At 40.0% G+C, this 144,179-nt stretch overlaps 5 protein-coding genes across 7 annotated transcripts; all 5 read left to right on the top strand.

Annotated features, from left to right (window-relative positions):
* Window positions 1–38,803: 38,803 nt before the first annotated feature.
* On the top strand, window positions 38,804–49,167 carry hepacama (hepatic and glial cell adhesion molecule a). Its single transcript, XM_063493989.1, has 7 exons — window positions 38,804–39,046; window positions 42,295–42,642; window positions 42,838–43,119; window positions 47,268–47,358; window positions 47,637–47,704; window positions 47,889–47,959; window positions 48,370–49,167. The coding sequence occupies exons 1-7, from the start codon at window positions 38,950–38,952 to the stop codon at window positions 48,730–48,732; spliced, it is 1,320 nt and encodes a 439-aa protein (XP_063350059.1). The 5' UTR covers window positions 38,804–38,949; the 3' UTR covers window positions 48,733–49,167.
* Window positions 49,168–53,394: 4,227 nt separating this feature from the next.
* pde9ac (phosphodiesterase 9ac) lies at window positions 53,395–62,396 on the top strand. Its single transcript, XM_063493645.1, has 18 exons — window positions 53,395–53,463; window positions 54,554–54,624; window positions 55,842–55,919; window positions 56,178–56,221; window positions 56,358–56,412; window positions 57,466–57,536; window positions 58,064–58,151; window positions 58,258–58,339; window positions 58,447–58,521; window positions 58,606–58,692; window positions 58,863–58,967; window positions 59,137–59,219; window positions 59,510–59,666; window positions 59,820–59,933; window positions 60,224–60,328; window positions 60,448–60,576; window positions 60,903–60,998; window positions 62,346–62,396. Exons 1-18 carry the CDS (start codon window positions 53,395–53,397, stop codon window positions 62,394–62,396), a joined length of 1,560 nt encoding a protein of 519 aa, XP_063349715.1.
* Window positions 62,397–79,031: 16,635 nt separating this feature from the next.
* oafa (OAF homolog a (Drosophila)) lies at window positions 79,032–92,988 on the top strand. Its single transcript, XM_063493838.1, has 4 exons — window positions 79,032–79,746; window positions 91,128–91,262; window positions 91,348–91,528; window positions 92,255–92,988. The coding sequence occupies exons 1-4, from the start codon at window positions 79,516–79,518 to the stop codon at window positions 92,527–92,529; spliced, it is 822 nt and encodes a 273-aa protein (XP_063349908.1). The 5' UTR covers window positions 79,032–79,515; the 3' UTR covers window positions 92,530–92,988.
* Window positions 92,989–95,656: 2,668 nt separating this feature from the next.
* tlcd5a (TLC domain containing 5a) lies at window positions 95,657–101,252 on the top strand. Of its 2 annotated transcripts, none has more exons than XM_063493436.1 (3): window positions 95,657–96,004; window positions 98,747–98,950; window positions 99,379–101,252. In XM_063493436.1, exons 2-3 carry the CDS (start codon window positions 98,755–98,757, stop codon window positions 99,909–99,911), a joined length of 729 nt encoding a protein of 242 aa, XP_063349506.1. In that variant the 5' UTR covers window positions 95,657–96,004; window positions 98,747–98,754; the 3' UTR covers window positions 99,912–101,252. The 2 variants fall into 2 exon arrangements, with proteins under 2 accessions (XP_063349506.1, XP_063349508.1); XM_063493438.1 differs by lacking the exon at window positions 95,657–96,004 and adding an exon at window positions 98,502–98,607.
* Window positions 101,253–102,408: 1,156 nt separating this feature from the next.
* Window positions 102,409–143,811, top strand: arhgef12a (Rho guanine nucleotide exchange factor (GEF) 12a). Of its 2 annotated transcripts, XM_063492909.1 has the most exons (41): window positions 102,409–103,778; window positions 118,351–118,371; window positions 119,144–119,235; window positions 121,280–121,345; window positions 127,520–127,618; window positions 128,699–128,748; window positions 128,925–128,982; window positions 129,079–129,242; window positions 129,674–129,697; window positions 130,039–130,158; window positions 130,622–130,708; window positions 131,103–131,237; window positions 131,382–131,483; window positions 131,614–131,724; window positions 132,689–132,787; window positions 133,211–133,253; window positions 133,574–133,679; window positions 133,878–134,015; window positions 134,099–134,131; window positions 134,745–134,859; window positions 134,949–135,060; window positions 135,148–135,351; window positions 135,424–135,565; window positions 135,651–135,683; window positions 135,765–135,916; window positions 136,139–136,285; window positions 136,497–136,582; window positions 137,343–137,468; window positions 137,705–137,819; window positions 139,740–139,840; window positions 140,076–140,153; window positions 140,321–140,396; window positions 140,488–140,655; window positions 140,769–140,856; window positions 140,947–141,024; window positions 141,107–141,201; window positions 141,312–141,518; window positions 141,620–141,856; window positions 141,965–142,194; window positions 142,337–142,412; window positions 142,538–143,811. In XM_063492909.1, exons 1-41 carry the CDS (start codon window positions 103,747–103,749, stop codon window positions 142,546–142,548), a joined length of 4,257 nt encoding a protein of 1,418 aa, XP_063348979.1. In that variant the 5' UTR covers window positions 102,409–103,746; the 3' UTR covers window positions 142,549–143,811. The 2 variants fall into 2 exon arrangements, with proteins under 2 accessions (XP_063348979.1, XP_063348980.1); XM_063492910.1 differs by lacking the exon at window positions 121,280–121,345 and having other exon boundaries at window positions 102,410–103,778.
* Window positions 143,812–144,179: the final 368 nt, after the last annotated feature.

Raw genomic sequence — 144,179 nt, 5'->3', positions numbered from 1 at the left:
AAAGTTGTGCTCATTTTAACATCATTACAAAAGTGTTGTTAATTATTTTTAATGATATTCATGGTACCACAAATTGTTTTTTCAAAAAATTAGTATTGTCAGAAAGTCAGAAATATCAAGTTATTCTTAATACTGCAGACTTGCAATGTATAAGTTGTCCTAACAGTCATCCTAAGTAAGCTTTACTTAGTTTTTTTGAGGCAACGAGTTTCCATAATTTTTTTGAGTTCTGGGAACTAACACGGCTGTGTACATTTTGAGTAGGGTGTACTCAAAATGAGTAAGTTGCCCTAACTTGGTCATCTTACGTAAACTTGATCCAATTTTTTTGAGTTCTGGGAACAAATGAGCTTGTACAGAATACTCAAAATAAATACGTTGTCCTAACTTAGTCATTTTTAGCTAAGCTTTACTCAATTTTTTTGAGGCAACGAGTTTCCATAATTTTTTTGAGTTCTGGGAACTAATTAAATTTTACAGGGTATGGTGGCAGAGAGGATGTGCTAAGATTAGGTTGTTCACTTTGTTCTACATCCAATAATCACACAATGTATTCTATATGAAGTGTTACATATTGTGCTATTTGTCTTCTACTTTTAATTCCATACATTGCTCGTATCAACCTTCAACTTACCTTTGCTCGCTGTATATTCTGAACAGGCTTACATCAATTTCATCACATCTGTGCTGTAGTTGTCTTTTCAACTTCAGTGTGAATCACTGTGGACCATCTAGTTTGGTAATGTTTTTAGGTTTTACAAAATGAGATCAAAGTGTGTCTAAAAAAGTGAAAACTGTTCAAAGTTTGATTGACTCAATAAACTGGATTTGGATATTGAGAGTTTAGTTCAAAGAATAGGAGTCAGTGTCGAGGATTCAGTGAACCGATGTATCTCTCAGGTCCTGTCTCGGGGCTTTGCTGGATTTTTCCCTTATTTTTAGGACATGATTTTCATCTGCTTTACTTTTTTAGGTCTGACACTTATTCCTTTGTCCTCCACCTGTTTTTCATGGACACATGGCACACCATGTCAAGATATGCCAGGTTTTCAGCTAATAGCACTTTGGAAATCACCTTGTTGGTTCAAAAACACTATTTTATGCCTGCCATACTGTGTTATCTTTGGCATTTTTCATAGATTTCCTAAAGCAATGGGAACAAATGATGTGTTTCGTGACAGGCTGCTAGTAACAAAGTGCCTAAAGGTAGAATTTAAAATGGGCTCCTTGCTAAGGTGACTATTATGTGTAAATACAGCACTGTTAGGTGCCTTTTTTATGCTTGAATGATTCCAAAGTCCGTGAATTAACAAAAAGAAAAACATTCCTCTGAAAATGGTCTGGATGGAAAATGAGTGGGGAAAAAAAGTAGACAATGTCTAAACAAAAACTTTGAAAGGCCTTCAGAAATTTAGGAAAACTAGTGTCATTCCTTCAAAGCAAAACATACAGAAATGAGGGGTGACGTCAGATTTTAATTCTAAACTAAATAAATTAGCAACTTTTCAAAACATCAAGTAAAGAATAATGCGAATATTTCCACTGTTTCATCTTAGTTTTGATAGGAAAGCCAGGACAGCCTTTGAGTGTAATAATTTGAGTATGCTGAGTTAAAGCTACCTCTGAGACTAATTTGGTCTGGTTAGAAAATGTTCCTCGTGGACACGGCAGAGGCTTAACCGTGGCCTGGGGACAGTAATGACCAGCAGGACATGGCCCTCCTTCTCCTGGTGAGAGACACAACATCAACAATCAAATTTTGCCACATATAAGTAAGACAACACATAGTATTACCAGAATGTAATTTGCTTTATTATAGTTCTTGCAGTTCTAAAGAAGCATGTTCACCTGCAGCCACTGAGAAAGGCTGTGGAGAGATGTTTCCATATGAGCAGTAATATCCTTTCTGACACGGCCCAGTGACAGCTGTGCCATTTCTGGAAGAGCAGTAATGGCCGGCGTCACACTGCCTGCACTGCAAGACAGACGCATAGCCGGGGTCAGGACCATAAGTTCCCTCTGGACAGCTTCTCAAGTCAAATCCAGTTCCTTGGGGGCAGTAAAAGCCTGCAGGCCATAAAACAAACAAAGGGAAATTTGAAAATAAAGGATAAAGGATGAAAAAATTATCAAATTTCTTTGTTGTTTTTTTTTTTTTTTGGGGGGGGGGGTTAGCAGAATTTCTCTTGATAATTTAATTAAAATAGCTTACAAATGCCACTGTATTATAAGGACATCCAAAACAGCAAATCACAAACCTGCAGGACAAAGGTACAACGAGCCAGACACACAATACCAGCCTGGCAGACAAGGTTCACACTGAGTAGCATGTGTAACAGCCACATATGTCCCTGGTTCACAGGGCACAGGTTCAACAGTTCCCTCAGGGCAGTAGTAACCCTCAGGACAGGGTCCCCCTGTATTTCCATCAGTGGGAGTAGATGTGACAGCTCCCTCTATGCAGTAATATCTGCATAAGGAACAAGACAGCATGAAAATTCGGGGGATAAAAATGATATTTACATTATTTGCTTATTTTGTTGGTTTGTAAGAACTTTTCTACGTGTTAATCTTTAATAACAAAGACGATGATGATGTGATGGTTATTTCTTTAATCATCACAATCTGGTGTACCCTGCACGACAGGACCCACTGGGTTTTGTAAGGCCAGCAGAGTTGCAATAAAACCCCCCAGGACAGGGTTTGCAATCCTCCTGGCTATGCAGTCCTGAGCTGTTTGACCAGCTCCCTTCAGGGCACGCTTCAGGACCTGTGGTGCCTGCAAAGATGGCACAAGCACAAAAACACATCTTGATTCCAAGAAACAGAATGACTGCCACACTACAGTAAAGACAGCAGTTATTAAACATAGCAAAAAATGTAATTTAAGAGACTCTACTCAAAATTCAGCTACAACTAAATAACTGACATTGTTGGGTCCAGGGTTGAGGAATTTAGGACAAGATGTAACTTTAGGCTAAACAAGAAGTTTACCTTACAGCTGCATTTTTAAGACATGTGTCAATGCCTCAAGTTGAAGAGAACAAGCACACAAATTAATTTAATGAGAACTATATCAAAAGTTGCAAGAAAACATGTTTTTGAACTTCCTTTAGCGCTCTAAATGCTAATTAGTGTGACTACAACTTGGCAGCCATAGACTATAAAAGAGCAGAATGTTAATATCCTCACACAGTATAAATTTGGTTACATTAGCTTAAAAAGCAAGCTGTATCAGCACTGTGTTACAACAAAAAGTAATGTGTATCTTTGAAACTTGCATCATCATTACAGCAGCAACTGTGGGCGATTGCTTGTTCGGGGAAGACAGATGAGGTACCTGAGGGGCAGTAGTGACCAGGTGGACACAGGGAACCTGAGAGTCCATCCAGTGGCCTGGGAGAGGAGGCACCCTTTCTGCACCAATAACCAGCATGGCATGGTCCTATGGGTAAAAGAATGTCACAACACATTTCATCGTACAGTCACATAAATATATCTGCAGTCCTGCAGTACACACTAGACGCTGCACCTTCTGGGTTTTACAACTGGATCACCAAACTAGGTCACCAAGATTAGCTTTTGATATATGATTTTGACTTACATACCCCGGGCCAAATACAGTAAATCCAAAGCTATTTTCACTAAAGTTGAGGAAAAAATGTTTATTTTGGGTGAAGAGACACGTGGGATCATTGTTTTGAACTTTGCAAAAGCACTTCAAATAGCTTATCTAACAAGACATAATGATTCAGTAAGACATACTACCAAGAAGAGAAGAGAAGAGACGAGAAGAGAAGATGAAACAATTCCTTATCAACAGTTACAAAAAGAAAAACAGAAAAATATTACTGCACATACTCACAAACACACCCCACAAAAAACAGAGAAATGAACAATTTTCAAAAACTAAGAACAAGCAAATCATTGTTCACTGTACACAAGACACTGAAATGAAAATAATCAAAATCTGCCACCATTTTATAATGAGTAAATTCTATCTTGATACGTGCAGACACCACATCTTGAAGATAAGGTCAACATCTGTAGACCCTGTTCCTTTCATTTTGTTTCTCCTGATTAGCCAGATTCCCATTTTTTGCCTGACTTATGAGAAAGTTGGAAAGACAAATCTGCTTCCTCTGTGCTGATCTGTACTTGGGACCATAAATGAACATTGTATTGTCCGGCACCTGTCCATATCCAGCCAACCACTCTTCCAGCAATTTAAAGAGGGAAACTAGGACATCCAACCCACAAATGTTGCAGGTTCTTCTTAGCTTGAAAATAAAAACACAGTTACCCTCTACTCTTTGGTCTGTATGTGTTAAATGTCTGTTTGCGGCCACTGCCCCATGCATCACCCTTCACTGGAGAGCCACACTATGTTTTCTATGGAAGGTTTGTACATGGACCTCCAGCTGTCTCTAGGAGAAGAACCTGTTACACTGCAAAAACTCAAAATCTAACCAAGTATATTTGTCTTATTTCTAGTCAAAATATCTCATTACACTTAAAATAAGACACATTCAGCTACAGAGTAACATTTCAGTGAGATTTAGGAACTCGTTTTTAGACAGTACATCTTGAAACTGGAGAATTTTTACTTGCTCCACTGGCATTTTTCACTTATTTCAAGCAAAAATATCTTGTATTAAGTGAAAAACAGAAAGGGAAGCTACTTCCAATACAAAGACACCCTTTGTGTATCACCCGTGTCAATATCTTTTCTTCAACCAAAATCTTTTCTGTTTACTGAGTTGCTTATACCCTACCATCCTAATTATTTTCAATACTGAGATTATGAACATCAGACACGGTGATCCACGTTGATGGCACAAATAAAGGTGAACTGATGCCCCTTTCAACCAACAGGTGAACTAACTGTTCCTCATGGAGAAAGACAACCACAGCCTTGTTCATCCAAGAGCCGTAATGTTCTCGTGACCTACCTGTTCACCAACAGCTAGGAGAACCTGCTCCACAGTATACTGCTGGGGAGCCACAACACTGGCCCCTTTTATAACTGACAGAAGAGGTGAGCCCTTATTAAGGAACAGCCAGTTAACTTAACCTTGTTCACTCTACATCAAACAATGAAAAAAACGTATCTTTCCTGTTAAACAACCAAAGAGTGTAAAGAAAATTTAACTGAAATGTCAGTCTAAACGACCCAAAACCCATTTAGCAGCAGCTCCGCGCACTCACCAAACACCTTCACACTCAGTCACTCACACTCCCAGCATGCAGTGCAAGGAGAGGAGAAGAGAGAAGACTTTCAGATTCTCACCTGCTGGCTCTGACAGTCCAACAGAAGGACAGTAACGTCCAGATGCACAAGGCATGCAGCCAGCTGAGCTGTCTATATGCTCTCTTGGGTTAAAGGAGCCTATGGGGCAAGGGTATTGGTTGGGCAGAGCTGTACCTGGAGGACAGTAATGTCCCTTAGGGCAGGGCCTCAGCAAGGACACATTAGCTGCACCCAATCTTGAATCACAGTAGTAACCTTAAAGAAAAGATTTTTTTTTTAAATTAACAATATCAATGTGGGAAAAGGGTAAAAAAAAGAATTACACATTTATATTGGTGGCATTAGGGAAAAATTCAACAATCTTGCAAGCATTTAAAAAAAGCAATCAACTTCAATAAACACTTCTTCAACCACTTATGAAAAGGCTAAATAACAATGTTGAAAAAGTCAAAGGATTTAGGTGTCCTACCTGCCTCACAGATGGCACAGGATGCCTGTTTGTCTCTATCCTGATAGGTTCCTGACGGGCAGGGCTCTGGGGATGAACTACCCTCTAAGCAGAAGTGACCAGGAGGACATGGCAGAGCCATAGCCACAGTCTGACCAGGAGGACACCAGTATCCTATGGAGATTTACAGAAATACAGTAGTGTAAAAAGACAGGACACAGGTGTTCATCGAACATGTGATCAAATTTATGAACTGACCATCGCTGCAGAGTCCAGTTGGAGCCCTGAGGCCTGTTGTTCTGCAGAAGAAGCCTGATGTACAAGGCTGACAGCTCTTCACACTGGTCAGACCTGACACTGGGGAAAAAGTACCAGCAGGACAAAACTCTGGCTCCCCAGACCCCTCAACTGCAGAGAAAAATAAATGTAGTTTAGGCCACCATTCATTCCTTCTATTCATTCATCCTTTCTGAGTTACAGTGCCTACACAGGGTTGAAGGGTGTTGGAAATTATAGCCATCCACCACGCAGAATGTATAAGGGAACAGTCTACACAGGTCAACAAAAAAACAGAAACATGCTGAGTCATACTTAAACCTGTGGGTAATTCAGGGTGTCCAATCCACCTGACTCATAGTTATAGCTACTTTGGCATCTCCAGTCTACTTAATATGCATGCCAAGGAAGAATGCAGACATAGTGCCACTTTAGAAACTTGGCATTTCAGCCATAGAAACAATTCAAAACTGTTTCTAACACATATCGAGTGTATACTGGGTGTTGGCAAATGTACATAAACATAGTTTTCCCCATTAAACTCGTGTCTACGGTGTTAAAATTGCTGTTGACTCAGTGTATCGTACTTTCCTTTTCACCAAGCCTTTTACTATGCACTTCGGCTTAAAAAGTTTGTTGCCAAGATGTCGATACAATCCTTCCAAGGAAGTAAAGCTGGGCTTACCACAGTATGTCCCAGGTGGACAGATGTTGCCTGTTTCTCCATCTGTTGGTCTGGCCTCAGTGGCTCCTCCTACGCAATAATACCCAGGAGAGCAGGGGCCCATTGGCAGGGCTAAACCTTTTGAGCAAAATGACTAAATTGGTTATTTTGATTGTGCACAGCCAAAAAAATATTATCTATAAGTTGGCTAGAGATTGGCATCCTCTCAAGTGGAATAACAAGAATATTTCAGAAACTTCCTGGAACTGAACTGTCCAATTTACTTATTTACTTTTTTAAATACATTATACAGCAATGAAATCACATGGCACAGATTTGTCATAACTGCAACATCGATATACATAGAGGCAGAACACACAACACACAATCTATAGCTGCATAGGCCAAAAGGAGAGCCAAACCCCTTCTGCACATTGTGTTTATGTGCTAAAAGAAAAATGATTTCCTTGCTACTAAAATTGATCATTAAGTATGATTTCATTGATTCATCTACACAAGGCATTTTGTAGAAGGTATAGCAGCAACTTTCAACTTCATTCTCAAAATATTATTTTGATAATATTATTTTATATAATTTAAATATTATTTTATTTATTTTTCACAAATTTAGCTGAGAACCTATATGTAACAATATGCCTATTGTAGCCTAGTAAACAGTGTGTTTGTGCACCTGAGACATTACAGAAGGTTCCGGGTGGGCAAGGTAGGGGCTCTGAGCTGCCTAAGGGGCAATAAAATCCTGCCTGGCAGCGCCCCCCTGTGGATGTAGCTGGACAAAGACAGTTGGCATTTGTATAATTGTCAAGGTCAAAGGGCTGGGAGTTCCACGCTGCAGAGACACAGAACCAACCTGAGAGGAACAAACAGCAAGAAACAAAGCAAGATATCACAAACTCTGTGTGATATAGAAAAGATCCTGCAGCTGACATGTATATGTATAAATATATATACATGTATACTCAACAGATGGCGATACAGAGCAAGGTGGCAGAGATGAGACATTGTTAAGAAAAGTCTTAATAAACCAGTTAGTCAGGCTTCCACATCAGTCTGTCACTTGTGTGCATTATGTGTCTGATGTGTTGAAGTTCATTTGCATCTTTGCACATAAATAAATAATACACAGAGAATTATTTAAAAGCCGTTGTTGTTGCTGAAGTGTGACTGGTGTTGAGCTGTGATGTTTCGTGTTTCATGTGCACTCTTTGTTCCCTACTCTAAAATCTTCCAGACTGTTTTGCTGGGCCCTGGAGACACGTACGCTGGCACAGAGGACAAAGTCCTGACACTGAGAAACTAGGCTGCAAGCTGTGATTGTATCTTTGGAACAAATGAACAAAGACAATGTTACTGACCAGCCTTGCATTTTCCAGACACTTTGGTCAGCCTTTCCTTCTCACAGTAGTGTCCTGGAGGACAAGGCAGGCAGCTGTCCAGACTCTGTGTCATGGGCTCTGGGTTGTAGTATCCACGTGGACAGGGAAACTGGGTGGCATGCTTAGTTCCTACACATGCAATGCAATTAGATATAAACAAGTGCCATGTGTGCAACTTCTTTTCTATTATTAAAGTTGGGGACAATAGCTTACTGAAGCTGAAACCAGCTTTCAGTTCAATACGAAGCTCACACTCTGCTTCTTTTCAGACTAAGCTGAACTTTCACTAATCATTCATTCTAATAAAGAATCATAACCATGACCACAGTTTTGGGGTGATTGTACCGTCAGGGCAGTAGAATCCAGGTGGACAGGAAAACTTGGTAAAATTGGCGGTCCTTTCTGGACAGTAGTATCCAGCAGGGCAGCGGGAACACACTGACTGGCCTGGGAGGTTGTTGTATGTTCCAGCAGGGCAGGGCAATGGGCTAGCACTACCCTCAGGGCAGTAATGAGCAGTTGGGCAAAGCCCTCCTTTTGCGCCTGGAGAGGAAAAACCAATTAGATGTGGAAATTTACTGAAATTATGGCTGCTAAGCCCTTAATGTGATAAATCTCGTGATAACGCATGATTAATTCAGTAATCGCTCATTCAACAAAACACCCTCACACATTCTAGTTTCCTGTATTTATCAGCATCTGTTTCTCTTCTCTCTAAAGACTATTCATAACATTTATATTCACACATTATACATTAGCTCTGCTTTACATGAGTTTTAATTCATGTAAAGCATGAATTAACATACATTGATTAATTATAGCTGTGCTGACATGGAATTGTAAAAGCTGAATCAAGAAAACCTGTGCTTGTTGTGTCTCCCCCTGGACAGTAGAATCCAGTCTGACATGGACCAGATGGACGAGTAAGACCTGCAGTGCCACAGAACTGACCCGCTGGACATGGACTACAGCCAGAGGTGTCCACCAGATGAAGACTGCAACCATACAAATGTAAACACAAATGCGCATAAACATTTACAGGTCCATGGTATAATAGTGTGTGTAATATTTTGAACAACACACTTAGTAGAGAAGGTCCCTGGCGGACAAGGCATAGGCAGACTGGTGCCCTCAGGACAGTAACTTCCCTTCGGGCATGCTCCTCCTACTCCTGTGCTGAAGTTGCCATCGGGGTTCTGAAAGTTCACGCCTGGAAATGTTGCACATTGTGGTCACATTTTAGCTGTGAAAGTCGGTTTAACAGCACAAAGGCACTGAACACGCTGTATAATAGATTTGGTGTACCAGCTATGCAGTAGTAACCGGCCTGACAAGGCCCAGAGGGTTCAAACAGACCCCAGTCCTCACAATAGAAGCCTGTAATTGAAGCAGAGAAAAGAAAACTTCACTGCAGTGGTAATAATTAGAAGCATTTATTGAATCACATCATAAATTACTCCTTGTTTAGTTAATTAAATGTAGTAAGTCATTCTGCCATTATCTCTTAATTATAGCAATTAGCTTTAAAAACCCCAGTTCATAAATGACAAGTTAATATATTAAAATCTAATTCAGCTAACCACTGTATCCACAGATTCCCAGTATTATTCAGGCAGTTAAAAAAAAAAGCATGTTACAATACTCTCACCTGCTGGACAAAGGAGGCACTGCTCCACTTGACTGAGACCAAACTGAGGACTGTATGTACCAGGTGGGCAGGGTAGTATACCTTCAACACCACCACCAAAACAATAGTGTCCCACCGGACACGGCTGGACACCTTCTCCAGATAGGCAATATGTTCCTATGGGGCAGTCATCACACATTTCTGCCCCTTTAAACAAAAGAGAATAATTTAATAGTGAAGTGACATCTGCATTTAAAATCACAAATATGATTAATTTGTGTTTAATTATACTTTTATACCTGTTGTGTTTGAGTAAGTCCCATCAGGGCAGAGAAGAGGAGATGCTGAGCCCATTGGACAATAATGTCCAAGTGGACAAATGTCACCTGTCACACCATCAGAGGGCGCTGAAACCACTGCCCCTCCAGAACAATAATATCCTATAAATCAGAAGATGCAAATCTTTAGTGACTTCTTAAACACTGGAGAGCGTTTCATCCAATCAGTTTCTGTTTTTCTGCTTATTTTAGTGATAGACACTATCTATTGGTGTAGAGTAAGGCAATGACAGATATACACAGATCACATCAGGCACTGCTGGCACTTCATTACCTATATCACAAATTCCAGAAGGCTGGCTGAGTCCAGTACTGTTACAGTAGAGTCCTGGGGGGCAGGATAAACAAGAGGACCAGGTTTGGGCTCCCACTGTGTTACTCCAGGTTCCCACAGGACATGGGTGCTGCTGTGGGTACTTTGTTCTTTGTGGACAGATGTAGCCTGCAGGACAGACACCGCCAGACGCCACAGCCACCTGTGAGAGTGATGGGGTAATTATAAGGTGACTGAGAGCAACTAATCAGCAACAATTTTTTAAATAGTCCTTAATGATAGTAAATATCTTTGGGTGTTTTAGTGTTGAACCAAAGAAGCAGTTTGAAGAAATTAGCTTTGGAATACAAAGAAGTTTGATTATCTGACTGTTCTAGTCAGAAGTTTAAAAGTTAAAGCTGTGGGCTGTTCGAGTTGGAAGCTGTCATTAATTTCCTACGCACTATCAGCAGCCTATCCAAAAAGCACTTGGGTTATTTATTTAACTAATGCAATTCAAACTAAACAGGCCTTTAGATTCATGTTCATATCAGATGAAATTAGCAGTCAAAGTGTGTGGAAAACGAATAGCTGCCATCAAATCAACTGCACGACACTAAAGCAGACACGTTCAACTTAAAAACCAGGACATTTCCACCTCTTTAATTGCCTTCTGTTTTTCCTTTTCTGTGCTCCTTCCCCCGCTCATATACTGCACAATGCTGACAAATTGCTTCACTTGAGCAAAATTGAATTATAAGCATAACTCATCAACAAGCCCATAGAAAACAAAATGTCAAATATTTTGCCATTTTAAACTCTTCGGAAATCGATATGGTAAATATAAAGACATTTGAGACCAGTGTCTGAAAAGACTGTAAAGCAATAAAAGCATGAATGCATACATAACAATAAATATATGATATAATATTTCAGTACCTGTAAAATAAGGAAACTGTAATTCTTAATGTGTCCACAAATACTGTCCCAAAAACAAATAACTCATTCTGAGATGAGCTACTACTTAAAATGCCTTTATAGAATTACAGTTTTCTGTTAATCTCACACAAAAAAAAGCATCTGATCCTTTTCAAATAAGATAATATTACCACATAGTAAATAAAGTTATTATTCATTAAATCTTACTGGTGAGGCAGTGGAAGCTCCAGAGGTGCAGTAGTGTCCTGGGTCACAGAGACCCTGAGGTTCAGAAAGACCACTTCTGCTACAGAACAAGCCTGCGTCACATGGTCGGCAATGCTGCACAGCATCACCACCAGGCTGGTCAGAGTAAGAGCCCTGAATAATCACATGGAATCATTTTTAATAGGGTAGGATTTATGGGAGGTAATTCAAAATCATGAAGACAGAGCGTAGAAGTAAAACGTGCAGCGAACACTTACACTCTACAATGACACACCCACAATTTCACACTACATGAGAACATGAAGGTACTCACTGAAGGACATGGGTGAGCAACAGCGGATCTTAGAGGACAGTAGTGTCCTGTGGGACACAGAGGTGGCTGGGACAAGCCTGTGTGGTTACACAATCTGCCTCCCTGACACTCCAAACATGACTGTGCACCTCGACGCTGCCGAGTACAGACAAAAGAAATAACCCTTAATATACCATTAGCCTATCATCCAATCATAAAAAAATACAGGCTCAGTGTAGCAGCACTTGGCATGTAGTTTATCCTACCGGCTGAAAATAACCAAGAGGACATGGCTCTGCCCTGGCTGCCCCTTTCGAAGTGTAATGCCCTTCCTCTGCTTCATTCTGAACAGGTGACGCTGAGCCACCAGTGCAGTAGAAACCAGGAAAACAAGGGGCTGATGGTGACGTGTTGTTGGAACCTGCACAATAAAAACTGACAGGGAGAGAAACACACTGGCTCATGGAGTAGAGGTTTCAGCTGTACATAGTCCTCCAAAACAAATCGATAGGATTACCCTGGTGGACAGCTAGTACACTCCTCAGGTCTGCTGAGGCCAGTGCTGTTGCTGAAAGTGCCAGAAGGACAGGGAAGAGGAGAGGGCGAGGCTAAAGGACAGTAACTTCCTGCCGGACACAGACCTCCAGTTGGTCCATCGACAGGAGTCTGGCAATAAGAGTGAAGAGAGGCCAAAAACTTACTGCAGCGTAATGAAATCCTACAACATAAAGTTGTATGTTATGTGTTGTATTTGTATTTGTTGATCCAAACAAGTAAAGAAAATTATTGGTATACCCTGAATAAATACTGAATAAATGACTGTAATAACATTAGCATACAGCAGACTTGGCACCCTCTCTGCAGTAAAAACGCTCTCTGCAGCTTCCAGAGGGCTCTGAAAGTCCCACTCCAGTGCAATACTGGCCTCCGCCACAAGGGGTGCATTCAGACCTATCACTGAGAGCAGAGCGAGAACTGTAGGTTCCTTCAGGACAAGGTTCAGGAACAGAAGTGCCGTCTGGACAGTAAAACCCCTAAACGGAGGCACAGAGGGGAAAAAAGAGCCATTTGTGCCTCTGGTGTATTTTACATAAACAGATGCAAGCACACTTAAAAACTGTCTCACCCATACAGCAAAACAGTTTTTCAAAAGTCTTATTCTTACTTGTGGACATACTGAAGGAGTGTGAGTTCCTGGGCTACTACAGTAATGCCTGGATGGACACAAAATACATGCCTCTCCACTGTGACCAAGTGTGTTGTTTCTGTATTTGCCAGCTTGGCAGGGGTAGGTGAAGGGGTAACCAGTCCCAGTGGGGCAATAGTGGCCATCAGGACACTCCTCTGTCTTAATATAGGACAACATAATAGTGGTTATGGTACTTGCTTTGAACATGCAGTCTTCATCTAAAATCACTATTAGGTCGAAACTTGTGAACAGTATTAACAAACTGACTATAATTGTTCATCGGTATGCTGTCTTTCTGATCATAAAAAAATCTAAGGTCTTACAGGCCTGGTAATAGGCTGCTCCTTAGGTTGTTGGGAGTAACAATACTTCCCCTCAGGACACTGGATACACTCACTGGCATCACGCAGGCCAGGAAATTCACTGTAGGTGCCATTGGGGCAAGGAATGGGATTGGGATCCTGTGAGTAAAGACTAAATGTAGTTTAAGAGGTCAAATGTGTCCAAATATTAAAACATAAGTACATTACTTTAATTTTTTTTTTAAAGTGTCTCCTGTATTTATCAGTCTGTGACTCACAATGCCTCCTCCGGGGCAGAAGAAACCTCGAGGACAGAGGGTGGCTGATCGCTGGGGGTCTCTGGCCAAACCCTGAGAGCAGAGAAAACCTGGAGGGCACACCATGACACTTAGCATGGCTTCCTCACTAGTGGTCTCATTACTGCAGTAGTGGCCCTGCAGGCATGGAGAACACTCTGCAGAGCCCTCATCCTACACACAAGAGAACGTGAAGAAAGAAAGCTGAAGTTAAAGATATCAACCAGTATGGGGGAGGGATACAGCAAAATAGACATTGAAAACGCAAAGGAGAGGGGGATCTAATTTGGAAGATGCTGGAAAAACTGCTTCAATATTGCGAGCAAAATATTGATTTATGAAAGAAATTGACTTCAAAAACTCCTCTACCTGACATTTACTGATATACGTTACTAAGTGAGCAATGCAAGACGATATCATGTGGGTGGGAAATCTAAAAATAGGACAATCAAAACAGCTACTGAGGGATGAGAATACAAAGGCTTTAGTTTCCAGAAGTTCTGTCAGGGGTCCAGTCACATTGGATGTTTTATAGTTAAGATCTTACAGAGTAGCTGCCAGCTCCACACACTCTGGGGCTGACAGTGGCTGAGTGGGGACAAAAATAGCCAGCAGGGCAAGAAGAGCAGTCCTCGAGCCTCCGACCTCCTTTCAGATGGCGAAATGTAGAGCTGGAGATATAGGGCAATACACTAAATCACACTCATTAAACCAGCTTAATGCTAACAAAAATCCATATCGTCATCGTTCTCACATTTTTCTTTATGACTGACACACAATCACTGCTTACGGTGGGCAAGGTGAAGGTTTGGAGGTGCCCTGCTGACAGAACGAGCCCTCGGGACATATCAAGCAGTCATCTCTGCGTCTGTTACCCATTTGGATGCTGTAGGTGCCCTCAGGGCAAGGAAACTGGGTGCCATATGCAGTCCCTGGTGATGCAATATCGACATGATTATATCAACACGAATGACTCATGAATACAGCTTGGGTAGAGAAAACAAATCTCATTCTACGAAATTAATTTCACATGGAAACCTGTATTTATCTCTAAGAGCATGCAATGCTCATAAAGGATAGAGAATGTTAGATTTTTTAACAACACACACACACACATATACATATATATATATATACACATATATCTCACATATTCGTATTTACCTTCAGGACAGTAGTGTCCAGAGCTGCATCGACCTGATGGAGCTCCTGAACCAGCCAAACAGTACCAGCCCTGTGGACATGGCTGGCACTCACTTTCAGCCTCCAATCCACTGTGACCACTCCATGTACCCACAGGACATTTGTACTGGGTGGGGAACATAGTTCCAGCAGGACAATAATGTCCTGGAAAGCAGAGAAGTGGGGGTCTCTGGATATCTCCAGTTCCTGACAAATAAGAATTAACACAGACAAGTAGATTAAGGTGACACTAATATATGACAACGTTATTAAACAAATATCAACATGTGACAAAACTTGCATTTTATCTTTTAAAAAGAAGCAGTGATGATCAGTTCTTAGTTAAAACATTTACTGTAATGTGAATGTCATTTATTCAGGCTGATTAGCACTATAACAGTTGTGTAGTCATAATCATAATGCATTTGAAGTCTAGAAAAACAGAAACCGAATATAATGTCTCATATCACAAATATATACACACAGTTCACACAGTATAGTAATACAGTAGTATACATAATTGAGCCTTGTATGAAAACCTGACCTGAATTCATATCTTCAGATACTATGAAATATCAAAGAGTACTTTTAAAGGTTATCTGAACATCTATATGAAATGTCACCTCGAAGACAGGCATATCGTGCTGGACACTGCTGACACTGTGAGCGGTCAGTTAGGTCAGTGCGATTGCTCAGTGTCCCCGGTGGGCACGCATTGGATGGCGCGTTTGGTTTTGAAGACCCAGGAGGACACACAAACCTGTCGAGATCCGGACAAATTGATCAAAGTCATAGAGTAACAATGTCAAGGTGGGTTGAAAAGGAGCAACATAAAAATTAATGTCTCAGTGGCTAAATGCAAAAGTTACAGGGCTCCCTTATGTCAGATTTACAGTACTGGAAACATAAGAATACAATAGCACTAAAGCATGTTTGATTAAAAAAAAGAATAAAACAACAACATTTTTTTAATCTTGAGATTGCAACTTACCCTTGCATGCAGTCTACATCAGGGGCTCTCAGGGCTACCTGTGTGCAGGCCTTTCCTGCATAGCACTCTCTGCAATCAGCCACCTCATCCTGACCCTCTAAAGGGTTGAAGGAGCCCGGTGGACAGGGCACTGGGTCACTTGTCCCCACAGGACAGTAGAAGGCAGCAGGGCATTTGAGACAGTCTTTCACACCTGGGGGGGAATCTTACTGTCATGGCAAAGATACTACAGGATTAAGGCAAACAGTAAATCTGCTCCATAAATTCCTATGCTGTACTCACTGCTTGTGCACATAGTTAGGTTTCTCTTCACAGTCATCCATCATTTTTCTATACTGGGCTCACTGCTACAGCTTGCCATCGGCAGTTGTTTTTATGTTGCTAAATTAGATGTTTTTCTATTTGCCCTCTCAGTGTCCATCTGTTGCAATAAACAACACCTATATTTTTATATAATCACTGGGATTTGCTGTGATAGAGAGCTATAATATCATATTAGGCTGGGGCTTTTGTGAAGGAGTATAAATTCATTTCAAAAGAAAATATTTAGTTTGACTTACTAAATATAAAACAGAGCTTTGTGTCTACTATAGTGTACATATAAATCAGTAATAATAATAATAATAATAATAATTATTATTATTATTATTATTATTATTATTATTATTAATAATAATAATAATAATAATAATAATAATAATAATAATAATAATAATAGCATATTAAACTCACTTATCGCCCCTTGATGAGGGGTGAAGGTGCCTGGAGGACATATAACTTCTTCCAAAGTACCAGCAGGGCAGTATCTACCCCGAGCACAGGGCAAACCAGGACTTGATGACCCTGTTTACAGATACGCACACACACTCTGAAATCTATATTTCATCTTATTTCTTCAACTATGAAAATAGTTACTTTCTGGGACACATCTTAGTATTTTTGTCAAGTGAAGTCAATTTGTTAATGCTGAGACTTACCTGCAGGACAGAAGCGTCCTTCCCTACATCTCTTGCATCCTGCCCTACTTGTCTGACCCAGTTGTTCCCCCGCTGTGCCAGCGGGGCAAGGTGACCCCTGCGGGGTGGCAGTGCCCTCTTCACAGTAATAGCCTTGTGGGCACAGGAACTGGGAGGTGGGTCTCTGTGAGGTACCTTCCAGACAGTAAAACCCTAGAGAAAAAGTATTTATATACAATGCTATATATAACACTATTCATAGAAGAACATTTTAAGAGGATATCATATAGTCATACAGTCCAGATAAACTATTACAACTGCTTTCCAAGGGTTAGGTATGTTATAGATATGATGAGACATACTCTTCTGCACATATATAGTTTTTGCACATGGACAAACAATTTTACCACTTAGCCAGATGCTTTACCACCATTCCTTTACCTGCAGGACAGATTGTGCAGTCTCTCAGTCTCTGCAGGCCTTCTTTAGGGCCGTAAGTACCTGCAGGACAGGGTATAGCTACCCCTCCCACACAGTAATGACCTGCGGGGGTATAACACAGGTACATTTGACATTTCTTTGGTAAGTAAAGGAAATGATAAGATAAATGATAACATGCAGCACTTGAAACCAACCTAATGGACAGACCATACAACCAAACTCTTCTCTCGCATCTTTGTATGTTCCTGGTCGACAGGTGATGGACTGACTGGATCTGTGGACTGGCTGGCTCCAGCGGGGGGTTATAGCTCCACCACACAGTATGGATGTGTTATTACAGCTGCTGCAGTAAGCCTGTCCAGGTGTAGAAGACCAACCAGGAGGACAGGGAAGTGGCTGAGACATTCCACTATCTGGACAGTAACTTCCTAAGAAACAAAGAAAAAAAAATGTTTTTTACATTTTTATGAGAACTTTTTAGTTGTAAATAAAGCTATTTATATCAAACTTCTTTAAATGTTTGGGAGCAGAAAATTTATGTTCATTGTCTTTTATACCTGCTGGACACTGCAGACACTGGATCGTACACATAGTAGAATAAAAGCCTGGAGGACAGTCGTTACACACGGTGTGATCTAGATTAGGCTCCTTGCCAGGTCCACACTATGAGACGTGTTGACAAAAGAGAAGAAAAAAAAAGAATATATATTAAATTGTTTGAACTTTTGCCTCAAATGCACAGAATGTTGGAGGATTTAACTTCTTATCCACTATTATTAGGTCTGACCCTATAAGGGAAACCCGAGGTGCAGACAGAATCCACAGGACAGCTCAGACACTGCAGGACCCCCTCTGGCGAATGCTGTCCTGGGGGGCATAAATAAAGAATCCCAATTGTTGGATCACATGAGAAGCCTGCAGGACACAGCTTACAATCCACTCGTTCCTCTGAACTGATGAGATCTGGAAAACAAGGCTGCGACATAAAGAAATGAGCAATAAGAGCACACACGATGACAACGAAACAGCTTTGTAACTAATTATTAATTCTTGCATTGCTCTGCAGTCACTTGTCTTCACTTTGGCTCTTCTATGGGCTCTGCTATGACAAGTCATCATACTGTAGTTGAAACATGCATTTTCTCTTAATTTGAAAATAAAGCATGAAGCCAGAAGTGTTTTTGTTGTTTTGTTTTGCATTAACATGTCTTACCTTGCAGTCAGTGATACTGCTCTTCCCTGTGTACATGTTGAATGTTCCTGCTGGGCATCTCTGTGGTGCAGACAAGTTGCCAGAGCAGCTATAAAACAAAAATTATTTATAATTTGTAATTTGTATAATTTGTAATTTATTATCCATTTTATAGAAAACTCTCTTACTAATAGCAAATTTCACTATTTTTATCTTTTATTTCTTATCTACATCCTCCTCAAATGAGCCAGCATTGTCTTTTTTTATAGTAGCATTGCATCTATTTATGAGAATATAGTGAAAGAATACAGATCTAACAGTTCAAAAATGGTTGATGACTCACAAATGACCAGAGGGACACTCTAAGCAAAGCGGGTGGGAGAAGTATTTTCCTCCTGGACACTGATCCACATCTGTTTCCTCACTGAGGGGGTAGTCTGCACTCCCTTCAGGCGTTACATAAATTATTGTTAGAACAATAGATAGAACATTCTCGTGTAGTCAGTGTGGTTTTGGTAGTTACTTAGTTTAATTTGTCAATATTTAAAAAGGAGTTGCTTACCTGAAGAAACTCCAGACTCTGTCCGCAGCAAAAAGATAGCAAAAGCTAAAAAGCAGTGCAGGTGTATTATTTCCCATGAACACATTATTGCTGAATCACTTAGAAGTTGGTAACAACTAAGTTAACGTTAAAGACTTAATGGAGTTAGTCTCCCAGAGTGATCGTTTAAAGACTTGAAAGTGAGAGGCCCCCAGCCACTAAAAGTGAAACGTGCATGAAATCTGATTCCCAGGTGGTTGCTTTAGCTGACAATAGTGTGCAGTAATGTTCGGTAACTATATCTGCTTCTTTCAATAATGCATGACGCGTTGAAGTTCACCTAGATGGTGTTTCTGCTGGTGGATCATTTAAATTATTTATGTTGCTCTTGTAAGTCATTAAGACGTAATAAAGAAGAAACTGTTTTTTAAGGTATTAAAAATGAGATTAAATCAATTCCATTGCCAAACATTAAATGTTTCATCACATTAGACCAATTATATTTTCACGGGGTAAACATTTTAGGATAAATTATTTAATTACAGTGTAAACAGAAATTCAAATGCAGCCTCTGTGGGTGCAGTGAGGACTAGTGGATCTGCAGACATTTTTGCACCTGCACTTTGCAGGATGTCAGGTGCAATAAATGGAAAGTTATGAATATTTTTAAACAGCAACGTAATCTTTGGGTTACCACTTCCTGTACCCTCATTCAAGCGTTGGAACATGAGTGTGGGTACTTAAGTGTGTTTGTGCAGGTGCATGCATCACCAGCCTACAGGAGCACAACAGATCCAGTTTCATCTTTTGAGGCAGGAGAAAATTTGAAAAACAGAGAACAGCAATGAACAGCTCAATCTATTTCACTTTACTCTTTTTTTGGATGACACGAGGTAAAGTTTATATGATGTTTGTTATTGCCCTGGGCTTTAGATATTTCAAACACATTTATTTAGACAAATGCACGCTATTTGAGGTAACATTTTTTGTTACCTCTCTTCACAGATTGTGTAAGCTGTATTTACATGAAGACACCCGTTGATTTAGTGACTGTGGAGTTGGGGGACTCCGTTACATTAAACTGCACTTACAATTGCTCCAGTGGATTCGTTCAAGGCTACTGGAGTAAAGAGCTCGACATCTTTGGCTGCCACATGATGTTTAGAGAACGCAGCTTTTGCACAGTGTTTCTTTGTCTCACCAATGTGTCCGCAGGACATCTGAAAAAGAACTACACTTGCTACACAGTAGATAAAGAGGATCCTCAGCTTCAACAAAAAACAGAGCGTCTCTTTTTGCTTCAGCTTCGAGGTAGATAAACTTTAGTTTATGCAAATATGCGCAGCTGCTCAATAAAGAAGTAAGCAAATTGGATTTCACTTTAATTTTTCCTTTTTTTCAGCTCAGAGAAGTCTTCCAAGCACAGATGCTCCAAAAAATTACAACAAAAATGGTAAGAAGCTGTGATTTGAAGAGATGCAAAAATTTTCATAGCTGTAGCTGAACATTTTTGAGCATGACTTTTATTTAATATATTGCATTCTTCATTCTTCAGCATCTTTTCCTGCCAAGCCAAATTCACCTGGAGGTGAGATGGGACTCTGAAACAGTGGATATTATGAAAACTTTTAAAGAGAATCATTGTTAATACTTATTAACATCTGTATGGAGAAGGGAGAAGTAAATGTTTGCCTTTCAATCCAGTTCAGTCTAAGTTAATACTGTTGTTTCCATGTTAACAGGAGAATTTACTGGAATTAAGGTTTTGGCAACAGTTTCCGTAGCCGTAGCCCTGGTTCTTGCAGCATTGGCTGTATACCTGTGTTTTAATCGGAACAGACAGAACTGGAACGGTAAAGGTGATCACAAGATACTACACTGTGAACATACACCAGCTTTAAAAAGTTCTGCATGATAAAATATACACAACTGTGTCCATATAACTATTTAACATTATATCGATAATATCTCATATTCCAGAGGAGCCTGTTGTGTCCAAATTGGAGTGAGTACAATTTAAGAACTTCTCTTTATTTAAATCTGTGTTCAGTTACCTTTAAATGTTAGACTTGCAATATTCTTTATTGGGCCTTTTGCTATCTGTTTTCCTTTTCAGCTCTCCACAATCACCACATGTAGCCCAGCTACAGATAAAAGGTAAACAGTTTTAAATATCAAATGTAAAAGCGACAAATACGAGCTTCAAAATATTTGCTCCTTTTATTATTCATACCTGTCCTATTTCTCAGGGTCAACACAAAGTGAAAGGGTGACTTTGAGGATTCCTCCACCAGGTAAGACAATCTCAACACTTTTCATTTGAATGACACCTTATCATCACCACTACCCGAAAGAAACAAAGACAATAACTAATGAAACAAATGCTTTCTCTGACCCAGATAATGAGAGTGATACTGAAGTTCCTTATGCTGACATTATGATCACCGTCCGTGGTGTCAGCACACCAGAACTCACTCAGGTCGGCTACCTGATAGCCGGAGACCAAAAAGAGGTGAGAGACAAAGTAGTAAATATGTTTGTTACTTGTGTTTCACTGAGCTCAGATTCAAAACATTATTTCCCATGCTCTATTACCAGCTATTTGCAGTGTGCTGCAGCTCACATACCTGTGCATGATTCTGAATTGCTAAATTGCAGAATATATAAGCAATGAGATTCATTTTATTTCAGAAAAGTTCATGTGTTCATCTTACTTGTTCAAAAAGTTTCTTTTACTCATTTCATGTTTGAGGAATGCTATAAATAAAGCTATAAGCAAAAAGAGAATACTTTTTTAAGGTTTTAAACCAATTGTGGCTTTTTTTATTCACGTGTAATTGTAAGGCATGTGTGCAAAGCAATTTTTGAGTGGTTACATTCTTTTAAGTGGTTACCTTGTATAGATGTGCTTTGATAATTTAGAGGAGAAAAAAACAGAAAAGCCTACAACCAGTATTTCTATTACCAGGGTTATTTTATTGAAACTAAAGGTTAACTAAAAACTAAGTGGATGTGAAAAAAAAACTTTAATTATGTCAAATAAAAACACAAACTTGAAAAACTAAATAAGCTAAAATAAAAAAATAGAGGAAATTTTAGTATTTGTTAGTTTGGTAAAAAAAAAAAAAAAAAAAGAATGTTATCACAGCTTATCTGATGAGGTTTTGATTACTAAGACTTTGAATGTCTACAAGACTGAGTCAAGTTTTTTCAAAACGTTCTGTGTTTTTATTGTAGTACCTGTGCTGATTTCCATTAATCTTGCCCACATAGACGTATATTTTAAAAAGTCTAAAACTAAACTAAAACCAAAATTTAAAAAAATGAAAGCTAGTAAAAAATGCGAAAGTATAAAAACTCTGTTTATAGCACAAATACATTAGGGGTCTTTTTTTTCCTTCTTCCCCTCCAGCGGTGGGGAGATAAACCGAGGTGTCACCTGCAGGCCTCTCGTTCAGCTGACAGACTGCATGTTCCCCAGGTCAGAGAGGTCAGCCGCAAGATGAGCACCAACTCTGAGTATGCAGTGATCACCTACGCCTGACTGCTGCAGAGGAATGTGAAGAAAAAACAGAGATATGGTTTTTATGTATATATGGTTTTGAAGGATGTATTTGTTTTCCATTTATGCTTTTTTTATTCTATTGTTCGCGTGGTGTACCTGTATTGAGCATTTATATTCAATAAAGCTGTAATTTCTTGACTTTCATGTCATTTGACCCTTCCTGATGGCCGTAGTAGCGCTAATCGTTGCTTAGAAACAACTATCAACAAAACACTCCGGGGTGAACAGTTGGTTTGGGGTTGCTGCCAGTTTTTAGGTATCCACTGTGACTAATTCATAAAATTTTTTGTTAAGGTTTCTGGTATTCTGAAGTCAGTTAATGAGAGTCGGTCAGAGCTAGTTGTCACAGACGTTAGTGCCCCCTTAAAAAAATGGCAGTGCCTTTCTCAAACACGCACCTGCGGGTCCCGCGAGGATTTGGTACCATACTAGAGGGACTGACCCGAGAAGTCCTACGAGACCAGCCTGAAGACATCCCCAAATATGCCGCGCAGTACTTCGAAGCTCTTCTAAAAGAAAGAGAAGGTAACTATAACTTTCTAACTTTTAACGTGATGAAGTGACAGTATGTCCCGTTCAAAGGTTTGTGTATGTTTCTTCGCTAAATATTTTTAATAGTTTGCCTAACATATTTCCCATAAGTACCTCGAAATTACTAGCATGTCCTTGTGACTTTGTATAAATCAAATGAAATTGAATTGACCTGAAAAGTACGGCTTTTCTGTCACTGCAGAGAGTGGCATGGACCCTGCCGAGTGGGCTGCTAAACTGGAAGACAGATTCTACAACAACCATGCGTTCAAGAGCCCTGAGGTAGTTGTATACGTTTAGGTAATGGTCGCACCATACTTGTGCAACCTCATTCCCCAAAGAGTTGGACTGCTGTGTAAACTGTAACACGAAACAAAATGCAGTGATATACAAGATACTCAATAAGAAAAAAGAAAAATCAATTCTGTGTTTACCTGAAAATGGTACCAACAGATATTAAAGGCTGAAAATAACTTTAAATTTAACATAATTAGAATTTTATATAAATGTAATATCTGCTCATGTTTAATTGGACAAAACATTAAAAAAGAAAAAAATCACCAAGAAAACTGCGGGGCTAATGTTCCAAAGACTGGTTTTGAAAGCATATGCCTTTAGTTGCTCGACATATTATTTCAGCAGTTGTTGTTCTTTTTTGCCATATATTGTGGTTCGCAATGGGCCAGAAGTTTTTATTGGATGACATTGGATGATCCCGAGTCCAACAGGGCTGCTGCCAAAATTCAGGCTGGCTTTCGTGGCCACATGAATCGTAAGAAGCTGAAGCCAGAGGTCAAAGAAGGAGATAAGGTGAGCAACATTGGAGATGTGTTCAACAGCAGCCAGTTGAACTGAGCTTGGGTATGAGAGATATAAGGCAGTTAATGAGGGCTAATCGCATCAGGTGCAACAATTAGATGTAGTGAAATAAGATAATTGAAAACATTAATTGGTTGTTTAAGCATAAACCAATTCAACATTTTAGGGAAAATTTTCAGAGATTAAAAAAATGAATTTACTAAATAAAAAGTTTGATATTGTCTTTGATGCAAGAGGAAAATTTAAGGGAAAAACTCAGTTTTACAAAAGATAAAGGAGGAATGTTCTGAGTATTAAAGCAAAAAAAAAAAATTCTAAGTAAAACTAATTATTTTTTCTTCCTCATTCTTCAAACTTGGATCAAGCTCATTGCACCACAGACTTAAGCGCAGTCATAGTAAGGAAATTTGAAGAGACATTTCCATGAATTGGGCAGCCTGTTCAACAGCAAGACGGCAAAGATCCAACTTTAGTACTACTCCTACATTGCAACCAATATGACCACTGCTTCTTACAGTCTTGCTGCTGTGTTTTATCGAGAGCACTTTTTGAGTCTTGGGTCTGTCTGGTGAAATAATGAGGTTTAAGGACAAAAACACAATTTTTCTCTCATTTCTGGAAATATTCATGACTATTCGAGGATTAATTGCACTAATGTGCCATCTTAATAAATCATCTCTTGAGTCCTACCATTAAAGCAACTGAATAATCAGTACATGATAAGCAAACAAATTTTATGCATGGTCTTAGGCAATTTAACATAGTTTGATGTTTTACGTATGTTCCAAATACTGACTAATGTGGGAACACAAAACAGTTTTCCATTTACACAGTAGAAAAAAAATCAGTTTAAATGGTATATTCATCTTCTTCTTCTTCTTCTGGCTATTCTTGTTAGAGCTCACCACAGTGGATCTGTTTCCATCTCACCCTATGGTCAGCATCCTCCTTTATCACAGACCCCCGGCATGTCCTCGTTCACTACATCCATAAATCTTCTCTGTGGTCTTCCTCTTTTCCTCCTGTTGGATTGCTCCATATTTAACTTCTTTTGTCCAGTACATCTCGCCTCTGTTCATGTCCTAACCATTCTAATGAGCCTTGCCTCTCTAACTTTGTCTCCAAGCTGCTCTACCTAAGCTGACCTTCTGATATACTCAATTCTATGCTCTCCTTCTGTCACAAATCATCTCTGACACTCATCTCGTCCCACTCCACCCTGCCTGCACTCTTCTCTTCTTAAACTCATATACCTTCACTATCTCTACTCCTTGCAGCTTCACTTAGACCTGTCTCCCTCGTATTCACACATATGTAATCTGTTTTGCTTTCCTTCTCTCTCACTGCATCCTAACATGCCTTCCCCCTTTACTCTTTATTTGTCTTTGGCTAACAGTAGCACAGTTTCCACCGGCACCCTGTTGGCAAACAGCACCAGAGACGGTCATTGTTAAGCTGGGCCCCAACTGATCCGGTATGGAAATCTCATTCTTGATGTTTGTTCGATTTGGCAAAGATTTTAAACTGGATGCCCTTTCAGCAACCATCCTCGTTAATTTGGGCTTGTGACTAGAAGTACACTGGTTTGAGGTGACAGTGAGCCCAGTTGCAGTTATGTAATGCCGATGAGAAGCTCTGTAAGCACAGTTCACTTGAGTCAAAAAAAGACTGTACAGCATCTATGGTTAACTTTAGAAAATATGGTCCTGCGATCTGTTAAGCATGAGATTCTCCCACCAGTGTTTCACACAGCAAAACTTTCTCATATGAGCATGAAATCTGCTCCTCTACCATCATACTTTGTGGTTCTTTTCACAGGAGGAGTGCAGCCAGCCCCAGAAGGAAGAGGACATCGTGGGCATCATGGACATCCCCTTGGATGATCCTGAGGCCAACAGGGCTGCTGCCAAAATTCAGGCTGGCTTTCGTAAGAAGCTGAAAGCAGAGGGCAAAATAGAAGAGGAAAAGGTAAGTAAAATTGAAGATAGCAGCCAGGGGGCCTCAGGTCAGTGGTGTTCAACTTTGGGATAAGACATGTAAGGCGGTTAAAGAGGGCTAATCCTATCAGGTACAACAACTACACTTAGTGAAATAGGTAAGTTATAAGCAAACTGCCACTTACATTCATACTGTTGTATTTTACACAGAGCACTTTTGAGTTTTCCCAGTTTGCATTTGAGGTTTTATGAAGTAATGAGGTTTATGGATGAAAAAACAATCTTTTTTTCTCATAAATTCAAGACTTTAAACCTCATATAAATATTCAAGACTATCCAAGGAGGCTGAAAGTTTGTAACATAAAAATAGCCATGATGTGCCATCTTAGGAAACAGTCTCTTGGGTCTTGCAGCTAAAGCAATTCAATATTCTATATAAGATAAGAAAACAACTTTTGGCATGCTCTTCAATAATTATTAGCATAGTTTGATGTTTCAAGGTGGTTCCATTTACTCCATAATGCAGGAACACAGGCCATTTTTTCCCATTTACACTCCAGGAAAATAATTCCTCTAAATGGTATACATAATTAAATACACCTTTTAGAGCCTTCACAAATGTTTGTAAAGGTAGACTGAATGGCTGCTGTTTTATTTTCTACACCTGTGGAAATGGCGTTGGCTTTTGAAGTGACAACGAGCCCCATTGCAGTTACTTAATAACAAGAATAACCACAATTTGTTTGCTGTCAAAAAAAGCAAAACGAATGTGCAGCATATATGGTTAACTTCACAAAATATGGTGCTGCAATCTGTTAAGCATGAGATTCTTCCTCCAGTGTTTGATGAAGAAACTCGTTCCCATATGAGCATGAAATCTGCTCCTCTACCATCATAAATTCATACTTGGTGCCTCTACACAGGAGGAGGGCATCCAGCCCCAGAAAGAGGAGGACATTGTGGACATAATGAACATCCCCCTGGATGACCCTGAGGCCAACAGGGCTGCTGCTAAAATTCAGGCTGGCTTTCGTGGCCACATGGATCGTAAGAAGCTGAAACCAGAGGGCAAAATAGAAGAGGAAAAGGTGAGCAACACAGGAAATGTGTTCAACAGCAGCCAAGGGGACTCAGGTCAGTGTTGTAGAACTTTAGGATAAGAGATATAAGACAGTTAAAGAGGGCTAATCCCATCAGGTGCAACTATACTTAGGGATCTAAGGTAAGTCATGGAGAACATGGAGAATATGGCTATTTAAGACTAAACCAGTTTTATTCTTTTTGGAAAAAACTTTCTGAGATTAAAGTAATAGATTTGAACTGAAAGGCTTTGGGGTGATGTTTAAGGGTTACATTTTAGGTGATTTATTGTCCCTTTCTTAAATTAAAAAAATATATATCACCACACGGCTGCCAATCAATATACAAATCAGCACGGCATTTTTCAGAAGATATTAACAATTCTCAATTTCCGCACTCGACGTGATGTCTTTCTTCCAACTAATTATAGAGTTTAAATAATTTGCAAATCAAAGCAGATTGTTTCTGTTCAGCAGCTACTTTCAGTTCACTGTTGCAGACTTTTCTTTGTGTCTGTTTGTTTGTTTTTCAGACTAACACTTCAAAAGAAACAGCAACAGAGTTGACCGTTTCCAAGTGAGTCTCATGTGATGTGCAGTCAGGAGGCGCGAGGGGAAAGGGAGAGGAGGAACGAGAGGGAAAGGACAGAGAAGAGTGATGATGAAATACAGCATCGGTTTTTTGCTGCTGAAGTGCTTCTGGAGTCATTTGGTTTAAGGTTTTTTTTGTAGGCACAGTTGTGGTTTTGTGTCGCTGTGGAAAACTAGAAAAGAAAAGTCACGTGACTGCAGTTATCCTCGCAATCAAACTGATTTTTTTTTGACATACACTATAATAGTCTCATGGATGCTGAACGTTTTTAAAACCAGAAATAATCAGTATTTTAAAATGAATGCTGTAGTGTAAGAAGGTTTGCAATTAATTAATGTTGCTAATGCAGTATTAAGCTTGCATTTAGTTCATTCTCTTTATTTAATAGCCACACATCCTATAGAAATTTGGCATTTTCAGGGGATGTTATCAAGAAAAGGGAAAATACATTGTGGAACAAAAGCCTATAATACCAGAAACTCATCAGCTTAGTAATGGAATCACTGTCAGATTTGCAGTGCCAAGGTTGAGGAGAAAGGGAAGAACTCATCAAAAAAAGACCACCAGCTGCAGGAAAATAAGCATAATTTCCAGATGAGTTTTACAGAGGCATCATTACATGTTCTCTTTTGAAAAGCATCATTTTGCTCTGTCGTCCCATGAGCATTTTAATTACATAAGTTCTATTTTTACTTTTTAGAGAAAAATCATTTGAGTCCCGAATTGAAGACAAATCAAGTCGTTCAGATGAAATCTCGCACCCTAATGTCTCAGAAAAGACTGAAAACACAGACAATGAAGAGTCAGTCTACAGGTTCCGAACAGCAGCTGCACAGTCAGAGGAACCGAGTGGCACAGACAAGCAAAGCGATCCAGCAGTAACTGTATTTGATCAAGTTGACAGGGCAGCTAATGAAACGGATAGCATTCCTGTTCCAGACCAAAATATACCTCACTCTGAGTTAGAGCCCACTGACTTGTCATCATTCAGAGGGCTGTCAAATGTGGATGTGTGTGCTCTGGAGTTAAGAGCATCAGAAGATGAGGAAGGTAACAAACGAGGACCGGCAGTTGCACACGAGGAGCTTGTCGATTCAGGAGAAGAGGAAAATACTGAAGTTGTAGAGCAAGTGGAAGTCATTCAATATTCTGGCCTAGCTGATGTGGATGTGTGCGCTGCAGAGCTTGAAGGAACAGAGGGAACAATGAAAGGAGCAACTGCTGAGAATGTTACACATGTTAGTGAAGAAAATCTGAAACACCAGCCGGAGGACATTCTTGTAAAATCGTCAGTGGCTCAAGCTGAAATCACTGAGAACAATCGAGAACAAGCAGAGGATCAGTCAGACAAAGGAAAACGGGAAAGAACAGAGACTGAAGCTTATTCTGGGGAGACTCATGAAAGTTTAGCTCATAGCAGGGGTAGCTTAGATGGTAATGTTATTCCAAAGCAGGATTCTTTGGTGGAAATTAGCTTTGAAGATGTTCCAGAAGCTCAGCAGATTAGTGAGGCTGCGGGGAAACAGCCAGAGGAACAGAGTTCAATAGATGCCTTACAGATGGACGTATTAGAAATGCGAGAGAAGGAAGAGTCAGAGGATCTTACTGCAATTCCAACTGGCCACTGTGTTGCTGATACACAAGACAGCCATAAACATGAAGCTGAAAAGGGAGTTAACAGGGCCAAATGGACAGATGACCTCAATTTAGGTGATGATGATGATGATGAAAAGGAAAAAGGTGAAGACACCAGCTCATTAAATCAGCATAGCACAGAGGCAGAAAAAGAGAACCAAGAGTATGAAACCAATCCTGCAATTGAAAATAATGAGCAGCTAAGTGAGGCCATATTTCTCAAGAGTGAAGATTCAGAAAAAGAGACAGGCTCAGGTGACCCTGATTTCAAAGAAGGTCACATGACAGATGTGGTTGGAGGAGATATCGAAGAAACTCACAAGAAGGTTTACAGCAAGACAAGGGATCAGGAAATTAATGATGGTGGGGCGGAAAATAATTCATCACAAGTAACCCAGTCAAATACATCAATAGCTAGAATGGGGGCAGAGAGAGAAGTCTTTGAGGAGAGAGCGCAACATCCACCGGAGGAGAACGAGGAGAGTCGGATAACACTTGTCTGGTCGCAGCCAGAGGACACAGTGGAGGAAAAAGAGGTCACATCAAAGGAAGGAGAGGAACTTGGAGAGGGGATGACTGACTCTGAAATACAAGAGAAAAGTGCCATGATGCATGAGGAGGAGAACATCACGCTCCCTCACAGTGCAGATTGGGCTGCTGATGTCCACCAAGGAGAAGAAGAGCTACCTGAGGACACCACAGTGCAAGAGAGTACTGACAAGGTAATCTTGATTCTTTTTAACACTGGGTGTTCACTCCTCCCTTTATCATTAAAATGTGAAAGCTACTTTGCATCTTAAAGGTATTAATTAATAATTGTACACAGTAAAGACATGACCCTATTAAAAAATTAGCAATAAACTGAGTTTAACACACGCCCTGGCAGCTAACTTCATGCCCTCCACTTTCTGTTAGCCAGCTGAGGATGAATGTTTGACACAGAGATGGCTTTAGCTAGGCTACAGTTTGTTCTGTTGCCATTCCTGTCTCAGGTAGCCTATATAAATAACCTCTGTAAGGACAAGCCTGATCAACAGAGGCCTTCATTTTCTTCTCCCTTGGTGGATCTGGGGGTGGGTGATTGAAAATACCTTCGAAATAGTTCCTTTTCTGGATGACTTATGGTAGTTTGCACTTATACTTTGAATGTCATTATCTCAGCTGAAATCTACAGGAATTTCACATTCAAAGTTCAGCGCAATCAGTCTTTTTTTCACATTTGGGCATGTGGAAGAGGCCATCGGAGGCCTTCACTCCTGCCGCATGCTCATAAAAACTGTGGCACCCCAGCTCAGTCAGTGCCAGATCAACTCTCCTCCTGGGAGCCTCCACTGCCTCCACAGATTGAAGCTTGATTCTCTAATCTGTCATCATAAAAGACCAACTAAACAATTTGTCTTGTGAATTAAGCCTGTAATGTTTTTTTATTGCTGTCACAGTTAGCCCCGTCTGATTTGTCTGGACCAACAGGACTCCAAACACACGCGCGCGCACACACGCACACACACACACACACAAGTAGGAGTGTAGGAAGGGGTACTGACGATGTTACTATGGTAACCCCTCACCATCCTGCTCTCTTCATGTCGTCATGGAATTAATGGGAGATGGTGATGCTGATAGTTGCTAGGCACCCTCTGTATCAGTAATCTACCTTTAATAACAGTTTTAACCGAGTGATTAAACATCAGTTTCTGTATTTTTCTACCTAGCAATGGATTTGACTTTAGCTGAAACACAGCAAAACTGTGGAGTGTATAAATGTAAATCCCAGCTGCTCAAGCTGTAACCTAGCAGCTCTCCCCTGTAATGTTGGACTGTTATGCTTTTAACTGTCTATTTACAACTGCCCACAACGAAATTCCTATACATTAATCATCTCAATACTGTGTTAGATGCACTCATGAAAGCAGGATCGACTTCTTAATTCATTCCAGTAAATATAAATACCCAGTTTGAGAAAGTTAGCTGATCGATAAAGCAGGTCAGCCCAGTGAAATTAGGCGTTTGCATAACTTAGCATATTGTCTGAATGTGAATGGCAAGCAAACCAGCAGGAGTGAGTTAATGTCAGAGATATAACTCAGATAAATGGATGTTTTCTGTTTCTCCCTCTCTCTCCGTCTTGTCTCTGAGGCTGGCAGAGGAGTGTGGGCGGCCATACCAGCTGGGATCAGAGGGATGGAGAGGGCTGTTAGCTCACTCTGCCTCTAATAAATTTATAACACCTCCTAGTGTAAAATAGCCCAAGATGCTTACACAGTTTTATTTTCACACTATTTGTAGAATTTTCAAAGTCAGCAATTATTGTTTTATGGCCATCTGGTTTACATAGTAATTCCAAGTTTGTCACTTGTTTTTATTTAGGGAGTTTGTTATTGTAACACTGCAACTTGTGTGAATTTTAATGGTGCTTGGTGCATGTGGTAGTCTTTCCTAGTTTACATCCAGGATGAATTAAGTTGTGGGAAAAACTGTCAAGCTATAAATTGCTGAGAGAAATACAGCACAGTCCGGCCTGTTTCGTTTACTTCAGTCATCAGGTTGTTCTTAGTGAATGTTAAGCTCTGTTACATGTTTGTAACTGTAAAATGAACACAGTAGGTCAGAAACCCTAATGAGACTGAAAAGATGAACACATGCTGTTATGTTTGTAGGAGGTCTCTCTTTCCCTCCCTCCCTTCCTCTTCCTCTCTCAATCGCTCCCTTGCTGCCGCTCTCCCTCTCTCTCCCTCTCACTGTATGTCTCTCTCTCTCACTCTGTGCGTGAGCGGGTGTTACTGAACATACAGTGATTGTTAGTAAGAGCCAGTGAGACATCTGTATTATACCGGAGACTCGTTTAAAGAGAGCTTTTGCTTGGTCCACATAGAAATTCGGGCACAGAAGTCATAGCAGGTCATCTCACCTGAAGACTGAAATCATCTCTGAGAGTAAGAAATGGACTGTCATAACGTAAGTACGAGCTTCAGATGAACTTTTTCAAAAATATTTTTCGATCTATTTTTAGGCACTGATCAGTTTTACAGGTGGATGCATGTACAGTTTTAGTTTGTTAGTTGCCAAATGCTGTGTGTGGTTGTCCTCGGATGCACACCGCTGTGTGTGTTTTTCTTTTTGCCTTGAGTGCAGTATATGGTAGCCACTGTGGTTTCATGGTCCTCAAATAATGATTTTTTTTTTCCACATAAAGGCTTGTTTTAAAACATTTCGAGCTATTTTCATCACATTAAAAGAGAATTTTCACCAGAATATTTCAAATCAATCTGAGTCAGAATAAATCAAAGAGCCCTTGAGGAACTCAATAACAGTAAGACTGAGAAGGTGTGTTGCCAGAAAAATCCAGTGCAGCAGCAACCTTGCACCTCTGCTGCTGTAAAAGATCTGGATTTGGGCTGCTCACTGAGCAGTCAGACAGAGAGGCTAATGAATGCTGGCTGAACAGGTGGGTGGTCACACTCCTACACTGGAGGGGTTTCACTGGAGACATGATGCACTGCTTCACTAAGGTAGTGGGATGACAGTGGGATCATTCTGTGGGCTGCCTTTGTGTGAAATGTCAGTCTGTTACCATAAGCGAAGCACGGGGTGTAGCTGATATGTGTTTGCCACACGATTTGAATTGGTGTTTACATAACTCGTCGACAGCTTTGGCACTCTTCCACTGACAGTTTGTGACAAGCCAGAATTTCTCTTCCACCCACCCTATGTTTCCTTTGGGACAGTGGATTCTGTACTTTTAGTGTCTGAACGAGAGGCTGCTGTGACTGCGACGCTTTCGCTGGGTCATCCTTTTTTTAACGCTGAATGCGGCAGAATTACAAGTTTATCTTTTCTTTGAAAGGTGACTTCTAACTTCACTTAAGCTTTGCTTGATGAAACTACAGTTATCCACAAACATTAAACTACAACGCAGTCTTTTTCATCAATTTTGTGCATTGCTTTATGTTTTGTGATATGAGAGATAATGGCTTTTCCAGGCTAAACGATGAAATCAGCAGTATTATATGCTGTATATGACAAGAGGGGAAAGAGTGAGGAAAAAGCGGGCCATTGACCTCCTGAGAGCCCCAGTGAAGTTGTGTAACAAGAATGAGCAAGAATGAACAAGTTGCTTGCTGTCAAAAAAGACAGTGCAACCTATATGGTTAACTTTACAAAATATGGTCCTGCAATCTGTTATGAACATGAGATTATCCCACCAGTGTTTCATGAAGAAAAACATGAAATCTGTTCTTCTACCATCATAAACTCATACTTTGTGGTCCTCTACACAGGAGGAGTGCAGCCGGCCCCAGGAGGAGGAGGACATAATGGACATCCCCCTGGATGATCCTGAAGCCAACAGGGCTGCTGCTAAGATTCAGGCTGGCTTTCGTGGCCACATGACTCGCAAGAAGCTGAAGCCAGAGGACAAAACAGAAGGGGAGGAGGTGAGCATCACTGGGGATGTGTTCAACAGGTCAGTGGTGTAGAATCTAGGGATAAGACTTTAAAGATAGCCAGCCCCAAAAGGAGTGAAATAAGGTAAGAGAACAGGTAAATTTATGAGGAAAAAAATTACAGTACTCGGAAAAACAAGACTTTTTCTTTGTCACTTTGCAGACTCGTGTCAAGCTTGTCACACCACACGCTGCTGTAAACGACCTGATCATGTTATAGCCTAATTTGTAATCAAAATAACGAAAATTTACGTTTTTGCTGTGAATTGCACAGCTTGTTCAACGGCAAAACGGCATACTGATTGGAATCCGACTTTACTATATCGAGAACTACAACACAACGGACGGATGTAGGGATGAAGCCGGATCTAATCCAGTTTTTCTTTTTCTTTTTTCTTTTTTATGGATTTTTTTCTTTAATTCAAAACTTGGTCCTCCTCTATTTTTAAGAAGGTATAATCTTGGAAATATTCAATATTATCCAAGGGGAATAAAACCTTGTAACATAACAATGACACTAAAGTGCCATTTTAGTAAACGGTCTCTTGAGTCTTGCAGTTAAAGCAATTTAATATTCTCCAAATGATAAGCAAGCAAATTTTAGGCTTACTGTTAAATAATTTAGCACAGTTTGATGTTTTAGGGATGTTCTAAATGCTGCATAATGCAGGAACACATCCATTTTTTCCCCATTTACACAGCAGGAAAAGAATCCATTTAAATTGTATACATAATTAAATATAACTATTAGAGCCCTTTGAGGCTCAAACCAAGTGTGATTAATGAAATACATATCTGACTCATTTAGCAACAGATGATTGACTCTTTGAATTATTTTTTCTGCTACATGAATCTCTTTCGAGATTTACCGTGAAAGCGCCAGTGATAAAAGACTTTAATCCGAGTTCAGTTTAGTTTCAAAAATGTCAAGCTACATTGTCACAACAGATGCTTTTTTTTTTTTTTAAAGCAATCGTGGAGAACTGTGAAGACTTGTTCTGTTTCAGCTCGAGCACACGCTGCATTTAGATGGATTTTCTGCTTCTGCAAACCAAGATCAAAGATAAAAACAGTGAAAGTTAAACTCCCGAATCTGCACATCTGCGTTCCTTCAAATCTTAGTTTGTCCTTTTTAATCTGGACCACTGGAAACTCTTCAAAGATATAAAACTTTTAAATCCCAGCTCTCAAAATGCCACTTTTTTCCCCCTGTGAGACAAAAGAGCTTTTTCTTTGGGGATGAGGTTGACACAAGGCGTCGACGTCAGTGATTCTTCCTAACCCAGTTGCGGGCTGCCTTGTATCCTTATGTAGGAGAAGTATTTATAGCTTCAGGTGCATTAGGTACACTATATGCTTTAAAGGGCCAAGCAGAATTAATGGGCCTGTCGTACTGGAACCAAGCGTCACAAGCACCTCCCACAGGGGCAGACCCCCTTTTTTACAGCTGAAGTGCTCATCAGTTTTATCAGCCATGATAAGGAATCAAGTTCTAAGCGTTGCATTATCTCTTTAAAATTAAACATATATTTTAATCATATTTGTTATATATATTAATCGAAAGAGTCATATTTCTTGGAAATGAACCGCCCTTAAATGGAAACTCAGTTTAAAGTTTCCTTCAAGTCCTATACGGTGCATAACTGCCATGCCTGTTTCTGTTTTTAGAGACAGGAAGATCGGGGGCAGTAGAGAGAGACGACACATCTGTGCCAGAGCAGTGACACCCCTGTCCCGACCTGGATGAAGAGAAAGAGGCAAAGCAAGGTAGTGAGAGACAGCCGGCATACGCTGGCTAGGCTGGCTTTCAGGCAGACCTTTTTACCCCAGGAGTCTTTTTTTTAACACAAATTAGCAGTAGAAAATGAACAGTTTTGAGGGTGTGTTATGTGAATCTTTTTTTTCTTCTCTTTTTTTTTGTGAACTTTAACACTCCTTCTCTGCTTCTTCAGCAGCCTCATCAGTACGGATGTCTTTGACCCAGAATTTGCAACTCACTGCATGTACTTGTGAAACTTCTGGTAGTGTGCTAGTTTTTAGACGATGATCTGTGAAAGTGAAAATGAATGTCCTCTAAATGCTAAACAGAGCTTTTTTTCCTTTCTTTCTTTCTTTTTTTGGATGGATCACTTCATATGCTCTGTGTGTAAACCTCGTACGCATCACGTTGGGTGATTAGTGGCTTAAAAAGACTTCTTATTTTGCATTGTTTCCTGATGTCCTTGTATCTTGACAGTTATTGACCTATTTGACTTGCTTACAAGACTGATTAAAACATCAAAAGAAAAGTAGCTATGTATGTTCTATTTGTTTATCCTTTTGGTCACATGGTTAGTGAAATTGCTCTTTCCACATTTCCAAGCATTTTCTATAAATCTGATCTTCCAGAACAGTACGCATGCAGTAATTTACACTCAATTTACAGCTTTAAATAATAACACACTGGTTCAGTATGCTCTGTTGTTGTGTTGGTGGGTTTTACTTGTTTGACTTCTGTTAAATCGGGTGTGTAGAAATCAATTGTCACTGTGTGCAGAGGCTTCATGCTTAAAAAAAAAAACAAAACAAAACTGAATAGTACCTTGCTGAACTTTGGTTTAGAGACGTGGCATTACACTAATAAATCCACCTTAAATATTCAGTGAGATGTCTGTTTTAAAGTGTCTGTCACCTCAGTCTTTGTCCGTGAATTAAATCCTTGATATTTTGGGGGGGTTTTGTAAACATTATAGGAGCCAAAGCAGCTCATTTGTCTGTGGAACATAAGCAAGGCTGGCAATTAAAAGCAGTTTCAGTGAAGCTGAAATAGTGTTCTAACAACAAATCTAATGAATGATTAACACAAAACTCTTTTTGTACTAAAAATGTTTTTTTTAGATGTTCAGATCATGTAAATCCACCAGCAGTTGCCTTGTCATAAACACTCTCTGTGTATATCCGTTTTACATTACATGCCAAAATCACAAAAGAATAACACAATTTTGCTTCATCTGCCGAGGCAGTCTTGTTCACTTTATGAGAAACAGGATAGAGCATCTTCAGTCTCCCAGTGCACCCACTCAGAACACCCACACACATCTGAGCCACACAGCACACTGCACAAACTCAAACTGCACACACGCATTCTCAAACAGGAAAAACACGAGCCGTACTTCATCACGCAGATCCCGTTAAAGTCACTTATTATCGCTCGCACGTCGCCAGCTACAGAGGTGGAACAGCCAGCGCCTTTGCTTGCGGCGGTTTTTCGCAAAGCAAGAGCGCAAACACTTCCTTCTCGGGCTGACTTTCCTCCTCTCAGCCGCAAATCTCATGAACATCCTCTACGGGTTTTATATGGACCTGTTCTTTCTTTTCTCCTACTCAGTCCCAGAGGTGCCATGGCCACGTTCTCCTGTCTCTTTAATGACTGTGGGTGAACAATCAATATCCTGCACACCTCCAAACATAGCACAACACCCACTTCGTGCTGTAGATTGAATTCTGAAGGTGATGGAAAAGACAGTTTTACAAAAAAAAAAAGAGAGAGACATGAGCTGGAAAATCGTGTTAGGATATTAATACATCATCATGTGAGAGCCTGATTTAAACACACTAAAGAATAATATTTTCTTCCCTTCGCAGCTTGCACTTAACTAAAGCTGACCCGGACCATTTTAAGAGTAAATAACGAGAAAGATTTGCTTGGTTAGTTCATTTTCTTCCTCAGACAGTCTGTCAGTGTGCAAAGATTTCTGGTCTCCTGGGTGATAATTAGAGAAGAATAAGCCAGGACAAACAGCAGGGGGCGTAATTATCCTCTTTCCAGTGGTTATGACTGCCCTCGCCATCTTAGGAGAGACCATATTTTCTGAGTAGGCTACACAAATGGGCAGTGTGCAGAAAATATGAGCTTTATTTCTACATCTGCACAAATATCAGCTAATAGGAGATGTTGTTAAATGCAAGAATCCCAGATTTCAAAAGATATGAGCATCATTTGTATCATGTATGCACTGTGTTGCATCTGCATGTGTGGGGATGACATCAGTCTTAATGGGGTCTAAAAGTGACAATAGCTTCTGTTATGACACATTCGGCCAAACTAACTGAGACACACAGGCTCAGTCTGTTTCTAGTCCCCTCTTCGCTCAGCTGACTGGAAATTGTCCCCCTTGATTTAGAGCCTGTTAGAAGATGAGAGGAAATGGGAGGTGTTTATTTTAGAGAGGGCAGAGGTGGAGGGGAGAGGTTCGACTTTGATGGCTCACTACACAGGAGTACCAGCCCTGTGAGAGTGGTAGTCAACAGCAGCTGTTCCCACAGTCCTGGAAGGTTTTTTTTTTTTTTTTTTTTTTTTCTTTTTTCCTATCAACGCAGGCTTCCTCCTCTGCATAAAACATCCCTTTGTTGTCAAACAAAATGCTCCAAAAAAACTCCTGACAAAAGACTTTTAGAAAGTGGGAGAGATGATTTATAATGCAACTGACTCATCAGTGCACACAAACGAATAAAAAAACAAAAACAGAAAACAGACTGATCAAACATACGGGGATTTCACACATGGCAGCGTGTCTGCTGTAATAAAAAGTGACTGCCAAACTTACAAGATATTAGAGCTCCATGCAAACTGGCAGTCAGAGGAAGGATCTAAAGCAACAGAACTATTGAATTTTGACTTTTGTTGCATTGTCACATGTACTTTTTACCTCACGTGTAAGATTCCTGTTTTGATTTTCACATGCATTTGGATATATGAAAAGTTTAGCATCACTTCCAATAATTTAGTTATGTTGCCTCCAGCTCCTGACTTCTTCTCATATGTCACTTTGTTACCGTAGTGCAGTTTCGACTCCACCTAGAGGAAAAAGCAGGTACAAAACCCTCTCTATACTTGCTCTTCATTTGTTGCTGCTATTACTATGAAGGTCTTGTACATAGCATCGTGCACCTGGCACAGTAGTGTGTAAAAGCCAGAAGCAAAATACCTAAAAGGCTCCGTGTGATTGGTTTGGTGGCCAAGCAGCAAATTGTGTGTTTACTGTGAGGCTCCAGTCCAGAGAGGAGTTTGAACAATGCCACAAAAGTAGGCCAAAGAGGGGGTGAAATGAGTTGTTTTTCAAACTCAGACATTTCCGAGCTTTAAGTAGGTTCCTTAGAGCTTCTGGCTGAATTAAGTAGTCCTTTCCAGCGTGATTTTCTTTGCAAAGTAGCTGAACTCGACATTGAATTGCTTTTTGTGTAGTTAAAAGAGTATAAAAACTTTTAGAAAATAGCAGTCAATTTAAGCAGATGATCTACTAAAAGCAGAGAGTTTCTGTTAACTACTTTTTGAAAGGGAAGAGGGGAGCTCATCTAAACTATGTGTCATGAACACAGACACACACACACAAACACACACATACACACAGTTGGCTGTTGTTGGCAGTGAGTGGGGTGCTGTGTGGAGAGTGGGGCTCAGTGTGACCAGGCAGAGGCCAGTGTTGCAGGCAGGCAGGCAGTGGAGAGAGTGTTGAGCGGCAGAGACGTGCCCAGGGTGGATAAACCATGCTCACTAAGTGGGAGAAAGACTCTGCCCAGGACACAAGATGAAGGTGGAGAGGAAACCCTCCTCTAGAGACGGCAGTTTCGCTGACATTCCTCCTCTGCTGAAGCTCCTTGGCCTCCTCGTCTTTGTCCTTTCAGGTAAGTCCAAGTCTTTGTTTGACTATTAACAGAAAAGAAGAGGGTAAGAATCTCCTGCAGGCTGCTTTGCTGAGGGAATGTAAATAGTAAAATGAATGCAAATAACAGCCTGAGTGTGCCAATTCACAATAATTATCATTTAGTTCACATCTTTATGTCAATTTTCTATTATTTATTAGCCTTTAAAACCCAGATCCAAGTCTTTCACCCGACTCTTTTTGAAGCAAAGTTAATCCCAGTTAATTTAGACGCTGATGCTTTTATTTTTGTCCTTGCACTTTGTGAGGTTGGCAGCACAATGGATTTGTTCTAGGGTGGTGCTCGTTATTGGGCTCCCATTTAAAGCTCAAAGGAGCATGGAGAGGCCATTGAAGGCGTGCGAGGAGGGGATGTCTAGGTTAAGTGTGATGATAAAGAGTTTTGTGGAGAGCTGTTGAACTGGGCAGGGCCTTCTCCTGAGTGTGTGGGTAGTTTCAGATGAAGAAATGATGACCAAGTGTCAAAAGTTTACAGTATGGTGAGTTTGGTTTTAAAAGGTTTGGATTGATTTCTCAGCTGTACCAGTTTACCCAAAGCAGGCGAGTTTGGTGGAATCACTGAATCCTGTGTCCATCTCCAACTTCACCAGTGACAAAGAATTTCTCTCTCTAACCCTCTCTCACTCTTTTCAAGGGAGGAAACTAGTCTCAACAATCATGCCCTTTGTCTTATTGCCTTGGCAACCCCTGTCAGGCAGACCAAATGGTTACCACGGCAATGAGGCGATGCCTTGCTAACTGCCTCTCTGCAAGAATGGTCGCGCTCTCTCTCTCCCTCTTTTCCCCTCTCTCTTCTCTGTCTCTCTCATAGGTTGATCTCTCCATCACTGAGCCAGAACAGTAGGATGCCCCTCATGGGCCCGAAGCCACTGTTCAGACCTGCATGTGTCCAGCTACAGCTGATTTACAGGAACTCCACTGTGGACATAATGGCTTTGCTGTGTTTGGTTTCCAAGACAGGGCTCCTTAAAAAAGCTGAAATGTGGCTCACGCTATATTTCCTTATTCCAATGTCCCTGTGGGAGGTGGAGGATAGCTGGGGTGCACAAATCAAAATTAGTGTATTACTTGTTCACTCCAGGAGGTTATGAGGAATTCTTGAGAAGGAGGGTGGGGTTCACAGAAACAGGGTAGTAATCAAGACATGAACACTGAAGACATGGGCCAAAGTAAAACCAGCATGTGTGTATTCAGTAAAACTAAAACGTGCCAACCTTTTGATCGTTAAGAGAGAGAAGAAAAAGAAAAGTGAAAGTTTAAAAAAAACACATGTCAGAAATGTTATTAAAGGATTTATTGCCCACATATAAGTCATCGGTCATGTAAAAGCGATTCTTTTTCTCACAAAAGAGCAAAAAAGGTTTCGACACTCGAGAGAAAAGCACTTACTATCTCTATTTCAAGGCGGCCTCTGCACATTTAGGTCAAATGCATTTAAATACTTACAATCTCCTCTTGTATTCTAGCGGCGTAACACGACTGCAGTGACTGCACAAAAGTTCCCAGTACAAATAGATGCTCTTAGACACTTTAAACTACTTCACTTTAAGAACTGCAGGTTTTACAATATTAGGCAGATTTGCATTTGCAGGTAAAATTTTAACTCAAATACATATGTATAAAATATCAGGGTGATCCAGTAGGAGAGCAGCTTTGGAGTATACCGCATAGGCGCAAATGCCAACAGCTGTGAGTTCTTGGTTTGATTTCTGGCAAAGTGAACATTGCTACATGGCACTCCCTGCCTTCACAGCATCAAAATCATGACAGCAAATATACTATACAAAATATACTGAAATTCACATATTTGGTAGATAGTAGCATAATTCAAATTATGTGCAGAGATGGTCAACTGCCACTTGTTGTCCAGAAGCTATTTCAAAAAGGGGATAATAAATCCAGATTAAGAGGAAATTCTATTTTTGAGAAACCCAGGGTTAGGATCAATGTGAGGTGTTGTTGTGTATCTGTTGGGTTAATCTTTGGAACTCTAGTCCTGATCAAATTAAAATATGCAACATACTGAAACTGTTTAAAAACATGTAGGGAATTAACATATTTACTGAAGATTGTGATAAATGTTTAGTATGAAGATGCTCTAGAGAGGAGGTGTTAAACATAAAGCCTGGGGGCCAGATTCAGCCCAGCAAAGGCTTGAACAGCTTTGGAAAATGTGAAGGAGGGCATAAATTTGGGACTTCTAGCTGTAATTTAATAGGTTTTACAGCTTTAGGTACTGATAAAGAGCTTTCCCAAGGTAAATACGTAACATAGTGTAAAAACATTTTTACACAGGATTTTTTACAATATGAAAAAAAAGAGGAAGAAGCAGAAATCTTTTATCTTTTATGAATTAACAAAATCTTTCTGTTATACTTCCAGGGGAGTCTGGGCAATGAGCTGCCATTATTTTTTTCTGTCATTTTGAACATTTATGACTTACTTCAAGCCTCAAATCTGACAGATATCTTTCTTTTACTACAAAAGCATTTCTATATAATGTGGAAAAAGAGCTGTGCTGGTTAAACTGCACTTCTTTTTATTATATTAAAATATTTTATGGATTAAATGTGTAGTTAAACCTTCTTTACACTGACAGAATGAGGAGTTTTGCTGGTCCAGCCGACTTGAGAATAAAGTGATGGTGTATGTGGCCCACAGTGGAGAATAAGTTTCACATCCCTGCTCTAGATAGGAAGCATTCGTCTGTAGCTACATTTGACATGAATGGTCTATATTTTCTTTCTTGTTCTTCTTTTGTCGGAAATAATTCCTTGCATCATAATTTATTTATTTATTGTAGGTGTTATAAAAGCTGTAGCTTCAGCCTACACCTTTTTGGTTTGTCATTTTTTTTTTCATCATTTATTTCTAGCGATATAAATGAACCAAACAGGGATAAAGATAAAGATTCAAAATGAATCAAAGGAAAACATTTGAGTAAAATACCTGTGTTGCACTGTAACTGTGTATTGCATGTGACTATTTGCGTTTGCCCAGTAGCATCATTTAGTGCATTTTTTTTCATTTGTTAGCTTGTTTTGCATAATTTCCACATGTATTTCCAATCACTGGCAGAGCATCATGAAGCTTTGAAAATATGTGCCCTATGAAATGGAGACTGCATCACACTGTCTTTACACACCTCTATATTTGCTCATCAGTTTAAGACCTCACCATTGTGTCTTTCCCCCCTTTTTTTTATAACAGGTGAGGTGTCAGGAGTGAATGTCACAAGCCAAACCCAGGTGGTGAGAGGAACGGTGGGCAAAGAAGCCCTTTTGTCAGTCAGCTACTCGAGCAGCAGCACAGACAAGCCTGTTGTTAAGTGGCAGCTAAAGAAGGACAAAGTGAAACCGATCACTGTCGTGCAGTCCATAGGGACGGACATCATTGGAAACCTGAGGCCCGAGTATCGCAACCGCATCCTGGTGTTTGAGAATGGCTCGCTGCTGCTTCACAACCTGCAGCTGTCGGATGAAGGAGTGTACGAAGTGGAAATCTCCATCACAGATGACACCTTCACTGGAGAGCACTACATTCAGCTCACAGTGGACGGTAAGCAGAATTCCTCTTGTTTATAGAGCCGAGTTTACTCGTGTTTCGAAACATCTGAGCAACAAGTGCAGAACACTGGAATATGAGTTAGGACCTATAAAAATTTAATACAGGTTGAAAATGAAATTTCCTGTCCAGAGAGTGTCATTTCAGTCTTATTCTCCTCTGTATCTTCTGCCCTGTCCTTCTTCTCAGTTCCTATATCCAAGCCTTACATCCAGATGATGGCCTCTTCTGTCCTGGAGTACAGCGAGCACTTCAACCTCCACTGTTCCCACGATAATGGCACAAAGCCCGTCTACAGTTGGCTGAAGGGAGGCAAAGTGCTGACGAATGACTCGCGTCTGCTGCTTTCGCATGACCAAAAGGTGCTGACCATCTCACGCGTTCTGATGTCAGACGATGACATTTACACCTGCACAGTGGAGAACCCCATCAGCAACATGAAGAGCAGTCCTGTCAGGCTCACTGTCTACAGTAGGTGGCAAGTTACACTGGTAGGAACTCAAAAGACACGTGTTTACATAAAAGAGAGGGGGGTGGGGGGTATGGGTGATAACATTTAAGAATAGTTGAACAGAGTTGGAAGAAGCATTAAGAAGTATTATCTATGCAGCAGTATGGCAGTGTAAAGATTTTGCATTAAGACACAAGTATATACCGGTACGTGCAGTAATGTGCAAAAGTACCATTTCTCTATATTTTGCTAATAGAAGGGGAAATCAATGATTTCTTAAAATATGTCCAAACATAAAAGTGCAGAATATAAGGCAAAAACAGTACAATTCTAATTCTACTGCAACCATCTGCACCACCGTCATACAGGCTGTTGTTGATCATTTGCAGTGCTGTTCTAGTCACAAGTGGATATATTTATTTTATTTATATCATGCACTACTGCACTGCACATAGGTTTAAATTTCTCTGTTCCCTAGAGCGTCCTTCATCTTTCTTAAATCTTCTCTACAGTAAACTGAGAGAGAGAGACAGTATTTTGATTTTCCTGTATGTTGTGTACATGTCAAAAAATAATAATAAAAATCGTTGAATTTTGAATGTTTTAATCTTGAAAAAGCTTGGCAGTCAAAATCTGGTATCTTGTCATTTCTTTAATTAGTCTTCAGGAATAGTTCTCCAGGCTTCCTTGTGGACATTCAAAGCTCTTGAATGTTGGCGACCTTCTGTTGAGTTCCCTGTCATGATGATCCCACAATAACAATAATAACCTCAATAAGATTACTCTAGAAACTCACAGTTGTACCTCTCTGCTGACTCCTTCTGTTTTAAAGATGCACTTTAAAATTGGTTCCTTGCTATGTCGTCTGTTATGTGTATATACAACTGTGGTTGATTGATTGATCGATTGATTCATAGATCAGTGTTAAGTGGCTTAAAAGAAAAAGAAGAAGAAAATAACATTCAGGCCAGGTCAGAGAATTGGACTAAAAGTGAAAAAGCCTGTGAACGTAAACGTAGCCTGTAAAACAAATAGCCTGTAAACTGAGTTTATGTTGTAGCTGGTTAAACTGGAATCAGTGTAAATTCTACTTACTGCAGGGCAGCATAATCTTTAAAAATCCTTTAAATTAATTTGAATGATAGCTTTATATGTTAAGGTAACTATGCACAGTAAATGTCATCTCATTATTCACAAACCCTCCATCTGTAGGAGCTAGCAGGAGCAATTATCATCTCATGCTGACCCATACACAAACATGCTGGCCTCTCAAACAATGTTGTTTACAACGAGTGCAAATCCAGGCTGTGATTGTAACAGAGTTGGCTCAGAGTGCCTGTTACTGGGCGCCAGTGAAGAGCCACATGTCAGGCTGAGAGGGAGCAAGAGAGGGAGAGGCAGTCTAATCCAATGAATGGACGGTTATTTATGAGGAGGGAGAAGGAAAAAAACAGGCAGGTGGGAGGACGCTGTGCTTCAGTGGACCTCAGTAATCCTGACTTCATTATTGCTGTACTGTGATGTTCTGCACGAGGAGACAGCTTTAGGCTTTCAAACTACTCTGTTTCCTCTGCTTGCATAGTTTCAAAGTACAGAGTTTGAAAGAGATAACCTTAATGAGACTATTCATGCCAGCACACTTAATCTACACTTTTTGCCATATTCATTTTCTTTTTTGTGGCTGGCTGGTTATATTCGTAAACAATTGTTTTCATTTTGTGGCTTTTTTAGTTGTGACTTCTCTTTGGAAGCTGTCGCTTTCTTTGACACAAAGAGTGAGAGCGGTGCCACAGCCCAGCATCACAGTGGAGCAGATGCTGTTGGCAGTTTGAGACAAAGTGGGGCATGGAAATATTGCATACGCCTCCTGTATGAATAAGGGGGTTGTTGTTGTTTTTTTAAGCAACCTGAGTTGGTTAATCAACTCACTCATTTCAATAAATCATGAGCTCATTCAAGTTTCCCCTTGGCTATACCATTATTTTCTTCAGGAGAGCACTAGGACATGGATGCACCAACAACATTCTTTTTCACTTGGAGAGGTCAGCAAGTCACAATGAATCCAGCAGTAGAGACTACCGTTGCTGTTTTAAAGAAGTGGAGAACAGTGACTCTTTTATGCATCGATTATTAAAAAATTTTCAAAGGTGTTATATAACAGACTTTTAAGTTCCAGAAGATAAGTCATATTGTGTCCCAGCCGGATCTATGTTAGAAAATGTATTTATTATGAGAGATATATTTAATGTATGCAAGACATATGACCTCAATGTGGGGATTGAGAAAGCTAGAGTAAATGGTTTTACTTTATTGGTGGGTAAATGGTGTACAGTTGACATTCCAACCCTGCCAGGAAATTTATGCTTGGGAAGGAATGCTAATAGGAGTGGTTGGGCAGGGATAACGCAGTAGGTAGTGTGGTCCCCCCATGATTGGAAGGTCGGGGGTTTGAATCCACTAAATGGCTACCTGAGGTACCCCTGAGCAAGGCACCGTCCCTGCACACTGCTCCCCGCGCGCTGGATTGGTGGCTGCCCACTGCTTCACTGAGTGAATGGGTTTAAGGCAGAGATCTATAAAGTTTACATCTTTATTATTATTAAAGCATTTATAGGTAATGAACATTTTCAGAAACAGAACTGGAAGGGGGTGCAAGAGAAAGGTTGTCTAAATGGAAATGGCTGCTACTCTGGCTGTTGCCACACTGAACACACACAAAAAGTAACATGTGACCAACACAAAGGAGCACAACAGTCACAAACCCAAAATGATTACCTGACCTGCTACAACACAAAACCAAAAGTAGCAACAAATAATCACAACTAAGTGATCTGTTGTCTCCACCACACAAACAGTCACATACAAGTGGCCCTATACCACAACAAGTTACTTTAATCCAAAAAGTTCAGTAAAGCAAGCACACTAGTGACCAACCACAAAATGGAGAGCTATGGCCACACAATGATCACATCAAGGGTAGCTCAGCACCCCTCAGTGTTACTGCCATCACCTGGCCAGCAACACTCACAAGTGATCCAACAAAAGTAGCCATATTCCCCACAACACTAAAGGTCACAGCACAAAACACTCACCACACGAGGCACTCATTAGCATCCATCCACATTGACATATTAGATGCACACACAGCACACATTATGCCAACTTAAAAATGACCTACCCCCCTCAGCTACAGACGATAATTAATGAATGGTCTCAAACCTCCTGCCAAGTTTGGTGCCACTGATTTACTATGAGCAACTCCCAACCTAAAACGCTAAAAACAAAACTTCACCTGTCTAGTCTTCAGTGGTGTACCAGGCTCGAGGCGACTTTAAACGCAAACTCAAGGGCAGGCAGCAGACCAGGGATACAGTCTCCCACCAAACCCTGAAGCGTACCCCCACCCAGGATAACCACCAAACACAATAAACTAAAACAAAGCAAAACAACAAACAAGTGCTTCGATGGAAGGGCAGCACAGCCACCCAGCTGAAACACACTTACTAAAGGGAGCTTGCCCAATTACAGTGAACACCATCACTCACCCACTTAAAATTAAAAAAAACTGATATTCAGTCTCCACCAAAATGTCCAAATAATCCCGGATGAGCTCTGATTGCCAACAATCTGGTTGCCTCATCCTTGTGGCACAGGCTTGTCGTGATGGCCCCACCTGCTGGGCTCACTGAAGATGTCCAGCATCTTATTGTGAATTTTTTTTTTCTGTTCTGGGTGGCACTGGCTAAAGGCACCTCTTTACTCTTTCTGTGTCAAAGGAAGGACAAGGACCCCCTCTGACACAAGACTGGCCAAGACTGCTGCATTCAGATTGCAAACTGCTCAGAAGCTGCTTTATGGATGTATTGGAAAGGATGTGCAACGTTACCAACATCAAGTCCGTTAGAATCATGGAGCATGCCTTATAGTGTTACTTGTAATTTACAGATGTTTACAGATTTGTGACGTGTTAGAAATGTTTTATGTTCACTGGGGGAAGATCAGGACCCAATGTAGCATTTTTAGATTACATTACTACTCTTTGTATAGTTTTGTGTGTGCAAGTGCACAAGGATTTAAGTGTGTGCATGTGTGTTTTAAGCTCTTTCTTTCTTTCCTCTTATTTTCTTTCTGGCTTTCTTCTCTGCCTCTGTGTATCACCTTGGTTTAGGACGGAGCTCGCTATACATCATCCTGTCCACTGGGGGCATATTCCTCCTGATCACCCTGGTGACAGTGTGTGCCTGCTGGAAACCTTCCAAGTGAGACCTTTTCTTTTTGTTCCCCCCCCCCCCCTCCCAGTCTTTTTTCTTTCCCCTGCTGCTCTGTTTCTTCCTCTCCTTTTTTCTTTCCCCCCTCTTTTTCTCATTGGCTTTGATATTGCACTTGAACATGTGGCTAGAATCTCAAGTAGCTCCACAGTCTCTAGACATTTGGTGGAAAAATAGTACAAATCTGTGATCTGCAGTATATATAAAGGCGTCTTTTAAAATCAGTTGATTGTTTTCTTGTTTTGTTTTGTTGATTTATTTTGCTTTAGGAAGAAGCACAGACCTGTCCCCCAAAGAGCTCCTGTGTATGTGGAGCAAAGTGAAAATGGCCATGATGGTGAGCAGCAGTTATAGTTTCCAGTCTATTCATTGTGTACAGCACTTTCATGATGTTTGCATCACACTGTAGGCTAATATTTAAATTGTAACAGTCAGGATTGACATTGCATATTACAAAGTTAAATAAAAAAAAATTTAAAAAAAACTGGGACTGCATGATAATACTCATACATCTTTTACAGTTGATGTTGTACCCAAACCATCTACACTTGGTCGAAGGAGTCCTATGCCTCTTTATGTTCTCAATGAAGATGTAAGTCATTCTTTCATCTGGGGAAAAACCTTTCCAGCAGCTCTGCTACTAAACTGTCAGTAGACTGAAGGTTAGACTGTCATTAGTTCTAGAAGGAATTGGCTAGACAGTTTTTCAGAAGATGACGATTATTAATTATACCACAAAGTTAAGTGTTGCTCAACGTGAGGGGTGTCTTGTCAAACTGGCGACGGTGCTAGAGTTAAAGTGAAGGGGTAATCAAGATGATAAGATTGTTAGTGTGTGTGGCAAAATTCCCAGTGAACAAATTAAAGGTTATAATTACAACCTCGTACAGTCACGACTATAAACATAGTCCAGCTGATGTTCTGCTACAAACTATGTCTTGATTACATGAGAATCACAGATGAAACCCCACAGCTGTCACACGTGTCATCATCTTATTTCAGGAGAGCCTGGAGCGACTGGAAGAATGCGCTGGCAATGCTATGAGCCAATCAGAAACGAGTCTCCCCGCTACCTACGCTTCAGTCCCGCCTCCTTCCTCCCACAGAACTGATCGACCAGTCTGGTCCACCCCACGCAGATACCCTCGCAGCTCCTCTCCACTCGCACAACCCCTTCCACAACCCCTTCCAGGTTCCTCCCTACGCCCTGTCCGCTCCCCTGCTCACTCCCCGGGCTCATCTCCACGCAGTTTCAGTCCTGTGAGAATGGTCCGTCCTCCTGTAGGCATCCCAACCGGCCACCTGCCTGTGGAGGTGGAATGTGCAGACACCAGCGATCAGACTCACACCCCACCACAGCACTGACGGCTACTCATGTTATGTGATGTACATGTAGTTTGTTGGTTGTGTTCGGCCATGAGAATAATGGATCTGATGCACTAGGGTAAGAGATGAGTTCACTTTCAGCTAACTTTCTGTCTTCCATTATTTATCATCTATTTCTCTGTGGCTATGCACAGTGTTTCTGTGGTCCTTTGAAAATATATCCTCTCACAGGAAAAGTTATATCCTGTGCACCAGCATGTAGTATATAATGTATATGATGCTGAGACATTAAAGAGTTTCTGGGTCTGATATATATTTTGCTCCTTGTTGAGTTATTATTGGGAAGTTTTAAGATGTGACTGTACAGTTTTTGTTTGTTGTTATTTTTCTTTAGTCAGTTAAAACCACACTCTGTATCCTTATGCCACATTAGGTCACTGTGTAACTAAGGTAATAAAAATTATTTAAATAATTTGTAGTTTGTCATCAAGCGATCCTTTTATTTCTATCAAAATCATAACTGCTAAAAATGTTCACTCTTTTTTATGTCTTGCCTGATTTCTACATAAAAACTTTATTGTTATGGTGGCTACACACAGCGAAGAAGAAATAAAGACACGCCTTCATCTTTGTCTTTGTAAGGTAGCTGAATTCGATGTGCCGTTCTGAATATTAAGTGCAATACTTGTCTGCTCCATTAGGTGTCACTCAAACATTTCCTTGAATATTTGAGTTTTATTCACTCCGGCAGGAAACAATTTAAATAGTACAGATTTACATCTAACTGTATTTCATAATCTGTTTTTCATAATAGTTTTTTTTTTTAATCTTTGTGGGTTTTTTGTTTGTTTGTTTGACTACATAGTGCATTATGAAGACTATTTTGCCCCTTTGTTTTGCCTAATATTGGCAAGTGCAGGTGGTACAGTGACAACGACCTTTGTTTTAACCCATAACTATATCTACTTCAAGTTATGAATTATATGAGCTAACTGACTTTAAAATGAGCTGTTTCAAAAAGGAACTTTTAATTTATGTAACATAAATCATATTTTCCATAAACCATTTGTATCATATTTATCCTTTGACTATCACTTTGAATAGGTGAAGGCTGCATTACAGACAGGCATGCAACATACATGTACAGAATAGGCAACTTTAAATTTAGAAACACTTTGCAAGATTTACTTATAAAGGTAAAAAGGTCTGAAAGGAGAAAATTTATTTTTGATCCTGGTAATGAGACTCGCGCACACAGAATAAGCGGATGTGAGCTTGAGAAAGTGTCTACAAACACATGCAAACAAAGTAGCCCGGTTTATCACTATTATCAAGATAATGTGTTCCCTTCAGAGGTCCAGCTGGACATCTTTTGTCATGAAAATCTGCATGATTTTACTGATTGCTTTTATCCTGAACTGTACCTTCCCTCACTGAAGGTGTGAGTATTACGGTTGCATAAGCGAATCAGGGGCCGCCTGTTTTGATCTGGGCTTCGTGGTCTTTGTTCTGTTTGAAACACCATTTATCGCTTAGCAGGCAGGCTCATGAATACACATGCATCATGGGATTACGCAGCGAGAAGAATACATGTGCATAATCACATGTGTGTTACAGTAAGTGGAAAATTAAATATCCTTTGGTAGTGAGAACAGGCCGTTTTTATTCAGCTGTGAAATTACTTGTAATCTACTTTGATATCACATAATGATTATTAGCAGCACAGTCTGTCCCATCATCTTCCACCTGTTCTCCAGTGGTTGCAGAAGTGCTTAGAAGTCAGAGCAGTAATTAACCTCTGGGGAACAGCGACCCATCTGTGTGCAGAAAGCATGTGTTTATTTGTATCTGCAGTAACTGAATAGAGAGGATGTGTGAAGTTTTCCCAGTTTATTGAACAACCACCTCCTGCTGCCTGACGGAGCCTTTTTTTTAGCACCTTTCTTCACACCAAGCAGTCAGTGTGAAATTCCCTGTGGAGGAAGGTGACATTTTACTATTGGAAAGTTCTTATCCAGCTTTTTTTTTTTCTGAATAGGCAAAGATCTAGTGAAGTACTGACTTTGGCTTCAATATACACAACTGTGCAAAATTCAGAAGGTCTTTCAAAGGTTGGACATTGTTTGGTTTTTTTTAAGTCAGTTAGCACTGACCTATGAATGATTCATTCAAGACACCTTTAAATGTAAAAAAGACATCTAACTCAAGGGACAAAAAAAAGCAAAGAATCAATTTTACATTGGCATTCTTAAGTGAGGGAAACAGGGAGAAAAGGCCGAGTTTGCCAAATTACAGAAGAACTGGATTGAAAATCAACAGTTACACGTCTTATAGCATTTTACAAAAGTTTCGTTTACACAGTTTGATCCATAATTTCTTGGATAAAGACAATTTTTATAGTTTTGTGTCTGTGCGGGACCACGGTGGATTTTAAATAATAAGCACGATGGGATTGAAGTGCTCACTTTCAGTTTGAATTCAAGGGGTTTAACAGCATTTCATTTTATTTCATTGTCTTGCATTCACTGTTTAGGATTTAAAGTCAGACATGTGACAGCCTGGCGACCTGTCCAGGGTGTACGTTGCCTCTCATACTATGGTTGCTGGGCTCCAGCAACCATAGTATGGATGGATGGATGGATGGATGGAGGAATGGATTTAAAGCCATTATACACAGTCCCCCATTTTCAGATGCTCAAAAGTAATCGGACAATTGACTAACAAGCAGTTTTATGCCCAGATGAAGTTTGTTCTCTTATTATTTTATGACAAATGAAGCAAACATAATGGCTGAAGTTAAGTCAGATTTTACACTAGCTGTCACATCAGTAATGCAACAGATGAGTCTCAGGGTGTTCCTGTTGAAGCTGTCCCAGCCCCAGCTGCATTGCTGTCCATACTATAAATGTTAAAAGTGTTTCAAAACCCTTATTGCTGGACTTCAGTCCAAGTCCACACAACAGTGGTGCACATTCTTAACTAGATTTATTTTGGAGAGGCTCATAAAATATTTTGCTAAAGATTAAGAGAGCGTTTCCCAGCAAATTTAGAAAATAAATCCATACAATCTGTTCTGGCTTCTGTGAACCACTTTCCCCTTTAACATTGCAGAGTTTCTGTGACCCAAAGAGTCCCTGTTATCTAAAAGTATACAAAAAGAGATCAGAAAAGATAAGACAAGAATTTAAAAGATGTGACAGAGCTTTATTTATTTATTTATGTGTCATTCCTCCACTCATAAGCCCTAGAATATATCCTGCAGCTCTTTGGGCCTCACTAATACTTTTGATACCACTGGATTAAAATACACGTTTAACATGTTTGATAATTAATGCATCTGTTCTTATTTACAACAGAGCCGTTTTGATTTTAACTACTTTGTCCTTCAGTGCTATATCTGCTTCTCTTTCCGAGGTTTTTCACCTTGGAGCATTTGTAGTGAAAATCTACTTATGCAGTACAGATAAACAAACTACAACAACATCAAAACTTAAATCAGAAATGCACTACATGAAATGCATCAAGCCTGGTCAGTCAATCTTTTACATGGCCTACATGTGTAACAAAACTGTATGAAATCATGTGTTTGTTTTGTAGTATTTTAGTGTTGCTAAGAAAAATAAATGTGCCTTGAAATCTTCCCAAGTGCCCTTCTGAACTCATCTGACCAAACCCTCTGCAGGACCTGCCATTAAAAATAAAGAAGATGAGCGGACTGAGAGGAGGAACACACACGCTTATACATATACACTAATACAGCACAAACAAGCTCACTGGTTGACTCAAAGAACAAGGTCATTTGAAAATACACCCCTCCTTTGTTGGACATTTAGTCCCATTGATAAGTTTCTAGGATTTTCCACGTAACCCTGAGTCCCTAATCAGAGTTTTGTTTGAGCCCTGTGTACCTCTTGGCCCAATAACAACCGCTGTTTTCTACAACACACCAACAGCAACTCAACTGTAATGTAATTTTTCAGACAGGAGTGGCATAAATAAATTATCTTCAGTATCTGATGATGCTTTTGTGTTTGTGTTTTCCTATAATTTTCAGGGGATTGGACGTTGTAGATAAGAGGTTCAGGTAAAAGCCCCTAAAAGCTCCACGCCACTTAAGTTCCATGGCAACCAATACAAGTACCAGTTATCTTCATATTACTCCATATCCCTCCAGCTCCCTCACCAGCTTCCTCGCTCCCAGCCTCTCTCTCCTCCTCGTAGCTTTCCCTTTTGCATGTGCATCGATTGTCTCTGAGCATGTGCGCGTGCACCTGCATGTGAGTCAGCTGCATCCTCAGCACCTGGGATATTACTTCCAGCCTCCGCACAGGAAGCTTCACTAACGCTGTGAGTTCAACAGATGTGATGATGCTTTTAGTTATTTTAACTGTTTTAATGTTAAATGTTTCTGTTTTATTGGAAGATAATTTAAGAAACTATTTGACTGTGTGTTCATTTTTATGTTTTATACACAATTTTATGTTTTTCATGATGATATTTTGCATCAGTACTGTTCTGTTGTGACCATTTTTGTTTTGTTTTGTTTTGTTTTTTTGCTGTAAAACTTGTTTTTTTGGTCTCCTTGTGTTATAACTATTATGCTTTTATAAGCTCTGCAGAAATACCCTGGTGGTTCCCAGGTTTGTCAGGACTCCAACACAGAATATCTGTGGGTGTGTAAGAGAGGAGAGGGAGGCCAACATGGGTTCCAGCTCTTCCTCCTATGCCCCCAAAACTATTTACCTGGATGTGGATGGAAAGGTGCAGAAGGTGAGTCTAATTTTAAATATTTGCATCATCAATATTACGGATACATTTGTCATTGGTTTAACTTAAACCTTTACCCCGTTTCAGTGACTCAGTTTTTTATTATTCTATCTATTTTAGGAAAATTATTAGAATTTCATAATAGGTTCAATTGTTAAAACAGCAATCGATAACTATTGCAGTTAAATGATTCCATTTATAATTCACCTCCTAGGCTTTCCTACAAACAATTTCCCAGTGGACACACTTCAGCTGAGGAGGAGCTAAAATTAGAGAGTGGTGCTCATCAGTTTGCCTCACAGGTGTTAATGACAGACCCAAACACCTGTTTGTGAAGCTCTCACAAACCTTCATTAATGTTTGATGTTGTACACAGAACACAATATGGATTTACATCTATCTATCTATTCAGTTACATTAACATTTCAATAAGCAGAAATTGAGTTAATAATGGATGGCGATGTAGACAAGGGAAAAAAAAAAAAAAAAAAAAAGCACAGCAGCTGCCATGACAAATGCTTTCAGTACTAAACACACTGAGATTTGCTGATCTGGTGATGTAGAGTTCTTCTGGCGATGACATGTCTATTCAAAAGCCCCAAACACACAGCCTGAGGCTGATTGTTTGTCTGTTACATCTGCTCACTTGAGATTACATGGATAGATGCACACACTTTTTTGTAAACTTGGTGCTTGTATTTTACACTTAAGTTTCATGAACTGAGCAAATTTATTTATGCAATTTGAGATCAATAAAACCATAAACTTTAGCCACCTTTTTAATGAACTAATTATTTTTTTCATTGTTCCCTGGTGTTTTTGACTTAGCCTTATTTAACTATTAAAAATAACTGACTCTTACCTTATGTTCCCAGGTGATGACACAGACACTCTAAAGCCTCAAGCTTCAACTGTTTGTGTGAATGTGTACCTGATACAAAAATGGCAGCACTTTTTTTAATGTTTGCTTTTGAGAAGACTCATTTTACATGACTATAACTGACAACTAATTTATCTGATCAATATCTGAATATGAGAATAAGATGTGTATCTGAAAAAATAAACCAAAGCAGGAGCTGTGTTTACATCACAGGTGGTGTTCAGCCGGCATTGCAGCCCATGTGACATCAAGGAACTTCTGTGTTCATCATCTAACATTCCCAGGTTTGTTGTTTAGTCTTACTAAAGTTACAGAGGTTGAATTCAAAAACAGCTTTATTGCTGAGCTGGTAAGGAGGAAATAATCCACAGTTAATTCAACACAGGGAGACTCAGACAAAATATACACACAGAGGATAACGAGGGAAAAGGCCACAGGCGGGAACACAGCTGACACTAATCATAGACTAATGAGACCAGGGACGCAAAACTGAACACAATACAAAGGAGGCAGGAGACTATCAAAATCAAACAGGAAATAACACACACTGAGACCTAGACTGAGATACGTGAACTTGACACAGGGACTGGCCCACTGAAAAGTTACCATGAAAGGATAAGGAAACCAGTTAGGAGACAGAGAGACCAGACAGACACTGAAACAGACTAAACAGACTACAGCAGGAGACGCTGATGACAAGAAGGAGACGAGACCAACAACAGACTGGACCTTAAAGGGAACTTAATGTAACAAAACAAGAACCACGAGCTAGAAATAACAAACTGAGATGCACCAGACAAAACAAAACTCAAGACTAATGAAGAACTAGAATATTAAAATCTCTTAAATCCAAAAGAATAAATCACAAGATAAAATAAATGTAAAAACTGGGTCAAAGACCCAGGAACATGCCTGTCAAATTATGTCACAATTATGCTTTTTAACAGCAAATAATAGAAATATTAATACAATTAGTATAAGTGTCTTACAAAAGGTTCAAGGTTAAACTTATTTCCACAACTGACACACAAAAAATAAATAAATAAATAAAACTTAATTTTTAAAAGATTTTGTACATATACAGTGCTTAACAAACTTATAAGAGCTTCACCCAATGTAAGAAGTGACCATTATCAAATTCATTTTTATATTTCTGTAATGCTTAAGCCATCAATATATGCCAGACTCTTTAATCTAAATTATATTCATAATGCAAAATTTGATTATTGTTATCCATGAATTTTCAAATGTATTGTTTACAAAAAAGCAGAAAAAAACAGTCTAGAGTGTTGGATCAAATTCGGGTATAAAAACCTGGAATAGGCTTGTTACTTGCCTAATAGATTACATCATTTTGAGATTTAAACAAGGTTTTGGCAAATTTTAAAATTGTGTTTCCTTGTTTTATAACAGGAGGATAATAAACAATTAAGTATGTAAATTATAAAAAGTTAACGGCAGATGTTTTAACTCTCTCTTTCTTTTCCTCATCTTGCGACAGGAACACTGCCATTATGATGGTGGATCCAGAGGGTGCCTTGGTCTCCATCGATCCAACCATGCCTACCAACTCTCCAAAGTATTGTTAAAGTATTGTTAGGCATTGGGATCAAAGCATTGTTAGACATTGGGATATAATTACTTTCGGGAAAGTAGCAGAGTAATCACGATCATTACCATCATCAGATCTATTAACTAGCTGCAAAGAAGCTTTCAATAATAACCAGATAACAGTTGCTTCTCAAATTTGCATGAAGCAGTGTTTCTAAAATTGAAAAAGACTTTAAAACCTTGAGGAAAAGAAATAATAATAATTGTACATCTGATTTCCTCACAGCTCTTTGTACAAAGTTGTTCCACTGTCTACTCCTCAGCTTGGAGGTAAAGTGTTTCAACAGCTCAGTGTAATGTACATTGAAACATCACATGTTTTTCAAAGTAATCACTATAACAGAAAGTAATCAATACCCAAATCTGACAGCATAATTTCTTATTGAGACTATACTGATGTTTTCAGAGAAGGAGGACATGTTTCAGAACGTGCTGTCCCAAGTCGCTGAGCAGTTCAGCAGGTAATGTCTTCATCTTTTATTCTTTCACACGTACCTAACCAGTGTTGGTCAAGTTACTTGAAAAAAGTAATTAGTAATTACTGATTACTTCTCCAAGAAAGTAAATTAAAAAATAAATAAAATCAATGATTCAGCAGCACAAAGTCCTGTCACTCTTACATATATTTTCACCTGTTTAGCTGTAGTGGGGCTGGTGGAGGTTTGCCCGGTCCCACAGCGGTCATGTCAGTGGGGGGATCCGGGGGTTTCTCTGTGAATTTCATATTCCTGTAGCAGCGTGCTTGGTGCTTGCTCATATTTGAAGTTTACGGAGTCAAACTCAAAGTAATGTCAGTATTTCCAAGCCTTAAACGCTGCATGGTCGTACTCTCTCCCACACGCCATATTATCCATTGCTGATCTACACACGTCTGTTAAGCCACGGACGTCACACGCTTGTACGTCATTGTCATGAGACACTCACAAACAATCATGGTTTAGTAACGCAGTGTGCTTACGGGAAAGTAACAGTAATCTAATTACTTTTTTGCAATAGAAATCCCTTACTTTACTCATTACTTGAAAAAAATAATCAGATTACTGCCCATATATGTACCTAACACACATATCTGACACATATCTCACTGACAAATGTTCAGCCTTTAGAGGCAAGTTCAGTCAGTTAGTAAAAAGAAAAATACAGTTTAGTCAGGACCAATATAGTCAAAACAATATTGTCAGTTCCAGTAATTATGCACACAAATCAGCAGCAAGATTCATGGTGCATAACAAAGCAGGCATCAGTGACAGCAGATATCACACTGATAGTCAGAAATTGCATGAAGAGGGGGAACTAGGGTGGAGGCTGGTTGCAAAGCAGATTGTAGATATGCAAACTGTAGGCACACTAAAGCAGCTTAAACAATGTGCTCTATATACCGATTTGCTGACAAGATGCATATATAGGCTGTGTCGTCAGCTGATGTTGGCTGGTTTTCTTTATTTTTTTGTTCAATTGCACCACTTGAAATTCTCCATAAAATTTCCATATTGTCTTTTGCCTTTCCCTCACAGAGCCTTTCGCATCAATGAGTTAAAGACTGAGGTCACCAACAGGATAGCCATGTTGGAAAAGAGGGTAGAGTGTGAGTGGTCTATTTAATACAACTAGTAATACGTTAATGTTATAGTATTGCTGTATGTATGCTGTTGGCTATGAAATTAAAACGATAAAATGCTTTTATAAGGTGTTGTAAGTACTTAAAGGTAAAATTGCTAGTCGACATGAAGACATTATATCATGTATGATTCAAGTTTTTATGATGTAATTATTATTGTTCTGAAATAAATGTCATATAATGCTTTCAGTAGGTGTTTGTGCTTTAGCAGGTCAATTTAGCATGTTCCTAGGTGGTTGCTAGGCAACCTGATAAAATCATAATATCCGACATAGATAAGAACCTTAAGGAGCTTAAGATGTACTCGTGTGCCAAGATTGGTTGCTCAACTCCTGATCATGTAGGTACTTGACAGTCAAAGAAACAAGTAGACAATCAAGCAAAGAAGATACAGCTGAGAGGATCTGAAAGGAAACATCATTTGGATTGACTATAACCTGCAATTTTCCAGAGGAAACACATTCCTTAAGAAAATATTACTCTTATTGTTTCAGTGGAGGGCTTGAAAGTAGTGGAGATTGAGAAGTGTAAAAATGAACTGAAGAAGCTTCGAGACGAAATGACTTCAAGAGGTGGTGGCAGGTGAAAACAAGTCTGATATAAAGCCTCTACAATTTCAAAAGTAATATCAAAAGTTAGTAAAAGAGAAAAGGGAATACGTCTCATATTGTTTTCCTTCTTATCTTAGGGTAAATTGTCCATGTAAGTACAACTTCTCTGATGATGGGATGAAGGTCACTCCAAGACGAGATGTCCCCAGTTACCCAAAGGTGTCTAATCTATGATAAACGTTTTCTTTGCTGTTGGACAAAGCACCCTTCTTAAGATATAATAGGTCTGTGATGATCTGATGGCTTTACTTGCTTGGCCGTTGCAGTACACGCTCTCTCAGGAGACTATTGAGGCGCTGAAGAAGCCAACATTTGATGTATGGCACTGGGAACACAACGAGGTTTGTCAGTTTCCTTCAACCATTTCCACTGTGTCATCCAAATGACTGATGTTTGACTTCTTTTCTCTTTTTTTATTGCTGTAGATGCTGAGCTGTTTGGAGTACATGTACCATGACTTGGGACTGGTGAAGGAATTCAACATGAACCCCATCACCCTGAAACGCTGGCTGGTAATAAAGGACAGCAGGGGTATACTGGGTTATACTGAATAATGCGTTAATAATAATAATGAGTTCAGACACAGATTGAAAAAGAATTTTTAAAGGGCACAACCTATAAAATGCTTTTAATTCAAGACTCTGCAGTGAGCACAATGAATGAATAATTTTCTGCCTTTCAGCTGGCAGTTCAGGAGAACTACCGTAACAACCCTTTCCACAACTTTCGTCACTGCTTCTGTGTTAGTCAGATGATGTATGGCATGATTCATCTCTGCAATCTGCAGGTATGGTGTAGTTTGGGGGTGTGGATGTGTATACGCGCTCATGCATTTCAAGTGTATAATTTGACTGACTTTTCCAGCATTTATGCCATTTTTGCAAAATAAAGATCCTTTTTATGATAATGATCATTTACATTTTGTAACAAGCCCTTTCATTTACACTGCTGACCAGGAGAAGCTGACGCTCACAGATATGGGCATTTTAATGACAGCTGCAGTGTGTCACGACCTGGACCACCCGGGCTACAACAACACGTAAGATTCACTATTCTCTCTGTAGGGGGTGTTGACTGATAGAGCTGCACATACCTGTTGACCCCCGGTATATTTTGACATCATCTGCACAACACTTGTTGATGAACTGTGAAACTAGTTCTGCATGGAGAGAACTCGGGTATGTAAACATGGCAATTCATTTTTATCGCATTTGTTTTGGGCTGTGGATTTCAGGCAGGCGAGAATATCTCTTATCAGAGAAACTTCATGAGAATATCCTATCCATCCATCTTGAGTCCATCCATTCAACAATGTCTTCCATCTATCAGGTACCAAATCAATGCACGCACAGAGCTGGCAGTGCGCTACAACGACATCTCTCCGCTGGAGAATCATCACTGTGCCGTGGCTTTCCAGATCCTCTCTCTTCCCGAGTGCAATATCTTTGCGAATGTAGATCCCGAAGCATTCAAACAGATCCGAAAGGTTAGACGTGCATTCAAAACTATTACTAGTACAAATATATATTCATGACAAGCATGCCATTTCATTTCAATTCCTACAAACTTGCCACATATTTTCATGTTTCATGTATAAGCAGATGTGAAGTTTACTTTGACTTTGCTCTTATGCTTTCAGGCAATTATCGCCCTCATTCTGGCCACTGATATGGCTAAACATGGAGAGATACTAGAGTCTTTTAAGCAAAAAGTGGACAACTTTGACTTCACCAATGAAGAACATGTGACATGTGTACGTAGCCTGTGCATCATGGAGGTCATGTTGCAACTCTACCTGACATAGGCTGTTTCTTTTACTGTGCTTAACAGATGTGACCTCAGAACAAACAGACTCATCAATTGTGCTGTAATTTGCAGAAGTGAAACGGATTGTATTAGTGTAATTGGGAAATTGGTTACAGAAATACAGTGAATGCTGTAAGACAAAAGTTTGCTTTTTACTGTGGTCACGAAGAGGCATCTTTATTCTCAGTTTGTGTGTGTTGTGCATGTGTTTCTACAAGTGTATGTTTGTTTTTTCAGCTGAAGATGGTTTTGATCAAGTGCTGTGATATTTCCAACGAGGTGAGGCCAACTGAGGTTGCTGAACCATGGGTGGACTGTCTACTTGAGGAGTACTTTATGCAGGTGACGCCAACCAAAGCACTTATGTTCATCAGTAAATCTGTGCTCTAATAATGCCAAATTAAAGCAAAGACTGAATACACTGAACTTAATAACAATACTTTCACTAATTTGTTTTCCAGAGTGACAGGGAGAAATCTGAGGGTCTCCCCGTCGCTCCCTTCATGGACAGGGATAAAGTTACCAAACCCACAGCTCAAATTGGATTCATCAAGTTTGTCCTTATCCCAATGTTTGAGACTGTCATGAAGGTATAACTGTCTTTCCAGCTATGTGCAGATGTACAGTACTGTGCAAAAGTATGATGAGGTTTCAGTGAACAGTGGATCAATCAATTGAGGGACCAGACATATCTCTTAGGTCTTGGCATTCAGATACTGTTCAGCTACTGTAGTTTGTTAGCCCTGTCACTTCTTTTGTCCTCCACTTGTCCAGTTTATATTGCTCAAGATCACTTACAAAAATCACAAGAACATTTGGCACGTAGGAAGCAAATTATAAAGCAATAACAGCTGGCTCTTTTGCATAGTACTGTAAACAGATTATGTTAAATTTATACTGTGGTATTTTCCACTAGCTTTTCCCTCAGATTGAAGAACTAATGGTTCAGCCTTTGAGAGACTCTCGTGACCACTATGAGGAACTGAAGCAGATTGATGATGCTATGACAGAGGTAAAACCTATTCTATCCCTATTCTTATCTATCTAGCTCTTTCTCTGACCTGACATTAATAATGTAGCAGCTAGCTAATGTGGCTATTTTGTGTGTTTAAATCAACAGTTTATAACACTGGGGACAATGAAAGTTGTGGTTTGGGAAAGTAATCTAATTTTCTTTCTAGTTTAAAGTTAGATAGGTAATTAAATTTGCTTCTTTTCAGTAAATTTATTACAGCTAGCATACAGAAACACTAGCAGCCAGAAACAGCTAGCTTGCCTCTGTTAGCTTATTACACCTGCCTACCTGAAAGCTCAACTTATACTTTAGAAAACCTTATATGGTTTATTTCTGAAACCATACAAAACAATGCCATACTACACTCAGTGGCCACTTTATTAGGTATACTCTGCTAGTACCAGGTTGAGCCTCATTTTGCCTGCAGAACTGCCTTACATTCAACAAGGTACTGGAAACAATTCTTATAACATCTTATGACATTTCTTTTTTCATGTGCATATTCATGACACACTTCTCAAATACTCAGGCTGGTCTGACACCAACAACAGTGACACATTCAAATTCACATAAATCACCTTTGTTACTTATTGTGATGCTTGGTTTAAACTTCAGAATGTCATTTTCACCGCATCTACATGCCTAAATGCATTGTGTTACAGTCCTCTGATTGGCGGATTAGATATTTGTGGTAATGAGCAGTTGAACAGGTGTACCCACCAAAGTAGCCAGTGAGTGTATTTCTTCATTTCAGCCCTTGCAGGCAAGTCAAATCAAATCATTTTTGTCTATACTGCAGCAGTATTTAGCCTTTGCATCAGTATCTACACGTAGACTGTTGAGGAAATCAACAGAGAAGTTGCTGAGTCTTCCTAAATAATGCTTTATTCTTGTGGTTTCAATCATAATGTTAGAATTGTATTGATATCATTTTTTTATAAGCAAAACTTCATATTGTGAGTGCAGCGTGATGCAGCGTGCAAGACTGGGAATAATACCAGTTGAGCATGTACTTGTCAAGCAATTAAAATTAACTAATGTTGCCATAACAAATTAAAGCTGGGGAAATTGGTAGGAATATCAAAATATGAGATATTCCTCTCGAAGGAAAAAAAATGAAAACTGGTAAAAAAAATCCTGTTGACGTCCACGGTGCCATTTAAGCTTTCCATGGGAACTACCGATCACTGCCAGTTATCAGTTATGCAATGTGTTTCACACGGCTGTTGCCTCAGTTACACACACACACACGCACACACACACAAATGCCTGCAGTAAGCCTACATTCATACACACACTAAAGAACTAAATGCTAACATAAAGGTGTGTCTTTTGTTCAATGAGGCACAGAAGAAAAAAACTGAAAATATGTCATTAGGCGGGAAGAAGAAGTAAGTTCTGCAGTGAGTGAGTACAGTGGTATGTGTGTGAGTAAAACAACCTTGATTGTGCTTTAGTTCAGTGTTAGTTTCATGAGTGCTCTCTGTCTCTGCCTCTCTCCACAACTTGTCTCTAAACTGAACTCTATCTGTAAAAGGTGACCTTTAGAAATGTGCAACATTTTCATCACTTTGGATTCAGCAAGCACTTGATGTCAGTGTACACTTATATTAATTTATCTTTAATTATGTGTGGGAAAAAGTGTGAAGCTCTTGGCTGAACAGTATTAAACAGATTACAATTTTTTTTAACTGAGCAGGAAGAAAAAAAATGTAAAATTAATAAAATAGTCCATTTAAATTTAAGGCTTGCATATAAATATATTTTTTCCATGGCTCAGATGATGAAAACAAACTGTTGAAATTGTTGCTCATCTGTTTGTTTCTTTCACAGTGACAACAAACAACAGTTTCTGCTCATGAGCTGAAACTTTAAACTTCTTTTTCTTCATCTCACATTGAGCTTTTTCACAGAAAAAGAACAAAGACTCTGAGTAAGTTTTGACTTTCCACAAAGGGAAGTCAATTTCTCACTCAAAGCTCTAAGACAACTTCTATCCGACTGACTTTTTCTGTGGTGGGTGATTGCATCCAGAATGAGTTTCTAACGAGTTCTTGTTAAAATCTAGTTTTTAGTTTCCGTTTTGGCCCTTTAGGTCCATCTGCCTCTCTCTACCTAATTACAGCCATTATTTCATTCCAGGGATCATCTTTTATGATCACATTCAGGACAGACTTAAAAAAGTGTGAGTGAGACTCCAGTGAAGACATCCAGCACTACGTTCCGAAGATGGCAGATGGCAAAGAAAAAAAGGACACTGCTTCGTTACACTCTGGACTAAAATTAGGCATCAAGGTGGCATATCTTGAACTTCTGCACTGGAGGTTAAAGAGCGGGACCTGCTGACGTTTTTGTATATTTATGGACTTTATGTTGCTGGCCCTAGTCATTTTCATAGTGTCGATCATTTTGAACGTACAATTTCTCCAAAGGCAAGCTTAAAGCATTATTTTAAGATTCATTTTGAAGTATTTTACCAATAATTTTTTTCACCAAAATAAAAATGTTTTCTTTTTTCCCTAAATTCTGGAGTAGGAAAAATAAAAAGCACCAAAGTGAGATTTTCTGTGTTTTCCTAACAATTTTAATCAAATAAATTCATATAGGGGTATGGAGTGTCCACTGTTTTTACTAATTGTTTACATATATAGCACCAAATCACAACAACAACAACAACAGCAATGCGCTTTTGCATTGTAAATTAAAAGTCCTTCAATAATACAGAGAAAATCCCAACAATCAGATGACCTCCTAGGAGCAAATATTTTATGATAGTGGGAAGGAAAAACTCAAACTCCCTTTTAACAGGAAGAAACCTGATCCAGGAAGAATCAGGATCAGGGAGGGGCGGCCATCTGCTTTAATAAGTGTGGGAAGGAAGACAGGATAAGACACACTGTGGAAGAGAGCAAGAGATTAATAATAACTAATGATTAATTACAGAGTAAATGTATAAACACAAAGTGAGTGAAAAAGAAACAGTGCATCATGGGAAACCTCCAGCAACCTAACTTTGCGGTGTAACTAAGAGAGGATTCAGGGTCACCTGATCCAGCTCTAACTATATGCTTTATCAAAAGAGACATTTTCAGACTGATCTTGAAAGTAGTTAACGTGGTGTTTCGGGTGTCTGCTTCTCAAATCCAAACTGGAAGCTGGTTCCACAGAAGACAGGCCTGAAAGCTGAAGGCTCTGCCCTTTTACTTGTAGATGGCAAAAACAAGCAGTCTACTAACTTTATGTAGATTTGTTAGAGAAAAGTTAAAGAAAATAAACCAAATGAGCCTGGTAAGGCCCGTAAAAGTGATCATGAGTTGGATTTTGGTATGCAATATGTGAAAATATCTGCTATAATACAGTTTTTATGACTTGAAAGGGCAGATAAATGAGGATGGAATTTTATTTATTTATTTATTTGCAACATTACTGCACATTAAATACACTTCATGCACAAGGACAGTAACATACTGAATTAAGTTCATATTTCAATAACTATGGTCAAGAATGCAAATCCAAACTTTCTCACAAAGTCAGCTAATAAATAACATGACATGATAACATTTTTCCTAACTTCTAAGCCCGCTTAGTTTTTAAATATTCTCACATTAAAGCACATTAAAGGAGTTATACATAGTTATAAATCAAAGGCTTCTGCGACACCTATCCCTGAATTATTCCTGTTGTTTCATGAAGCTCTGTGCAGATATTTAAGTTGTCCTCTCTGCCCATCATCCAGATTGAGTGATATTTTATTGCCACATTTTAGACTCGAGGACTAAAATACAGTCGATGTGTGTTGAAATATGTCTAATTGTGGAGTTGTGTACGACCCAAAGGTGCCAATTATCTCAGCCCAATTCACGCCCTCTCGCTCCACAGTTTCCCTTCGAGCCATATCAAATCTTGGTTGTTTTGCTCTACCTGCTGACTTTTTTTTTTTTTAACTTTTTTTAGGGTACTATGTTGCCAGTCACTTGATTTTATGCCTCACCTGCAAGCTTCATTTGACACATACTGAATACCACCTACATAGCTTTGATGAAGTCACATAAATAATACAGAGCAACTCACAGCATCACTCACCAAAGAAATTATTTATACTGCATGTTTTTTAGGTTTGTTTGTGCTGTTTATAAGAAACGTCAGGCTACCAGTGTATACCTTAACTTAATTAATGTCCATTCAGCAATTTATTGACAAGTAATTGACGAGTGCTTTTTGGATTCATCTAATCTTTTGTGTGCAGTCCAAAGGAGCTGATGATCTCAAACAGTAGAACAGATGTAAGTGTTGCTGCTGGGATGAGAGAAAGCAGGTAAATGATTTGGGGATGTGTCTCATTTGAATGAATGTAATTGCCCCTCTACATTCTCCATGTAGCGTGACAGAGTGTATTGACATTAACCGGCAGGAATGCTCAGATCATGAAAGGATTGTGCACTGCACTCTCCTGCGTTGCCTCTGATTGAACCACTGCAAGCAATAAATAAAAGGAGTGCCTGTCTGACACGTTGAGACAGTGTGCAATACTTTTTCTATTATTATTGTTATTCTCTCAGTCGCTTCCTTGCTTATAACAACTGAATGCAAAAGTTTTGCTTAAATCCTTTATTTTCCCCATATATGACTGACGACATAGTTGAACCTGAACCAAATCTACTAAACTTGTCATTCAGTACACTATTAGATGTTTCCATGACTTCAGTGCTAATTAACGTAACTGATATCTAAAAGCCTTTATACATTTTCTGTGCCTGGGGGCTGGGCGTTACATCGTGTTTAAGTCTCACAGTACTTGAATGGGCCTTTTTGTTGATGTGAAAGTAAATACTGCGTCTATTTCTAAAACACCTCGAACGCAATTAAATGAGTAAATGTTTAACTAATCTTTGACTGCGCTTGCACAATATTGTTTCCTTTAGTTGTCCCACCTTTCCTGCAATATTGATTCTTCTTTTCATATTCTTCAGATTTTTCTTCAGGTTCTCATCTTTTCCTCTGATTCTTCTTTTTCAGCTGCTTCTTCTGCTTCTGCTTCTTCATTTCTCCTTTTTCTTTTTCTTTGCAATTCTTGTTTCTCTGCGTCTCCTTTTTTTAAATTCTTCTTTCATATTCATCTTCAGCATCTTAAGCAGATTTTATCTTCAGTCTTTGTAAGATTTTTCTTTTTTGGATGTTTTGCTCCTATATACTCATTTCTAACCCTGTCCTTTCTGGTCACTCTGAACACAAATTTTAGCACCTAGTTCTACCACTTCCTGGACAGCCTTCAATCTTTTTGTCAGCTCGACTGTCTCCAAACCATACGTCATAGCAGGTCTCACTAACATCTTGTAAACCTTCCCTTTGACTTTCACTGTCTTTCTTTCCTTGGTAGAAAATTTGTACCAGTTTTCAGTGAAATTAGGATAATTTCTGTTTTCTACCTGTTTCTTCACATCAAGGAGTGACTTATCCAGTCAGTTTGTGTTTTAATCCATTTGAGTTGATGTTGATTCTACCACCTGGGGGTGCCAATGGTGCCAAATCTTGGAATACTACACACAGTGGCTTTAATTTTCATTATCTATAGCTGTCTTTGCTTCTGATGTCCCTGAAAGCACTGGTAAATTATTTCCAGCTGTTATACACCACAGACTGAATTCAGGCTTGCGTTGTGCTTGTTTTTGTAAATCAGTGCAACCGTATCTGAGACACTGTCAAAAAAGGTTATGAGCTGAAAAGTTAGCATTTCCCGCAGCTTTATCTCCAAATCTCCAAATCATGGATCACAGCTGCTCTGGTGGTCTCACAACTCCTGATCTCTTAGTAAAGGGAAAGTTCAGGAGAAACTAAAAGGTAATTCAATCCAGCTCAAGGTTTCGAAGCTAGTTTTATCACCACATATCAGATCAAAGACGATGTGAGAAAAAAGTATACAGGAATGTTGATTAGAATTGATAAAAGATTTATTTTGTGAGGCAGCACAGAGCAGAGTGAAATCACATTTGTTCTGGTAGCAGGGTTATTGCGCCCTCGGGGTGTTTTCACTGTGTGATTAGCCTGTTTTGACTTGTTAATAATGGAAATAGAAATGGATGCAGATTGATCAGAAAACTTTGCCTTGTTCATTACTATAAGGGCTTCAAGAGGCTCCAAAAGAGCTCTTTAAGTTGCATGTTTGTTCTGCGAGATACTCATAAAGGAGACAGATTTACAGATGCAGTGTATCATCCTCAGTTTTGTGTCATCCTTTTCTTACTCACTACTTTCCCAAGTCAATACACCGTGGAAAATTCCTCCCAGCTTGCACTCATCCAGGGGTTAAGGTAAGGGCATTTGTGTGTGGATGTGTGTTTGGGAGTGAAGCCTTGAAGCAGGAAGCGAATGATCCACCACACAGTTTCATGGAAAACACTAATACAAAACTGGATTGCATGGAATTAGTTTTTTTAAAATGCTACCTGGCTTTTTTCTTTCCTTACTGCCCCATTTATCCATTCTTCACCATGCAGTTCCAGGTTGTCGGGCAGTTTCATAAGAATCTGAAGAAGGTCAGTGTGTGACCGGACAACAAGGCAGCTCAGACTTGTTTTTTGAGCACACACATCCAGACAGTTAAAACATCATGGCTGTCCCATTCTTCTGACTCCCACATTCACAAGCACACCAAGCTCCTTGCTTGACCACTGGACTAGAGGAGACAAGCTAGATTTACTGAAGACAGTTACATCCCTTCCAATAATGCTATGCAGTCAAAGGTCAGGTGTTGAAGTCAGCCTTAAATTCTGGTCCTGCATTTTTGTGTTAGACACTGAACACTCTGTGGGAGAGTAAACAAAGAGCTGTGTCAGTCAGTGTAAATCTGGGCAACAACAAAAAAAACCAAAAAACAGCCATGGTTGGAGGGAAATCTGCAAATCTGTTTTTTTTTTTATTTAGTTTTCTCTCCTTTTCTTGTCTGACGACTTAGGTGTGTTTAAATACACCACGATGTAATCTATTGCATAAAAACCTAAATAAACATCTACCAATGTTTTCCTTTTTTGTAATGCAAGATGAAAATGCCTGCTTTTACATGTGTGTTATAATTTACAGATCATGGTGGCTCTTTAAAGGCATGAAATCTACGCACGTAAAACTATACAACAACATTTTACTACTTTATGATTCACACAACTTTATTCCCACTCCTGTGTGGAGAAGCTGGCATCGCCAGTATGGGAGAAACAATGATTTTTTTTTTTTTTTTCATTATTGAAAAACTCCTCTGCTATTTTCTCTCGAGCCATCCAGCGCTCTGATTAGATCTTCTGGCATGCAGGCTCATGGCCCGGGGGAGTTAAAGGAATAACTTGATCCAAAACCTCACAGGTTGGCTTCTTTTACAAGCTACGACCTCACACATTCAGCCACAGGCCTCTGAGACACCTGCACTACATCCTGATAAAACAAGTCTTAAATGTAACTTTTCCATGAAGTGTTGTCTTCAGAAACTGAAAAAATAAAGAGTTGTTATTATTATTAATTTGCAGTTGCTGCATTACCAAAATGATTTTGAACTTCTGACTTGAGCAACAAAAGCAGACATTATTGGCATGTTACTCCTTTTTTATTGGCTGGTAAAATAAAAATTACAAATTATATAGAATGTGTAAAAAGATGTGATTATAGTACTAGAGGTCAGAAAACATACTTTTAACCAGCTGCTCTCCATTGGAGCTGCTTTCTCATGTGTCGCTGGGTCATTCATCATAATTTCACTTGTCAACGCCACTCCATGCAATTTATCTCTTTTAGGTCACTCCAGACTTTAACTATCAAAGGCAGCTTTAGCTTGAGTAAATATTGGAAGATCTGATTTCCAAAGAGCTGTGCACATAGAGGCTATCTCAACTCAAGTATCCATTTCCTTCATACCAGCATCGTTTGGTTTGCAGTCTCGGCTTTCTGGGCTCCCACATGCAGGCAAAACCTCACTGTTTAGCACAGAGCTCTTCTGTATTTGATACATGTTGTCAGAGATTGCATGGATTGCTTGTCTGTGTTTTTTTTTTTTGTTTTTTTTTTTTGGTCAGTGTTATGTAAGAATGTGAACTTTATACAGACTTTGGACCTTTGCATAGTTGCAAAGGTCATATGTGCAGAGCGTCTACAAAATAAATACAGAGAATACAAAGATATATTGCAGTCAGCATTTCATATGCATTACTGACAGAAGAGCAGTTGTTTTGAATTTCCAGACTTTCTTTACTTTAATTAAAAGCTGGACGCAAAAAAAATAAAAGACATTGGAGTCATAAAAAACAGCTTTCATGTATTCTCACATTTACAATTTACAGTCCTCAAAAAATAGACATTTTACTGCCTGGTTGTTCTTCTCGGGAGGAGCACTTAAATTAATAGTTTCTCCCGGCAGTTACAGCCCCAGACAAATACAAATGAAAGGCGTGAATTCAAAAGTGCCAAGCAAAATAAACTTGTGTGATAATGTAATCATATTCATTGTTATTGAATAATTGAAAAAAAAAAAAAAACAGATCCATTTATCAGCTGAAGTGGAACTGATTGGACAGGATTTTGTATTTTTGTTTATGTCCCACACACAGTTTGTCAGTAAGTAGTAAGACCAGTCTGTCAGCTGACATTTGGAAACGCTAATCCCAGCAAATGAAAGAGTCTGACAGTTCTCTAAGGGAGAGAACTGGTGGGGGTACCAGTTTGTTTACAGCGCGATAATCTGGAGCAGGCATCTTGATTGTGTGCTGGCAGAACATCAGCGGCCGTGCCGTGACTGCGGGGCCACGCAGCGATTACACTGGCCTCTTATCTGTATGAATAGCAGGCCTGTTACAGCAGAAAGCAGGCTTAATGAGAGATGAACATATGGAGTACGGTGACAAAAAAGGCCACCAGCCGGAAGTATCTTAAACTCCTGCATCAGTAATCTAAGCCTGGGTAATAGCCTGTGGCTATGGAAGTGGGTTAGGGCTTGGTTTAATTCTAATCACTATTAAAAAAATGATTTTCTACTTGTGTAAAGATATTGTTCCAAAATATAGTCTGGTTCTTGATAGGCCTGTATCACAGAAAACGATGCCATCTTCCACACTTCGCAAAACTTCGCAAAAACAAAAGTTTGCTTTGTGTTTGCCCTCAACTGCTTAATTTCCTTGGTTACATGGGGACAGATACAGAACAGTATCTATTATGAATCTATAATAAACAATATGATTGAGTATGGATACTCCATTTAGCCTGATTTTGAACTTTTCGAGAATTTAACTTCAGAGCTGTATGTGAGAACACACATTTCATGTTTGTGATTGGACATTAAATGCACTTTCATGTACCCACATGAGGACAGAGCAGGAAATTCACACAACTCAGTATGTCCCCCATGTGTCCACCCTCCCATGTGCTAGTATTTCCAGTAGTGAGGACCCATCTATCTCCTGTTTGTTGCAATACATGTGAGAAGCGTGTGCAGCTTTTGGACAGTGTACCAACTTTGTTTTAATAACAATGCCTAAAGACTCTAGTCTTTTTGAAACTGGTATCTCCCAAAAGCAGTATTATTGATATACTGAGACTGCACCAAAACAGTAAAGCTGGAACCAAAGATGCTGAAAGGCACCACAACACAGGACTGCCTGAGCTGAGCAAAGCACTGCCTCACTGATCAAATGCTCAAGTTTCTGTTGACTTCAGCTTTCAGTCAGTTTATGTTAGTTCTAAACCCACATTTGTTTCATGTTTCTCACACAGCCTTTATGCTCTCATTCACATAATACTCAGTGTGACTTGCAGCCCACGATGTAGCTCAGTTCATTTCCTTGATTAGCAATGCTGGCTTAACTATCCTTTCTTTCAAAACTTTTAATAACCTTGGAAACACTGACAGGAGCTTCAGTAAAGAGAGCTTTAACCCTCTGACTGTTGATGAAAATATAAAGTTACTGCATGCTGGAGAATCTATGGCACTAAGTGACAGTGATTGATGCTTGTGTTTGATGTGCATATGGCGTGATAATTGCGTTGCATGTCACGATTAGCAAGTTGGATTTTACTGAGTGGGCTCATTCAGAGTAGATTTACATGCCAATTTTACTTTCTATAAGAGATCCATCCAGCAAAATGGGTGATGCATTGCCTCAATTTTTAGAGTATCAAGCATCAGAGTCAAATATTACAGACAGGACTGAGTTTCTTCAGTGCTTTGCTGGTAGTATCTGTTGATACAATTCTAAGCCACATTTAGCAGTTCAGATACAGCCAAATGAAGAAGAAGGTAGTGGTGTGCAGTCAAACTGATTTTCAATATGGTATCAATCTGATACCCAAAAACACATACCAAGCTTACAAACGCAGATTTTGTAATGAAGATCAGTGTGTTGTGATTTCGGCAATGAATCATCATCAACTTGCAAATTCTGAACACATTTTAATGACAGCTTAATCAATGTGATTTGCACTTTTCATGATAATGAGTTATAAATGGATTCAGGCATTTCCATTGTGCATATTTCAGGTATACTGTATATTCTCATTTACAAAAAAAGGAGGAAAATAAAAACTTACCAAAATCCAGTCGGCTACATTACTGAACTTGTAGAAGAGAAGTATCGATTCTCGTTGTTCACATTATTTGGATCATAGAAGGTGCATCAAAAGATCTAAGGTGATATTATGTTCATGTTGATACAGTTAAGTTTTTTGCTATATAGACTGCAAACCATTCTGTTTGAACCCCACTTTTACCTAGTGTGGCAACATTTGCATAAAATTATGTTTAATTGCTCAGGAAACTGGGTTTACTGATTCATGCCACTGCAAGCTTATTAAATACACCCCATTGTGAAGTTTTGCTTCCACACTGAAGGCCAGAAGTTTCATAATTTAAATATCGAAGAGATCTTTGTTGTATCCTGCACAGATGTTCTCTGACTCATGTGAGCTGATGTGGGCTTTGACCAAATATCATCCACCATGAGGTTTCCCACCAACAATATACACAGCTCTAAATTTTACAACTTTGCCTATAAGTTTCCTTAAAGTTAACTTTCAGCACCTTTGTGGCATCTGGTGTCTGTCAGAAAGGTGAAAGATAACATCTGCTTATGTCAACCCTTTATTACTATATGATGATTACAGAAGGAGAAACAAATCTGAACAAGGTCTGGATCCATGGTTTGGCAAACCCACTGTTGGGAAACGGCTTGCCGTAAGGTTAATTCCGTATAAAGTTGGTTGCTTTTCTGTTTGTAATCGTTCGCCAGATGTGTACACAGATGTTAGAACGAAACACATTTCCTCCCCGGTTAACTAGGAGTGCATACAGTAGAGGCTCAAAGTATTTGTATTTGAATTTTCTGGAAACACAAAGAGCGGTAACTCCACCTTTGCTGTTAGATCATAACAGCTTTAACCTGCCACAATGGGGAACGATAAATGATACGTTCCTACGCCTGTGTTTAAAGTGGGATTGTCTTTCATCTCCTGCTGGGACTCTGCCAGGAAAGATTCTCACTGTGAGGTTTAATGCTCCGAGCTATAAGCCCAAACATGTTTATTTATTTTTACAATTCAAAAGACCCTTCTCCCCCTCACCCCTGCTGTATCGCTCTTCTACCCCACCCGCCACCCCCTCTGTCATTAACTTTATGGGAATTTCCATGGAATTCTTTCTGAATATACAGTGAGTGATTGTGTGGGGATGAGGAACCACATGCAAGGGTGTAATAACCTTCTCAGTAAGGCATGGGTTATGGGCCCCTGCTGATGATGACACGGGAACATCTGGATACCAGTGTGAGTGTGTAATGCTAAATAATGCAGCAGAATTAAACACCATCCAAACATTTGTGTACTCAAGATTATGTAACATTAAATGTAATCACATAATGAAATCAACTAATGTCTGTGCAAATTAACTTACTAACAAACTCTCTCTTCTTCACCAAGTGTGAAGTGTTTTTAAGTAGCATGTCGCTGAACCCTTACATACGGTTTATGCTTCATGCTTCGGCCAAGAAGGCTGACATTAATAAATGGAAGATTAATCCTTAACTAATGTTTCAGACAGCAGTGAGAGTGGATGTTTTTTAGGTTTTATAACACTCTTTTTTTGGAAGACATGAAAACATAAAGGGGACAAAGATTTAAATACAGTTTGTTGAAAGTGAAAATGGCACAAACATTGTGGAGCTGTTGGAATTTATTATATGACCATGTATAATTATTACACCCATTAAACACTGTCTTCACTGTGATTTAAATCATTGTTTAAAATCCTTATAACTACATTTATAATTATTGATAGTACTTGCTTATTGCAAACTGGTTTGTGCATATAAAACAATGTGTGTGGGACTTTCATGTGTGTTTCCCACACTCACTGAAATGGCAGGTCAAGTGCCTTTATAATCTTATGGCCCTCCAGCCCCTCTTATGATTTCTGTTTTAATCTCAGTCAGTTTAATCTCAGAATAAATGGAGTCTAATTTTGTTTATTTTCATACAAACTGCAGGTTTTTGCGTCTGCGTCAAAGCACCCTCTGACCTCTTTATGACCTCATTTCTTTTTATACAGGGTATATGATCACTCTTGTGTGTTTTACTATTTCACTGTTTCGAGATTCCCCCATTATCCTTCAAACACCAGCATGTGTCTGCATGAAACCTGGAAAAATCTGGTAGGAACACATATAGTAATACCAGCATCAAGAAATAGATATGCACATACATGGCATACACAAGTTTCAAGACTCCCTAAAATGACTATCAGTATGCAATAGTTGATACTGGTGTTTGATCTAATATGACGCAGTAAAACATCCGAAATAGTATATTAGCAAAGCAGAAGTAATTATCATTATGAAATGGAAAATTAAAACACAAGCACCACAAATTTCTCCTACAATACTTGAGCGTATGACTGGCAACAACGGCAGACTTAGTGCCACAAAGGCTCTAAAACAAAAGATAAACTTTTTTTTCCAAGCTGGAAACAAAAATCCAAACAAGGAGAGTAAACTGAAACCAGAAACACAAAGACTCAGAAGTGGAGACAGATTCAAGGACCACAGCGGACAGACTGGCAAACAGGACTGTACGTACAAAGCACACTGACTGGGGAACAGGACACAGGTGAGGGCAGCACACAGGAGGAAGCAATTAAAAGCAGGTGGTAACAATCAGGGGAAGGCAAAAAAAAAAGCAAATAAAAGCCCAAGAGACACAAAGAAAAGTAATTACCAAAATAAAGATACACATAGACGCACAAACACATAAACGAGACAGAGGGAATACAGACACACCCCGTTTCTCATTTCCCAAATTACACATCCTGTCCTCAGCACCTCTGGTTTCTAAGTTATGAGTGGACAAAACAAGGAAGCAATACAAAAACAGAGGAGTCCAGGCTTCCTCGCTCAACTGCATCATAAATTATTTTTCTGTGATGTACATAACAAAGTCATTACAAAGCAATGTGAGATTTTGAATCCATATATATCATTTCCTATATCCCTATATTTTGTCAATTCAGTCAATGACAGTAGGAATTATAGTCACAGCTCTATGTAGCATCATTATCACTTTTTAAGATTAAACTATTGGTCTTGAAGGAGAGCTCAGAGGTCAAATGTGACATTGTATTTAATATGGTTTTTTTCTATGTGTTGCCAATACACACACTAGATCATAGTTTCAAAGTTATAAGTATTTGTAATCAGTTTTAACCAATAGATTATTAAGTTGAGCTTGCCAAAAACATAACCTACTTGGTGAAAAATGACGAAATTAATACGATCTAGGAAGTTCTACTATTTTCTGCTATTTCTGAATACTTGATGTTACGACAGACTATAATCGAATACATGTATATTTGAATAAATAGATAAATAATCAAACTTGCAACGTGTTACCCACGTCAAAACAGAGAAGGCAATAGATTTGATCATCAAACAACATAAAAAGGACATGTTGTTGTCCTCCTCTCGCACAGGATATATTTAAGCTTTGTGCTGCTCCTTTTTATACAATGAATTTTTAAAACCTCTAAAGAATACACCTGCGCATCCTCGATTATAGCTCCTCTGGCAAGCCTCCTCTCTCTTCTCTCCTCCAGATGCATTTTAAGGAACTGAGAGGTTCAATGTGAGGAATGGAGGACATGCGTAGCCAGAGAAATTGGGATAGCCTAGGGAAACACCAGGGAAAATTTATCCAAACATCAACCAAAAACTAAACAATGTCACATAAACTGAAAGTCATTCAACTAAAAATGAGATCAAGAACTCAAAATAAGAAGAATCCAAAAAGCATAACCAAACCCTGCGACCATAACATGTGCTGCAGATTCTTTGTAACTGAATACATCTATTTATGAATTTGTTGCCAGCTACCATCACTATTATTAGCATAATTTCTCTTCTTCTTTTCCCTTTCTTCTTTTCTTTTTTACATAGAGCTCATTAAATTTCCCTTGTGTATAAAATGTGTTATATATAAAGCTCCGCTCTGCTTGCCTTTAGTTACATGTCTCCCCACCATTATCTAGCTCTTCTCTTCTCTCTGTTCCTCCATGCATGCCTGTGCTCCAAAAAGGGTTACTGTGGCCCCAGAGCCCCACATGTGTAAGGAGATATCTTCAGCCAGCCTACAGCAGGGAGCTCGCCGTGCGACTGGTTGCTCCTCCAACACACAAAGCAGTGAGCGAGGGAGAGGGAAAAGAGAGAAGAAGGGAAGCAAAAATATGAAAATATCATCAGAGGACTGGGAAGCAGCTTCAGCTCCTGCAATCCTTGTGCAAATACAACACACTCTCATGAACACAAACACACATGCATACGCACAAACACTTCTGGCATCTGTCTCGGGGAGAGATCAAATAGAGATCAACCACAGAGCTTGGCTCTCCCCCACCGGCTGTCCTCATTCTGCTACACTACAGAGGGGAAACATCACCAGCTTGTTGGTCTGGGAGGCTTTCTGATTACCTCTGAATCCTTTGGTTGAGCAAGCCATAAATATTATGCTATTAGGGGCATAACTGCAAACCTGCATGGCAACCAACCAACAATTATAAAAAAGTGTCCACCAGGAGTGTTTTTAACCTTTACTATAAAAGGCAAGTGATTCACATGAGTAATAAACTTCTATTCTAAGCCAATACATTTATTAAAATGACAAATCTAATCAGTTGCAGAAGGATCGGCCCTCTTGTTATGCTCAGTTCAGTGGCAAAAATTGCTGTTTTGGTTAAAGGTGCAGTCTGGGTGGCACAAATCCCTCATCAAATGCCACCATTTCAAACCAACTTTGTGCAAGTCCATGCACGTGCAAACACATAAATGCACACACGCACGACTGGAGTGCAGTATTAGCACCTTGGGTCAAAGCCGAATACCTTACAAATAAGCACAACTGGAGCTCATCAAAGAGTGGAAAGGCGGAAGAGCCAGTGTTGGTGGTTCTTTATGATTCTACATTTTACGGCTCAGCGCAGCTTACTAAATCAGAGGTTTCCTTATTCCTTATTATTCCTTATTGTACATATTTTGATTCATTTGTGATCTGTTTTTCACTTATTGAGGCGAGATATCAAGATTGCATGAAACTCCACGGCTCTGTTGCTGGAAAGAAAAAAGCAAACACATGCACGTTACATGCACATGCTTTTTCCTACATGCACATTACAAGGTGTGCATGTAGACTTGCACGAATGAACATCAAGACATGTGAGGTAAACATTGTTTTAAGATGCGTATAATGCACACATACAAGTCCAATCACATTTTTTCAAGTGCTTTTCACTTTCGTTTATCTCTTCCCTTTACAGTAAATTAACCAAACAAAAGTAGCTCTCCTCTCAGTCGTTGCATGACAGGAACAGTGCTCATGTAATTAACCGTAAACTGCTCGTTGTGACAGTGAATTATCACGGGGCAACGAAATTGCTGGTTAATCATAAACACTCTCTGTACACAGTCGTGTTTGCCTGCCTCTGCTCTAGCTTTAACCTCAAAGCTTTATTGTACTTTGGACAACTGCGTGTGCGTATGTGTGTGCAAATATGACGTGCAAGCACATGATTTTTAAACAAAACCCCAGAATTACTTTTCCTCTTAATTATTAAGTAAGAAGGGTGGAGGAAGCTTTACATGTTTGCTGACAGTGTAGTCGGGCAATCCCTACATCCCATTGCCTTCCCTTAGCTTAAGCTAGCATGTGTTTGGACGCTCTAACTAAGATGTAGCAGGAGAATACTTGAGAACTAACCTCCATCACAAAGGGGTGTGTTTGCCTGACCTCCCGTCCTCGACTCTATGAGGGCCCAGGGCCCAGTTTGGTCTCTCCAGGCAAACCTAACAATGTTTGCTCTGCTTAATGGCTTCTCTGTTTGTTTTCCTCTTCACTGGAGCGACCATCTCTTGGTCACAGCAGCTTTAGTGTGCTGCCACGTTTGGGGTCACCAAACCGGGGCCTAGCCCACCCGGAATGCAGTGCAGCAGCCAATGGAGATATGAAAATTATTGCATGGCTGTCAAACTTCCATCTGCAACACACACACACATACAGTGGTAATCTACCATTTCATGTGGAGCTGCGATCTTGCTTCAGATAGGCGGCTTTTATCTGTTTGTCAGCTCTCACCTCGGGTTTGTCAAGCTTTCTCTTGAGGGCATCATAAAATGAAAAAACACATAATAAGAATAAAGGAGTGACTGTCTTTTTTTCCTGCAACTGAAACCTGTGACTCAACTATATGTTGTCATCAAAGGCAGTGATTATCTCCAGATTTATTTTAGATGCTAGAGCCACTGGATTCATAAATACATAAATACAAAGGTCTCAGGGAGATTAGGCGGATGCATAAACAACTGAAAAACAAGAAAGTGAGCTGCAAAAACTATAACTATAGTGCTTATCCTGTGTATTGTGATGAATTCATGCAAGAACTAAAATTTATATTCTACGGAAGTTACATAAAAAATGGATCACAGAGCTAGCTGTAAACTACTTTAACTACAAATGTACTCCCCAGGATACTTTAATACAAAAAATGAAGTGTAATTTCAACGGTGTGTCTCAGTTTTTCTACATCATAATGAAACACTGCTGTAGTAAATTAAAGAAGTCTGTCAGAGTGACTCTTTGGCCATAAATTGTAAGAAATAAATGTGTAAAATGACAGAAAAAGTTCAGATTGTGCACAAGGTCCAGTGAGTGTAAAACGAAAACATTTCTGTCAGCTGACAGAATATGTCCCTTATTTCCTTTATTGACTGATTGATTTTTTTTTAAACGTGAACCGACTGTAAAAATCAAATTTCTGTAGAAGATTAAAAAAGCGTTGTGAAGGAAAAAACACAAACTACCGCTTTTTTACTTTGGTGCTGTATGAATGGCCATGGAGAGGCCATTAAGGTGAAGTCTTTATCAGTAGGAGAGGCTGCAAAAACTTGTGAAAATACAGTTTAAAACCAAAAATTTACATGCTCCCTCACAGTCTCCCAAGCTGCTCAGTGGACCAGTTTGAAATCTTTGGCTGACCGATTTTGGCCCCCTGGCCTTATGTTTGATATCCCTGTTTTGGCGCATTTAATCCAATATTACCTCCATAAGATAGCACAGCGCGCATCCTATTTACTCACATCACAGGGCTTTTAAACTTACCGTAAGATAATATCTTCTATGACTCCAACATTTTACCTGCCTGGTTATTGTTTGCTTTACGATCACTGCCAGCTGCACGGTATAGTTTGCTCATGCATTTTATTCATCCCTACATGCCGTGAGCAACACGCACGGAGCTGTGGTTTACAAATCCCCCTACAAACACCTTTTTTTTTTTATAATTGCTGGGGTGGAGGAGGGGGGGGGGTATTATTAGCCCATTTGCTGTGGAGTGCAGGAGGATCACATGAGGCCTTTAGGGGGATGGGCAGACTTTTCTGAGGGTGGTATGGCTTTAAGAGTTTACTACCATCAGTGCGCTCTTTCACTCACACGCCGCAGAAAGTTTAGAGGCCAGGCGAGCAGCGGGATACCGACGGATAGGAAGTGACGGGACTGAGTGAGAGTCAGAAGTAGGTAAGAAAAGAGAGAGAGAGAGAGAGAGAGAGAGAAGACGTGAACATCAACACAAAGCAGAGTGAGAAGCAGCGTGCAATCATCGGACTCTTGACTGTGGTGCGGGAGGGAGCTGAAGTGCGCATGATCTTATCAACAACACCGGAGCGACACACTTTCAATGGAAGGGAACTGGTCCCAGAAGTGAAAGGGAGAGATTGCAGTGAGGACGTATGTTTGTCGCCTGTTTCTTATGAATGCGCCCGTAATTGTGGAAAGTACTGACGCACGGCGGGGGGACCGCATGAAAGAGTGACCCACCAAACTTTGATCATGAAGGAAAAGACTTGACGAGACAACACGGCACAAGAGAAGAACACAGCTGGGATATGAGCGGAGATCTCTGGATTTCGCCTCGATTTTTTGCTCTCTCGGGTACGGTTTTGCGTCTTCGGGGATGTTTGCGAGTTGCATCTCCGCGGCTCCAGGTCGGATACTGACTCGTTTCTGCGCCCTTGTGCTGCTCGTGGCTGTGGGACTCGCTGCAGAGCTGCGGGTCCGAGTCCGGCTCTCTGACGGACTGGTGACCGAGGAGGTTTTGGAGGCGGACAGCGAGAAAGACTCGATATCACTCGAGTTCAAGCAGGGAGATGGGACGCTCATCACTTTTGTGGTGGACTTCAAACGGGTAAGAGGTTGTCCTGCTTACCGCTGAACATGAGGCGGATACTTCCCCCTGGCTCATTTTGAATTTTAGGTTATTGAATAGCTGCAATTTCCCCCTCCAGAATCAGAACTAATTAACAAAGAACTTAAGTTCATGCTTCCCAATTTATACCTGCAGACTCGTAACACCCCCTCGGTGATCCTGGAAGTCACTATAGGAAGTCCCCACTTAAAAATAAGAAATTGTGTCTTGTCTCTAATCCTTAAAGTCAGTCCAAATCTAACTAAAAGGCACTACTGCTGTGCCCCTCCACCCCCTTACTTTGGTAATACACCCATCCACCCCTACAACCCCCCAAAAATCTGATCAAGGATCTGCACCGTTCACATAATCAGAACCCCCAATTAGCCCCAAATCTGTGCATCCCTTAGGTGTTGAAATCCGCAACAATGGCTTCTTGGTTCAAGCTACATTGTTAAATTTTAATTCAGGGTCACAGATCTGAATCTTAAACAAAATCACACCTAAAGCCTATTTTTTTTTTTTTTTAAAAAGGGGGAAAAATCTGAGCAGTTACTGTAGCCCACATTTAAGCTGAAGTATAAAGTTTCATTCATCCCTTTCCATCACAGCTGAGTTTTACCGAGGTCAAGACAGCTGCTGCTCCTTAGATGTGACGCCCCCAAGACCCTAATGGCCTTCGAAACCCCTGCAGCTCAAGGGTCCCGTTCAGAGCTGATCATAAGTGGCCATATTTAGCATTCTTCTAAAATGTAGACAAATAGCTCGAGTGTCCAACGCCAACCAGTTGTAACATTTTGGAAAGATGACACTGTTTTGCTTTTGACAATGGCTATCCGGAGACTCGTGAAATTGTCAGTCTTGCAAAATAAAAAACAACTGCTTTGCATAAGAGGGGCGTGTGTGGTGGGGGGCTGCACAGAGCAAAGGCATGTGTCTGTGATGGTTGCTGTCACACAGAAGCTGACAGGCTGGCGAGATGTGAAGGGGGAGATTTACCAGGATTAAGTGGGCATGTCTGACCTTTTTGATCTGCACGTCTGGTTCACTAACCAAAACAGCTAATTTAGAGTTGAAAGAGAAGAGGCCGTCACCCCCCAATCGCTGGTGACACCCACAGAAAGAGACGTACAGTGATCTGAGAGCAGGGAGCCCTTTTCCTGACCGTGCAGGGTTGCTGTATCCCGTCAAGCATGCACACACGCGGGCGCACATCACATCTGCACATATGGTTTGGTTTATTTGAACCTCTTAGATCGCTTTACTTTTCCGCTGCCTGATTTATCTGTACAGTTGTAGGTCAGCCTCTCGCTGCTCCCCCCTACCTCTCCCCTCTTTCTGTCTCACCCCCCCGTCTCCTTCCCCCGCCTTGTTTCTTCTGCATGTGGTTTTCATTCAAGTCTTGTGCAGTATCTCCCAAGATTTATGGAAAGTTGGATGAGCTGTCACTTCCAGCTGCCATGAATATATAGTTCAGACGAGCGCCTGTGGGAAGCGGAGTGTTTTAAGAGGGATGTTAAACACTGAGTTCTAATGATGAGACACAAAAAATATGGATGGCTCGATAGATAATGTCACATTTGGAAGAGCAAGTCTCGTTCACTGAGATTTAAAAAAAGAACTGAAATGTAGTCACGGGACAGCAGCCTCCTTACTATTTGCTGCTTTGTGAATACGTGGCAAAATGTGATGGTACATGTTATAGCCATTAGACACTGGTGAAGTGGTCTGCTGAATGTGAGAGGGAAGTTTAGTCAACCTTATCCAAGCAATGAATCACAGTGTATGAGCCGTGCAGCGATTTCAGGAAGGTTCTCTGATGGTCTGTAGGCATATGGAAAAGATGAAAAGGTGGTTTTAGCTTGCTCATGACACCTCTGTGTCATGTTGACTGAATCTTAACATGTGGATACCGCTGTCTGTTCACTTCAAAGCAACAGATTTATGATAGTGCGGTTCACTTTTTTTTTTTTATGAAGCACAGGCGTTATGGGGTTGGATGGAGTTGATTATCTGCCACTTACTCTGTAATTGCATTTGAAGGTTACACTCTTTTTTTCAGCGTGCAGTAAAGGAGCTTTTCATTCCCGTCTGGAGTCTCCATGAAGTATTTACAGCTGAATCGACTCTAAATTATGTAAAATTGCAGCAATCTGTCTGCAGCTCAGAAATATCCTGATGAAATGTTTCACGTCGATGTGCAGATTTTTTTTTCTTTTTTCCCACTGTGAGACAAATCTCAGCACAGATGTCGCTCTGAATAGAGAAGGTAGCTGCCAATTTGGTATCCCCCCCCCCTTTCCCCCCATTAAATTCTGCAATTTATGGTTCAACACAGGCTAGTACCCTGAGCTTAACATAAACCGTTGTCTTAAGGTCAATGCGAGGGAAATGACCCTCATCTTTCAGGGCTTGTTTTGGGTCTTTCCAGATTTGGTGTTTTGTGTGTCTTGTCTTTTCTGTCCATCAGTGCAGGAATGTGAATGACTTCACGGGTGTCTTGGATGAAACTGTTTGTCTGGGATACACTGGGGCACATCATCGTACATCTATAGTTACAGGCACCTTGCCCTGCAACTGTAAAGCTTTTTTATTATCTGGATACGATTTCAGGGTTTTACATTTCGGGGCCTATTTCGATTTATAGACTTTTTGGGTCTTCTTTTATTCCTAGATGTTTGATTCGATTCCTTCTTGATGCAAACCTCCACGCTTATCAGGGCTTAGGACTCGCATTGGAAGTACACCGTGGGGCACAGTGCAGTTACAATTTAATGTTAGGCGACCAGTAGCAAGTGCATTGCTGTCATTCCCATGATGTCAAATAACTAGGTGTCCTTTGATACATCTAAGGTGTGCTTTAAATAATGTAGCAAGTTTGTCACTCTTAAGTGACTGCATGTGAATGCTTGTAAAGGATTCCTTTGCCCTTTAAGTGCAATGTTAACTATGTCGGGTGGCATGTTTCAACCCAACCGCAATCCCTCTTGTTCTCTTAACTATGGGTTTGTTTTTTTTAATGCCTAATCCCAACCAGCAAGAAAAGTCAAAAGTGATTTAAAAGCATCTGAAACAAAATGCAGACAATCTCCTGGCTGTCACCCCTTTAGCCACCTAATATGGTCGTTAAAGCTCAGAGGATCTTTTTTTTCTTTCTGCACTTTAAAACTAGAACTGCATAGTTTGAGATAGTAGGAATAAACAGCTGATACCATCAATTAGAAGGAAATTTGAAAGGCTTCCACTCACGCTAGCGTTTTTACTACTTTGGGTGACAAAGCTTTAGGAGTATGCTGTTCTCACCAAAACCTCAGTTATTGGAACAATTTTGAAAATAGGGGTGTGGGAGAACAAAGAAACTGCTGATCCAAAACTTAAAAAAAAATCACCAACTATATTTGAGGTTCAGAGTTTTTTGATGGGGATGATCATCTGCACCTTACACCATCCCGTTAACTGGGTCAGGATCTTGTGAATGATGGCACTGATGAGCACGTCAGTGTCCGTTTTCTTTTTTTTCCCCTGAACCTTGCAAACTGGATCAGCTTTCACTGCGGAGGCCTGCGTTACCGTCAGCTCAGCTCAGCTCAGCTCATTGTGATGGTCTTCAAAGCACAGAGGCTTTATGCACACGCCCAGAAATAAGCTTGCTGTAAGAATGGATTGGAGATTTTTTTTTCCACACACCCTCATGTGCTGTGTCAAACACAGAAGGAAAGTTGAGGGCGGGGAGTTAGGTTGGTTAGCTTTTCTGTGTGCCCTCCCATTGGGTTGCAGAGTGTGACCCATTTAGGCAGGTGCTCATTCCGAGTTCTCCTCGAGCCTTCATATGCTGTATGAGCCATTAGAATTGTTTAACTGCATTATCTGTCAGACAAACTCTTTTTCTTTTTTTTTCCTGCGTGGGAGGCCTGATGACAGTCCACTTTGTTCTTTTTCTTGTTAGTGTAAAACGCAGAGGTTTGCCAAGAGTCACAACTGCCTGTTGTGTTTTCTTCCCATGTTACAGGTACTTCACATTAGTACAGTACAGTAGCAACCTTTTTTTTTTTTTTTTTATACTTTTGGCTGCCACACCTTGCCTCTTACTCAACCTTGAAACACCATCCCTCTTTGTCACTTGTACAAACTTGTAAAGTCCTTTTTATGGGTGAGTGTCACCTGTTCCAGGAAGTGTTGTTGTTGTTGCTTCAGGTACGTTCAGTACGTTATAAGGCACACAGGTTTTCACACTCCTATTGCAAACGGTGACTGTGAGCAAACTGTGAGTCACAGAAATCCATGTGGCAAATTGTTTACTCAAAGGATGAACTTTGAAGACCTCGCCTCCTACTCTGCTTTCCTTTTGTATGTTTTTTGCGTGGGAAAATGACTCAGTTCAGAGAAGTTACTGCCTAGTTCTGCTTTCTTGTCTTAAATCTCTGAGGTGGCATTCTTGAACGCTTACTTTTGATTTTAATACATTAAGATCTTGTAAGGTTACTCTGTGCTGGAGGAAGAGTTCAGCTAACTTTGAAGTATTTAAAAATGAACTTTTTTTTTTTTTTTAACCCATGGCCATAATTTTCCCTGCTGGCTCAAAATCCTAAAAATCAAAAACAAAACACCAAAACAAGCTTCTTCTGTGGTCTTGTTGTTGCCATTCGAGTCTCCTCATGATCCCCCTTTGGCCTCTGGTGGCCCCTTTGCGCCTGTTGGTGTCTTTATCCTTTATCCCCTCCTCCTCTCGCCAGAAGGCCAGATGTTCACATTTAATACTGCTGATAAAGAGCTTCCCATTTTCACAGTCTCTGACATGCTTCCAGGGAAAGAGACCAGCAGAGAGATGACTATCATCTAGCTTTTTAAAAAAAATTTCTCACTGATCAGGACAGGGACCGCACAGTGCTGTGGTAGCAGCCTTTGACGGACATGAAAATGGCAGTTGTGGCTTGCAGCGTACATAGTTGTAATTTTTGTCTAACTACAGATGGTTTAAGATGAAGAAGACTGGCAATGACACTGACAAAGAATTGAAGCGTGCCAGGTCTTTCTGTCTCCTGAAATATTCTTTTTGTCAAATTCATGGCTGTGTCCGTTTGTGTAGCGCTGCTTCGCAAGCTTTGGACTAATTTATTTTATTTTTTTTAGGTCAGTGGCAGTTCAGGCAGCCTTAAGTCATAGGGGTCCACACCTGGGAAGGCATTACATCAACCTTTTCCTTGTCAACAATCTGATGTCGTGTCACGTTTTTTTTTTTGTTTTTATGAAAAAGGCTCATAAAGGATATGTTGTTACATAAAACCTATTATGAATCTGTATAGTTTGAATAATACCATTATTTTTGTGGTTCCTGAAACCGGATATGAAAGATGTGCAACAACAGTTGGAGGCTGAATGGGACTGTGGCCATCTCTATTGTTTATGCCTTATCTATCTGCCTCATTTCCTTCCCTGTTAGCACTCACTGTTTGCCTCCTTCTCATTTCCTGAATGCAGAGTCCCCCATAAACAGTTTGTGTGTCTATTTAATTGTATCCAGATTCTGCATGAATGAATAAAATGATGTTGTGGGCTGTGCAGAGTTAGTCTTTTAAAAAAAAAATTCCGGTTGTATTTTTGAACTCATGTGTAACACCTAAACATTAACCCCTCATGCATTGGGAAAGGTAAGCTCCTTTTGCATTGTTATCAGGAGAATAGCCAACAGGAAAACCTTTTTTTTCATGGCTTCCAGTGTTTTGATTGTCCATTCATTGCCAGTGTTTACTAATTGGTTAGCTCTTTGGACAGCCAGGTGTGACCAGACCTAAATGTGGCTCCACATTCCTGCCTTTGGGGCGTCTGTAATTAACTTCAGCTCAAAGCATGTCTTAGCTCAGTGGCTTTTCTCCCGTTCCTTTTGTCTGTGTGCGTCTCTCCCTCCGTCTCCCAAAATGATCTTTAATCCCTGCCAAAAACCTGTGCTTTTTTTTTTTTTTTTGCTTCTTTGAATGGCTTCCCTCACACACTAAAGCAAATACCCTGTCCCGTCACCAAACATGTTAAATCCATATCTGTTTTCAAAAGGCAGTCGGAGCCATTTACGTAGGTTCGGGATCTTAAAAGTAAACACAAGGTTTCATCACTCGAGACAAGCGAATAAACTGGAAGGCTGCACGGTGCTGAATTTTATGTAAAGATTACATTGCCCTTTTTTACTTTTGTTAGTATACAAGCTTGACTTTAATCTTATTTGTTCATTTTTTTTTAAGTATTACATAAACTTTTTGGTCCTATGTCAGGCAAATATCCACACAGACCCACACTGATCCCAAATGACTCATCAGAGCGTGGCTTACCAGCAGTCCTCCACAGCCAGCCATCAGCCTTATCAACAGACAGGGTCTTAGGGGGGATTTGAAAACAGGAAGAACCCCCTGCACAGGGAACACATACTGCTGTACTGTTTGTGTGTGTGTGTGTGGGTGCACTTGTGCGTGAATATCCATCCTTGCATCAAGTGTGAATCGGTTCAGCCAGAATGGCACTCAAACTGAGATGCATATATCTCTTGCAAGTGCAGGTGCAACGTTCCCATGAGCGTTTGGACTGCTTTTCATTGCTGGGCTCCTATTTTAACAGCCTGTAAACCAGGTATATACTCTGCAAGGAGACGGAGTTTGTCTTGCTGGGTTACAGTGTCTGAGAATGTTCACTGTAAATGGCACCCTTTGAGTGTCTGAATGGGCTTTTGTGCACCTCTTAAATAATCTGACCCACCAAAGGTAACCACCAATGAAACGAGCCCCCACCCTCTCTCCTGATTAACAGGTCTTCGTTTGACCCACCAGTCATGTTGCATGAATACAGACTTGTTTGGCTGTTGGCCAGTGGTAGTTTGTCTGCAAATGGACTAAGTCCTGTGTGTAAGCGAGCAAGTTAAGAAATTTGCACTTGTGTGGATTATTTATAGACACCCTGACATTTACGCTGCTCTGCTAGAGTAAAAAAACTCAAGGATACGCTGCCCTTTGATTATGGTATTGCCAGTCTTTTTAAAGATGGGAATAAGGTTGCCCTTTTAATTCGTAATGTCCGAAGGTGGTTATTTTCTGTAATGTTGGTCAGCAAATTATTACTATAATTTTTTTTTTTTTTTTTTTTGTAGGTGTAAACACTCTTTAAGGGGGGTGACTCATTTTCCAAATGTGGGCACCTCCTCTTTAGGGAGTATTTTGAAATTAAGGGGTGCTTTTTCAAGCTCTAGCAAGTCTACCCGATTCCAGCATTACTGTTTTTCTTGCCATATGCGTCCCAGGCAATTATTTTGTCTACGTTTTGGCAGTGTGGTGTATTTTATCAGGAACTGACTAAATCTTTTTGTATAATCCATCACACGAATGAAGCAGGTTTTGTTACAACAGGAAAGGATTACCCCATACTGTGACCACAGAAGCGCTCATATTTGTCTGATCTTCTGTCAGTCCTCTGTTTGCATAATTCGGCAACTTTAAAAACACCTTCCCACTTGGGAGATTGTAAAAAGAGATAACTGTTGTTTGATCAGTCAGACGAGTGCGCATTCTCTCCTAGTGATATTGCCTGTCATCATAACAACAGGTGTAAACCTTCCTTTAATCACTTCACGTTTCACTCCTTTGCTGTGTTTTCTTTATCACGCTTTGGAGTGTGTCTGCACACATCCCAAACGGTGGTGGTTTTTTCTGGCGGGCAGCAACGACTTCTGTCTGAATGGAAATGTAAAGATGATATAACTATTTTACTCTGTTTGCTGTTAGAATGTCAGTGAAATTTTACTCGAGCGTGACCTGAGCTGACATGTCCTCAGCACTGGTTTGGTGTTGCCATTCAAAGGTCGTAATTAAATTTTAACTACTCTCACTACATGACTGCGCACAAAATATACCAATGCTGCCAGTTGAATATGAAGACTACAAAACATCTTGGCCTGTCAGAAGATAAAGATAAAAGAAATATCACCATCCAGAACCTGTAAAAGTTCAATTCAATGCAGTTCAGTTTTTCATATAGCAGCAAATCACAGCAACAGTCACCTCGAGGCGCTTTAAATTGTAAGGTAAAGTTGCTACAAATATGTAGAGTAAAGCAGAAAACCCCAACAATCAGATGGCTCCCAATTAGCAAGCACTTTGGCGACAGTGGGGAGGAAAAATTCTCTTTTAACAGGAAGAAACCTCCAGTAGAACTAGGTTCAGGGAGGGCCAGCCGTTATACACTTACGGACAAGTTGTATCCTGTAAACACTAAAATGCTAAGACAAATATATATTTATGAGGGGCAATGGTTAGCACCGTCCAGGTTATAGCAAGAAAGTGTCCGGTTTGAATCCACAGACCAGCTGGAGCGGTTCTTTGTGCAATGAAAAAGTTCCTCTAAAGCAGGTATGCAGGTGAAAGTATCTCTTTGGTTGATAGTCGCAGGTATGGTTTTATATTCAACTTCTGATCTTCAGGGTTTTTTATTTTATTTTTTAATTTCTATATTTTTACTCAAATTGTGGAACATGGATAAATGGAAATCTATAGACTACTGTAAACTCTTAAGTACCACCAGCCTGGTAGTCTACTGGCAAAATGCCAGTACTAGAGTAATTTTCTGTAGTTTGAATGGTGGGTGCGGTGCACACAAACTCTGCTCTCACATCTGGTGCAGCCATGTTTTTTGGAGTTTAGCTGAAGCATAATGCTGCCACATCCTAGAATAGTCTGTGCTACCCCAGTAATACATCATGAGCGTGCTTTATGTTTGTTGTGCAGCTTTGCTCTGTCCTTGCAATGGCTTCAAATCATTTCAGGAGCTCTTCGGAAGTGAAGCATTTAATCTCCAGGAGGAGGGTTGTTTTGTTTTTTTTGTTTTTTTTTGGGGGGGGGGGGGGGGGGGGGGTTGTTGTATGTTTCTTGTTTTGTTTTTTTTGTTTTGTTTGTTTGTTTGTTTTTTAATTAAGTGGATTTTCCTGCCATCCTGACCTTCTCATTTGCTCTGCATAGCTTGACTGTCTTAGGTCAAAACTGATCCAATGCTAATTCTAGCTAGAATTAGGGCAGTCATGAATGCTAATTCAGAATGCTAATTGCTGCAAATTCTAGCTAGAATTAGCATTCTGCATGCTAATTCTAGCTAGAATTAGCATTCTGGGGAAATTATTTTCTGGAACCTGATCGCTGCCACCCCTGTTTGCTTCCTAATTAGGTAATGTAAGTCCAAAAACTTAGCCAAAACAATAAAACTAGGCAGTAAAACACATACCTTTTGGTATTTCATCATTATTGTTTGTTTACTCCTTTCCCATTGTTATGTCTCACTATGGCACTGGATGTTACCCTTAGTACCCCTGTAATATTTCACCCTGTCGACTTGCCACAGCTCCCAATCTGTGGTTTTTCAACACCATGACTGCCCTATAGCTTGTGTGGTACTTTCATTAGCAGCCCCCCTTCTTCATCTTCAGTTCTTCTGTGGTCTTCTAAATATTTGATCCCATAAATGCATGCTAGCTTTACTCTGGTAGAGCTTTTTTGTTCTTAAAGATTCTTTCTGTAACTGCTAAAATGCTATCCTAAATATGCCACTTGACTGCTTGTTGCATTTTTATACGTACATAACAGTCTTGAGGTTGTGTGTGTTGGTTTTTTTTTTTGTTTTGTTTTGTTTTTTTTGTTTTTGTTTTTTTTCTCCCAACCTCTTCGAGAGAAGATTGCTGTCAGTGCTCAAACTGTCAAACTGTGCCCGTAAGACTTTCCATGGTGTGCAGATGATGTCATTTTGATACAAAATTGCATCAATAAAAATTGTTGCCACAGTAAGCACTGTTAATCTACCTTTGCCCTTTTGGCCTAGACCCAGAGTAGAAATTAGACAATCATTAATCAGGAGACATAATGACACAACAGGAGGGGATCAGTGTCTTCGCTTTGCTGTTGAGTTGCTTCCAGAGAAGCAGAGCTAGTGGAACTGCCATGCTGCTCTGTAATTACCCAGAGAGCCCTGGGGCAAATCCATGTGGCTGACACGAATACCTTCCTCTTCGTTCTGTCCCTCCCTCCCTCTCTTCTCCCCACCCGGTGTCCCAGCGTAGCACCATGTGTCTGCAGCATGGGAGGTCTTGAAGTCATGGCCTCTGCTTACTCCTCCACTCTGGGGCAAATGGCCCTCTTGTCCTTCTCGCTGTAGGCATTGTACTCACTCTTTTCGCTGTGATATATCTCTTCCTCCGCTCTTTGACATTATCTTATTGTTTTGTGTCTGCAGGAAAAAGCTAAGGCATATAATTTCCACTGGCTCATTTCTGTGTTCCTCTGAGTACCATGTGAACAGCTCATAAAGCTATATAATCAATATTTGCTTAGTAATTTCCTTTCCAGGGGTCAAACAGGATTGCCTTGTGTAATACCCGTGCTGCTATTGTACCCTTGCCAGTGTCTCTTTTCACAGACAAAAGTGGCTGTTGGAGTGAAGATCCAAGCAGTCTGTAAAGGACTGCAGAGCGTAAACACTTGTGAGGCAGAATGCATTGCCTTCTTGCCAGGGTGTACTCTTCTCCATACAGGAAGTGGAAGAGCTTAAGAAGAACTCAGTGGGGTTATCTCGGGGCTGTTTATCTATTCCAGAGTTCCTCCTGCTCAGGGAGTGAAAGCCTTCAAACTGTTACTCCTCAGCTGCCTGTTGGCTTCAGACTGGTGTGTGAAAAGCGGAGGAGGGGTATTTAGGACTGTGTGTGTCTGTGTTGGAGCTGAAGCCAAGGAGGAGGGGGTTTGGAGTGGGGTTCTAATGAATAGGAGGACAGGTCTACTGCTCTGCTCTCCACACTGTCGAAGCTTCCCATCATGCTTTGCCTTGCCCTTCACCAAACTCTTTATGGCCTTTTGGTTTGGTGCCAGATCGCTCGTGCATTTGCCAACAGCAGCACGTCTTTGTTATTATTTGTGTGTGTGTGTGTGTGACAGAGAGAATTGCCATTTTGCTACTAGTACAGTTCTACTTTAAACAGCATGCTAAAATGAGTCTGACATTTCTGGCATGTGAGAAATTTAAGTAGGTCTGACAAGAAACAGGCTGGAAAGGTTTAATTTGACACAGCAGAATACCACAGTATTATTGGAGCCTCATTGCACAGGTCTGCAGACAATAAAAAGTATCAACAAGCTGTCATGTGAGCCTTTATGGGTGAATATAAACCCTTTGTTTCTTTGAGTAGACAGCTGTTTGGACATCTTTGAACCGCTTTAAGTACCACAATGGAAACAATATCTGTTCTAATTTGGATGATTCTCCTCATATAAGCAACAACTTATCATAACCTTGCCTCGTGTACTACTCCCGATACTTTCCGGGAGTCATCTGTTCAGCCTTTTCATTTCTCATCCCTTTGGCTTTTTCAGGATGTGAAAATATTCCGAGCGCTGATCCTGGGCGAGCTGGAACGAGGGCAGAACCAGTACCAAGCCCTGTGCTTCGTGTCCCGCCTCAACCGCAATGAGATCATCCCCAGCGAGTCCATGGCCCGTCTCAGGCAGGTACGACACGGTGGAGATTGTGCTATGGAGATTTTTCAGCTGATTATATACTGTGGAGAATCTGAGGATATTACGTCTTTCCCAGAAAAATCCCCAGGCCATTCGCTTGGCAGAGGAGCGGAGAGGCCTGGAGCAGCTGACTATGAGCGCAGCGGTCAATCTAAGTCGGGCCTGGCACCTCAGCGCCCACATCCACAACATGTGTAGCGAGGCTCGTGAGGCCATCTACACCAGTGAGGCAGATGTGAAATACTGGCTGGAAAAAGGTCAGCGGCCATCTGATTTTTGTTTATTATTGAACCTCACATAAACTCTGGTGGTGTTTTTGTACCCCCCCCCCCTTCTTTCTCCTCTCCTGATTGTCTCTCTAATTCTGCTCTCTCCAAGACACCTCTTTCCACTTCATTCTAGTGATATGACTTCAAGTATTATCTTGTGGGGTTTCAATGATAAGACTGTGTGACTGCATGTTATCTAGGTTCCTCTCCTCTTTCACTCTTTGCTCTCCAAACTGCCTTCTTGCACACTATGAAATAGGGTGAAACGGCATGTGTGTGCATGCAGATTAATTTTGTTTATCGGAGAGGTTCAGCCCATTATTTAACCATTTGTTTTCAAAAAAGCAGTTTGCAGCGAGATGCAGATTCTTTATAGCAGCGAAATCCAAATTATTCGAGCTGAGGAGAATTCATACGACAGCACTATTGTCAGCTGACAGCTTTGTTATTAAGAAAACAATGTTGATGGTCACGGTTCACCGAGCGCTCTGTGCCGTTATCTGCACAGGGACCTATCGTAGCGTCTCCTTAGCATAACAAAGCTGCCCTTTCACTGCAGCATCTCGCCTGTTTTATGCCACTTTGTTTGCGCTCTCTAGATCACAGCCGCATTTAATTGAGCGGAATCAGAAAAGGGAGCGATCGGCGCAGACGCACGACTGCTTGCCTTTTGTTTTTAACTGCCACATGCTTCCCTATCTGTTTGTGTTACAGGAGTAGATGGCTCCATATTTGAGGTTCTGCCCCAAGCAACAGAGCTGCCCAGCTTTCAGGCCTGTCATACTACTAAAGACTTGTGGCAGCCATGTCTCTGCACGTACACCCTGCGGCTGGAGTGGTACCCATGTCTGCTGAAGTACTGCCGCAGCCGGGACGCAACAGGCAAGGGCTCCACCTACAAGTGTGGCATCAAGAGCTGCAGCAAGGGATACCATTTCACGTACTATGTTCCCCAAAAACAGCTCTGCCTCTGGGACGAGGAGACCTAGAGTTTTGTTGTGGATATTTAAGAAACGAGAAGACTTTTTTTTTTTTCTTTTTTTTTCTGCCAGCCCAGCCAATGCTTCTCCACCCATGCTATTCAAAGTAACCACAGCAACACTGGACCTTGGTTTATATCATGTGAAGTGAAGCTGTGTCAGGTGGGGAGTGCCGAGATCCAGACATTCACGTTGAAGTAGAAATAAATTCAGGTTCCAGATGAGACCAAAAGCTTTTAAGGGAGACGCAGCAAAGTCACTAATTTTTCACTAATGTTTCTGGGGAAAAATGACCTATTGCTGTCAGCCTTAACGTGATATATATACATTTATATTAGGGGTGCAACGATACACAAAATTCACGGTTCGGTTCGGTTCGATACTTTGGTGTCACGGTTCGATATTTTTTCGATACAAAAAAATGTTCATGCTTTTTTTGAATTTGTCATTTATTAAAATTATAAATATATATTTTAACTCAAAAGTACAGTTTTTAAATTTAATGTTGCTGAAACAACAAAGTAATAAAAAAAATTAATCTATCTGATGGAGAAATCCCTCATCTTTGGAAAAGAGAGTTTATTACAGGGAAATGGCTCTTTCCAAAATAAAAAGCTATACTATACACTTCTTCTGGGGTATACTCTCAGCAGCATATTAAACATATCAGGTCCCCATAAGGAGAATCATGTGCTAACGGCTGTCTAAATGACTCGGGTAAAGTTTGTAGCATGCGTGCTTGTTGTTTTTGTCTGCTTCCACTTGTCTTTGCACTAGGATGATGTCGGAGTAAATGTGCAGTCATATTCATTGTGTTCCCACTAGTGCTGTCAGCGTTAATCTGAAATGACGTTAACGCCACAACACGGCAAATCTCCGTTAACGAGCTACCGCGGATCGCCCAGTGCGTGGAGCTGGACAGCGTCAACACATTAACGAGCAAACTGCGCTAATGCAGTAGTTCCCACCCATGTAATTGAGCATTACGTGGCACATCCGACATACTGTTTTACTTTTGTCCATGACGCGCTTACCTTCAGGGTCATACTTCACATGAAGACCAAAATAGTTCCAAAGGCCAGATCTGAATGAGGGTGGGGGAGGTTCAATTTGCCATGTTGCAACGAGCTTAGCTTCTGTCTTGCTAGCTTGCGCTGCGCTCAGTGGATCTGCGCTCGACAGTGCAGCCTAGGCGGATAAGTCGAACGCAGATCCACTGAGCTCTCAGCACAGACAGCATCGTCAGAAGAAAAGTTGATGAAATAAATTAAAAATTTTGTATTGTTCATACATATGCGTACCGAACCGAAAGCACTGTATCGAACGGTTCAATATCAATACGAGTATCGTTGCACCCCTAATTTTTATATATATATATATATATATATATATATATATAATTTTTTTTTTTTTTTTTTTTTTTTTCTCTTTTGCCAAGAAGCTGTCACTTTTGTGCCTTTTTGGGGAAAGTGAGTGGGGCAAATTAAACAAAACCTCTCAAAGCTCTTAAACAAGCTATGGTATGCACAAAAGGTGGACAGTCATACACCGGCAGAGGAACAACACTGTCCCACTCTCAGTCAAAAGGAGGTAGACAAACAAATTCTTCCATCCTGGTGAAGGAAAATTTGAACGTTGGAATTATCTGTCTTATAAAGCTCTGTGAAAACAGTTTATTACCAGCTAAATGCTGTTTTTTTACCATGTAAGCATGCTTACAAAGAAAAAACAAAACCTCTCCAATGCTATCTTTATTTATTTTGGTTGCAAAGTGAAATTATGGAGGACTATCTTTAAAAAAAATCTTTTTAATATAATAACCTCATCTGTTTGCTTCCCTGTAGGCATTAAAACAGTTTCTGAAGTTCATCTTAAACCACAGATCCTCAGTAACACAAAGTATTCAAACACATTTCAGGTTAACCTCTTGGCTGTTGTTTCTCATCCATATCCTGTTTTGCTTATATGTTGCCTGTTTTCATTCTTGTATAGACGGTGTAGAAAAACAGGCATATTATCCTATTTAATATTGAAGTTTTATCCCGAGTTGCCCTGTCATTACCCATGGGGACACCTCCTGCCCACAACTCGCACCCCTCTCAGTCTGTTTAAAAAGTGTCAAACCAAAGTCAAAAGAAATGCTGTGAAAGGAGCCGTTTAAAGTTTCAGTTTCTGGACACAAGCTCTTCAGTATGGTGGTGTTTTTTTTGTTTTGTTTTTCCTCCCCAATGTGAGGATCCATTCAAGCAACAGGCGCTTTAATGATCTACACTGCCATCTTCTGGTTAACCAACATTTCTAGACTTTTATGTGCGCTGCCAGAATTCTGGTTCTTGGTTTCCGGCTTTGCCTGCTATAATTTATGCATCTCATATCTGCCCCCGATAATTTACGTGTAATTCAAGGAGCACTTCTTAAATTTGTGGGACCAAATTTAACTTGTCTGTCTGTTCTTTATAGTACTAGGTTAAAGAAAAGACTGCTTTTCCTCAATAACTTCAGCCTTTTTACTGCCATAGCGCAAAAAAAAGGAGAAAAAAAAAAGAGGAAAAAAGAGTTTTTAGTGTGCTGGTATGTCCTGCTAACTGAAGAACCAAATGAGTGAAACACACCTATTTGTGGCCTTCTCTGGTGATCAAGTGCCTTAACATTTTACTGATGTTTTTGCTATGTAATTGTAGATTACATTGTTAAACATATTTTTTTTCTATGAAAGAGTTTTTAATATGTTGTAATTAAAAAAGCTGCCGTAAGGAAAAAATGAAGCAATTTGGTTATGTACAATTTTTAAGAGCTGTTTTACATCAATTGTTTTAATAAAGTCCTTCTTTGCACTGCATGGACAGCTTGGAAGTTATTTGTGGTATATTGGAGTCATTTTATTAAGCCTTATATGGGGTATAAGGAGGAGAGTGTGTGTGTGTGTGTGGGGGGGGGGGGGGGGACAAAGGAATCGGTGTATGGGAATTAAGAGATATACAGTTAAAATTCTTTGCATAGTCATCTGCTTCTGGTGCTCCAATAAATTGTCCTGTTTTGCACTCAGGTGTGTTATGCCAGTCTTTCGATCAAGGTTGTAATTTCCACTATTCCCCACACGATGTCGCTCCTGCTCCGAAAGAAAAAGAGCCTACCATCGCTACATCAAGAAGGATGGAAGCATGCTTTTCCTACAAAATATTGCATAAATCTACTTTAATCTCTAATTATGGTATTGCACGGGATAATATAAGCAGGATGCAATCCACTTTGTAGTGCTAGCAAGTTAATAGTAGCAGAGCATGCAAATGCGGCCACTTGTAATGGGATACAAAGGATGCTGAAGGAGGCTGCTGTTGCTGCTACCCGGTGCCGTTCAGTTAAAGGACAGCAAAGTCTGTATCCAAACAAACCTGCCTCGGTCTTCTACGAGCATATATTTGCTTCAGAGGACGCAAAACAGCCAGGATGTAAACAGAGAGACAGCCACACGTGAACCGTCAAGGTAATTATATTTCACCGCATTTATAAACGTGTTGTAACCCCATAAAACACGGCTTTGTTAGCTTGCTAGCGGTTAGCTTGCTCCCTGATCCATCTAATAGTGCCAGTGCAGAGTTAGCCTGTTATGATAGCATCCCCTCGGATAAGGGATGAGCTATGGCCCTGCTCTGCTGCTGCCCTTTCACATTGTTAGCAACAGCTGCTTTTGCTGTCACCATCAATAAACTGGCCCACGAACAAATGAAGAAAAGATTTCTTCATTTGTTCGTGGGCTCTGGTTTCATAGGTTTTCGTGGGAACACAATTATTACGCTATTAGTTTTTATTGCTTCATAGTAATTTATTGCTTTTCTATTCAGGTATGCCTTTACTGCATTGGCAGTGTTTGGGATCACTGTCATGCTGAAAACAGCTCAAATCTGCATCCACTGTTCTTATAAGAGTAAATATAGCTCAGGTGTCTCACCCTTATCCTAGGAAAGCCTCAAGCATGATACACAGGGCATACTGTGATGAAGAAAAACAAATAATAAACATAAAGGTAGTTGTTCAGTTACCTGGTGTTTTCTTGTGTGTACTCTACAGAAGTCTTGAGTCATCACTCATTTCTTTATATTTTGCTAGCAAAATGAGCATATACTGAAACATGTGCAAACATACATGGGAATGCAATGTAATAAGGCAAAAACAGAGTTTGTACAATTCTAAAAAGCCTGAAAGTCAATATTTGGCAACAATAGTTATTCCTTAGCTTTGCCTGAACTCTCTTAGGTAAGCTTTCTTTTCATTTTTTTTTAAAGTTTAAGTAGTCTTTTTTGGATGTTGGATGACTTTTGTTCTGTTCTCTGTCAAGATGATCTCACACTGCTTCAGTAATGTTGAGGTCCGGGCTCTGTGGAGGCCAATCCATGAATGATAGTGATCCATTATGTGTTTTTTCTATTCAGGTATGCCTTTACTGCATTGGCAGTGTTTGGGATCACTGTCATGCTGAAAAACAAAGCAGCTGCAAATCAGCCGCTTTCCACATTGGGCTGCATGGAGGATTAAAATCTGAGTGTACTTTTCTGTGTTTATAATTCCATCAATTTTAACAAGATCCTGTGCAATTTGGCATACCTCAGTCTTTTCTCCTCGTTATCTGTTGATTAAGAATGGCTTCTTGACAGCCACCCTTCCACTGAGACCATTTCTGATGAGTCTCCAGTGAAAAGTAGATGGATCAACTGATGGATTGTCTGGGCCAGATGCATCTCTTAGGACTTGTGTCACATCCTTGTTGGATTTTTTCTTATTTCTTAAGGACAGGACTTTCAAATATTGTTCATATACTATAGATAGTTTTTTTTTCCGGCCTGCGACTTCTTCTTTTGTTCTCCTCTTGTGCAGGTTCCTCAGATCTTTTAATGACACACTGCACACTGTACTAAGATATGCCATGTTTCCATCTTCTAGTTGTTTTTGGAATAACTGTATTGCTGCAAAAATACTATTTTATGCATGTCAAAGTGTAGTATCTGTGGCATTTTTTTTTTATAGATTCAAAAAAGAGAACAGTTTTGTGACTGTCTGCTACTAACAGAGTGCACAAGGCACAATTTAAAATGGATTTTCTATTATGTAGGCATAATAATGGTTTATTCCTGGAGTTAGGTCCCTTTTTATCCTTGAATTAAAAAAAAACATTCCCAAGAAAATGGTCAGGTCAAAGGACTGGACTGAAAAACTTTCAAAACCCTTCATAAAGCATGAAGAAAGATCACTCAAAACCAGAAAGTCTGGGTTCTTGGAAGATAAATATAGAGAAATGTGGAATCGTTCAAGACTTACTAGTTTTATTTTATGTCATTACATAATTTTGTCATTGCATATTCAGATCTCAGATGTTTCCTTTGTTTGCTCATGATTTTTTTCTCCCTACTTTTTTGTGCATTTTCAGATGAACATGCAGGTTTTCTAAGACTATAAATTCAAGCCTAGCCTTCATATCATCCTTAGCTGCATCCTTTTTATCCATAGTACAAGTGAAACTGTAAAATGATTTGCAGCAGAGTCCATAAACAGATGAATTAATTTATTAACATATTCATTTTCAAGCAGAAAATCTGAAAAGGTTCAGTGTCCCGCCTCTTAAATATAGTAATTTATTGCTTTTATATGTGTGTTGTAGTAACTGAATATCTTTTAGTTTATTTGGCTGCATGTGGACATCACAAACATAACAACGAAGATAGCAACGGGACATTTTTTGTTTGCTTATTAGTGCAGATGTCAAATAATAAGGGAGAAAGAGCCTTTGTCCTTCTCGGGAACTGTCTGAGACCCAGCACCCAGTAACCTCTCTGCCAGTTTTGAAACTAGCTTGAATCTTTAAGAATCAAGTGTACATCTTGTTCCAGTTCACTGAGGGTGGGCTCATCTGTCTGCATGGTCTCACCTCCTAGTACAAACGTCACAGCAGAAGAAGAGACGTCCCCCTCACCCCACCAGACCCTCAGCCGGCCTACTATAGTACTATTATAGTTCAAGCAAAGGCTAATTGTTGCTCCCTCACAAAGAGTGCACAGTTCAAATCTCTGGACGGTGATTCTGTCTTTTTCTACTGTAAGTGATATTACAGAGCAAGAAGTTCCTCCTTGCATTTTTCTCTCGCCATGTAATGTGGGTCAGAGTAGGCTTGATGACTGCTGAGAAGTTTGTTTAGCTGAAATTTGCTGCTTTTCTTTGTTTGACTTACCTTCAGAGGGGAAGATGGCTGTGCTTGTCGTTTGTGCTCTCCTGTGCCTATCCTGCTGGGTGTCTTTCTACTTTGTCCTGTGTAACGTTAACGGATCCAGGAGCTACGAATGGAACTGTCGACTCGTCACGCTGGTACACGGGATCCTGGCAGTCTGCATCACAGCGTACATAGGCTATGTAGATGGACCTTGGCCTTTTACTCATCCAGGTAGGGGATCCAGCTTGTCAAGATATTGTGTGCACATTAAAAACCTAAAAAGACAGCAAGGTTGCAGAGACAGCATAGATTTTAAGCAGCTCACAGACTTAATATTATATTCTCTTATGCATTAATGTGACATTACTGTTTAGGTACATCTATTAGTTTTTACTGTAACATCTGCTTCTTTTTCTTTGAAAATTGATGCAGACATGAGGCATCTAAACTAGTTAGCACAGTTGAGCTCTAACTACCAAGTGGAAACTTTTTGTAAGGTGCTGAAAAATCTTTAGACACAAAGACAAAAAGTTCTCAAGAGCTGTTTTTCTTACACGCCAATATAAACAACTATGTGCTCATTTCACAGTAATAACTTGTTTTATCTGTTTCGATAAGAAGCTAACTAAAGCCGGTCTTTTTTTGTCTGTGGATGCCAGGTACAAAGAACACCCCTCTGCAGATAAGTGCCATGGTCCTGAGTCTGGGCTATTTTATTTTTGACATGGCCTGGTGTGTGTACTTCCGTACAGAGGGACCAGTTATGCTGGCCCACCACACCATGAGCATCCTGGGAATCCTGTTGACCCTTTGGTTGGGGGAGTCTGGCATCGAGTCGTGCGCGGTGCTCTTTGGCAGTGAAATCACCAACCCCCTCTTGCAGGCACGCTGGTTCCTCAAACAGACTGGACGTTACGGGACTCTGCTGGGGGACGTTGTGGACGTCCTGTTTGTGCTGCTGTTTGTGGTGATGCGAATCTTCGTGGGAGGCACAATGCTGTACTGTGAGCTGATCTCCCCCAGGCCGAGATTCTTTATCAAGTGTGGCGGAGTGGCCATGTACGCCCTTTCCTGGGTCTTTATGGTAGACATTGTTCGATTTGCCATCCGGAAGAGCAAAAGCTGGCACAAACACCAGAGAGACCGCCAAGAGCTTTTAGCAGCTAATGGTCATGAAGGGAAGAAGGAGTGATCGGCATCAGAAGGGAATCCATTTATGTCTTTTCTCTGCTCTTCACTTTGGACACTTGATGGAAAGTACATGGAAAGCAACTTTCTCTATGTTGAAGTGTGATTTTAGAAAAAGGGATTTTTAAATAAAAAAAATGCTAAGGCTTCTTTTTGTAAGGTTTGTGGATTTTGGAGCTGAACATGCATAAAAGGTGCAAACAGCACTGACGCAGTTTATATCACTGAAAACCAAAGCATGTTGTATAAACACACAAAGAAAACCTGTGGGAAGAAAAGTTGCCGTTAACTGTGACCTAGTCATGTGTGGCAGTGTGGCTCCAAAGGGAAGTTCCCTACTAGAAAAGAAAAAGTTTACATGTAATGTTGTAGTCCTTGTGAAACACTTTTAGTGATGTCAACAGACTAGGATTGGTACTCAGGGAAATTAAGTAATATCAGAAAGATTGAAGTGTGTTTGATGTGTTTAATTAAAAAACAATATTCCAGAGCCTGCTTTTTTTAAAAAAAAGCAAAATTCTGTTTATTTTGCATCCCTCCTTTAAAGCTCTATGTTACAGTTTTATTGAGTCTATTAAATTCTAAATGTGTTCTTTTTAGTGTAAATTGTAAACTATAAATACCTTATCATGTTTTCTGAAATGGTAACCAGTGTCAACTTTATTGTACCAGATGTGTGAGGGTGGTCGCGCGTGAGTAATCATTTAGACAAGATCTGTGCTCTGCACTGATAGCTCCCAGCTAATTTAATTTAATAAGCTGTTTGTTGAATGTTTCAGTCTCACAGAGATCTTGTCAGAAATTGTCCAAGCTTTGATTAAATTCATTCTGAGCTATCTGTACATTGTGCAAGTCTTTCAAAAGGTCTTTTTTTAAATAAACCATTTTGAAATAAACATGTTATACAATGTTTGCCTTAATAAAAAACGTGCTACTGGGATAAAGACAGGAAGTTTTTATATTAAGGGACTATAATGACTGAGCCCAGATTTTTATGTGCATTCTTGTCTTTATTGTGAGAATATGTTTTTGTCGCAATAGGTTAAAAACATGCCATCTGTTTGTTTCCTATGTCTGTTCACTTGACTGGCACTGAGAGAAGTCTCTGTGTGCATCACCAATACATACAAGAAAGTACAAACCTAACTAGTGTGTGCCTTAGTTATCTGAATGTACCTTCCTAATGTGTGTTTATCCTTTCTCATGTACTGTAAACTCATTCAACACAGGAGGCGGCGTCACAAGAGCCATTTTGGGTCGGGGTTTCATCGTTCACCTTTGTAATCCCTGTGTAAAGTGAAATAAAATAAACTTGACATGTTGTTTGCATTCACTAAACAGCAAATTTACAACTAAACTGAAACGTCAACTGTGTTCTAGTCAAGCCTAGCGAAACTCGAGATGAATTAGTCGACTGAGAGTGAAGTTACCTAAGCTGTCCACATGATGGTGTCATATCAATTATTTATGAATGATGAGAGAGGAAAGATGTGGTCTTTCTGCAATTCTGAAATAGGAGCAATGAAAAGGGAAGAAAAGCACTTATTATTTTAAACACAAAGCATCAGCAACTTACATTAAGTTACATTACGTTCATGTGTAACTTTTTGGGTTTTTCTCATTTTAGCATAATTCAGTCGTTTTGGACCAGTTTTCAGTCTTTAGCAATGCAAAGTTGAGATAGGTGTGTGTTATGCTGTGTGTAATATACAATGTGCCTTATTTATTGTCGTATTTACAGTATAATGTAGGGTGCCAGAAATGCAGTGATGTGTGACTGTAATGCTCAGCACAGCAATCACACAGTAGTGCAGTAGTTGTGTATTTAAGCAAGGTAGTTGTGTGAGAAAAAGGTTAGAGTACAAGCCAGACAGGAATTTGTTTATTAAGAAAGATAAAATTATGTACTTTGCATTGATAAATATGACTGACCACAACCTTAATGGGACAGATGAAGGTTTTTTTTAATCATTTTCATTTGATGGTTGGTTTTGCTTCCAGTAATATCACATGCACAAAAACTGGAGTCGTATAAATGACTCTTGGACTGGAAGGTTCAACACTTTAGTAGTTTGTATGTTTTGTTTTTTTTCTTAATGGATAAATATAAATGCATGAATAATTTATTGTGTCAGTTTCATGAGTGCCTTTTGCATCCATATTTGACTGTTACGGCACACACAGCTACTTGAAGCACTATTTAGAAGGAGACTGACTAACATGAAGATATTCGTGTCTATACATTTAAAAATGATCAAATTATAACAATTTTTTTTGGCCCAGTGGTCATTATTTAATATCCCTGCCAGCTGCACACGCCATTGAGGCGCTGCTTGTTATATTCACAGCCTACTATAGTTACATCATACACGAATAAATTATACATGTTTAGTATTACTGTTACCAGTAGTAGTAGTGCTTGCTGTCGTTGTTACTCGTTTTTCAGTAGTGGTCCCTGATATTATGCTGAAATAAAATTCTCCCCGGCGGCAGGAAGTGGTTAGTCTCTCCCAACTACTAGCTAGGGCGTTGCTAGCGGCAGAAAGTGGGATTTTTTGGTACCTTTCCTCAAGTTATACTCTCGAACAAACAGCGTTTTACGTTGGGAAAAATTAACGTTTAATGTTCGCTAAAAGTTTCAAGCCCCTCGACGCTTTTTTGTCATTTTTTACACGGGAGCGGTGGTTACTTTCTTTCCCGTTAGCTGGCGGCCACATAGCTAGCCTGCTTTCCATCCACGGGAATTCTGTCGAGAATTGACGATTTTTTTGGAACATGGAGTCAAGAGACGTTGTGCTGTGCTAACGGGCTCCGCTGCATTTTGTTTCCTCAAGGAGTCTTTTTGAAGGACATACCGCGAAGACGTATCGCAAGCCAGTGAAAATACACGAGGTTTTTGTGTATGTATATGTTTCGCTCGTTGGCCGGCTCATTGTTGTGAACGGGAGTTTGCTTAGTTTGCACTCGAAACAAGAGCCCACGAAGCAAAGTTTTTTGCTGAAAGAGCTCATCTGTTTTGTTAGCTGGTAGCTGGTGAGATTCAACGACTGCCAGTTTGCAGTGAGAAAGGATTTTTTTGGGGGGGGAAATGTGCTTTTTTAAATGACCATTTAACCCATTTCGTTTCTTTTTAATCAAAGCGGTTTGACGTTAGCTGCAGTTGTTTTGCTAATTTCTAACACGGGTCGTTTAAACTCGGCATTGAGCGATTCTCCTGGTCACGGGAGAGTCGTCCCCACAGCCACAGACAGGCATTTCTTGGAGCAGGGAATACCTAATGGGACTGGAGGAATTTCCAGCATCTTCACCGATCATTTAGACACCGAGGCCATTCGGCCGAGCAGGGGTGTTGGCAGACGAACTACATCGCAGGGCCAAGGTGTCAGGAACGTTGGGATACGGATTGTTTACATACATCATATCGGCGGAAAACTGGGATGTGAATGCAAAGGAGGCACACGAGGAGTTCGTACATACACGACAACTTGTGTCAGCTGCACCAGTATATTTATTATTGTTGCCAAAATATTGTTTATTACCGGGGTAGGACTGCTAATTCGACCAAGGCCCCGATTGATTTTTATGATCTGCACTGTAGATTTTTTGCTGTCATTTAATTTTAACAAGAAGTGCTGGTTGCCTGGTTGTAGCTTAGGCTCATCTGGTGTTTGGAGGTGCCTTGCAGCAACCTCACAGTGAACTGATTCTCAGCATCGTTCTCAAAATCCCTGCCTACTCCAGACGAATGCCAGAGAAAGACGTTCCAGGAAATCGCCTCATCACACTCTGGAAAATGTTAATAGGATATAATTTGCTGCAAATCTAGAACCGGAAGCCCAATGAGTGACACACAGCCCAGCTTCACTGACAGGTACAGTAAACAACCACCTTTTATATTCTGTTAATGCACTGTTTTCACCTTCAAAGTAATAAAATCATAACATTTTTGTGAAAGTCCCTTGATTCGGTTGATCTGAAAACGTGTTTTACACGGTTCAGGTAAAACACTGACCTATGTAGATGATGCTCGGTAATAACTGTTATTCAGTTACTAATGAAGGACATCAGATCTTGATGGAAACTGCTGATCTCAGCATGGATAATGGAGTTCTCTGTAGACTGTAAAATACTACTTATGGACTGGATGAGAAGGACTGCTACTGTTTGTGTGCTAGGGAACAGTCATCCAGTGATCCCTGTACACCTTTCAACATCACTATTACCCCTAAGCCTTTAAAGCTAAACCTCTCCTACACCTATTAAAACAATCTCTGGATTTAGACAAAACCCTAGCTCGGAGAGTAATCATCTTATCTAAGGCAGTTGTCACCTTAAACTAAAAGGTTGGACCAGCTGACTAAACATTGTGTCACAGCCTTCAAGAATGCAGCGATGGATGTGTCCAAAACTACCCCAATGTATGGACACGTGTGTCCATCACTGATTTCTGCATTGTATCATGACAGTGGTTTTCGTGCCTGGACAATAAAGAGGTTTTTGTTCTGAAATGATGTTCTCTGGCAGTAAAACAGAAGTGGAGCTGTTGTATTGCATCAAACCTTCCCACCTGAATGTCACATACCTGCAAGGAGAGAAGGAAGGAGTCAGAATAGAAGGGGAGCTTATTACACCAGGTTGGGATATGAAATACCCTCATGGCTAGAGCTAGAGGGAGGCGAAAGCCCAGCCCTAGTTTTTTTTTTTTTAAATAAATATGACCCCCCCACCCCCACTGCACTGATGGCAACAGTGGCTGGCACCAACTGCTGGCCTGTACTTGGAATTATTGTTCTGGATGTATGGTCTGTTTACATTGTTTTCCACAACAGTTGCTGGTAGTGACTGCACTGATCAATTAGGTTTTTGGTTTGTTGCTTGCTCACTCTTGCCTTATGTGTGTCTGTATTTCCCTGCTTTTGCCTTCGCTCCAGCCATGTGTGGTGTTGTGCAGTTTGTTTTTTTGCTCTGTTGGCATTGGTGGGAGGATGCATTCAGTATCTATTGGGGTTGGGCTGCCAGCCGGTGGGTCAGTTTAGTGTGCAGTTCACTCTTTGTCATAGTGTTCTGCTGATCTCCACGATTTTCCCACACCCCTGAGGCCCTCTCGGGAAGTGGTACTGAGGGGTATACTGCAAATGAAGTTCAACACAACCAGGCTTTCTTTGCATTAGCTGGCTGGACAAAACCTAAAACCCCAGCTGGAGATAACAGGTATCACAACAGTGGTTCTCAACTTTCTCTCTTAAGCAGAGCTTTTTGCTTCATGCTCTGTGCTCGGAAAAGCAGTGATTCGTGAGGCATTAGACCCTTTTTCTAAACAAAATGACCCCTATGAGTGACACTTACTTCAGTCAGAGATGTTATCATTTGATGATGATAAAATGGTGATTAAAACTAAAAAGAACAGAACATTAAAAAGATAATACTAAAATGCAACAAGAGATTAATACAGTAGAAAACTGTTAATTTGGTGGTTTTTAGTGCACAGTAAAACAGTTTAATTCAAGTTATTTATTTCATCATCAGACTTGGCAGCAGATCAGAATCAAGTAAAACAATATTTATACATTTTCTCCATCACCAAATTAATACATGGGCATTTTCAGTGACAATATGACACACAGTTTGCACTTTATTCAGAAATTTTAGTAAGTTGAGACTTAACAGCGCATAACAATCCTATTAGCAGATAATCTATATTGCGCTTAAGACATGCTGTAAGTGAAACAATCAGTGGAACCCTGGCACTTTGACTTTAAACCAAAACTCAGAAGATAGCCTGGTCATAAGCAGACTTTGTTTTCACCATGATTTACCACAGTAATTTAGCCAGGTAAAAAGGAAGCTACTTTTATGACACAAACCTTTGACTTGAAGAGTTAAGCTTCGTAATACACCCCCTCCAGTGTCATTACTAATAGTAAAAAATAGTCAGTGTTTATCACCCAGGTATTTCAGGTACTGTCAAGGAGGCTGATTGGAGTGTGACTTCACTGTTACCTTGTTGGAGCAAAAGTTTTAACCTATGTCTGTAATCAGTTTTCAGCTGACAAGCCTGTCAATAATGCATTCAGTATCATTGATTCTTACATAAATATGCTCTCAGTTGTGAAGCCAGTATCAGTCACAACCTAATAAAGGCCAAAGTTTTCACATTGTGACATAGCCATCAGCTGAAAACGAGAGATGTGAGATGTCATGATCAGTGAATGTCTGGTAGTTTGCCGTGCTAAAGTCTTTAAAGGGGGAACGGTTAACTATATGTCAACATTGATAAATTTCTGTGGGCTAGTTGAGTAATTATATCACCACTATTTTTAATAACAGGACACTGGAGTTGATATTTGCGTCACTGCAGTGAAGTTTGTTTCCTTATGATAAATGTTTTCATGAGCAGTTCTGACAGCCCAGTCTGCTTGTATGCGTCTCCAGTATTTGGCATCCCTCCCCGATAATGCACCATGCCTCTGCTCCATCTAGTCAGCGCTGATACTGAGGAAGCTGCGTCAGCTGCTCTAAACTGTGCATTAAAATGAATTTCCAGAAATCACTTAAAGCTCTGATCAGAAGTTTCCAACTCAGCAACAGAGGAAATGTGCATTTCACCCTAACATGTAACCTGAAAATGAAAAGACAAAGTCCAGCCTTTTAGAAATGTTCTTTTGTGGGGGGAAAAAACTTCAGTTCATGTGACAACCAACATTTGAAATGAAGCAGGTTGCAGGCTGTAGTTTCAGCTTGCAGGATTAAAAGCTAGTGTAGCCTGTAACATCTAGGTAAGGGCAGTCAAGCCAAATACATTTAAACAGTTTTTCCTGATATGTAATCTTGGTAAACATTTTCTCTTGAGGTCACCTAGGTTGTAGTAATAGATGATGATCTTGAGGGTTCGATTCCTTTCAAAGAATGCAGTAAATGAGTATTATTATTATTATTACATGTACATATTTATTTCCCGTGCTGTAGTTTCATGTGTACAAATGTACACATCCATGCACACACTTTTTCACTGTTTGAAATGAATGTGTGTGTTAGAGAGCATACAATTGACACAAGTTTCACAGGTATCTTTCGTTGCAAGTGAGTGAGGCTTGTCTGCTGGCATTATGTTCTCTTCATGCTCTGGATGGGGTAGTAAACTCTCCAGTGTGTCTCCTGCTTTCTTCTCATTGGCAGTAGTTATCTCTTTTAGGCTTTTCTGTTTGTTGCTTTGCTATGCTGATTGGATTGTGCTGTGTTATTTTAAGAAGTACACCAGCCCCTCTTGCAGCAATATATCGCCACCGTGCTTTGTGGTTGGGATGGCGTTGCAAGCGTCATCCTTAGTGCTTTAAATATAATGATGGTCATTATGGTCAGACAGTAAAGTTTTTGTTTCATCAAACCAGTTGAAAGTATGTTCTTTGTGTGGAGTCACACATTGTAGTCTGGCTTTTTTGGGGGGCAGTAGTTTTTTGCTTGATGAGCAACCTTTCAGGTTATATTGCTATACTTTATCTGTACTCTGTCAGCCAGCAAATGAGTGCTTTTGTCCAGTTGTAATACAAGTTGCTTATTATTTTCCAGGACTGATTTTCCATTGTGCATCAGACTTTTTATGTTTTACATTCATAAGCAGTAGCTGCATGTCCCAGTGGTCTCCCCCCCCCCCCGTCAGATTTGATTTCTTGTGTCCCATGATGTCGAGCAAAGAGATCTCAAGCAGAGTTAGAAAGTAGAGCTCATCAAACACAGCAGTTGTGCAATAAATTTTATATTAATAGAGCATTGCATCAAGAATTGGTTTTGATTGTTTTATGGAGGTGATGATTCATTTCAGTGGAAGATTTGGAAGTTGTAGTTTGTGGTTGCGCTGTATATTACACTAAAAGCTGTTTTTTTTTTTTTTTTAAATTTTGACCTCAATGGGGAAAAGAGTAGAAAAAGTAAATATAAAGTGATCTGTTGCCGATGCGTAGATGTTTGTTTTCACAAGTTTATTTTTTTTCTTATTTGCTGTATTTTTTTTGTTTTGTTTTGTTTTTTACATGAATTGGCTGAATGGCTAACACATCCACAGAAGAAAAGGAGAATCAATTCAATGATGAGCTGAAGTGCTGCAAATACTTGTTTTTAGATAGCTTTTGATCACATTTAAAAACTAGGTTGAATAATTATTTCTAGTCTAGTGAGTCTTGATGAGCATTTTTTTATTTTTATTTGGATGGATGGATAGGAAAAGAACATTAATATAACCTTGCAATTGTAGCTGTGTCTTCAGCATCTGCACCACACTGGCATGCTGCTTTACATAATCACTTCTGCAGCTGTCCTGTATTTTCTCCTATGTGAGATCTGGTGCATTTACCCCATCTTCTCTGTAATGGATTTAAACGTCCAGTGCTGATTAATGGGCATGGCTTCCTGCTTAAGGGAGCTCAAATACTGCAAAACCGACAATACCAATTATTGCTCTGGTCAGTCTTGTAAGCTTGATTATTTAACAAAATTTTTCATTACCTAAAACGTCATGCATTTGTTGTTTTAGAAAATGTATATAGAAAATGAAAAACAAAATAAAATAAATTTTAACAAGGGCTATTGGAGGACACAATGTTGACAAGTTGGACCAGATCATAAAACCCACCTCGCAAGGCTTCCTACAGCCTCTGTGGGTGCTGACAGGGGCCAAGAAAGGCCCCAGGCAAGGCAACAGCGGCTAGCATGGCGGCAACAGGGCATTTAACATAGAGCTGAAGCCCACAGCCAGCCTTTGCAGTGATTGCTCAGTTTCTTCACTTTCACAAACTGGAGACAAATGATTCCATGGGGTTGACCTGTGGAAATGTGAGTATTAGTTTGTCTGGATGGGACAGGATTCTCTTTTCGTCCTCATGACTGGAGCTGCATTAAACAGCAAGTGACTTTGTGCTTCTTTTTATTTTTTTTAACCCTAACCCTCCCTAAAAGCTCAAAGCACAGCCGTTGCTAAGAAAAGGGGTGTGCTTTGTTTGGAACACAAGAAAAAGAGCTTCTTAGTAAAAAAAATAATGCAACAAAGCAAGCAATTTATCTGGATTGTTTTGTTTGGGTGCACGTTAGAGTTAGCATTGAAATTGTAATTAGGGTTCAATTACGTGCTACATGTTTTGTTTTTTGTTTTTTTTCCACTTTGTCCAGACCTGGGATATCTAGCAGTCGTGCAGCAAAACCAAAAGATTACTGAATTTTTCTCCAGGATGACAGCAGCGCACATAATGTACCATATAAACCACCTAAAGTCTTCACCAAACAACTGACCAAATTCTTTGTTTTGGTTATTTATATAATGTAAATACGGATCTTAGGACTACTGCTCACACCTGGGTGTCACTTTCGCAGGCACACACCAGCTCTGTTCATTCTCATCCAGCTCTGTTTCACTCTTTTTCAGCCATAATAACATGCATGTCTTTTTACTTTTTTGCTTTAATCAACCTCTCTCTCCTGTCATTACTACGTTTTATTGTGGTCCATGTTAGAACAGAGAATACTTTACTATTACACCAAAGTACAAATAAAAAGTGGTAAGGTGAAAACTGCAAGCCAGTGAAATTGTCTGGGTCTTTTTCATTACTTTTTTAAGATTATTAATAATTCTTCTTATCTCAAGCTAATAAAAGGAAAGAAATATATCTAGGAAATGGCACGAAGAAGACAGAGGGGAATGAAAGAAGCAGTGGCCCAGGGGTGGTGATGTTGGAGAGTGGGTGGAGCCTGGATATTAGCTGGGGCTCTTGAGCATTGAGAGAGTTGGGGGTCTATCACCCAACTATGTGATGTTGATGCATGTGGACACCCTCTACTGTCCTGCCCCTCCTGTGCTGTTAACCAGAAGAGCTTCAGGGCTCAAACATTACTTTCACTTCATGAAAGACAGGATCACAACAATAAAGAAAAGGGGGACGAGGAAACAGAGCTGTCTTACCCAAGTGTCAAGTTCTCACATGTCCATGTAAGGGCTTTGTGGGCTTAAACTAGGCTGCTGCCTTCAAGCTAACTGTGGCAGTGAAGAAGCCATACTATTATGCTCAGTGCTCCAATAGATTTGAAGATAAATTGCTTTTACAGTATTTATTTCTTGGAATGTCAAGTTGATAAAGAAATTATATTATAACTTAATTTCTGGTACTTTTTGGATCCAGTCTTTGTCTAAAATAACCGGAAATGGATTGTTGACATTAAAAAGCAGCAACCCGGCTGTAGCTCATTGGATGCATTTTAATTGCCATGCTGAGAGTCCTCAGGATGGAGATGCTCTAATTGAATGTTTTCTGTGTTTGCTATGAAAGGCTGTATTGTAGAGAGAGCCAGCAACATGCCGCTGCACTGTGATTAATCTTACACTGCCTGTTTCAGCTGATTCAGAGATGACTCAACAGACTGACACACGCCTGCTTTCTTTTCTTTCTTTTTTTTTGGGGAGGGGGGGGGGCTACAAGAATCATTCTAAAAACACAAGTTGTATTACCTACCCACAGTTTTTTAATCGGATAACATTCCTTTGATAGCAGATAGCCAAAACAAAAAAGGAAAGGCAGGACAGGGAATACGTGGTGATACCTTTTCTTCTGCAGTCTTCTGTTTATATATTCTTGTAGGCCAGTGAATATCCCTAGGATAGGCTGTTTTCCTTAGTGACAAATTATTTTTGAAATTATCTTGCTTTTCTCGGGCTAAATTGCTTTAATGAGCATAATGTCCTTGAATGAATATTTTATGATCTTCAACCTGAAAAGATGATTAGCGGGGGGAAAAAATAATCTGTCATCCGCACATTAAAAGTCTTGTGAGTTCAGAGAAGTTGCTCATTGATTAGAAAAGTTTGCCATTTGTTGTATTAGGCCTCATAACTTCAAGTGTTTTGGCAGAGTAGCATATTCAGCCACCTTCCTTCCTTTCCCAGTGCTCGAGGACAGCAGACAGCATAGCGTGAAGAAATGTCTATCCCCCCGGCCTTCATGTCAGGAATCCTGATGAGGTTTATTGGGGCAGAAAGGGCACAGTTTTCCCCCTGAGGCTGTAGCTTGAGCTCCAAAGCTATTGGTCTTGTCTCTCCAGTACACACCACGCCTCCCTTCCTGTCTCCCTCACTCTCTCTGTCTCGTACACTTACTTAATCCTTCTTTCTGTAAATCCATATTTCAGTGTACACAGCACCACATGGTAACTCTGCTTAGGTCACATATTGAAAGTGACATCATTGCATTTGACATGAGGTTAGGGTGAAGTGCAGACAGTGGTTTAAAAAGAGAAAATGATGGTGTGGGTGTAGAGAACCTCTTTGTCATTGGCAGGGAAGCATAGGGAGTGACGTCAAGCAGACTGTGTTTTTTTTTTTTGTTTTTTTTGTGTGTGCACCCAAATTGTGTGACTCAGGTATATAGATTAGATAACAAGCAGTGTCTTTGTGTTCTCTCTTATTGGCCAGCTGCAGGCATGAATCAGACTGTTCAAGTGACTGTATTATTACACAGTGGAGATGAAATCTTACTTCTAAGGAGGTGCGATGGGGAAAAAAAGCAGATTTTGCCAGTTCCATAAAGTACTTGGCTGGCCAGTGGCATAATGTAGTACTGATATCCAGCTGAGGACATGGTGCTATCACCACAGACCTGCAGTCCAGCTCTGCCAAATTTTCCAAAGAAATCTACCATCTCAGGGTGTGTAGCTGTGTGATGGTGTACACTTCAACTCCTGGAATGGACACACCTCAGTCTGATCTCCGCAGGCAACTCCCAAAGTGTCCAATCCTACACTAGTAACAGACAGGCACCACCCCTTTTAGCCCCAACAACGCCTGGCTGTGCTGTGAACTGTATTGCTCTGCTTCTGGTAGGGGACTTGCATTACTGCAACTTCCTTTAATGCAAGTTACAACAGCAGCTTTGTATGACCAGAGATAGTAAAGGTAATGCTTGGTTTATGAAGCCAACTGTGTTTCCTAACTTGATGCATCCTGCCAGATCTTACCCTGAGTTTGAAATGTTTTATTTTTCTCTGTTGGCATACAAACGTATTATAATACACCTCTGAGATAAACTTTAATAATCTCCCTAGGTCTGCTTAGATTAATTCTAAGAGGAACCGAGAGTAATCCGAAGTATTTCCTCTGAATCTTGCATTACTTTGCCTACTTCCTTATATACTGTTTCCCTTCCTCTTTAGTGTGGGAGACCTGTGCACAGAAATGGCTGTGCATCAGAGCTCCCTTAGAGCTGTTTGTCCTCCCTCTTTCTCTTCTTTTTCCTCTCTCCACGGGCTGGTCTGGTCCCGGCCTCTCTTGCTGCCACTGTTGCTGCAGTTGGCCCAGCTCTTCCACAGTTTTCCATCAAAACACCAAACCTCAATGGAGCATTCAAGCCCAGGCCCGCTCCAGTGCTGCCCCTCCCTCCTATCCCACCCTGTTCTGACTCTGCCTTCTTTCTCCCTTTCTCGCTCACTGCACAGTTAATGGCCCCGTCCAGGAAGAGGTTCCTCACTTAGACTTTATATAACTGGATCTGAAGTATTGAATGAAGTGTGAGTGTTGTCTGTGAGATTTCATAGGGGGGAAAAAAGCTGGTTTTATCAAGTTGGTTTTGTAGCTTCTCTTAGATCTACATGTAAGCTGTGATCTAAAAATGTTCTAACAAAACCACAATGTAGAAGAATTAAGTTGTTGTCAGTTGTTGTAACAGGATTCACACGGTCCAAGATGGGGTTTTTTTTATTACTAAAAGGCTGTTTAGAGTGTTGCATCAGTGTGCAACTTCTGCAAGCAGACTCAGAAGCTGTTTTGTTTAATACTTAAACAGAACCGCATATTTTCTGTTCATATCATGCTGTTCTTTGTATGTTTTTGTACTGCAACTAGTGATTATTAACGCTCAACCAGTGATTATTAACACAAGAGTCTTTTATACTCGTTTGTTCTAGCAAATCTAAAAAAATGAAAAATGCTTTACTTACTTGTTATACAGTCCTTGAAACCTGACATAAACTATTAATGGAGACTTGATAAGAATTAAAACTTTGCATAGTTTTCGTAGTATTATCAGGGGAGGAGGGGGCGTGGAGATTATACACTGCTGATCGGCAAAAGAGTATGTACTGTGAAGTTATGGGCTTTAGTGTATGTCAGTAATACTTTTCACTACAAACTATGAAGTGAGACCCTATAGTATGAACAGACTAGCAGGCTTTGCAGTCACTACAGTCAGAATCTATCAGAATCTATGCCACAGCAACCAGCTCTTATCAGAATTCGCTTATTCACAACTACTCTTTTTTCCTTTTCATTGTTTAACTCCAGCTAGTACAGATATTGTTAGACAAACCTGAATTGTAAGCCTGAGCTACACTCCCAATTGTAAGCCTGAAACACTCCCAGTGCAGCCAATTAAGATACTTAGCTATCCACGTGGCCATGACAATTACTTTTCTTGGACAGTAACCCTTGGGTTAGTGTTATGAATGCATGCTGTTGTCGTAAATTGACAAACCAAGGTAGCATTGTTTTTGGACCAAAATGCACGTTCCACTTAATACCACTTTTCAGTTTCTCTTTAACTACAGATGTGATGAGTTGAATTTAAAAGAAGAACAAACTACACTATTTAATGTATTTCCAGTTTACCCTTTATCTGAACAGTCCTAAGATTACAGCTTTAATCACTTATTGATATTTTTCATGCAGAAAAATATATATACCGTATTTTCCGCACTGTAAGGCGCACTTAAAATCCTTTAATTTTCTCAAAAATCGAAAAGCCGCACCGCTTGATGGATTGTCTGAACATTACGGCTACCGTAGTCAGGACCCTCACGGAGTAATCTGTGTCCAAAGCTCCGTCCATTTCAGGTCCCAAAGTCAAACGAACACTGCGGCATCACTGAGAGTTAAAAACTGTCTAAATTCTTTCATCTGTAATAAAATGATCAGCGTTGCTGCTTTACCGGGTGTAACAATTAAGTTTAACATCCAGGCATCCATGAAAACAGAATTTATTACATTGAACGGAGTTAGAAGTTAGCAGAAAGTTAGCTCGCTAGTTTCCACTTAAACATGATATAGCATGTTCTGACTGAGAGATTTCTGAAAAAATTAAAACCTACAGCTCTGCTATCACTTCCAACATAAATGAAAACAGAAAACTAAACAGCAGTGATGTTTGTAGGGTTACTGAAGTTGGACTAGCTGCTATATAATGATGTGCTACGCGATCGCTAGTGAGCTATGTTAGCATAACAAACACAGTGAAGCTGGAGGATGAACCCTAACATTTTTCCACTCGATAAAAGTTAACTTGAGGGTTCCCGATGGTTATGGACAAATGCAATCTCATGGCAGGATGCTGTAAACAGACCAAACTTCAGTCAGGAGAACAACTGAGATAACCCATCCACAATACGAGGTTAGTCATTAATATACTGCAACAACATGGGAATAGAGCAGCTGCGAGAGAATTCAACATTAATCAATCAATGGTTCGGAAGTGGAGGAAACAAGAAGAATGAGTTGAGTAAAGTTTAACTTATCTTACTGTTTTGTTTCGCTTAATACGCCTTATAATCCGGTGCGCCTTATGTATGAAAACAGACCCATTCATCGACAGTGCGCCTTATAATCTGGTGCGCCTTATGGTCCGAGAAATACGGTATATTTAGTTTCTGAAGAGTATGTAGAATGAAAAGTATTTCTTTTAAACTTTGTCTTTAGTTACTGGTGTGATTGTAATTTAAATTGGGGGGGGGGGGTTATGGGAACCCCAAAAACTGTTATTTTTATTGGTGCTGAAATGTTTTTTATGTGATATTTCCTATCTACAACTGGCATGACGTCTAACAGGGTAGAGCAGGGCAAAACACTGAAATGTAATTATTATAAAAAATTGTCACACTCTATTCTGTTTGTCTTACAGGTATAATAGAACTGTGTATTTATCAGTCCTTTTTGCTTGAGACAAAACCAAAATGAGACTTTTAAGCCTTTGTTTGTCATTCTGTTACATGTATCGGGTATGATGACTTCTCGTCAGCTATCTAAGTGTTGTAGAAATATGGTTCATCTTACCCATATTTAAATTTCTTATTTTAAGCTGAGGACATTTGCGCCCACATTGAAACTTTGCAGCTTCAAATTGGCTGTCACCAATTTAGTCTTAGACAACAGTCACAGTAGCTTGCCAGTGCCAAAAGTTTTTACAAAAATTCTGTAAAAAAACAGTATTTCTGTAATGTGTGTTGTTGTTTTTTTTCTTTTTTTTTAAACATGCAGTTAACAAACCATTATGTAGATGCATAGAGAAACACATGGGGAATGAGTTATGACTAAAGTAAATAACCATTACTTCAAAGATGGATTAGCAGTTGTTATGTGTATATATTGGATTTGTTCCTTCAGCTTTAATTGCATAGTTTGTTTGTGGGTTGTGTTTTTTTTTTTTAAACAACCTTTTGACTGTTAGTTTGGGCTAATATGATGAAGCCCCTATCTGTCATTGTCTCATGTCAACTGTACCTGTCCAAAAAAAAGTTTTGGAAAACTTTTATTAATGCATGTTAAATTTCTTTTCTGCATAGGCAATGTTTCCCAAACTTACAGCTATATTTACTATTGAAAACTGATTCCAGTTCATATTATATACACAGTAAGCCGCTATATGCAAATAGACTTACAAACACTATTCTTACAGTAAAAGTAGATATGCCACAAAACACATTTAAAACTGTAATAAATATCATCTCTGCACATGCCTCGATGCTACAACTCTGTTTATGCAAAAAAATGTTTCTTCTTTTTGGCTACTACAAATCAGATGATTGGCTCATCCTAGGAGGGATCAAACAAGTATTATCTTTGATTCGGTCAAAAATGTATATTCATTATTCCTTTAGTGTCATGTTTCTCGCTTATAATTTGTGATGTCACACAGCAAATTATCAGACAGCCTTTACATTCAGCAGTTATTCAGAAGCACTGTTTCCATAGCAGGCCTGTCTCACTCTCAGCGGGACTGTGCTGTAGTTTTGCTGTGATGCCCGGGCATCGTTGTTATTCCTTTTCTTTCAGTTTTTTTTCCGCTCTGCACTGGTTGAGTGCCAAAACCAATGTGACAACAGTGCTCACATCCACCCAGGCGGAAAGTTGTCCTTAGATGGAAAGTTTTTATTTATTTTTTTTAATTTAGCCTGTATCTATTTTTATAATAACTTTGGAAGCATTCGTTTGTAAATGACAGAACCCAGACCTTTAAATGGTTAGTTGTAGTATGGATTTGCTTGCCAGAGGCAACTAGGGATGTTTAACAGTCAAGCTCTGAAGTGGTGTGTTTTCACAAACTTTAACCAAAAGTGTGGCAGCTTCAGGATTCTGCGCAGCGGGATATTTCTCGATTTAGGAATAGTACCTATAATTTAAAGAATATTAGTTTGTTTGATATCCTTAAACTTACATAGTGATCCCCCATTTTGTGTAGCATATAGCACATACGAAGTTTTGTTGTCCCTTTTAAAACTTGCTGTGCCACTACTTCCTTTTACCACTTCTCTCTTGTTTGTACTATTTCTTGCATATTTTTTCAGAACTACCTTTGTCCTTCTTCTCAGTCTTTATATGTATTTTATAGGCAAGTGATTTCATGCTAGGTGTTTCTCTTATTTCTTCTAGAGACTGTGCTGGCTCTGACTCATGTCTTTTCTTAGGACGTAAAATGATGTTGCCCTTCTGAACAAATGTTTTTTCAGTTCCCTTCAAACAGTTTTACCAAGTGCAAGACCTCATGAAGAGGAACCACAGCATTATTTCAAAAGGCACTATTATAAGCATAATTCAGCACAGTCATGTCTACAGTCACTGTAGACAGCTTGATGTGTCATCCATCCTCTTGGTTTCCCTGTCATGCTTTCATTTGCTCCTATACGATCAACCAAAAACATGTGCCTACTCATTTTTGCCGTCTCCCAGCTTGTGCATTTGCATGTAGCATTTCACAGTGTGTGTATTTGTGTGCTGACTTTTCCATCCTTCCAATTCAGAGGTTTCTTAGGGAATGGGTTACTTAAAACTATTTTTTTCCCCCTGCTGTAAGCTCTGGAACTTATTACAGTCTGAGGCATTTTCATAAACGGGCCATTCAGCTGCCCCTGCATGGCCCTGAATGAGACACAGTGTCACAAGGAGAAAGGGAGTTAATGTGGCTAGTAAGTCATGACACCTCCTTTTTTCCGAACAGTATTATTTTAGAGTGAGTAGTTATTTGTATTCATATACTGTGCATTTTCCCTTGTTTTTCTCTTTTTACATTTTCACAAGCATTTAGTGTAGCATATAGCACATATGTACAAGCCTGAATAAAGACTTTGGGGTATTACAGCAAAGTGTGAAAATGGATTTCACTGCTGTGTGATTATTTCCACAGTGAGACACCAATCTTTTCCATCTTTTCCACTTCTTCGCAGTTAAAAATAATAAAATGAGTCTAAATTTCGGCTGGTTGAAGTGGTTTCTCATACTAAATGATGTAAAATAGCAAATTATGGCTCAGTCTTTCTGGAGAAAAATCAGTAGTACTGACTGTGTGGACCCCAACTTGGAGTGCTGACGGGTGTTGCAGTGACACTCATATAATCAACTCCAACACTAAGAGTTTTAAGATACTTTGCTAGGTTAAACAAAATAAATCAATATTAAAATCTGTGACCCTTTGCCACGTTGTGTTGGAATAGATTGTCTTTGATTCTCTTTAATCACTTTCAGAGGCTAAAACACATTTTTGGCATGTATATCTTATCTTTGAGTACTGGACTAAAATTTGGTTTAGAAACTGTACAAAGTGCAAGGTCCAGCCGACTCTTGTGTGCCTTGGGTGACTCTGTTAAGGCTGTCTCTTAAACATGAGAATGAACACCTACATCTGCTGTTAACAGTGTAGCATTTCTTTAAATTGTCTTGCCTATAAATTTTCTTTCATGCTTTGTTTGCCAAAGAAAAAAGGCAGATCTCGAGTATCCTGGAAAACATTGCGTTTTCCAATATGGTGCTGACTATATCCCCTAATTATTTCATTACTGCTGCATTCTGTGGCAATGAGCATGCCACTTCGAAGGCCCTGTGTATGATTACGATATGATTATTACAGTGAAGCTATGATGTCTGAAGAACTAGATTACAGCACATGCACACAGATGAGATCTGAGAGGCAGAGGACATTTGACCTGGAAAACGCTTTAATCTGCAGCTGAAGAACTCTGATGTTTGATCGGGATTATCATGTTTACTACTATATGGGTCTCATGAGAAGCTGTCAGCACGACATCTTGTTTTTCGTTTTTTAACTCTCCAAACAGGAATAAGCAGTCCAGCTTTTGTGCTCTACATTACATTAGTAGTCTGCCAGCAGATTTCTGTAGGATGCTAACTGTTATTCTGTTTTATCTTGCAGGTTTCCCAAGAAAGCAAACAGGTAAGAATCTTTATCTTATTGGATTGCTGACACTTACACCCTTATGAATAGGGAATCCTGTGGTAACACAGACATAACACACCACCCAGTCCCATACATGTACAGAGCTCTGCATGAGGGAAATGAGGCAGATTTTACTAGGCCTGGTGTGCTGTAATACAGAAGTCTTTAGAGTGTGGACCAACCCCCCGCCCCCCCATGCGCGCACACACACACACACACAGAGTGACGGACAAAGGGGTCCCTCTTTTAAGGGCGGCCCATCGCTGCCTTTCACTGTGAACAGAACAGTGGCCTTTCACAGTTGAGGCCAGTATAGGCAGAGGCAGCCATACATAGCCTCCCGAGGTTCAAGCCGGAGTCTGGCCTTGTGGTATCTCCACTGAGAAGCGTCCTTTCTCTGGCCTTGCTCTTTGGGCACTCAGGAGAGCGCCTCCACTTCCTCTCAGCGTGTCACATTATACAGTAGACACACTCGGCATGATTCATACGCTAGGAGGTCCTCCTGCATTTTATTCTCAAGAATAAAAAGGACAGTAGTTGGTTCTTACTGTTGCTGCGGTTACTCCGGGTCTTTACTTGCATGAAAGCCAGGCTTATTCTGTAGCAGTAGTGTAAGATATGCATACATTATAGTGACCTTTTCAGTAAAAACAATGCAATGTGTAAAAGTCTGCATTGTTGTATGTGATTGCTCTTACTGGACAAATGCTGGTCTTGTACTGTTCTACCACTTGGTTTACCTTTTACTCCTCTGTTCCCCTTTCTATAGAACCAGCAGCATTCTCAGTAAAGACCACCCCCCAGACAAGAAACCCAAAAGTGAAAAAAATTCCCTTCCCTCCAATGAGTTTGACCCTACAGGTAACTTTGTACTTTCATTTCTATGCTTGAATGTGGTTTTCCTACTCGCTCTGCTTCAGTCCGTGACAGTGCGTGTTTCCATCTCTTCCTTCGGTCTTTGAATGCCTCACTGACTGCCTCACATGTTTCTGTCTGACAGTCTCCTTTTCTTTTTTCTCTCCAACTCTCACACTCACAAATTGTCTCATAGAACAAATGTGCTCATGATGATTTGCTCAAGGCATGTTTGTGTCTTGCTCTATGCTTTGTGCTTGATTATTGTATAAGTTTAAAATGACAGCTTTACATCAGTCTTCACATGTGTGGTCTGATCTATGATAACTGTTTGTTTGTCATTGGATGAAAATAATTTATTATTAGTAGGAGTTTGAATCATCTTTTTGGGAGTTAATTCAGTTAACAGACAGTATAATGTGTCTTTAATGGTTACGTTGACATTACAGCTTTACAAGTGTTTGTCAGAAAGCTTACGTTTCATTACATGTTGCTAGTGTTAAGCCGATAAGCAGAGAACTGTTTGATTAATGGACTGAAAAATCAGTAGCTCTGTGTGTGTATTATGTTCACGTGTCTCACAGTTTTACATAAATAAGTGGGTTTTGTATGCTTGAGTGGTTGGGTGGTCTCATGTGTGCATGCATACTTGAAGGGCACAAAAAGCCACTGAGCTTATTATGCACTCCAGTTTCCAGTTTATTGCAGGGTGAAATTGTTATGTTTCAGAGACAGACTCGTCTGATATGGTGACAGTCCCGGTGGTATTTGTCAGCAGTCAGTTGAGTGTGATTCGAGATATGACTGAAGCTTCTGTATTCACAACAAAAAAAGAAAATCCTCTGCACCACATGGTGGCTTATCTGTGAATGATGCAACAAAACACAGACAAGATGAGTTCTCTCAGTTAAGACATGCGCTTTGCTGCTTGTCTTTGTCTGGCATCAGACTAAAATCTTCTTGCATACATTTCTTTGATGTTTAGCTATGTAGCGATTAAACAAAATGTACCAAATCCAGCAAGACGCACCTCATTCTTAAATGTACTTTTTGTACATCTTTATTTTCTGCTAGTGTTACATTTATGTCCTGAAATTTTGCATGTCTGCATGGTCTGTATCGCAGCTTGTACTTTTTTTATTTGCTTGCAAGATGCATGAACTCTAATAATCTTTTCCTAGATTTTCTCCATATGTGCCTTTTTTCTCTAATTTCAAAGTGGTTTGGGTTTATTAAGGATATACAGAAGTAGGCAGACACTGTAGATGTTTATTAAAACTGACTTTTTAGATCATTGTTTCCCACAAAAACTGATTATTTGTTTAAAAGAAAAAGTCAGCCTCCTTATTTTAATTGGTGGCCTAAGAAAAGTTTCTCTTCTGTTGATGGAAACTTGATTTTGGAATTATTTTTAGCATCATCCCCTTTGCCACAACTTATAAAACCACCCTCTGCGGTGGGGAGACACACCCAAAATTGCATGCAATTTCACTAGCTGCTTATTCATCATGATAAAACTGGAGGCAAAATTGAATATACCAGACCTAAATGAATGCTAGGTTTAAGTGTACAGCTACACTTTTATGGCCATTGTGTTATTAGCGCAGAATTTCTATTAAAGAAGCCAGATGTAATCTTGGCCTTTTGTAACCTTCTTTATTTTCAGGACTATTTATATGTTTAATATAAAATCAGACTTGAGCTATCATTTTAATGCGGTTTTCAGTTTTGAAAGTGTGTGGCCCCTATAATTACATTTGCAGTAAGTATCTATAGATATGTGGGTAGTTAAAAATAAAAAGGTACTACAAAAACAAGCTAGTTAATCTTCAGCTACTTTCACTTTTTTCAGTGCCTATCCAAATCATTTTTTTTTTTTTTTTTTGTTAAACTGCCGATTTGTGCGTTTAATTTTTCATCTCCCATGTTTATTTCTCCCTCATGATTTTCTCTTTCCTGTTTTGTGTTTCCTTTCCTTGTGTTGTTTCTTTATGTGTATGTGAATGTGTGCTGTCTGCTCTGCGTTCTGTTTGGTGGGGGCTGTGAGCAGAAGCTCTGGTGGTGCAGAAGAGTGGCAGCAGCAGTGTGCTACCAGAGGGGAAGCCTGAGTCCTGTGGTAAGAAGCTCCTGCTTGAATGGCTGGTGTGGCAGCTGCATTTGTACACGCTTCCTGGTGTGAGATTGCCTATAGATGTTTTACTTATGTGACCATGCTGGCTGATATTAAAATAAACTGTCCTCATAATCACTGCCGAGACATCAGCTCAACTGGGATACATTCAACTCCTTGTTTATCTGCTCTTTTAAAAATGGAAATCAGTATAGAATTTATTAAGAGATAGGCAGCCAACACAGATATTTTTTACAGTGATTATTTATTTATTTCGTTTTATTTTATGATCAGTACAATAGCTTCTAGTAGTCAACCGTTTTGTGAACATTTGGTATGTAGTTATATTGTACTTTTCAAATGAATGAGCTAATTTAAGTATAGGATCTGCCTACATGATTACAAGGACCAAACATTGGATTTAGTGATATGTTTATTAGAATCTATGTAAACAAAGCCACTTGGGTGTCCCTCTGGTCTTTTTAAACCCATTCGACTTTGCTTTCATGCTTGTTACTTCATCTACACTGACACGAGTACATTTACAGGCAGAGACACGTGGTCACTGCAGCCAACTGACTGCATGTGGCTTGCCTCACATGCAATGAATTGACAAAACAAATTCTTAAAGCAGCTGTCAGAAATGCCAGTTTGAGCTGAGATAGTCTAAACTCTCCAAAGGGTACAGTTGACAAAGGTAAACCCTTATTATCATATGCAACAAAGCATTGGCGTGTTTGTTCACTTTGAAACAAACAGATCTTTGTCTCTTATCTTTTTCTGGTCTGGTGCAACTTTAGCTTTTTTTTTTTTTTTTTGACAACAAAAAATCAGTGAGAACTGAAAGTCTTAAAACTCCAGCTTTTAATGAAATGAAATTGTTCTGCCTTTTTAATGCTCTGGGCTGTTACTTAGGTTCCTTTTGTGTTACTGTGGTGATGATACAATACAGAAGGTCACCTTATTCTCTAGTGTAAGTTTCGTATCATTGGTGGGTGCTGATTACATTAAAGTTGAATCTCTGAATTATACATTAGCTCAGATCACGTCAGCAGTCCCAATCCTCATGGTTTATAAATACCAAAGAATTTTAAATGCTTTAAAGCATAGAGAGAGAGAGAGAGAGATGAGCATCTAGAGGCAAATTCACACCAGCTCTTGAATTCATATGGCTTCATCTGCTTCCTTGACACCCATGCCCTCTCCCCCTCCCTTCCTCCTCGTTCCTTCATCTATACCTAACCCTCTCTCTACACCCTTCCCCCCAACCCAGAGCTTTTGGCTCCTCTAACCTCTCTCCACATATTAGCTGCTGTTCCTTCTATTCTCCAACCCCCAACGTACCTATCGATCGACGTACCTCTCTTTTGATGACAAGAAACCACTGGATACCTTTCTCAGTCTTTAAAATGTTGAAATGACAATTTAAGAGAGTTTGTTGTAGTTATAGAGTCTTCTCGTTTTGTTGTTTTTTTTGTTTTTTGTTTAAATAATATGAGACTACAATTATGTATTTAAGCATTTGTGTACTTTGCGTAATGTTTTCTTTTATGTCTTGTGACAAAGTGCTGGCCAGATAAAGGATAACCTTCCCCTTGCATTTCTTCTAAATCGCTCCACAAAGAACCTGAAAAGTAACGTTCCTCTTTCTAACCTGTGAGATAACATCTACTTAAAAAGAGTCGTCAGATCAGTTTCCGAAATGACCTCACACGTAACCTGTTTCCAAGGAAAGGTGCGACCCTGTGTAAAATGTAAATAAAAACAGAATGCAGTGATTTGAAACTCATTTTCAACAATTCTGGGAAACGGGTGGATATCTGCTTGTTTTGCAGACATGTCTTAAGCATAGTCCTAACTAAAGGATAATTCAGTGACCCCGAGGTGTGGAAGCTCATACTTAATGAAAAATAGTGCAAAGACAAAATATTATATGTTGAAACTGTTGTTTTGTAAATAAAGATATGAGTAAATTTGAAGCTTATAGTACAGAGGACATTTTTTTTTTAAACACACATCTCTAAGCATTTGTAAACTGAGACAACTGATTGCTTTTTTTAAAAGCGAAACATTTTCCGAGCATGTGTGATTCAGAAATTCAGGTATTTCATAGTTCAGGGCTTCCTTTGTTGTAGTTCCCATTTAAAATGTTTTCAATTGTCTAATTGGTCGGGGCTGTAGAAAGACCAGTTTAACATCCAGATTCTTTTCTTAGCAGGTCATGTCACTAAAGTGTTTCTAAGTAACTTAAATGTATTTTTTTTTAAACCCAGTTTACCTAGCTTCTGTTATTGCTGTACCAGGCCTTTGGTATTTATTTAAAAAAAAAAACAACAACAAAAAAACCAATCATGGTTGTACCTTTTATAAATGTCATGTTTTGTCTTTGTACTGTTTAATTTAAATTAAATTATTAATGATGGTTCCAACTTTTTTTGAATAGGGTTCTGTATTCTAAATAGGTATTTTTATTTGTTTGTTGTCTACCCAGTCTTGATGATGATTATGATAGTAATAATAATGAGAAGGACCCTTTGTTGTCGTTGTCTATTAGAAAGTGCAAGACATTAGATAAAACATTTTAAAAGAATTGAAGCATGTAAAATAAATAAATCTGGCATTAAAAATAATTAAAGTGGAAAGGACAGACATAGACGTCTGTATATTTATGATGACTGGACTTAAGGGGATGCCATTCACCACAGAATAGGTATTGTGCTCCTTTATTTACAGCAGTTGTGGGTTTTGAAGGCATAAGGGAAGACACTGTTTTAACTCTGTTTGTCTGGATGTTTGTCCACCTGTACTGCCTGCCTGAGGGCAGAAGGTTGAACAAGTGCTGTCCAGAGTGGGGAGGGTCTTTGATTATTTTCTTTGCCCTGCTGAGACGGCGAGTGCTGGAGATGTCCTCTAGGGAAGACATTGGGCAGCCGATGGCTCGCTGGATGGTGTTGATAACCCTCTTTCCTGTCTGCTGCCGAGCAGCTAGTGTACCACACTGTGATGCAGTACATCAGTACATTGTCGATGGCAAAACAGTAAAAGGCTACCAACAGCTTTTCCTCTGTGCGATTCCTCTGCAGCACACTCAGGAAATGTTGTTTCTGGTGGTCTTTTTTTAACTGTCGCTGTTATGTTGGGAGACCAAGAGCGATCCTCCGCGATGTTCCTATGAAATTAAAGAAGGAAACCCTTTTGATGCAGTCTGTATTGATCTAGCGAGCAGCAGGGTTGGGTCCACGCTGCGCCTCCTGTAGTCAGTCATCATCCCCCTGGTTTTTTGATGCTGAGTGCCAGATTAGTAGCAGAGTAACACCCAGACAGCTTCTACACCCCATCTCTGTACACTAACTTGTCGCTTCCAGATACAAGTCAACTCACAGTAGTGTTTTCAGCAAATTGTATTAACTGTGCATATTTTGTGTTCTGGGCAACTATAAATTCGTGTTTCAGCATAATATTTTTCCAAGTCTATGATGTGTTATGCATTTACACAGTGAAAACCTTATTGGTCATATTTCATGTCCACACTGGCTTCAAAGATGTCCTGTCTTGGGACTATTTCAGTGAAAGTAATGGGGCACAAAATCCCTTCATCCAAGTATGGATAATAAATTTTTAAAGGCAGATGTAATAATAATAATAGCTTTGAGATTGGGGGGTTGGGGGTGGCCTTTAAATCGTCTGCAAAACTGTCTTATATGAAAGTAACTTGGTATTAAAGTATCACTATAATCTCAGATACTACTCTGAATTGAATGTGTGAGCCTCCTTGCAAAACAGTGATGTGTATCTCCGTATGACTGCTTGAGGCTCTCTGTTAGACTCTAAGCCAAGCTACCCTGGTCCCCAGAGGTGATCCTTTTGTTGTTTGTTAAACAGTCCGCCTATAGGACATGTGTCAAACTCAAGGCCCGCGGGCCACATCTGGCCCGGCGGACAATTTTATCTGGCCCGCGAGATCATTTTATATAGATTTATTATTATTGTTATGCATGGCCCAGCGATATGAGGCGCTAATAACACACAAGCTACAGATCCCATAATGCAGCGCTGCAGCCTCCTTGCCGAACGCTAGGCTAGCTGGGAACATTCCCGCGTCAATCAAGTCAAACTTCTGTTATTGCAAAGCTAGCCCCTCACAATGGCGAAGAGAAAAGTTGATTCTGAAAACAGAGCATTTCATCACCGGTGGGAGACTGAATATATGTTTACAAACATTGCCGTGTTCTGGGCATCCTACCTGACAAACCATCCTACCCGTTGTTTCTACGCATGCGCACAACACGAAATTCAGTGGCAAACTGTCCTACCTTTGTGAATATGAGCTAGAAGCATAATTTTACAGCTAGAATTCAGTGGCAAATCATCTTACCTTTGTTAATAAGAGCAAGAAACATACTATGACGGGTAAAATTACGTGCCAAACCATGCTACCTTTGTGAATGTGACCTACAAGCATACTTTAACGGGTAAAATGAAGTGGCAAACCGTCCTGGCTTTATGAATGTGAGCTACAAGCATACTCTGATGGGCAAAGTTAAGTGGCAAACCGTCATACCTACTTACATTTGTGCTGGAATTACTCTGTGACAGCAGAAATGTGCATAAACTACTTACGGTAGGATGTTTTGCCAAAGTAGGACGTTTTGTCAGAACACCAGTAAACCCGTGTGTCTTATTAGTGAAGCTAATGTGGCTGTAATTAAGGAATTTAAGACGGCACTACGAGACAAAACATCAGGATAAGCTGAAAAACCTAAATGCAGAGCAGAAACTACAGAAAGTAGAAGAGCTAAAGAAGAATCTGACATTTCAGCAGACTTTTTTCACCAGAGCAAAATCACAAAGTGAAGCTGTTGTGAAGGCAAGTTTTATTGTAGCAGAGGAGATAGCCAAATCAGCCCAGCCATTTACCGAGGGAGAGTTTCTGAAGAGCTGCATGATGAAGGTGTGCGACGTCTTGTGTCCAGACAAAACGCAGATTTTGTGTCCAAGTGTAACCGACATGAAACTGCCCTGGGACAAACTTGTTGGACTTATAACAGATGGAGCGCCGGTGTTGTGTGGTGAAAAAAAGTGGACTAGTTGGCAGGATGCGAGTAAAGATGCAGGAGAACTGTACCGGTGAGTTAACAGCATACTGCATCATACACCAGGAAACGCTGTGTGGTAAAGTCCTAAAAACGGAGCATGTAATGATCACCGTGATGCAAACCGTAAATTTTATCCAAACTAAAGGTTTAAATCACTGTCAATTTCAGTCTTTTATGTGGGAAATAGATTCAGAGTTTGCTGATATTCCTTATCATACAGAGGTCCATTGGCTGAGTTGGGGAAAAATTCTCAATAGAGTTTTTGAGCTCAGCAAGGAAATCTGTCAGTTCATGGACATGGCATGTATGATGCGGTGAAGGCATTTCAAGTGAAGCTGTCACAAATGCACCAGTGCAACTTGCCTCACTTTCCCTGTTGCCAAGTAATGTTGAACCAAGTCAGCGCAACAGCGTTCCCAAATGCGCACTTTTCTGATAAACTGAGCGCACTGAGTTCGCACGGCGCTTTGGTGACTTTGAAGCACAAGATGAGAATTTTGAGCTGCTTCACAACCCATTTACAGTTGACGTGGAAACTGCACCTGTGCAGATTCAGATGGAGCTGCATTCTAATGGGACACTCAAGGGAAAGTACGACACTGAATGGCCCGCAGAGTGTATTAGTTCCATTCCTGAAGCAATGCCCCAGCTCCGTCTACATGCGGCTCGAACCTTGTATATGTTTTCATTTATTTTTTCTGGGGTTTGTGGCAGCATGTTCATATTTTTAACTTGCATAATTTTGACATAATTCAACATATCTAAACCAAATCTCTATTAAAAATTTAAGAAGGCACCATGGAGCCATTATCTGTGGAGCCCACTGTTGTATTTTGATGTTTAAAAACAAAAAAGGAGAGCTTTCTAGTAACCTACCTCACACAGAGACAGCTTCAGCTTTATGCTTTGGCAGAGGAAAAAGTGTAAAGTTTATAGTGACTGATTTTTATCACCTTCCCAGTGTGATTATTGTAGAATTCCGTCACCCTACATGCTAAGAGTGAACTAACTGGGTGAACTAAAAATTTACTCAACTTCCTTATCTTGTGAAAATCTTTCTCTTTCCGGTCTGTGTCACTTGCAGGTCTGGTCCAGCGATGTGTAATAATCCAGAAAGATGAAAATGGCTTTGGGCTCACTGTCAGTGGTGACAATCCAGTGTTTGTGCAGCTTGTCAAAGAAGGTAAGATTGACTCTCAAACTTACAAGAGAAAAATGTTACCACATTGACCACCTTCGGTTTGAGCCTTCCGTGAGCTCCCCTTATTTTGTGCTTGTGTCATCATGCAATGACATCAAACTATCACGTCAGTTTGCCATGTTAGTTCGCCAATATGAGTGGTAATTGGTCCCCAGAAATCACCAACTCTGGCATTTATTTAGACTAGTGACGTTGTTGACTTTACACTATTTCCTCTTTCTACAAGTTTCACTTGTAGTTGCAGCTTCTGCTTTATCCTGTTGTCTTGTTATGAGCTTGTCAAGATGCTTCTGTGACCCCAAGTAGTGTCTCACACTGTCTGTAGAGGATTATGTAGGCTTTTATCAGGTCACAGTAAACACTAGCAGGTCTGTATAGCAGTGGATGGAGACTGCAGAGGAAGGAACCAATCGAGACCTTTTTTTCTTTTTTGCACTTTCATTAATGCTTGGGAGTGTCTTAACTATCACTGAATGGCTTCCCATTTTCTTTTTTTAAGTTCCATGTGAATAATGTATCAGCATTTTAAACTGAAAAGCAAACAAAATGCAGCTATAGTGTCTTTAAATGTCATCCCAACGTGGTGAAACTGAAACAGATAGTTATAAGTCCCTTTCCCCCCCCTACTCCCCAGTTGAGCAGACTGAGTTATATTCTTTATTCCCTGACCCCAAGTTGAATTTCCTCACTACTACAAACCTGAAGACCTAAAGTCTATTTTCGGCTTGCAGAGTACTTGAACTGCACTCTGCTGACTTTAGTCAGACTTGCCTCTCATAATAACCTGTCTCATGCCTAAATCCCTTTGTTTGGGGTGGAGCTGTGAAACAGGTCCTTCTCGTAATATAACCACTGTTATGGTCTTTCAAAATAGCACTTGAAATAGTCACGTATTTATGGTCTGTCAAAAGATTTTTGGCATATTCATTGTGAAGAAATGTCATTGCTGCATCATGAAGAAGCATTTTTTGTGTTTCCTTCCTTATTTTCTATTATTCCACTTCCATTGCTTTTTCTCTCTCTTTAAGTTGTTAATTGCTTATTTCCCTTTGTGTTTACCAGATGGGGCTGCGATGCGAGCAGGTGTTCAGACAGGAGACAGGATCATCAAGGTATTCTGTTCCTCTGCCGACATGTCTTTTCACTGCGAAAGTCACTGTTTTCTACTCCAAGGCCAATACCAAGGCTGCCACCTTCTGGCCACTCAGTATTTCTACTCAGTAAACTATTGGGAATAAAATGCAATGTCAGGCTGTGTACTTAGAATATGGCCACTATTGTCTTCCAGGTTAATGGGACCCATGTTGCACATTCTAACCACACAGAAGTGGTGAAACTCATTAAATGTAAGTTGTTCTTTCTGCATTTTCACAAAAGTTACATTTTAAAAATAAATCCTACAAAAAGGGTCTAATTCTCGCTTTTTAATGTGTGTGTTCTAGCGGGCTCCTATGTGGCCCTCACAGTGTTGGGCCGGCCCCCCGGGCTTGCCCAGATACCTTTGCCCGAAGCAGAGCCAGACATGAGCTTATCCTCTCCAAACTCTCCAGCACCACAGCGCCCCTGCAGTCCTCAGGACAGCATCTTACCTATTCAACAACCATGGGTACTAAAGACATTAGTTACTTCTGTTGCCTTTTTGTATTTTCTGTCCACTTTCCTCAAATTTGTCATGCTTCTTTATCTTATTCCCCTTGGTCTGTATATGCCCCCCCCCCCCCCCCCCCCCCCCCCCTTTATAGATGCTGTCACATTTGTGGTACATCTGTAAATCTCATCCGCTCAAATCTTCTCTGGGGCTAAATGTCTTCTATATAACTCTGACACTATCTCTGTTATATATAATATAGAATTATATAACATATCTCTGTGTGTGTGTGTGTGTGTGTGTGTGTGCGTGTGTATATTTTACTATTATTATTATTATTATTATTATTATTATTATTAAATTTTAAATGAAAATATAAAAAATTTTTATATTGCACATTTGCAGTTTTGCATCTTTTTCAGCTTCTCCTTTGGTTTTTTTCCCCACAGGATGAGAAAGCTGACATCTTGGAGGTGAGCAAGGCAAACAAGTGTCACTTGCTGACTAAAGGTTCTGGCATTAGAAAGAAGATTTGCCCTCTTTGATGCACAGTTGTGTTAAATTGAACTATTAAAACGAGTGGTGTTTTCTCTTTGGAAAATCAAAAGATCACTTGTATCGGAACATTCATACGGAGGAGTCAAGTAGTATGTGTACTGTTTATTTAAATACTGCAGTATATATTTTAATGCAGGAAGTAGTTTTCTTTACCTTTTGCATGGGAAACAAATATCAACATATTTGACATTTTACCACTTTCAAGCAAACTACAGGGACCTGCTATTACTATTCTTTCCCCCTTCTTGCCATTCAGGCCATGAAGGAGGAGTACAGCAGAAATCCCTCCCCTAAACTACTGAAAGACATCCAGGAAGCTGAAAAACACATTCCTCAGCTGCCGGGTCAGCTCCCCAAGGCCATTGGGACAACACAGGTAGTTACCTTAACATGCCCAAAGACATGGGATATCTAGGGACAGGTATCTAACGGCAGCATCCAAGGAGGTGTTGTGGGATTCTTTTTCTTTTTTGTAGAACATTTGATTGTGCCAGACAAACATTAATCCAAAGCCCATCAGAGGATTAGACTTTCTCTGTGGGAAGCCACTCTTTTGTGTCTGAGTGACGGCTTATTTTATAGTCATCACACGCTGAGCCTTGTGCTATGTGCGTCAACTAGTCTGCTACATTTAAATTTTTCAGTAGTTATATTTTATGCAATTCCACTCTTGAAAGACTCTTAAAATGATTTATTGACTATTACCGGTGTATGTAGTTTATTTTGAAAAGCTGTTTGAACATGTGTCATAAAGAACATTGTAAATATTATTTGTTTATCATTAAAAATATATAAATCTTTATAATTATTTTTTTTAAAAAGTATTATTAAATCCTCAGGAGATTGTTCCAAGTGATGATGCAGATGAAGATGCATTTGTCCCCAAGGGAGAAAACAATGCAGACCTGTTCTGGACCAGGACCCCTGTAAGTAATCACATTTTTAAACATCACAATCTAAAAATCTCTCTCAATACCATATTTACATCAAATTCCAAGACCTGCTATGCTCTAGAATAATAATGCAAAAGTAAATGGAATCAGTCCTGCTTGGCTTTGGGGCTTATTTAGATCTAAACATCACCAGAGCAAGGATTATATTTATGCATACCGATTCTACATTCAGATGACTCTCAGGCATAGCAACCAATCTGTAATATAGTGTTTTAGGTCTCTTTTTTTCTCTCTTTTTTTTTAAATGAAATTTAGATTCATTACAAAGTTGTTGCTTTTGTGTGTGTGTGTGTGTGTGTGTGTGTGTGTGTGTGTGTGTGTGTGTGTGTGTGTGTGTGTGTGTGTGTTCGTTCCTTCCCACTTTCAGATATCTCGCATATTTGGGCCGTCATCTCCAGACAGCCAGTGTCCAAGAGAGTTCTCCTGCCCCAGCCCAAAGACCACACCCAGGAACAGCTACAACTCCTTCCACTCCCCAGAGACAGAGGACACCACTGATCTGGTAGCTTTGTGGAAATTATCTTCACACATATTATTTATTTACTCTGTCTTTCCTCTAACTGTTACAACCACACAATAAGGTCAAGAGGTTATAAATGTCCAAATGGGAGACACATATTGACCATACCTGACATCTCGTCTACAGGACGCCCTTTCCCCTACCACAGTCAGCAGTCCCTCCTCGTCTCGACTTGTTTCGCAGATCATTGGAGCTGAGGATGACTATTTTGATTCAGACCAAGAGCAGGTATTTTTTGGGGACATTATCTCTTTTATTTATTTGCAAAACCCTACAATTTTACGGAAAGCCCAAATACAATTTCAAGTGACTTATAGGTTAAGATTAGAGGTAAACTGTTGTACTGACTGTTTTTCAGACAAACGGCCAGTGTAACAGCTTTAATAGTATTGAGCTGCTCAAGTCTCGCCCTGCCCACCTCGCAGCCTTTCTGTATCATGTCATCTCTCAGTTCGACCCTGCTCCTGTGGTAAGACTTCCTTCATATTTGTTGATGGCTTTTATGCATTATTTACAGTTTTTACGTAACCTAGGCCCTTTGCTGTGAAGAAAGTTCACCCAGTCACACAAAGCTGGTTATCAATTTGCTAAGTTAACCCAGTGTTTGCTGTTCCAGCTATGCGCCAGTCCCATGAACATCTGACCAACAACACTGATTTAGTGCACTGACAGCTGAGAATGTCATTTTACAATGCAAGAATAAAGTATAATATTAGAAACATATGAAGCAGTTGCACACATACAACAGAATGAAACTAACACACCTGCTGCAGATAAACCAGCGATATAAGATTAAAAGCTCTGAATAGTAGTTTTAAAAGTGTTAAAAGTGCTGTATGTTTGAAGACTTTGAATGTTTTGGACAGTAAGTCTGGGAAAAGAGCTGCTATATGAAGTCAGTGAAAATGTTTTTTAATAGTCTGAGAGCAAGTAAATATTAATACAAAAACGGAATTCAAATATGGGCTTTGACCTTCTGTGATGTCTTATATATTATATATTAATGTTTATTGAACAACAAAATTGTTGTAAAATTGTTTGCAAGCAAGGAAAGTTGCATCTAAAAGTCAGTATTTGTTATTGGTGCTGATTTTGGAAACGCAATACATTAGACACCATTAAAAATTTTTAGACCCTCCCACTCTCCGAGCACAGAGGTCAAGAGATTTTCCAGGAAAGGGCGACACTATTTTGCAGTGAATTGATTGGTCAGTAGGTGTTGATTTCATACCTACCTAACAGGTAGGGTTCACAGCATAAGTTATTGTGGCATAAGTTATCTCAGTAATAAGTGAACCACCACAGGAAACCCCGGCTTAACTATGGGAAGAAAGCTTAACTTGTCTTAAAACAAAATCTTGCTGTTTAGTAGACCTCTAGGAGACTCTGCAGTTCCTACTTTTATTTTGATTTTTAATGTTTTGTTCCCTCAGCTGTGCTACCTCTATGCTGACCTCTACAAGCAGACCAACTCCAAAGAGACCAGACGGGTGTTCATGGACCTTCACAATTTCTTCATTGACCGGGGAGCAGTGAGTCTTCATCTGTCTTTACACGGCGAGCACACAATATAGTATTGCATTTAGATTACAGCAAATTATTGTAGCAAATTGAATTTAATCACATTTCCGGGTGTTTCCAAAATCATACTAATTCGACCAAACAAAGCCTAAAAACACATTTTAACGTAATCTCATATACAGGTCAGAACAGGGTGGTGTATTTGCTCGTAATTGGCTATTATGCCTTTCATTGGAGATGATAGAGGAGGTTCAAGTGCACAATAAGACTAGAAAAGCACTATAAATGCCAGATCATTTACTGTTATGTGTCTTTATTTATGATCTGAACTCATGCAGACAGCGTTTGGCAGTGTTTTGCTTGACTTCAGTACCTTCACTCCTTTATATCCCTGTTTGCTTTTAAAGTATTGAACTGTTTCATTTTTGTTGCAGAATTTAAAAGTTGGTGTTCCTGAATCTGTCTCCGCTGATCTTGGTAAGTATTTCGTACACCGCTTCTGTCTCATTTAGTTACCTAACCAGCATCATTTAGAGCTGGTGATATTTATTTTGTGCTGACTTTTTGTGCTTCTGCTGGGTAACTTTAGCAATTTAAGCACCCTCATTATACAGTCCCTGTAAGTCGATTCCTCAGCCAGCCAAGCACAGTCCTTGCCAAGGCCTTAAGAAATCAAATGCTCTGATGGTTTGGAAAGTATTGCTTAGCTTTAATACCACTTATTTATTGTGGACATGCTGCAACCCTTTGATATTTATTCTGTGTGTGTGTGTCCGTGTGTGCGTGTGTGTTTGCAGATCGGCGGCGGACAGAACTGATCCCAGAGGAGATAAACAGACAACATGTTCAAACACTGCAGGACTCTCTGCTCCCTGATATTCAGAAGAATCTTGAAGATTTCAGGTAAATTCAGAATTTGTAATTTTTGTGATGCTGCCGAGTTAGCTGAGTTTCAGATGTTAAGGATTTTGTTAGCTCCCACATTAGGCATATATAAAAGAAGCAAGCTTTTCTCATCCTCTTCTTCATTGTTTCTCTAAAACATTATCAATCTGGTCACAGTAATAACAGTATACCTCCTGATGTGTTTGGTACTTGCAGGCAGAAGCGCAGTATGGGCCTAACAGTGGCTGAAGCAGAGCTGGGCAGACTGGACCAAGAGAGAGTCAGAGACCGCGGCACTCTCGAGCGGGAACGCTCATATGCTGAAAACATCATCGCGAAGATAGACGATATCCTGTGAGTAACTGATACGTATACATGCTAGTTGGAAGCACATAATATTCAGTTTTATCAATTTTTATTTATCGTACTGTTAACAGGGTAACTACTCAGCTCACAGAGGAAGAGAAATGGTAAGAAAACTTTGGTTGAAGCAAGTTTCTTAAATCAAGAGATTTCTAAGAGTTAACAACTCCCATGGCCCCTTCAGCCATCTGTGTCTGTGCTATATTTACATTCTGTAATATGCCTCTCAATTATCTAAGGGAGCTGTCATGTCATGGCTTATTTTTATTAAGTCTTTTCAGTCCTTGAAATTATCATTAGACAGCAATCTGCTCCTAAATTAATAACTTGCCAGTGGTAGTAATTATTCACCTTTAAAGTACAGTCTTTGATGTTTCAAGCAAGAATACATATCAGTGTCATCCAAGCGCTACTCTACATCCCCCACAGTTGACAAATTAAGCGGTGGAGCAGTCTCTTAAAGAAAACATGTAATTTATGCAGTATGTTTATATTAAATAATTCAAAAGTGTGACTGATTGAAACAGTCTTGTTTGAAATGCCATATGGTCGCAGCACAGCCCAGATGGTTTGTGTAGACGTTGTATGAGAACGACTGTTGTGACATATGGTACGAATCACAATATGGATACTTGCTCTCTTCAAATTTTAGCATTGTCTTGTTTTGTTAATTATAATTCAGAAAGCATCCAAACTCAAAGGTTGTCATGTTTTTTTAAGCACTACAATGCAGTATGTTATATATACGTACATGAAGCACCTTGGTGTGAGGGTCAAGGAACCTCGCAGTCTGGAGTCCAAACGGCTTCGGATCAGCTTTCTTCCCATGATTAAGGTAATCTAAATTTGTCTTGCACAGTGAGACTTCTTCCTCTTCCCCCATCACCTACATGACTCTTTTCTTGTTTTTGATGAACTCTACAGCGAGGCAACAAGACGGAAAAGGAAAGAGAAGAGAAAGTGAAAAAGGTTCCCAAGAATAATAAATTTAATATTCGTGTACCTCAGCGGCGGCCCAGCCGCATCGAATCGTCAGGTAAGATACGAGTTTGAAATTACCAAAAATAACAACGTAGCTTTCAAAGCTTTATATTATTTTGATACCACCTGTCTGTGTATTCAGGGGGTACGACCCAGGAGGGACGACCACGGCCTCAGAAACAGATGTCTCAACCTGCACTGTCTACAAGTGATTATAAAGAATCTAGTCGTCTCAAAGGCAGCCAATCAAGCGAGGGCCCTGAACTTATACACTCCATGTCTGTCAACTCATCATCTCCAATTAGCGCCACCTACAGCTCTGACACCAGCAGAGACGCTGATATGGGTGAGCAAGCAGACAAATGAATTAAATGAAAAAACTTAAAGGAGCGATGGCTATTAACTTGTTATCTGGCAGGTGGGACTCCAATATTTGGCCCCTGCAGGGTGAGTGAAATCCTTCCATCTGACTCTCTGGACGGGTTGCCATACTCTGCTTCGCAGTTTGACCCCCTATATAACCTGGACCAACTGCCAGAGGATGACAGAGAAAGTGACAGGTGCCTTTAAAGTCACATCTGCAGTAACACTGTTTCCCTTAAAAGTTCTTATTTTTATCACTGATTTCTCTGTCACTTTTTGTAGAACTCACGAGGGAACACCAAAAGCTTTAAGAAGGCAAGAATACCAGATCATTTGGACTTTCTTATATTGATCTAAAAACCTAGGTCAAAAGCTAACTTTATTGTATCACTGTAGGCTTGAGGGACTCGGTGCTGCTGATATCCAGAGCGAGGATGACCAGGGAACAGATTCTGAGTGCGATCCCCCAAACTGGCAGCATCTGGTGCGTCCAGAGGTTCTAGCCGGTCTCAGGCCTCATGAAATCAAGAGACAGGAAGTTATCCACGGTGAGGAGTGGCACTGTCAAACTCCCTTGAAGCTAATATTGTATTTTCAAACGATACTCTCCATGTGCTTTAAAATACTACAGTATACAGAATATAGTGCGTAGACTAGAAGACAAATATGTAGCATTTGCTGGGATCCAACCCAAGCTGCTGTCAGATGTGTTTTATGCTGAAATGTGCAAATACCTGCCAGCTCGAATTAACATCTTGCGTTGTCTGCAGAGCTCTTTTACACAGAGCGTGCACATGTACGGATGCTGAAGGTTTTGGACAACGTTTTCTACCAGAAGCTCACCAAAGACTCCATCCTGCCTCCTGCTGACATCAAGAATATTTTCTCCAATCTGGAAGAGGTTCTGCAGCTGCATGGTACACTAGAAACACACCTCTCCTCTGCCTCTGAGCCATTAAGAATCAATAAAATGCCTGAAAAGTCCTGTAGTGTAAATTTAATTCCATTTTAAAGTAAGGCCAAACTCTTAACAACATACAGACGCTCACATTATCATTTTGCATTCCTCTTTTTTTTTTTAAATCTTGTACACACACATGCTGATAGTTCCTCCTATTTAAATTTCAGTTAACATATCAGATCAAATGGCTGCCGTTCGGAAGAGAAATGACTCTTCAGTAATTGATCAGATAGGAGACGACTTGCTTTCCTGGGTGAGTACAATTTTCATGCCAAAATTGTATTTTCTCTTTCATATAATTCCTTCTATTGAATAAAATTCAAGATGACTGATGTGGTGGGGAGAAAAAAAACATTGTGTACAAAGAAATGGAAGTGTTGCCCAAAATTGCTTCATAACGAGAAAAAAAGTGTTGACGTTGGCTTGAGATTGCTTTTCTCAGCTTTATAATTCGACAATCTTTTGGGATGACGTGTGCACAGGGACATGGGTATGTGCAGTTTATATATGACAGCCATGGTAATAGGCCTTTTTCGCCACTTAAATCCTTCTAAAATGGAAAAAAAAGAGGAAAGAAAATCAAAGACGACAGAGAGGAACATCTGCCCTCCCCAGTAAGATGAAATGGGAGTGAGAAAAATGGAAGCCCTGTCCCTAGTAAATGATGTCACTCAATACCCTAGATCTGGCTGACATCTCAGCATCTTAATATTGTCAGTGATATATGAGATGTGAGGTAGCGGCGTATGAGCTGGAAGTCTTGTATAGAGTCTCTCAATGGGAGAAGTGGAGGGAGTAGGATAAGTAGGCTAATCAGTCCCCTGAGGGTCTAAACATTGATCTAGTCTGGAGTGAAACTTAAGCTGTCTCTGCTGCAAGGACATAAGCCTGGACCCCCCACCCCCGGGAGTCAGCCACTCGTCATAGTGGTTAAATACTAAATCTACTACCTCTGACCCATATTGACTGAGTTTCTATCCATCTCTGTCCTGTCTTGGGTTGGGTGGTAACAGTTCAGCGGTGGAGAGGAAGAGAAGATCAAGCAGGCAGTGGGGACGTTCTGCAGTAACCAGCCTTTTGCTCTGGAGCTCATAAAGACCAAACAGAAGAAGGACTCGAGGTTCACTTCATTCATTCTGGTACGCATGTCACTGTGCAGACAGTGTATACAAGGTGTTCACAGGAGATAACTGTTCAGGCTCAGAAGGCTCACAATTTGTCAATCAGAGGGTTTAAACAATGGTTGTGTGGATCTAAATAAAAACCCAAGCTTACTCTTATTCTAGCTCAGTCTCTATTTATACTGAAAATTATGCATTTGGGCTGTTTTTATGGCTGCTTAAGGGTACTCTGCTTATATTTTGCTTCTTTGCAGGAGGCAGAGAGTAACAGGCAGTGTCGCCGACTGCAACTCAAGGACATCATTCCTGTGGAGATGCTGCGGCTCACCAAGTACCCTCTGCTGCTCGACAACATTATCAAGTACACAGGTGTGGTTGTGTTTTCTTAGTAATCAGAGCTGTCTTACCACAGTTGGCAAGGATTTGTTCACATTGTAATTACTTTGCGTGCACAAGGACCTTAATGCACAACTCATGAAGGATCTAATCTGATCATTGTGACAGGCCTTTACTTAAACGAATAGCTGCAAACCTATCATTACTATTATTATTATTATTATCATTATTATTATTAGAGCACATTTAGTTTGCAGATTATTTTTGTAAACTGTGAAATAAAATACTGCAAACAAGTCCAAGTATTAAGCACACAGACTCTTTCATGGGAGTTAAAGTCCCCTAACTAGATAAATAGTTTTCTTTCTTATTTTTTAATTATTCATTGCTCAACATATTTATTAGGCTTCCTGTCATAAAGATTGCTCTCAAAATTAAATAAAGTGTTAATTTTGACGGCAAATTGTGATTTTAGTTTTAGCCTTTTACTAAAACATCATTAAGTTTTGTTAGTAATTAAGTCTACTAAGTATCATAAGATTAAAGTAGATTAAATCTAAAGTTGATAAAGTGGCTAAAATATAAAGTGTACAAGTCTGATGCATTATGTTCTGTGACATCAAATGGGAAATGTGTGCATGTGTCCCCTGGTCTCTTTCTCCCCAGCTTTGACATAAGAAAGAAAGAAAAGTTGTACCGTTTTTTTCAGGGGTAGATCAAATGTGTTCATCTAACCTTACTGCACAAGGGGATTACTTCTGATTGGATCACTTCCAAACTCATCCCATCTTTCTACACAGCTTAATTAGTTCTGATAGGATCTCACTGTCTCTCCAGAATATTTTTATCTTGGTTTTTTATGTGTATAAGTATAATATTCTTATTTATTTGACAAATAAACTGAATTCACATTTTTATATCCAATATGGACTTCTCTGAGAAGTAAGAAATTATTCAAGGTTAAAATTATTCAAATTATTCAAGGATTCAACAACTAAAAAAACTAGTTCTTCTTCTGTGCAGAAATGCAGGTAAATAACTGTAATTTGGTATCTTCATCTAAAAATAATATGCTTTACTATTTTTTCTGCTTTTTCTGTAAACCTGTGAATTTGAAAATTCAAAGGTAACAACAGTAATTATATTATAGCTATACAAATATTATTTACATAAAATGGCATATGTGTACCAGTGGCTTGACCATTACAGACACATAAAATATGATTTTGATAATTACCAATAATGTTAATTTAGTGCAGCTGTAACATCAACATACATTAGGGTGGTGCTCTAATACATTTGATAAGCACTGTATATCAGCCGTCTAGTTCATCACAGTGGCTGTGTAGCCTGGCTTACCAGTAAAAGTGTGTAAAATGTCAGATCAGAATTAATTCTTGCTTTAAGTTTGGCTGTAGTGCTGCAGCACGCCCTCATGTGACCTCCTTGAGCAGAGTTCAGTTATCATATCCAGCTTTTCTCTCACATTCATCATGTCACAATCCTCGTGCCAATTAGTTCTTATTGGTGACTTAATACAGCATGTAAATGAATTTACCCATAACTATGGGCACAAACAAAAAAAAATAATGGTATCTCATTTGCATTTAATAATCTGAATGCAGCATAAAAGAACGGATGAGTTACAGAGACAAATAGAGAGATTATCATTTTAATGGTCCTGCAGCAGCAGTGCACATTTTTGGGGAATGTCGTACCCATTATTTGGGCCATCATTTTAGTCTGGGGTGGCCTTTGGGTCTCACTCCAGACAATGCACTAACGATAAAGAATAACCAGCTATTAGGGGGCTGAAGTGTGCTCCCCCTTCCCCCAAAGCCTTGTCATAATTTTTTGGGAATGATGGCGTGTTAATGGCTGGAAGAAATATCAATTTGTCGGACAGTCCTCTGCAGAACCGAGGAGGCCTTACTGGTTAATGTCGTCTTTCAGACAATGCAGAGGAGAAGGAGAAAGTTAAGCAGGCAGCAGACTGCTGCAGAAAGATCCTCAGTCACGTCAACCAGGCTGTGAAGGAATCTGAGGACAAACAGGTGTGGTTTGTTTTGTTTTTTTTGTTTTTTTAAATTGAATCTCCTTTCCATTTTTTTTTTTTTTTGCTATTATGTGGATTTGTTTTCCAAGTTCCTCTTCAGCTCTCAGTCCTTCCTTTTTACTCTGGCTGGATATTATTTCCACTGCTTCTGCTCCACAGGCAGCAGGATCCTCTTAAAAAGGACTTACTTATCCCATTTTTTTCCATCTGTTTATTTCAATCCCTTCCTCTAGAGGTTGGAGGACTATCAGAGACGATTGGACCTCTCTTCTCTAAAGCAGACAGACAACCCAATGATCCTGGAGCTAAAGGTGAGTTATCTGCCCAGCCCTCTTTTAGCTTCAGTTAAAGCATACTCACTTGTTGTACACCCACATTATCTGTTTGAAATATGTGCTAGATAGAAAAATAGCACTGCGCAGAGCAGAAGCCAGTAGTTAAAAGCTCTTGTTTTTATTTCCTGTTCCATAACATTCAGAACTTGGATCTGACAAAGAAAACGATGGTGCATGAGGGTCCACTGTCATGGAAAGTGAACAGGGACAAAACTATCGGTTTGTTCTGATTGATTTACACGAGTTTCACTATTGCTGTTTAGCTCGAAGGTGACCACTACTTACACCACATCTTTCTATTTTCTCTCAGAGTTGTACACACTCCTCCTGGAGGACATCCTGGTTCTCCTACAGAAACAAGATGAGCGTCTGATACTGAAGTGTCACAGCAAAAACCTGGCGGGCACTGCAGATACCAAACATATCTTCAGCCCTATCATCAAACTCAACACGGTGCTGGTGCGCTCAGTGGCCACAGGTCAGTTAACACATAAACTCTGAGAATTTATTACTAGAATAAGGTATGAAATAATACAGGCTCCATCCATAGAGGGTAGAGTGATATTCATTAATAAGCCTCTCTCCTGCCAGACAACAAGTCCTTCTTTGTTCTTTCGATGTCGGAAAACGGAGCCCAAATCTACGAGCTAATGGCGCCCACTGTCTCAGATCAGAGAACGTGAGAGCAAATCCCCTTTGATTGATTCATTTAAATCTCATTGTTCCAGTTGTTATACGAGCTGATGACTGTTTCATTTCCCTGCACAAGGTGGCAGCGTCTAATCACGCAGAGAGCTGAAGCCATGAAAGTTAAGCCTCACAGCGTCATACCATTACCTCAGACCGTGTACGTTACTTACTAATTTGAGCACATCTAGTGGGTCAGGGTTTATGCTCGTTATTAACACATGATTCTGCTCGTGTGCCAGTGGGGAGAGAGACGGCGTGGAGATCATTACAACGGGAGTTTCCAGGTTGAGTAGAGACACAGACCGCACATCCACTGGCAGCACCCAGTCCACAGGTAACTGGAGCAACTCATTTCCTCGTTCCGTTTCTTTGTCCTACTTAAATATGTGTCGCTATACTTCTGTAATTAAACCCCTGTGATAACTCTTAATTATACCTTCATAGATAAGGAAAGCAGCCCAGTCTGTAGAAGCGCACTGCAGACTTCGCTACCTGGCAGTAATCCGTTTGAGGGAGTGAAGACTGAGGAGGAGGAGGAGGAGGAAGAAGAAGGCTTTGTGGACCCAGAACTTTCTTATCCAGTGGCTGAGGATTGCAGAGGAGCCTCGTTTAACATGTTCCCCTCGAGGGCAGACGAAGCACTGAAAACACGTAAGGGGCACAGAACCGATGGATTGACGCACATGAAATGCGATCCAGCTGTACTCTGTAAATCTATCACCCTTTTCTTTTTTTTTCTTTTTTTTGCTCAGTGGCAGCATTAAAGCAAGTGTTAGTGACCCAGCTGATGTCCCAGGAAGCTGCAGAGCAAACTAAACGCTCCACGGGGGCTCGCCTCCTCAGGACCACCTCTCTGCGCACCCCCATAGACTTCCGTGCACGAGTGACGGTCCACAACGGCTCAGAGAAGACCGGCTCCCAGACAGACGACCTGGCTCAGGACCTGGGTTCAGGAGACACCGGCTTCTTTGACTCGACTGATGACTATGGTAGGTCTGGGCAGTCAGAACAACTCATGGTTTAAATAGAATAAACTGACATTAAACATAAATGTTCGCCTCGTCCTGATCCTTCCTGTTTTCCTTTGATTCTTTCAGCTGCGTATTTAGTCCTGGAGGGTTACGGTGGCCCAGGGGAGAGCAGCACAGATGATGACATCTTGGCAACAACCACAGGGAAGCAGCTGAGCACTTCCCAAGGCTGCGCTGCTGACTCGGGCATCAATTTGAGATTTTCTTCAACATCACAGGCCGGCAGCCTCTCCTCTTTCAGCAGACAGGTCCTCTCTCACCTTCGAAATCTTCAGGCCAACCTCAATTATCTGAAGGTAACCGACACTTAATCCTTTACAGCTCTGAAACACACACACACACACACACACACACACACACAAAATAACTGGTATCATGCACATACACAGTAGTCATTTTTATTGTGTAATCTGGCAGCAAATTATTTTTCTCCCACAGGAGGTTGAGGCCAAGTACAACAGTCTAATACAGCAAAGGCCAGAGAGATCAGCAGCAGACACAGATGGAAATAAAGGTATCTCACTTCATGCTCAGTGCTGAGGAATGAATAACTGGTTCTTAATTTATGAATCACTTCCTGTATCTGTTCCTTTTCTGATCCCAGATCTTGCTCTCTCTCCTTCCCTCTCCCTCCCTCAGATAAGAGATAGTGGAAGTCTGTGCAGCAGCTTTTGGCTCTGGTCCCAAAGAGGAAGTACCGACTTGTAGTCTGTTCCTACTTCTCATGTCCTGGACTTTCTGGACGTCTTATAAGCTTGTCCTCTCACTGCTGAGCCCTGTTTTTTTTTTAGTTTTTTTTAGTTTTTTTTGTTTTTTCCGTTTTGTTTTTTCCATCAGTTGCCACAGAGAATGAGAGACTTAAGTGTGAGCAAACGTTTGAAGGGAGGAGTCATCTTTTCGATGCCGTGCCCCCCCATCCTCTTCCTCCTCCTCCTCTTCTTCCTCCTCAGCACAAGGCAATCAGGGAAGTGGGATTGCGCCAGAACCTCACCCCCCTCCCCTTTTACCATTTAACACCCATACCCCTCGAATCCCTGCAAGAAAGAGAACTTATACCAAAATGTACAAAGAAGTGTGTTGAGAATATATATATGAAACACAAAACAAGAAAAGGAAAATTTTAAGATAATGTATTAAGATTTTTTTTTTTATCCCAAGATGTATTTATTTTCTCTCTTTTCGTTTTTTAAAGTGTTTCCCATATTGCTTGCATGCTTTAGGCCATGGTGTTACAGTTTTTGGCTGCTTCTCCTGCTTCAGTCACACAGGGGTTAGTGGGAGAGCCGAGTGCTCGCTAGCATAAAAGCACCCTAGCACACCTTGCTGAATTGCAGGACTGTATTCGGACTGAAGAGGCCAGAGTTGCACTGCTGATGGATGGATCCCATTGTGTTAAAATGACCTGTGTTTCGAGTCTTGAATTTCAGATAAATTCTAGGCGTGGTGTTAACTAGAATGAAGAGTCTGCCGGCTCTGATCTGGTCCTGTTGCATTTCTGTGCTGACTCCTTCGTCCTCTTCGCTCTGAGGGGTGTTTTGCCTCTCGTCTGCTCCTCTTCTCCTTTTGCGTGTGATTCTCCCTCTTCTTTTTCCCCGTGACCATGTTTGAGTGTCTTCCCTCTCTTCCTCACAGCCTAGTGGCTTTGATGCTTATTTATCCCTTCCAACACTTTATGTCATGCTTCCTCATCTGCCTCTGGGTGTCTCGCCCTGTTCCCCTCTTCTCCAAGGAGCGGTCGTGCTCGTTCAGTGTCAGCTCCTGGCAAATGCTGCTTTCTTTCTGCTACTATTGGCAATGCTGATCTGACTGCCTGATATTCTAATAATGTCATGAAGTTCAACATATTCTGTACAATGATCAAGTTGGAAGGTTTATGCATAACTTTACAAAATAAATGGTGCCATGACACATTCAAAAAAGAAACCGGTGTGCGCGTTGTTTTCTTTCTTTTTTTTTCCAGTCTAACAAAAGAAGACATCTAGTCCAGTGACGTTTTCAGGAATTGCTGAATGATTGGGAAATTATTATATTTGGAGGTCAGAGTGACAAAGAAATGATCAGTTGCTTGACTTGTATCTAAACATTAAATAATAAACACACGAAATTGTGACTGTAAACCTATTTTTCTTTTTTTCTTTTTTTTAATCTGGTTGAATTTTAGGTTCTGCTGAAAATACTGTGCCTTCTGTTCATAATATCCCTCCTCCCATCTTTACACATATGGAGTGGAAATTTTTCAGATCTCTATGCTGATAAAGTCACTCCAGGCATCTTTATGTGA

This window comes from Pelmatolapia mariae, linkage group LG14 (assembly GCF_036321145.2).
Source record: "Pelmatolapia mariae isolate MD_Pm_ZW linkage group LG14, Pm_UMD_F_2, whole genome shotgun sequence".
Lineage (NCBI taxonomy): Eukaryota > Metazoa > Chordata > Actinopteri > Cichliformes > Cichlidae > Pelmatolapia > Pelmatolapia mariae.
This window is presented reverse-complemented; position numbering and strand designations above follow the sequence as displayed.

Excerpts from the sequence above, each read along its gene's own strand:
- arhgef12a (XM_063492909.1), top strand. The coding sequence starts at position 103,747 with ATGAGTGACACACAGCCCAGCTTCACTGACAG. Across the intron at positions 128,983-129,078 it reads AGTGGTGAAACTCATTAAAT|CGGGCTCCTATGTGGCCCTC; the intron begins GTAAGTTGTTCT and ends TGTGTGTTCTAG. Across the intron at positions 140,397-140,487 it reads GAACAGGGACAAAACTATCG|AGTTGTACACACTCCTCCTG; the intron begins GTTTGTTCTGAT and ends ATTTTCTCTCAG.
- pde9ac (XM_063493645.1), top strand. The coding sequence starts at position 53,395 with ATGGGTTCCAGCTCTTCCTCCTATGCCCCCAAAACTATTTACCTGGAT. Across the intron at positions 55,920-56,177 it reads ATGCCTACCAACTCTCCAAA|CTCTTTGTACAAAGTTGTTC; the intron begins GTATTGTTAAAG and ends ATTTCCTCACAG. Across the intron at positions 58,152-58,257 it reads ACTTCAAGAGGTGGTGGCAG|GGTAAATTGTCCATGTAAGT; the intron begins GTGAAAACAAGT and ends TTCTTATCTTAG.
- oafa (XM_063493838.1), top strand. The coding sequence starts at position 79,516 with ATGTTTGCGAGTTGCATCTCCGCGGCTCCAGGTCGGATACTGACTCGT. Across the intron at positions 79,747-91,127 it reads TTGTGGTGGACTTCAAACGG|GATGTGAAAATATTCCGAGC; the intron begins GTAAGAGGTTGT and ends TGGCTTTTTCAG. Across the intron at positions 91,529-92,254 it reads GAAATACTGGCTGGAAAAAG|GAGTAGATGGCTCCATATTT; the intron begins GTCAGCGGCCAT and ends TTTGTGTTACAG.
- tlcd5a (XM_063493436.1), top strand. The coding sequence starts at position 98,755 with ATGGCTGTGCTTGTCGTTTGTGCTCTCCTGTGCCTATCCTGCTGGGTG. Across the intron at positions 98,951-99,378 it reads TTGGCCTTTTACTCATCCAG|GTACAAAGAACACCCCTCTG; the intron begins GTAGGGGATCCA and ends TGTGGATGCCAG.
- hepacama (XM_063493989.1), top strand. The coding sequence starts at position 38,950 with ATGAAGGTGGAGAGGAAACCCTCCTCTAGAGACGGCAGTTTCGCTGAC. Across the intron at positions 47,359-47,636 it reads GCCTGCTGGAAACCTTCCAA|GAAGAAGCACAGACCTGTCC; the intron begins GTGAGACCTTTT and ends ATTTTGCTTTAG. Across the intron at positions 47,960-48,369 it reads TTTATGTTCTCAATGAAGAT|GAGAGCCTGGAGCGACTGGA; the intron begins GTAAGTCATTCT and ends ATCTTATTTCAG.